This window comes from Schistocerca piceifrons, chromosome 3 (genome assembly GCF_021461385.2).
Source record: "Schistocerca piceifrons isolate TAMUIC-IGC-003096 chromosome 3, iqSchPice1.1, whole genome shotgun sequence".
In the NCBI taxonomy this organism is placed as follows: domain Eukaryota; kingdom Metazoa; phylum Arthropoda; class Insecta; order Orthoptera; family Acrididae; genus Schistocerca; species Schistocerca piceifrons.
Window position 1 is genome coordinate 637,807,422 of NC_060140.1, and position 144,179 is coordinate 637,951,600.

Here is a 144,179-nt window from a genome sequence, read left to right on the forward strand (position 1 = left end):
GATCATGTGATGTATCTGACCCCAGGAATGTGTCAATAAAGTTTCCCCTTCCTGGGACAATGAATTCACGGTGTTCTTATATCAATTTCCAGGAGTGTATTTCGTGGTTTTTGATGTTACGCTATTTAGTTTAGCTACAAGAAGCGTGTTTTCACTAATCCCTGTATCTATCATGATATGCCTATTTGCTCGGGATTATTTGTTGCAAAGAGGTCAATTTTTGCAACCACTTATACAATCGCAGGTTTCTGAGCTAACTGTTCGAAATACACTCCTGGAAATTGAAATAAGAACACCGTGAATTCATTGTCCCTGGGAAGTGGCGGTGCGGTCCCCTACGGCACTGCGTAGGATCCTACGGTCTTGGCGTGTATCCGTGTGTCGCTGCGGTCCGGTCCCAGGTCGACGGGCACGTGCACCTTCCGCCGACCACTGGCGACAACATCGATGTACTGTGAAGACCTCACGCCCCATGTGTTGAACAATTCGGCGGTACGTCCACCCGGCCTCCCGCATGCCCACTATACGCCCTCGCTCAAAGTCCGTCAACTGCACATACGGATCACGTCCACGCTGTCGCGGCATGCTACCTGTGTTAAAGACTGCGATGGAGCTCCGTATGCCACGGCAAACTGGCTGACACTGACGGCGGCGGTGCACAAATGCTGCGCAGCTAGCGCCATTCGACGGCCAACACCGCGGTTCCTGGTGTGTCCGCTGTGCCGTGCGTGTGATCATTGCTTGTACAGCCCTCTCGCAGTGTCCGGAGCAAGTATGATGGGTCTGACACACCGGTGTCAATGTGTTCTTTTTTCCATTTCCAGGAGTGTAGTTCATGTCTACAAATACAGGCAAGAGAGGGATGTAAAGCTGGAAAGTTTTGAAATGGTACTCTCGGTATAGTATTACAACAGAAATGTAAAAAGTGAATTCATTTGTGTGTCTTGAAATCTCATGGAAAGAGAAGTGGCAGAAAACTCCAAAGTAGGTTCATACACTGTCAGGTAAGCGGATCATGGGTTGAAGAAAAGTAAATAATTATTAGCAATAGCAAACAGTTTGATATCTGTTTGATTTTCATGTATGAGGAGTGATGGATGTTACTGATTAATTGTTTCACTTTATAGTTTAATCAGTCCACGTTAATTTATCATATATGAACCATCTACCATATGAGCTTTTGTTTCCAGTTTCCACTCACTCATATCCGCTACTGGGGATATTTCAGCTATTTTCTTTTCTTCTGATTTCTTCCTACACCCAATTTTCTTCTGACAATGTTAGTATCTTTCAAGCACTACTGAAGACCGGCACTTCTGTTTCACAGTGTTAGCTTTGCCATCTTGAGAATATGATGCCATAACATCTGTAGTTCAGTCTTGTTATTATCTACTAGCCGAGAAATTCGGCGTTGCCCTGGTATTTATTTATAAGTGTGGCTGACACTTCGTATGGGTCGAATTTATTTTTCACTTATAAAGTTTCTTTGTATACAGTAAAGTAGTATGATTGGGGAATGAATGAAGAGCTTGTTCGCGTCACTAAAATTGGAGAGAGCCACACAGAGTTCGCCATGCAAAATTAAACTGACACTAAAGTCCACGACTGCAAATGCAGCTTTTAGCATTATGCTTTCTTTGTGGTCATGGCATAACATAAACTCACTGAGAACTGTAGACGTTTAAGGTGAATTGGTAAACTGTTAGCAATATGCAAGAATTGGGGTATGCGCATATTCCTGTCAGAACTTCTGCTTCTATGATGGTACGTTCAAGAGAAGTTACTTTAAGACTCTGAGTGAAGGGTTCTTAGTAGCGAGATAATGCATGACACACTCGATCAGAGTTACGTCTTGCCTCGTATTCAGAAGGAGTTACAACCTGTTCTTCTGGAGCCACAGAAAGTCTCGCCTCACGATCTTTCCATAACAGATGGACAATCACGGAGTACCAGCTTTCTGGATATCGAACCCCAATGGCGGAATAAAACTGCATACAGCGAAAGATGCTTGTCAGAATTACAAAGCATGACTGCTGAATGAACTAGGCCGGAAACACCATGTAGGATATATTATAAGATTCTGTAGACACCACCAGCATAAAGCCAATGAAGTAAAACCAACTGTACTGCGAGCCTCCACGGGATGCTTACACCACATCGGGTTCTTAGAGATACGGCGGAGGTATGCATATTACACGGGTTTTTCAGTTACACTTCATTGTTTTTATGCAGCTGGTGTCTACCAGATATTATAATATTATGCTACGGAGTTTTATCCGGCCCGATTCATTCAGCAGTCATGCTTTTTGGTGTACTCAATTTTGTTATGACAACCCACCATTGCGATTGGAATTTTAATGTGTAAACTTCCCGAAAGCTGGGACTCCATAATTGTCCATCTACATTATGGAAAAATAACCATTATAAACCTGAAGATGCGTCTGTGCTGACGTGAAACCGGCAGTTGTAAATGAAGCACTTTCATACAGCTTTGAGGCTTTTGGCAACACACCATCATTCTTGACCATTTAAGGGTTACAATTTTTATGACAGTTTGAATGGTTATTGACTGTTGAGTGCTTTTATCATTATTTATAATCTCTCTGACCTGTGGTTGCCCCCTCAGAAAGTTATTTGCAACGTAGTGGAAGACGAGAAAGACTCTTCCTAGTGTAATGGGAACACCCTGAGAATGTGGCGGAATATACTACCACACACTCGCTACAAAAGAGTGGCAGTGAAACTAACTGATAAAAGTTAATTGCAGTACATGCATATGTAAGGAGGGCCATACGTGTGTGAAGCCTACTATGAGGTGCATTCAAGTTCTAAGGCCTCCGATTTTTTTTCTAATTAACTACTCACCAGAAATCGATGAAACTGACGTTACTTCTCGATGTAATCGCCCTGCAGACGTACACATTTTTCACAACGCTGACGCCATGATTCCACGGCAGCGGCGAAGGCTTCTTTAGGAGCCTGTTTTGACCACTGGAAAATCGCTGAGGCAATAGCAGCACGGCTGGTGAATGTGCGGCCACGGAGAGTGTCTTTCATTGTTGGAGAAAGCCAAAAGTCACTAGGAGCCAGGTCAGGTGAGTAGGGAGCATGAGGAATCACTTCAAAGTTGTTATCACGAAGAAACTGTTGCGTTATGTTAGCTCGATGTGTGGGCGCGTTGTCTTGGTGAAACAGCACACACGCAGCCCTTCCCGGACGTTTTTGTTGCAGTGCAGGAAGGAATTTGTCCTTCAAAACATTTTCATAGGATGCACCTTCCACCCATGGTCAAAGATTTAGAAACGAAAATTCGACGAAACAAGAAACCGTGCTTACGTAAGTAAATACACATGATAATAACATAAAAAAACATAAAAACTTTGCTTTCCACCTGCTCATTACAAGCTTAGATGCAGTATGACACTAAAATGAATTACTGTTTGTTTACGTTGTATTAGATTTGATGGAATATGTCTACTTAATAAGATTATTATTAAGTTTTTGCTTGGATTAGTAAGTCAGGATCACGACTATTAAAATTGCCAGATAAACACGACATATTTCATAATATGTACTGTGTAACTGCAGCTCTTCCTTTCTCAAACAGTTAAAAATTTACTAGTAGTACTATAATAGATACTACTAAATGGCTATGTCGACTCTTGGTCCATGGTTAATGATGCACGGTTCCAGTTGCATGGTGCCTATCTAAGTGCTTCCAGGAGCAATGAGACAATGAAATTCGCCACCTAACATCACTCTCTTCCCTGTGCAAATCGACTGTTGCATGTATTATCTCAGTGTCATGCTCGTATATACTTCTAAGATGATATTCCCTTATCTTGGAGCTCATAATAATTCTGAGTGACTCGAAATGCGGAACACTACAAACATTTCACATCTGTGTCATGTATTCACATAAAAAACCATCAGTGTAGACAATGGGATATGTGAAAGTAAGAACTCTTTGAGGAATGGTAATGTGAATCAAATACTGTAAAACTGTGTCTGTGTGTGGGTGTGTGTGAGGAGAGGAAAGGGATGCTCGAAATTATTGCAGGGGGCTGAAAGATCTTCTCGAACCAGCATTGCACGTCGGCCCCATTCGGAACGCTTCAAGTCGACTGTTTTCGACTGCGACCTCCCTCAACGATCGCTACTGGCCATTCTTCTTCTACTTATTGTTTTGTTCATCAACCTTAATTTACCTTCACATTCTTCGCTACAAACGAGAACCATACTTGAACGTGATTGGTTCTACAATGGACATTTACAATCTGTGTTGTTGACTGAAATTTATAAGATAGCAATTGATCTGTAGTGCGAGCCTATTAGTTGTCAGTGCTCAGCAACTAGCACCTAGTCATTTGGGCTTCTACTTTCTCTCCCCCTCTCCCTCCCCACCCCCCCCCCCCCCCACCCCCCCCGCCTCTAGCTGCTTGAAGTGCATGTTGGGGATAAATCTACTTCTTACGTCTGTTTACATTTGATAACTCCATGATTAAAACCTTAAAACATTGTTTCCTTTGCGTACGAGGGGGTTTTAATTTCTAGAATTATTCAAATTCATAATGTCGTCTGCAAAAAAGGAAAAAGAATTTCTGTCTGAAAGCTTTAGGCCCAAGTGCTTTAACGTGAAATTAAGAAGTTAGTAAGACACTTTATCGCTTACAAATCAACGTATTCCCCATACTGCGTATTCTAATGTATAATACAGGCGTTCATACTCTAGGTATTATAAGGCTTTGTGAAACAGAAACAGTACAATATTTTCAAATAATTGTACCATAAAAATCACATACAAAGTTTCAGATTAATAACTTTTATAGTTTTTGAGAAAATGGCACCTAAAGAGAAATAGATTTGTATATTCAATATTTATTAACTAATTATTTTTTATATTTTGAATTTCAAACTCGGGAACCAAAAAAATTTACACCAGTGTTTCTTTAGATATAGACCATGTATAGTAAAATATTCATTAAAATGCACTGAGATAATTAAGTGGTATAACGGTTTATGTTAGGAACTGCAAATGCAAGCTTTTGTATCCCACCCGGTTGCCTTAAGGGTACAGCGTCATTTTAAAGTGTAAAAAATGCTCTGTTTAATGCTGAGAGCTAATTTCTCGCATTTGACTTGTTAAAAACTGTAATGGAATATAAAAAGAACAATCCAGTGCACACATACCTAACGAAGGAAGGTAGTAGGTTTTACGTCCGGTCAACAGTTAAGCTCATTAGAAACGAAGTTTTTTTTATTGGAGTAGAAGGGAATGCCCGTAGTCATTTCATTGAATCGTCACAACATTTGTTTATAGTTGTAGAGAAACCATGGAAAGCCTAAATTTGACGGATGGCTGGGGGATTGGACCCAGGTCCCTCAAATGCGAGTCTTGCCCATTTGCCACTATATCAAGCTTGGTCTGTCACGTATTTGTGTAAGAGTGCGGACATTTTCTTTATCTTTCTTAAAACAGTCTCTAGTAGTACATCTAACTCTTAAGATTCCTTAAGATTTGGAGAGATTCCTTTGCACAAAGTGGTATTGGCCAGTCGTGTTAATTCACTTCAGAGCTATTATTATTAAAGTGGATTGCTAAGGAAGGTAGAGTTGTGTCTATTTTCAGTAAGAGAAAGGCATATAACACATGGTTACATTGGCATTGTCAGCTCCTCGTCATGGTAAGGAAATTTAAAAACTCACTTCTATTAAACTATGTTAGTTACGCTTTCTTGCTGAACGTGGACAGTTCACATATGCAGCTTTTTGTGTTTCATCCTATATACGAAACTATCAATGAATTCCTTTATAGAGAAAAAAAATCTTCATCACTTATTGCCACTATATGAACCTTGGTCGGTCACGCATTTGTGGAAGACTGTGGACATTTTCTTTGTCTTTCTTAAAACACTCTCTAGTAGTACATCTGCCTCTTAAGACATCAATAAACAATGACTGATGAGACCCAACGTAACGCTGATGTTACAGCCACTGATCAGTGGTACTTGAGAAGGCTTAACTACCACATTGAAGAGAAATATACAGCGAAATTACCGAAGAAATTGCGAAAAAAGCATTCTTGCACTGTTGAAGTCGATTAACTATGATTTAACAATACAAAAGGTTTTTTAAATTTTTATTTTATTTTTGCAACAGTATTCCATCTCGGTGCTTCTACAATAGTGTGCCAACTTATGTTCTGTTAAATATATAATCTGTCTTGTTGTGTTTACATCACGTTCAGGAATGTGATAGGTAGTGTGCGTACAATATTACTTGGCCTATAACTGTGCAGATGTCGCGGTAGGGCAATGAACAAGGGTAGAGGTGGGGCTCCTTGCCGACAGGATACCGCAGTAAGGGAGGTGCAGTACTACAGCAGTGTCCTTCAAGCAAAGCTTCAGTGCTACAATTAGCTAGTCTGCAAACGACCGTCTTAACCGGGTTATGCGAGTAATTCGAGCAGTCAAACGTTTATTATTTAAAACACAATGTGTTACAGGATTACACTGAAATTACAGCAGAAGAAGAGATTTATTCTCGACTGACCAGTAAACTTTTCTCTCTTTTTCTTCTTACATACTAAAATTATCTTCTTTTACATACTAAAATTATCTTCTTTTGCAAAAAGTATAGAGCGAGGCTTACACAATTTCACATGAGTAACAGGCAAACGCAGTTGCAGTTGCAACACATTCCGAAACACTCTATTATAAAAGAAAAAAATAGAGGACAATTCAGGTCAATAACATATGAAAAGCTCGTGCTGGGTATAAAAATTAACCTGTGGTTCCTAAATTTCTGTTATTAGAAACCGATACTAATACTTATTTTGCCAATTGTCGACAGGCCTTAAAATAATTACACTATTTCATTGGATAAATCTGTTGGTAATCATTTATCACAGTAGATAAAAAGTATTTGCTTGTTAACTATATGGCAAAATACTCTCCACTTTGCATGCTATTATTTTCTAAATGCTTATTTTGATATCTTAAACCATTCACGAGTTACGAAGAATGTTACGAATATTTCATTTAGCCTCTACCATTTGCACATGCGACCGAAAGTGTGTGCACTATATACTATCCATTTTCTCGAGATTGGAGATAGATATAGATCTCGTCTCATGATTAAGCAAAGATTCAATATGTATTGTACAAAGAAATGTATGACCAGCAAACGCAAAATCATAGCGATCTCTAGTTTTCAGTGCAAACCATTCGAATTTCACACAGTAACTTGCTTAAAATAAAAATATCACAACAATTACAACCATTAACGAAATGATAAGTAGTTCGCCATGCAGCTGACGAATGAGGATAAGAGATAAGGAGAATCAAATATTTTTAGCGAGTAGTTCCTTTAAAATCATTTGAAAAAGGTTGTAGTGTACCCACTGTGCATGCATCTCCATTCCCTCAGTGTAGTGGCAGCGAGGAGATAATGTTTCCTACACAACAGACGAAGCGAGCAGCTCAGTAGCGGACAGAAAACCGAGGTGGCCGCCCTTTCGAACACAGAGATGGACTCACCCAGCACTGAGAACGAGAAATCGTTTCTACGTGGGGCCATGTTGCATTGCGCGAGCTCTACAAGTTCCCTGTGGCGCATATTGTCATAAGATAAGGTAAAAATTGTAGCGAATGTGAGTCTTTGCTAGTGAGGGACCCATTGAGTTCATTTTTAGCAACATTTTCATTCGTTTTCTGATACAGATATTACAAGAGGTGTGGGCACTATACCATGAGAGAATCATGTGAGAACATGTTGCTCTGTTGCAGAAATCGGTGGTGGCTTAGGCTTCCAGCTCCAGTAACGACGACCTCGTCCAAATACTGCAGCATCCTTCAGGGTCTCCGGAAGCCTTTGCAGAGCTGATTCTGGCAAGAACGACACGGAAACAGCTGCCAGTACATTGAGTGCCGACAGGATGGCAAATGGCAGCCGTTCGTCTACAGATCCAGCCTGCAACAAATTAGTTACTACTGCTCATCTTGAATTTGTGATCGGCGGAACCAAAGCATTCTCATAGATTTGAGCCAAATTATCATCAATAAAATTTCAAAGTTCATTAAATGTAGTCAGCTATGGTAGGGAATGACGACAGTGAAAATTTGTGCCCCACCGGCAATCGAACCCGGATTTCCCGCTTTACATGAGGATCGCCTTAACCGCTTTGGCTAACCGTCCCCGACACACGGCCAGAGCCAAATTTTCAAATGTCGTCGTCCCTGAGTCACAGCCTGTACTCCTACACACATTATGTAATTCCCGTACAGGCTGGGACATTTTCATAGAAAATCGCTGCCTGGTGTCAGAGGATAAATACGATGTTGCAATGCCTGTATTGTTAAGAAGAACGATGCATGCATGTCCGAAGCAACAGACACTGCGGTGAGTACAGCCGTTATTATATGCATGAAATGTATTCGCAGATGCGAATACGAACAACCATAAGCTGTATAAGGGAATGCCGACAGTGAAAATTTATGCCGGACCGGGACTCGAAAAATGGATTTCCCGCTGTTCAAAGTTGACTTGCTCATATAGCTAAAAGAATACTATTTTATTATACTCTATAATTCTCGTCTATGTATGGGTAAAGCACAAGATTACTGCAACCTCTACAGACATAGGAGGTATTAGAATACGAGGAAATAAAGTAGGCGAAGAAAAGATTATTTATCTAGCACTTTTACAGTGAGTGTATTTCACTTGACTAACACGAAAAATTATACGAACATATGAAACGTGATGCTGCACAAGAATACTGTTGAATGGATGGATAGTTTGGACAGGTACTCAAGAGGTTCTGATTGTAACCGAGTAGAAAACAAGTTTAAGGCAGAATGAGATTTTCACTCTGCAGCGGAGTGAGTCGTGCTTCGGTAGCTCAGTTGGTAGAGCACTTGCCCGTGAAAGGCAAAGGTCCCGAGTTCGAGTCTCGGTCGGGCACACAGTTTTAATCTGCCAGGAAGTTTCAAGTTTAAGGCAAGTTGACTGGAAGACACATCCTAACGATCCAAGAAATAGTTATTGAGGTAGCAGAGGGAAGTGTGGAAAGGACGAAAGTAAAATTTGAAAAAGAGATCTATCCTTCATTACAGTAAGCAAATTAGAAATTGTATAGGTTGCTGCAGCTATGCAGAGATGAAGAGACTTGCACAGCTTGAAGATCTGCAGCAAACCAGTCTTCAGAGTGAAGAGCACAACGACAATAAACACAACAACGACAACACATTCCATTTAACTTAACGTGAACTGGCCGTCGGTTCGAAACCGGTAACGGCGCTATTTAAATAAATAAATAGCATTGTAAAAAGTGGTTGGTTGCTGTTATCTTCCATGTAAGAGTCAACCTATATTCCATATCTGCACTGCCTACCGACCCTTGCCATAAACTCTACATTTCCAGCCAAAATTATCTTCAAAAATGGAACATATATTTCGAGGCTGCCAAATCTGTGCAGTTGAATTCGAATGTTCCAAAAATTCGTACATTTTATCTTTCTGTTCCTCTCTACTAAAACAACTTATTGGATAGTTGCTTACCCTGATCAATGAAGAATTTTTTCTCTGCTCTCCAAAGTATTCACCTATTTTTTATATTCGTGCTGCAGACGACGTTAGTATCATTCGCCAGTTATCGTTTAACCCTTCGCGAAGTAATCAATAAAAAAGTGCTTATTCATCTCATAGCCTTTCCGGCATAGATTACGCCTTTATTTGTGAATAGTCACCTACATTCATCCCATTGATTTGATAGTTGTTCAGTCGCTGGCGTTATATGATTCATCAACGTCTCCTACAAGTTAAGAAACTGGTACACAAATAAATATGGAACCTTTCGAAAATAGTCCAAACATCACGATAAAATTCATTTCTGCATTTAACTGACTCTCACTCTCACTATTGCTCTGAAGAGCAACTAATTCCAAAGCATCGTCTTCTTAATTTTTGCAAATAATTCACTAACGGAGTTATTGAGACACTATTCAGTTTCGTCGAGTTTGGAGGAAGTATGGTAGAAATGAAAGTAGGTAAAACCTATTGTCATCTAGGAGACTGACTTGAACGCCACACTACTTTGCTATCCATATGAATACTAGATGCTGTAGGCCCTTGCCTTTCATCTGACATTTCCAGCTAGGAGCAGTGTTACGCGGACTCTGAAGTATGCAACAACTTGGCATGTTTTATACTAACAAATCATTACTAGAGGTGATACAGACAATGACTGATACATAAAATCCTTGGCTGTACCTCAGACTGAAAACTCCGAACCTTTGGATAAGTTGAAGTAACACCACATGATTGTCCTCGTCACGTACCCATCTTTATTTGATGCAGTCAAGAAGTCGTTGTCCTGGGGAGGCATCTTCCACATGAGTGTACTTTCCTATCTGTGATTTACACCTTAGAAATACAGGGTGATCAGAAACAGTCTGAAAAGCTTGTAAGGGTGCTGTCGAGAAATAATTTTCAAGTAAAACTATTCCATAAGTTGAGCCGTTTTCGAGTTAATTAACACTGAAGTTAGCCAATCTGGCTATTTCGCGTGCAAATTCAAGCACCCATCACATACAGTTCGTATCAGTTGTTCTCATAGTGTAGATGACAGTGCACGAGACTGCTCGCCCTTCGGTTCGGTTTCGATCGTCAGTTCTGTCCCGTATCCATTGTTCGTATCATCCTGTCGTTCGGTTTTATGAAACCTAACCAAGTACACGTTTGGCGACACCGTCTCTGTCGGACCATTTTTAATTTGCGCGCGCGACGGCCCGACTGGCTAACTTCAATACTATTAAGTCGGAAACTTAACACTATTTCTCAGCACAACATAACCTGCAATACACTTATTCCAGTCAAATGATATTCAAGAAGGCCGAATATCGGAATGTTTAGTAGTACTTTTATTGATAAGCTTTGTATACGTTTGCAAAGCTGCCAAATCCGAATTTTGTCTCAAGAAAACATCCATTCGGAAATGGGTCATAAATCCAAAAAACTTCGAAAAATGAAACTTTTATGGCTTCTCGCGTATAATTCTAAAACTTTACAATTTTCATCAAAGTTAATTGTTTATGAAAATAAAGAGGATAAAATTTGCCACAAAAAAGGTCGCAGTGATGTTTATCGTCAGACCATCCGAATGGCGTGTCACGCGTGCTGAAGTTAGTACGATTTCAAATCTGAGGAGATGGGCCTGACCTACCGCCCGCGCCCTTATCGCACTTTGTTGCACATCCATTGCCGAATTACATCCCCCACTAGAATCATGATGTTACTGGAGCCGTTCGTAGTTGCTACTTCGAGTGGCAGAGGAGTAATATATTCGTTAGATACCAGTTACGGGCCTCCTCCTGACAAGGGGCACGTTCTGGTCTCCGATGCCGGCAGTTCACCCTTGGATGTATGCTCAAAATGTATTTACGATCGGTAAATTCAGTTTATTTGTATAAAATAGTCGTACATAATGAGTTCGAGACATGTATTCTAGGTGACGGCGTACTGGATGATGGGAGAAAAGTATCTTAATTTGGACCCGAAGTGGTTTTGAAGAATATTCTCGAAACAAGTAAAAAGAGGACGGATAGGTTAGATCCCGTCTTGAAGGGCAAAACTGTGGTTAAGGTGAAAGTGTCCTAGAGTCCCCTTTCACTATCATTTTATTTGCTTTACAGTGCACTTTGCATCCTACAGAACAATTCGGGTGTCTTCGTTGCTAAACTTCGTGCCAGAGAAGACTGAGCTATGATTCAATCTAACCGTAGCCTATTTCTTTCTACGATTTGCAAGCATCGTATGGTTGTTATGTTGGTTCTTTTTAGACTTGCAAATGCGTCTATAACGCCATAAGTCTTCCATGTTTTAATATGTAACCCAACTAACGACTAGGATTCCATAATATGTTTATCTCTTGTTTTCCTAGTTTAAAGCTCTCTGGCATGCGTGAGTGAATGAATGTGGGTGTGTTTCATTTCGCTGTACGGTGGTTTAGTCTGCTGCAGGGAATCAGCTATAGTCTTACACAATGGCCAACCCTTGCAGTTTTCAGATAGGCAAAGATGTTTGTTCCCTTTGTGGGAAAGTTAACGGTGTTAGGTTGGTGGCGGAAGCCTCATCTCTGGGTTTTCCTGGCCATGGTGTTGTGTGGGAGAAGTTTTAGTGTGAGATGGACGGTCTGCTTCCAGGGCTCCGAGGGTCTACAGCCGAGGTCTCGCCAAAGAAGGGTGAGTCGATTTAACCGCGTGGCGCGTTGTCTCATAGCGAGAGGGTAGCTTTTAGTTTTCATCCTCGCGTTTCGTCATATAAAGATTGTTTTACTGGGTCGCAGCAAGGAATGCAAGGCTACTTCAGACTTTAAGTTTGATTCCTAATGCGGACTTTGGTCCATAAGAAGAACGTAGCACAAACGTGTTGCATATGTTGAAGCGATCTCACGTAGGAAGTGCGCCCTCGGTTCAGTGTGAACGTTTGTGTGGCTGCGACTGCGTGTGTATACACTCTAATGTTTACCGAATCTTGACAATGTTTGCCTCTTTGTGAATTTCTTTGTTTCATCACTATATGTCCGTTGGAAACCACCCACGTGGATTGATATTAGAGTTGTTGGCCCTCTGCCATTTCCCTTTGTCTATTCAAAAGTGTCCTCTATAAAATGTTAATTGCTCGCAGCTGCGTGGTTTAATGTTGCTAAAATTTGGGAACAGTATGTAGAAATTGTATTTCCGCGAAGTACGTGGCCACACGAGTTAACTGTGAGCCAAACTTTCCCGAGGCCCCCTGTCTCTGTCCTAGAGCTTACTTATTTCTCTGATTTTGGAATATTAAATATATCCTGTCCGGATTATTTAATTGTATTTGTGGTTTGTGGATTGTGGCTCTCGTTGCGGCGGTTTCGCCAAACCGAGATTCAACTTTAAATGCAACCGTGATATTGAGATTTACTCTTTTATTTAAGCATTTCTCAACACAGCGGAACAAACCTCCTAGCTTCGTTGCATGTTTCTGTTGGGGCCCTCCTTGCTGCTCTGTGAGCGAATGTGGGTCTGAATGCGAGTATTAAACCTTTCCCGCCCCCCTCTAATTATGACCGCGATTCTAAATTAAGAGATTCTGTTGTGAATTGTGTAGCGTTTCACAAGCAATCGTACGTAGTTACCAGGCAACAGCTTTTATAGAGATGTCTTATATCACTGTCTTAAAAAATAAATAAATTTGTTTCACGTGTTATCCAGTGTACCAATGTTACGTCTCCTTTAACTACGCCATCCACCTTTTAGTTTTCTTGTTAGTCCATCCATAGCGTTTCCATGCGCAAAGGTCCAATAATTAGTGTTCCCTTTTATTTAAAAAAATTCTTTAGAATATATCAAGTATTTTTGACACTCATATGTTTGTAAACACTTTATATCTACAAACCTTGCGGTGCATGTTAGAAGTATGTTCTGTGACAAATCTGAAGTACTCAGTGATACAAATTTACGTGTACAACGGTAGGAATGTGGTCGAAATGTATTCAGTGACAAATCTGAAACGCTCAATCATACAAGTTTATGTGTGCAATGATGGTAATGTGGCGAAAAATACGAACGTCCTCTGCTGGACGAAAGCTATGAAAACGAGTACTCCAAACCGACATTTCACGTGAGTCACATCCCAATGCAAATTTGTAACGCAACGATCTGTGTGAAATGCTTATAATTATGTATTATTTATATTTTAGGACAAGTAATCGGTAAAAAACGCGCTACATATTCTAATGAAAGCACGAAAGCCGTCTGGCGATGAATTGTAATGATTCAAAACCGGTAACGGTACCTTTTGAATAAAGGAACTTAAAATAAATTTATGGCTGGTTGCTGTCTCAACAACATCAACATTTGTCTTCAAATAACAGCCACGGTCTCCAAATTTTTCTTTTTACGCGGGGATTTCAGAAAAGTAAGTTAGACATGTCGTCCCACGCTGAGAACATAGTGCAGAGGACTGGCACATTGTCAGAAAAGAGTGTTGGTGTATGTTTTGTTTTACCTGCAGACAAAGTTCTTCCGCTGTACGGATAAATGGTGATTCACAGCGTGGGAGTGAAATGTGGGCAAGAAGTTTAAAATGCACGCAGATCTAACGTGAAATTATGGCGGTGTATAGACGAAATACAATTTCACTTCAAGGTGCGGTGAAATAGCACCAACAATTTGACCGGGACCATACAGATCATGCTGGACCATAGACGGAAACGTCCAATCCTTATCAGGCCCTTTATCGCTTTTTATAGTAAAGTTTTGTCTTAATTATGTAAATAGACAATGAAAATTTTGTGTTATAAGTCATATCTCATCGCTTATCGACTAGTTCTTCTTCATCTTCTTCTTAACCTGTGGCACCTTCACAGACATAATCTTTTCTGGTTCACAGACCTACGTTTTTCCGCAGCAGTCTTTTTATTTGTATCAGTACACGATGTAATATTTAGAAAGATGGTCCCTCGCCCTCCTACCGATTTCAGTGGAAGGCAGTTCGTAACTATCAGTGCCGCTGGGTGTCTGGGAAAAATACATTAACTTAGGGAAGTGACCAGGCGCTCGAAGAGGCTTCATTTCCCAAAAGGCATGTCCTTGGAGGCAATCACCAGCAGCAGCCAGCCAGGCAAAGACTTTTACAGCAGCACTCTTACGTCGATCCCTACTTTTCTTACCACTTTATATTTTCATTAATTCTAGTACTGAGATATAATCTGCATACTTGTGTCTAGTTGAGAGCCTTTCGTTAATAGTTGTGCCTAGGTTGCGAGTTATACTCCATATCCTATGTATCTTCCTGCTTACTGGTTAAATAATGCTTGGTACGTCCTACTGATCATGTCTGGGTATTTCTCTTGGTGGCTGGGCAATAGTTTTAATCTGGTTTTAGCACTAATATTATCTGCCATGTGCTGTCTTGTTGTTCTGCAAATCAAAGCCAGACGGTCTCTACACTATTCCCATGTGACAATCTATCTCTGCTGCATGGTGCCGATAAGAGTATACTGTCAACATCTGTCAGACTCCGACAATTGTATTCTGTGAAGTTTTTCTTTCGTCGGCACTGCTTCATTAACTGTTTTGTACCAGGTGGATCTTATGTCGGTTCCTAGTACTTAGTTGCGGACTTTTTCCACACTATATTCCAGTTCTTAGAGGGATACATTGCTTCCATACGGTTGACTTTTTCATTATCGTACATTTGGCGATGTAGTTGACTGGCAGTTCGATCTCGAGGTGTGTTTGCTTTCGCCCGGAGGTGGTTAATTTCCAGCAGACGTAGCCTGATGTGACTCGGTTGTGGTGTTTTTCCGCCAAATTTGTTATAATTGGCTTATATGTTTTTGTAGCTCCCTTCAACTCACTGCCCAGTCTTTGTGGCACTGCTGTACGTTTCTCCTTATCAAAGGTGCCCTATAGTTTGTTTGGACATATGTTAACCCACGTTTTTTGGTGGAAGGACTATAACATTTATGCCCACATTTAAGAATTCATCCTTCCATATATAACGGGCTAATGCAACTGTTATTGTCCTAGCTTTGCTTAACTGTCCGACGTATCATATTTTTGACAATATTTTCGTGTTGAGAAACTATACCATCAGTATCAAACTCCGTTCTCCTCCATTCTTGTGTTGTAGACAGCTTCTCGTCATGGCCAAAAGTTTCTTCCAGTAGCCCTCCATCGATTTTACAACGCAGTTACTAACCGTTATTCCTAGCAGTTTAATGTCCTCACATACTGTGAATGGAGTGTTTTCGTCTGGTTTGAATCCTCTCTCGATCGGTATCAGGCTGTTTTTCCCGAGATTTGGCTTAGAGCCAGATGCTTTTCCATACTTGTGTATACCTTTATGGACTTCCCTGAATATCCTGTTCCTATCGTGTGATGACAGCCAAGTCTGCTGGACATGGTGTATATTTTATTATGCTTCACTACATATTAAATCCTTGAAGTTTGTCATTCATCACTCTGACTAGTGGCTCAGTGGCAGTTGACATGGAGGAGTCCTGTCGAACAGACTCTCAGTAGGTATCTCAGGGCTAGTCGCATCCCTTAGCGATGATAGTCACACAGTACAGTCACATTAATATGACCACCGCCTATGTTCGACGTCTTCGTGCAGTAGCTTTCCGCCTTCATAGGTGAGTGGTCAGCGCCGCAGGATACTATGCAAGGGGCCCAGTTCGATTCAATTCCCTGCTGGGTCGGAGATTTTCCCCACTCGAGGACTGGGTGTATGTGTCCTCTTCATCATCATTTCACCCTCATCGACATGTAAAAAAAAACTTGCAGCTGGCGGCCGTTCTAACCGACGGGTGGCCCTAGCCACATAACATTGCATTTCAAGTTCCGGCAGCACTAGCAGTGGAGGTCACATTAAGAGTGTCGGGGAACATGGGTAACAGTGTTGTAGTCGTCGGAAAGAGGAAACGAAGCGACGTATCTGAAATCCAAAATGGCATGATCATTGGGTTTCGAGCCAAGGTTGGAAGCATTTCTGAAACGGTGAAGTTTGAAACAGTTTGCCTGCCGCAGTGGTTAAAGTATACTGTGCATGGCAAAATTGCTCTACCCGAAACTGACGCCGAGGCAACGCAGGCGCACAAAGGCCATAGACGGCAAGGGCAGACGACTGCTCCAGAGAAGTGAACGGGCGAATAGACATGCAGCTGTTGATCAACGAACGCCCAGATGAACCAGTACCTCCTCAATGACCGTCCAGTGAATATCGCTGCGTATGGGCCTCTGCAACAGGCGCCTGGTTTAAGCTCCCACGCTGACTGCAATTCTTCAGCGACAAAGACTGGAATATACACCGTAAAACCGCAACTGGATGTCCATTGGGTGTCTACAGGTGGCCTTTTCACGTGAATCACGTTTTATGTCCCATTGGACATACGGCCATTGCCATGCGCGTCGTGAAACGTCTGAAAGCAAATACCCTGCAACAATCCTCGGATGGGTCTATGCCGGAGGAAGGAGCGTTGTTGTCTGGAGAAAGTCTTCGTAGCGTACCGTTGGTGAACTCGTCATTCTGGAAGCCACAATGGATCAACACAAGTATGCTTCTGTCCTGGGGGACAATGTCCACCCCTACATGCATTTTGTTTTTCCTCTGTACGATGGCATCTACCAGATGGACAATACAACATCTCACACAGCTTGCAGTGTACGTGCGTAGTTCGAAAATCAAACACAAAACTAGTGCGAATGAGCGCTTTGTGAGTCTAAACATGAAATCTAAAGAGAATATCAAAGGAACAAACATATGTTTCTTCGCCGGGTAGCCCGGAAATTCAAATTCCGTCGTGAGCAGAAGGCTTTAAAGTCGCTAAATGTAAATAATAAATAGATATTAAAAATATGAACAAGTTTCTTAAATAGCAATTTGTGTCACCTGTAGACTGCTCATGTAAGGTATTATGATTTCCCACTATTTTACAGTAATCTCTAATTGCTGCACAGATCCACTTCCTTTCCTTTACCTTATACATGTACGCAGAATAGCGAGATACTCATCAATTCGCAACATAGGGTGGCAAGTTTCATGAATAAGCACATACTTTTCAGTGAGGACGTTGAATGCTAAAATATAAAAGACTACCGCAGCAAGAAACTGTCGAATTTATTGAACTTTTAGAATTCGTTCTCAAGTACAATTGTTTTAAGCTTAAAAATAAATTATATGTACAAAAAGACGGACTGGCTACGGGTTCCAGTACTCTACGAAACCTTAGCGAATTGTTTCACTAATCATCTTGACAAGAGAATTCTCAATAACCAGTAGCAGCCTGTGGATAATATATTATGCTGACAATACGCTGATTCTGGTTGACGGAATGGAGAAAGAAGTTACCGAAGTTCTAAGTAAATTTAATGGCTCACATGAAAAAAACTGAATCCACTGTAGAACTGAAGAAAGATGGTGAATAGTAATTTCTCGATCTGAATATTATGAGACAAGATGGTAGGTATGCCTGCAAAGTATTTAGAAAACCGACAACAACAGGTATATTGATACACAGTAAATCCTGTCATCCGAATAGCCAAAAACCTTTTCCCTTTCGCTAATGGATAGAGCTTTTAAAGTGCTGATGAATGAGCAAGAGAGAACGACTGCGGTAAACATCATAAAAGAGCTAGCCATAGCTAATGGTTACTATGAAAACAACTTGAATAAATCAATACTCAAGAAATTGCGGATGAATGTAAAGGAGAATGGCAATCGGAATGCTAAGAGAGTCACAATTCCATACTTAGGTAACCTTTCTCAGAATTTCAAATGTTTTAAAGTCAATGCCGCATTTAAGACCAACAATACTCTGCGATTTAAGTTACTAAATAATTTAAGACTTGAAATCGACAAACACAAGGTGATGTTAACTACAAAATTCAGCTTAACACCTGAAATGCGAGCTGCGTAGGTCAAAGTGGTAGTAGGTCCTTTAAGTTAGAATACAAGGAACGTAATGACGCAATTCCAAGAAGATAAAGCCATGGCCATCCCGTGTCATGAATTGATGAGGAGCTCACAATTTTGCATATACTAGATAACGGCATGAAGCTGGATCTGTTACAACAATTAGAGATTGCTATCCACAGAGCGCGAAAACACAATACGTTAAACGAACAGATTACAGATGACACAAATAACTTTTCCATAAACTCTTCACATCTTTTTTAATATCTGTTTATTATTGAGAGGCTTTACAGCTTTCTGTTCATGATAGGGTTTGAATTTCCGGACTACCCAGCATAGTTACACAACTATATTACACAGGTATTCTCTTTGGATTTCATGTTTACTTTTACGAATGCTCACTCGTGATAATTCCGTGTTTGTCAGCGGAATGTGACTTCAAGAAGGTATACGGGACACGTACGTATATAGCTGTTATTGTGACGCTGCCAGTACCAAGGACAACACCTGGAATTCCATTTTCATCTATCAGTTGACGATTATATGCAAGTGCTTCTTAAGAGGATACGACTGCAAAGGAGGTTGCCACGTTATTTTATTATTGTTTTTCTTCCTCTTTACGTTTTACATTGGTCACTTTTAGAAATTCTTGCACGACTATTTTGTGCTTGTGTTTAGGATGCTGTATTGTTCTCTATGCCACTAACGTACTGCGAAATTTGCTCTAAACTGTAGTACCGTTTCGTTTGTCTCAATTACCAAAGGTGTGTTTGGGTGAAACTGTAGCTATGAAAAATAGCCGAAAATTAGTAGATTTCCGGACAGGGTTATTCGATGAATTTATTAATCTATTTGTTCAATGAATAGAGTAATTCGTATCTTCGTATCCTTGTAATCGCCTTCTTGTATGTCGGGGAGAAATGTTAAGAGCGCTACTCACTATTCATTACACGATAATTGCTCTGCCATTCCTTTATTCCCTCAATCTGCGCGAAATTCCCCTGAACTGCGAATAACATGTTCAGTACATCAAATCTACCAAGCCATTTACTCTCACAAAGGTGACTCGCCAAGCACTACTTTCACGTCTTGCAAAAAGCATATTAACTGACTAGCGCTGTGAAAAATTGACACAATGCAGCATGATCTTCACTTGCCTGGCCGTCTGCCCTCAACCATACATGTATATTGCGAACGGCGAACGCTCTCATGTACCCATCTGCAGGCCACTTTAGTTTTTATAGGAATCCGTACATGTTTACTAAGCTTATGCTGCACCGTACCAACCACTAGCGTCCGTAAACGGACAAGATGGGTGGTGGAGGCGGGTTGTAACAAGGACCACTTTCCCCCTCATGACATCAGGGTACAGACCTTTTATTCATAACAATTTCCACAAATTTATATTAGCGGCTCAACTGAACTGAAGGATTAACACCGCTGAGCCTGACGGGAAATACTGTAACTTTAACAATCACTATAATTATACCTTGAGTTTACCTGTTTCTCACGCCGTTCACGGGAAATTATGGACATTCCTTTTTGTCGAAATGGTGTCCTCAGTCTTTTCTCTGTCACTCCCTCTTACAGCTCTTATCGAACTATACATTGCACGAAGGATCCACAAGAATAGTTTTCTGTAGACGAAGAAAATCCGAGATAACTCGCTGTCTTTATATTCAGTTTTACACGGCAGAGCTACTGCTGTGCACTATGAACTACGCAGTTGTTCATTAAACTTAAGGAGTAAATACATCATTTAGAATGAAAGATATTACCGTTTTCTGCATAGAATAAAGGGAAAAAGCTTGAAATTTTAAGGTCGGAAAGATGTCGTCTCCAGGAACTGCGACTTTCTCAAACTCCTTGGGGTGCAACACAGTCCCATATGCAGTCATAAGGCTACTGGTCAAGTTGACCTGGCTGCTTAATAACTGGACAAACTGGTGAGATGAAGACCGGTTTGGTTCAGTAATGGGCTGTCAAAAATCATTTTTACCGGCTAATTTGAGGGCACTTTTGGGAGATTTCCCACATTCATTCAGTCGAATGCTGACTCTGAGTTTCTCTTTTTTCAAGCAATTCAAAAGTGTAGCTCTGAAAACAAATCTCATTCAACTTTACTTATACCAGTCAACACGGAAAGTAGAAAGCTTGGAAGTAATACAATAAATCTATTAACGTGACCAGATGTAAAGTTTAGTAAATACACAATGTGTTACAGATGTCATCAAAGTTGAATAAGATTTTTCCAGCTTTTACGCCCTGTTTCTCCACGTCGTGAAACATTAAGGTTACACTTTTTGAGTATTATTTTTGTTAATATCAAACATGGTTTTCTCAACCGTTCTCTCTTTTTAATTCCAAATCTTTTTTTCGACTGGTGCGTAAGTTCGTAGCGTTTTCGTTTTCTTGTTGATATTCCGGTTGCTGTGGGGTAATTTACCGACCGTCATTTTTTATTTGCAGTTCACTATTGCTGCTTGAGATTATATATTATCATTTTGTCATTTGGAGATAGTGAGTGGAGCTATGGACGCTAGAAAACGGAATGCCAAGTGGAGAAATCGGAAATTTTCCGACATGTTCTATTGTTCGTGTTCAATAAAAGTGTGAAAGCAGCGGAGGCAGCCAGTAACATTTGCGCCATGTATGGGAATGGACAGCGTGCGGGAATAAAGCGGTTTTTTCGTTTTAAGGACTATCGTTTTGATGATGTTGCTGACTCCCAAGGTTCAGGACGACCTTCGGAGTTTGATAAAGATCGTTTAAACGCATTAATCCACCATGATCCATGTCAGTGTACTCGAGAACTGTCAGGTGTGATAAACAGTGATAATTCCACCATCGTACGACATTTGCTTGCATTGGGGAAGGTTCAAATAACAGTCTGTCTGTGGGTACCTCATGCTCTAAGTCAAAACCAAAAATAATAAAAAAAAAAAAAAGCTGGTGGCCATATGAGTATCTCTGCTTCCACGCCGTCAATTGGCTCCTGAACAACACCGACCATTTCTGTCCCTTACCGTTAATGGTGACAAGAAATGGTGTCTTTATGTTAACAGAAGGAAAAAAAAGGTGTGGCTGATACCAAACAAAGCAGTAACTCCCCGTACAAAGAGTTGAGAGCATCCACGAAAGATTATATAATGCGGCTGGTGGAAGAGCGACTGTGTGGTGTGCTACCAACTGCTTCCCCGAAGCTTAACCATCACTGCTGACATTTATCGTCAACAACTGAGACGTCTTTCCGACGCAGTCCAAGAACAACGACCAGGAAGACTGCTGAAGTGATGCTACTGCACGATAACGGCCGCCCACATTTTGTTAGACTGACAAAAAACACTATACAGGAGTTGGGATGGGAAGTCATTCCGTACCCACCTTATCCACCTGACCTAGCACCCTCAAATTTCCTCCTTTACCGCTCTCTATCGAACAATGTTCAATGAATTTCCTTTCCGAATGAAAATGCGCTACGAAGATAGCTTGACGAGTTTTTCGCCTCAAAACCACATGGTTTCTACATTCGCGGAATCGAAAAGTTATCCCAGCGTTGGCAGACTTTTGAAATTTTAAAGGAGAACATGTTTTTGATGACTGAAGTCTCTATTTTGCTTATCTGTTGTGTTTATTAAACTATGGGAAAAACACTGTGAACTGATGCACCAACCTAGTAATTTCAGTGTCAGCCTGGTATTATTGGAATGTAATAAATTGTTTGTGAATACTTTCTACTTCTGGATCATAATTCCTTGATTACCACCATGTATACAATTACATAACGATACAATTTCAGAACGTTGAATAAAAATAGTAGCATCCATATTAATATTAATAATATAAAAATCGCACACACTAATGAGATATGTGTACCGTTTTGGTATTCAGGTAATCTACCTTAAAATGCTAAGCAGACAATTATCATTCCACTGAGATATATCTTCCTTTGTATACCTCTTGCCAAAAATAATCTTCGCAACACGACACAACTGAATCAGCTGTATCAAAAATGGTAAATCTACTATTTTTCCCCACCCCATCCTTGCATAAATTTCTGTGGATGCCACGGTGCCAACGTTTGCGAGCGTCAGGATAACTTTGCATGTTTCAGCCGCAGCGCAAAAGTTGCACAGCTCATAACGTACCTTGAAGACTATGTACGGAAGGAGGGAGAGAAAGATGGCAGCGATCGACCATTCGAGGCTGGCAGTAATCTGCCGGAGGCACGTGGGGTGCACTTCCGCGCTCTGCAGGTGTGATAAGCCACCACTCGCAGTTGTGAAGAACTGCATCACAAAGGCCACCGCGGTCAGGGCGATGCCGGAGGTACCCGCTGAAACAGAAAAGCTCCTATGATACATCTTTCCTCTACTATAACGATAACAAAAGATAGTTGATTACTGTGAAGTATCGGAACGTCATACTCAGCAGCCTAAACAATCAACACTGAACAGAGATTTTAAATATTTCCTATACTCATCGCAAGAATGTTGTAACACACAGAATGAAAAGTTTATTATAGTAGGACTTTTATTTAATTGTTTATCATAGCCCACGTTCTTGATTAAAACAATAGACGGTTAGATACATGATTACAAGTGCATGAATGTACATCATAATCCACTTATTTTATTATCCTTCTCTGTATATCTCTTTTCTTTTCTTTTCTTTTCTTTTCTTTTTTGTCATGAGTCAAGCTTACATTACCTATAACACTGATGTACTTTTCCTCCATCTTATTCTTTTCTACTACTACCAGTCTAGTATTCAGATGCCTACCAATCACTTTCCTATAGTACCTCAGTCCACCTTCAGCTGGGTCCTCCATTGTTGTGACAGAAAGAGAGCCATAGACTTTCGTTACTTAAGTTATCTTGAGTAATTTATAGTTATCATTATACCTACCGCTATTACAACTGTTACAGCACGAACTACCATTTCTACAACAAACAATGTAACTATTTCCGTTACCAAAAAAAATTGGTAGTAAAACTACCACTAAAGACATTTTTATTAATTGTTTTTATTTATTCAAATAACTCTTTTAAAGCGTAGGATAAATCGACTTTGGTTTTGCTTCTTTGTGTTTAATTTTCGTTGCTCTCAGACTTCCTTCATCCTTCGAGGGGGTTGTTCCTTTTCTTCCTAGGTCTACTTACTTCTTTTTGCAGACCTCTTTCTTTCCTGGAATCCTTTCTTTTGTGTTACTTCTCTGAAAATTATCGTATTATCTATTATGTCCATTCTAACTCCTGTATTTTAATATCTTTGTCAATTTCGGTGAACCACGTAGATTTGGATTTGTAGCGGTTTCATAAGTTGAATATCTGCTTGGTTAGTCTGTTACTATCCATTGGGTATATGTGGCCTTAAAACTATAGTCTTCATTTCCTCGTTATGTCAGTTAGCTTTTACAATTTCAAATAGAGCTCTCTGCTTGATCTTAAATTGTATTCAACATTACTATTCTAGACTCCAGTATTTAGCTTAGAGGTCTTCATCATCATCATTTAAGACTGATTATGCCTTTCAGCTTTCAGTCTGGAACATAGTCCCCCTTAGAGTTCTTCTTTCAACTTTTTCTACTTTACAAGATCGCCAAATCTTCTTAGTTTAAGTGAGCTGTATGCACTGTTTCAGGCGTTACCACTGTTTGATAGTGTCTTGGTTTTGCGTTCTAGTACATGTTCTTTGTCATTCCATTTTAAACACCCTATTTTCTACGGCTAACTTTTCTTTTGTGTGTCTTGTGATCCACTCTCCTAGACATTTAAAACATTTTTCTTTGAAATGGGTTTGTTATGAATTTTAAGATCTGGAAGGGCTCCATTGATATTAGTCATGAAATGTAGTTTTCAAATGATATTTGTGGTCCTATTTTGTCTTCTTGTTTCCGTAACTCTGTGAGCTGTTCGTTGACACTACATAGTGACTCAGTAAATAATGCCATGTTGTCTGCAAAAGCTAGATAATCTAAGGTGATTTTCTTTGGGTTTCTTCCTAGATGAACACCCTTAGTATCGATGGATTTTTTCCATTTTATCACTAACTTCCCTAATGCGCATTTAAAAGTAGATGTCTTACTAATGATTTTATTTCAAAAGGTTTTGACAGTTCCGCCTTAAATTTTGCTGTTGATATTGTGTTTGTTAAAGCTCCTTTAACTCTTTCTGTTATTTTATTGTCGAATCCTAATTCTTTAAATGTTTATTAGTGCATTTCTACTAGTTAAATATATGCCTGTTTAAAATTTACAAAATCATCACGTACTTCAATTTTCTGAATTTCCTGATTTCTATTATGTTTTTTAGAGTTAACATTTGCTCTGCACAAGACCTTTTCTTTCTGAATCCTGCTTGATACTCTCCTGGTTGTGGGTCGAGCATTCCTTCAGTTCTCTTTAAAAGTGTCATGGAAAAGACCTTATACGTTACTGGTATTAGGGAAGTCCCTCTATAATTGTTAGGATCAGTTTTATTTCCCTTTTTTATATGGTTGATGTATTAATACCGATGTCCATTCTGATTGTAATTTGTTTGTTGTCCATATATCTTTAATTATTTCTGTTAGACACAGACTAATTTTGTCACTAGAGTGTTTCCACGATTCAGCAACTATATTAGCTTCTCCTGATGCTTTGTTATTTTAAGTAGTTTTATGATTTCTCTGACTTCCTGTATTGTTGTTGGCTTTCAATCTGGTTGTAGTTGAATTGTATTATTAAAATGAAATTCTTCTTGGTGGAGCGCAGTTGAACGCTCTTTGAAGTAATCTGCAAGTAGTCTGCAGTTCTCTGTGTTATTATACGCAGTCTTGGATTCATGAAGTGTAATCTTGGTGGTGTGTGCTTCCTTAAACTATTTTTAATGCTTTATAAAAGTTCCGTGTGTAGTTTTTCATAAAATGTGACGTTCGTTGAACTATTATGTGTTGTACTCTGATATTTTTGAGACATTTGTATGCATGTTTCCTTACTTCTATAAATTTTATCCTGTTCTTACAATTTTTATTTGCGTTCTGGATATTCTAAGCTCGTTGTATCTTTATAATTAACTCATCACAGTTACCATTCGACCAAGCAATTTTCCATTTCTTTTTAAACAGATATTTCCTTCTGTAGTCCCAATAAAGTCTTTTTGAACTTGTTCCCAACATCTAGGTAGTATTTTATCAGCTGCATTGTGTAATCATTTTCTCTAGCTAACCCCTGCATGTCAAACTTTCTGGGTTGTTATCGGTTCCTTTTTCAAATTATGGTATGGCCTTGAATTTAATGATAGGTACGTAGGTAGTGGCCTGAATTAACCGGCGCTCTTGGCAACTTTTATTTTGAGTATTTCAATTGCAGAACGTCCACTTACAGCAACGTGATCGAGTTTTTCTCACCAAAAAAATGGAATTGGTGATATCGCTGTGGTTTGTTTACTAGAAAGTTTTTTGAAGAATGTAGATTTCACTAGTATGTTCTGCTGCCTGCATAGGTTTAAGAGTCTTTCTCCGTTTGCGTTTGATCTTCTAGGTGCATAGAATTTTCTCTCTGCAGACGTTCTTTGACAATCTGTGCATTAATGTCTCCAAGTAGTAATACTGTGTTTTTGTATGGAATGTCATCTAGGGTGTTTGATACATTTTGCCGAAAAAATTCTGTTTGCTGTTACTGTGTTCTGTTTTACTCATTTGTTGGCGCTTGTGTATTTAAAATAATGTAAACTTTGTTTGATGATCTAAATGTTAGTCTTTCATTGAGTGATTTAAGTTGTGTTATTGAGTTTAAAATGTCTTTGTTTACAATGAATCCCGTTCCAAATAAGGGTATGTTTCTCATAATTCTTTTCCCTGGTTTTTCCTAAAGTATCTTGAATCCTTGTGAATCGAATGGGTGTTCATCTGTAAGTCTTGTTTCTTGCAATACTGTTATCATTATAATTTCCCGTTTAGAAAGTTTATTAAAGTTTTGAGTTTTTCTGTTTTCATGTGTGAATTTACATTAAAAGACACTGTGTAATTTATGTTTCTTTGTTTGATTTTGCGGGTTTGTTGTCTAAAGCAGATTTCAGAATGCTCTGAATCATTCTTTGCCCAATGTCGTAGGCCCCCGGAATGTGAACGCCTATATCTCGTTTCCTTGGAAACGGGAGACTGGGTGCTCCCTGGGGTAAAATCTCTTACAAATTGCATCTCCGTTGTTGACTGTTTGTTGAGTTAGGGAAACAAGTCCCCTAAAGATGCAACTCATGGTAGTTAACTCTGAGGAATATGTTTTCAACAGCACCTCTGATGAACAGACGCTGCCCACTTTGCCGTGTCTAGTTTCGTGGTTCGAAGATCCGTTCTTTCCGCCTTCACTACCATTGAAGTCTTCACTGTAACCATAGCACGGAGCTCTCAGAGGGTGCCACCACCCAGCCCAGGTACTTTTACGAGGCTGTTATTTCCTCTTATTTATTTATTTATTTATTTTCAGAAAATGCTAACACTAATGAAAATTATGTTACTAATACTAATACTGGTGCTAATACTAATATTTCGATATTTCTGGTATGATTACAAACGATCACAATTTCTCTTTATTGTAGTCTGAGACAGGCACGAATACACACATTCAATTTAGGACTATCGAAATGTATCTAGTTTTTCTCTACGTTGCATTCCAGATGGGCCAGCCAGTCGGGTCCAGCAATATTTTGCTCCCTCAAGATAGCTTAAAGACGGATCAGAGCCTATCACTTATATTTCACTGGTTACTCTCGGTCTTCTTGCGTACGTTTGTTACCAGCTCCCTTATAGTAGGACTGTGGTTATTGCTGCAGTTAGTAGCTGTCATCCTCATTGTCAGCGTCTTTAGTGGCTTCTGTGATATGAATGCGGAGTCTAAATTCTCACTTTTAAAATAATTTTAAAACGGTAAAAAATCACATTTGGAAGCAAGAGTATGAAAGCGGTAGATTACTTATAGAAATGAAGTCATTTGTCTCTGTATCACAGGTTGAGAATGTCCTCCCCCCGCCCCCCCCCCCCCCCGTACCTCATCTGCAGCCTGTGCCAATAATGAAAGGAAAATATAGTTAAGCTTGAATTTGTTATAGATATCCATATGATTAGAGACTCAGAACAAGAGGTTCTTTCTTGAAATGCAGTATTCGTTGCACAGTACCCTTATCCCATTCAGATTAAGTAAATTCCAACACCACTGTTGAGCAACTCACACGTAAATTTTCGTGATTTAAGGGTTCATTACTGCTGTTATGGGGCACCAGTTGATTTTTCTAGCCAACATTTGACGCTCAGCATTGCATTGTTTAGTGATATACCATTGTATCACGGATAACAGACATAGCATACTGTAGGATGTCTCACAGAAACAGGATTTATCTTACATTTGTGAACTGTTGTACTGGCTACCTTGCTACTCATGCACCATGTTACACACCGGGAGACATGTAGCAGAGCTCATAACCTGAGCATGCCTTCTGGAGGACAGAAGTCAACTCCCCGTTCGACCATCCTGATCAGGGTATTCCTTTGGTCCCTAAAAATCCTAAAATCACTTGAGTGAGGGCCGGAATGGTTCATTTGAAACTTGCACAGCAAGTACCCCTCCTAGTACTTCCTCAGTCAGAGGTTGTGCCCTAACTATATTTGACCCGGTCATCAATGGGAAACTAAACATGGAAGTTCCTTCCTTCGTTACGCTACAGTACTAAGAACACTGTCCTAAATGGTGAACGTACCGCTGCCGAAATAAGGAATAATTTTGAAAACTTCTTTATACCTGCTGTGAGTGTGTGGGTTTTATTTTGTCAAGTTGCGCAGTGGATTGATCCAACAAGTACCCTTTGGCTCCCGCAAGAAATAATTTCCACCTCACACTACTACAGAAGTCAGACAGACGCTCCTAATGTACCAACAAGAACTGCTTGAAAAACATTCAGCAGCAAGTATCTTCTGGAGTCGTCCGCTGTAAGGAAAAGACACAAAAATATTCTATATTCTTACGTAACTAGTGGATTACTTGGGTACTGGAGTATTGCTAGTTAGTGTAAGAAAAACATTAAACGAACGAAAAATATTATTTATTGCAAAAAAATTCTGAGAAATCAAGTGAAACTTTTTCTTATAAATTAATAAATTTCTGGGTTCTTTTCGGAACAGTGGATTGCCTCTTATGGATAGGAATGCTATTAATTTACAAAGTATGGAAGGGTGTTTTCTCCCTTTTCCTTAAGAATGTTATTTACTCAGCAGAATGGCTGAGAGCCGTACTTACACAACTTGAATAACTTTTCTAGGTACGGTCAAGGCTGTTGCATGAGAAAGCTAATAGAGTGTACTGTTGTGGAGGACAGATGGGGCTCGCACACACTGTAGCGCACAATACCTGGAGCTGCGACAACGGCTGCCTGCATTGCTCGCTGCTGACAAATAACACAACTGTCTCTTTCTATCTGGATTGACCTTCATCAATCAAACTCTTCCTATACTTGATTAAGTCAAGGACTCCTATCTGTCCCTAGGCTAACTATTGGCTTGGTACACTGGTCAGATAACCAGTCCACCGCGATGCCACTCAGTACTTGCTCGCAGGGGTTTAACTAGTGCTCTGTCCGTCTTCACACTGCACAATAAATGTGGCGGCCAACACAGTGAACAACGCTTAGTCATGAGCGACTCAATATAGAGTATCACTCCAATTCGCTAATGACAGAGGTGCTCTCCCAGTGAAGTACTGAGGAGAGACTTTGTTGCTCGCTCTTTGCATACAGGCACGAGCGCACTCGTTCTCATTACATGTTCCCGCTCCAAGAGCGACAACGGAACAGCCCCTTTTCTGGAAAAGTTGCAAGGGTATATCATTTGTGGTCTTCCCTCACTCCTCTGGCACTTTGCATCGGAAATATTCCGCCAATCAGCGTTGCTCTTTTGAACAGTAGAATGACGTTTCGTTTTAAGTCGACCAATGTGGAGATATGTAGCATCTTCGTTAGGCATATACTGTCCTCCTGTGAGAACTCCGTAACTGCACAGTCAGTCCGTCAAAAAATGCGTCTTCTGGGCGCTCCCACATAATGCAGCGGAATTTTCTTTTAAGTCGAACACGGGGGTCGTTATCCCTTCGCTCCGGCAAAAGCTGTCCTCTCTCTGGGGGGTCGTTCCTGCCAAAGCAGGCGTGCGCCAACAAACCCCTCTGAAGGGCCGGGCCTCCCAGTGGAACAAACATTCCTGTGGCCATCATGTTGTGTACGCCAGCCTCGATTTTTTCAAACTCAGTGCGCACTTGCGATTTACTTATTAGATTTGCATATCGCTTACATGAATTCATACAAAATTGACTCTACCTTATCGAGTTTGGGTTCGAATGGAGCATCTTGATGTGTATAATACGATTGTGAGGACGGAATATTAACAAATGAAGGTCAGGAGACCACGCCACCTTACACTGCGAAACACGCAGTCACAGAAAGAATAATAAAGATTAACGACCCAGAGACGACGAGTTCTGTCTACAAATTCGGAATATAAATGCATGGAGGACAGAACTGTCACTCCATTTTCGAAACATCCAGCCTGATATTCATCTAAAGTGGCAGTGAAATAAAGGGAAATCTAAGCCTTATTGTTCAGAATTCTCATCTACTCATGCGAGTACCAGGGTAAACGGCGCAGCTGTTACATAACCATTGGCGTTTTTCTGTAACATTACAGAGAGCTGCGACTTTGGGAGATGTGACGAATATGATATTAAATTCTAGCTATTGCATTTGTCTTACAACAAAAGAATAAACTCTTAGAAACAGTAGCACGATCCACCCCCTCTTACGTGTCACAAAAGCCCACAGTCCTATATCATTTGCCGGCCGAAGTGGCCGTGCGGTTCTAGGCGCTACAGTCTGGAACCGGGCGACCGCTACGGTCGCAGGTTTGAATCCTGCCTCTGGCATGGATGTGTATGATGTCCTTAGGTTAGTTAGGTTTAATTAGTTCTAAGTTCTAGGCGACTGATGACCTCAGAAGTTAAGTCGCATAGTGCTCAGAGCCATTTGAACCATCCTATATCATTTGTCCAGAAAGGACAGTCACTTTCACGCAGACTTATTTACAATCAAGTTCATAAAGGCCGAAATTCAGCTCATGAAAGATTGACCTGAGATTTATAAGCTGAGATTAGCTCGTTATATCTAATAAATTTGCTATCACCATTGAGTAATAAACATGGTGTATTTTTTCAACGGTTTTACTACTGATATACTGTGACTTCCTATCACGTAATATTATAGGATTTCAGTCGGTCTAATACGATACCAGGAATTATAAAGTTGATTAATAAGATGATCTTAGCCATTTCAACATAGTAGACTTTAGCCTCCAGGTTGTCTCATAAAAGACAGCACTCTTAGATTTCCTCTGACTTAAGGCCTCCAACTGAATATTCTAGAATCTCTGTGTCAAGATACTGTTTCAATGTCAATGCGTAATGCAAAGGGACATCATTCAGCTAAAGGATTTTAAGTATGTTGTATAAAGCCCACCTCAAAATGTCTGAATAGATGAAGGATGTACGATTGTGACAATGTGTGTTCACGTCATCCTTGTGCGAGCCCGAAACCTCATGGAATACCCACTATGTGGGAAACGTCAAGAATGACACATATCGAAATCTTGCATATTATGACGAACCAAGGCATGGCCGAAGAGTAACGCTTCCGAATTCTTGTGAAAACTCTGAAGTTTTTGAAGTAAACCAAACTTCACTAACATTCTACATATATGTTCTACATCTTTATCCTTTACATCTACACACTTGTTCCTCAACATAGCCACCCTGGCGAAGAATACATTCTTCCCAACGAGAGATATAATTTTTAACCGTCAGCGTAGGATGTTTCACTTTTTTGACGGAGATACGCCCTCACCTCTACTTGCACGCTTCATCACTATCAAAGTGAAGTCCTCGAATGTGTTTTTTAAGTTTTGGAAATAAGATGGGCCAAGTCAGGACTGTATAGAGGATGATCAATGACTTCGAACCCAAGGAGTCGGACTGGTGCTGCGCTTGTGCGTGGTCTGGCACTCTCATGTTGAAGGCGATGGTGCTCAGGGTGAGAACGAATTATTTCTGCTGTTATAAACTCGTTTACAGCACGCTGTTTCTCACGTATCGAAGTAGTTACGTTACACACCGCCAGATTACACAATAAAATCCGAGAAAAAATGTAGCTGATATATAACCATTAGCGCAACGCATTCTGAACGCGATCTCTGATAAACTCTGTTGTGTTGTGAAACATGCTATTTCTAGATTTCAACTTATGGCGGAAAACAGTGGACAGCATATTGAACATGTCTCATGACAGTTATAATGCGATTCCACAGTAGGTTTTATGAGGCTCTTGGCCTTAGTACCATTACAAACCAATGTCATTGTTGCATTTTATGCGGGTTTTGCCCTCAGGAAATTAAAACAGATTTCATTGTTGCACTGGGTGGTTGACAAGAATGTCACAAGCCAATGTATTCTCTCCTGACGTCAGCCGGCCTTAGCAACAGACACTGCATGTACTATCGAAAAATATGAATCTCATTTTATTAAAACAAAATCCAACTTATCAACAATTTTTCTGGTAACGCTCAGTGTACCACAATCTGCTACCATGGAGGTGGGAGTGGAATTCATCGCGCCATGAAAGTATTTATTCCAAAGAAACAGTACCGGGTGATTCGATAAGAAAGAACTGATTTCAATTGTTTGTTATAGATAGGAACACATTGCGCATGTCACTGGATAGAGGGAGTTTCAAAGTTCTGACACAGCTGCGTTGCGGTTTGTGCGCAGCAAAATTGCGACCACACCACAAGAGAGATCATTTTTGCGTTGAAATCTGCGAAAAAGTCAATCCATTGTTCAAGTAAAATGTGCATTCCGCTGGCGATTCAGCAAGAAGCCACATCTGCACAAGCAGATTTATGATTGGCATACAATATTCTTGGAAGTTGGTTGCACATGCAAGAGGAAGACATTAGTCGTCCACGCACGTCAGATAATAAAGTCGAGCGTATCCGAGATGAGTTCACAAGACGTGCAGTCCACGAACTTCATCTTCATCAAACAACAGCGTGGCGTGTCCTGAAACGACAACTGCATATGAAGCCTTATAAGTTGTAGTTACTGTAGCAATTACGTCCCGGCGACTGTAGCAGAGGATACGAATTCTATATTTTTGTTCTCCAGGATATAGCAGTGCGCTCTTTTTCCGAATGACTCATCTTTTCAGACAAATAGGCCACCATGATAAAAGAATTTTCAAACCATCCGTACCGTGTCACAACACAGCCGACAGACTATGTACAAAAACTGCCCTAGCAGTGATGATCAAAGCGACTCAACAACTGTAAACAGATGAAATAGCACGGACATTAGATCAGTAATATCGGTCCTACGTGATCTTTTTACTGTTGTTGAGCCGGCCTTTGTGCCGCTTTGATCTCCACTACAGGAGCAGGTTTTGTACATAGGCTATGGCCTGTGGTATCACACTTGCGATACGGATTATTTGGAAATGGACAGAAGTGTCTGAAACTAGTCAACATCAAAAAATAAGAAAAGATATTTTTCAGTCCAACATATGACAGGGCTACAAGTTATTTCAGTTGTGAAACGAGTTGCGGACCTATTTTTCATCTGCAACATGCTGCAAGATCGTAAAGAGGGACCTGTGTATTCGTATGTGGAAAGATATGGACTACCGTTTCGATGTTTCTCGAGAAACACATGGTGCTCATATTGATTGTATAACGTAGTGTCTGTAAGAACATAAAATTTTGAACCTACCTCTGTCCAGTGACACGCGCGATATGTTGTTTCTATCTTCCATAGTTTGTCTGTAATAAAAAAAAAATACTCAACTATCAGTTTAATAAGCCACGGCTGCAAAATACTAACAAGAATTCTTTACAGACGAATGGAAAAACTGGTACAAGCCGACCTCGAGGAAGATCAATTTGGATTCCGTAGAAATGTTGGAACACGTTAGTCAATACTGAACCTACGACTTATCTTAGAAAATAGATTAAGGAAAGGCAAACCTACGTTTCTAGCATTTGTAGACTTAGAGAAGGCTTTTGACAATGTTGACTGGAATACTTTCTTTCAGATTCTGAAGGTGGCAGGGGTAAAATACAGGGAGCCGAAGGCTATTTACAGTTTGTACAGAAACCAGATGGCAGTTATAAGAGTCGTGGGGCATGAAAGGGAAGCAGTGGTTGGGAAGGGAGTGAGACGGGGTTGCAGCCTATCAGCCTATCCCCGATGTTATTCAATCTGTATACTGAGCAAGCAGTAAAGGAAACAAAAGAAACATTCGGAGTAGGAATTAAAATCCATGGAGAAGTAATAAAAACTTTGAGGTTCAGCGATGACATTGTAATTCTGTCAGAGACAGCAAAGGACCTGGAAGAGCAGCTGAACGGAATGGACAGTGTCTTAAAAGGAGGGTATAAGATGAACATCAACAAAAGCAAAACGAGGATAATGGAATAATGTCGAATTAAATCGGGTGATGCTGCGGGAATTAGATTAGGAAATGACACGCTTAAAGTAGTAAATGAGCTTTTCTATTTGGGGAGAAAAATAACTGATGATGGTCGAAGTAGAGAGGATATAAAATGTAGACTGGTAACGGCAAGGAAAGCTTTTCTGAAGAAGAGAAATTTGTTAACATCGAATATAGATTTAAGTCTCAGGAAGTCGTTTCTGAAAGTATTTGTACGCAGTGTAGCCATGCATGGAAGTGAAACGTGGACAATAAATAGTTTAGACAAGAAGAGAATAGAAGCGTTCGAAATGTGTTGCTACAGAAGAATGCTGAAGATTAGGTGGGTGGATCACATAACTAATGAGGAGGTATTGAATAGAATTGGAGAGAAGAGAAATTTGTGGCACAACTTGACTAGAAGAAGGGATCGGTTGGTAGGGTATAATCTGAGACATCAAGGGATCACCAATTCAGTAATTGAGGACAGCGTGGAAGGTAAAAATCGTAGAGGAAGACCAAGAGATGAATACACTAAACAGATTCAGAAGTTTGTAGGTTGCAGTAGGTACTGGGAGATAAAGAGGCTTGCACAGGATAGGGTAGCATGGAGAGCTGCATCAAACCAGTCTCTGGAATGAAGACCACAACAATAACAACAAACAACTGAAATCTGTTTTTTCTGTTTGAATCACCACGTAGTCCTTTTTTAAAGCCTGTACAGAACCAAAAGAGGAAAAACTCCACAAGTTATTGCCGTAAGGCTCAACAAGAACTACACGGGTCAGATTGGCACTTAAATAATTTATAACAACTTGTGTTAGCTCACGCAAATGGCAATCGGCAACTGACCTCTCACGCCAAGACTGGATACATACCCTGCCTGGTAAACTTGACAGTTTCACCCAATAAACTAGCCTTAAGCCGTAATTATATTCATTCAAGGCAGTTTCATTAAACATAGACATGAATGATGGATACACAATAATAAAAATTTGAAAATAAAGAACTTCAGAGTGCATATAGAACATAAAAATACAAGAAATTTCAGACAAGAAATTTCAGACAAGAAATTTCAGACAAGAAATTTCAGACAAGAAATTTCAGACAAGAAATTTCAGATATCTCTATAATTACATGTAAAAAATCGACAATAAATAACGTTTAAGCCCACAATACAGACAACAGTGAATTCCAGGACGAAATAAGAGGGTTGTCCAGAAAGTAAGTTCCGATTGGTCGCGAAATGGAAACCACAGTGAAAACCAGAAACGTTTTATTTGCAACAGTTAGGTACACCTTGCACCTACTTCTCTACATAGTCGCCGCTCCAACTTCGAGTTTTGTCGTAGTGTTGTTTCAACTTTCCAATATCCTCGTCACAGAAAGCAGCTGCCTGTGCTTTCGGCCAGTTATCTGCACTGATCTGCAGCTCGTTGCCTGTGGAAAAATTTTGTCTACATAGCCAGCGGTTCTTGAGAGCAGAGATGAGACTCAGGGGAGCCAATTACGGGCCGTATTGTGGGTGATCTAACACTTCTCATCGGAAAAGCTGCAGGAGCATCTTCGTTGCCCCTGCAGTGTGCGGCCGAAAATTAGCATGAAGAAGGAACTGCTCGACAGTTATGTTATGTCGGCTGCATTACTCAGGCGAAGGCTCCAACCAGGCCCTCATACTTGGCGGGAGACGCTATTCTTACGCATCTTCACGTGCTCACTGTTCACTCAAAACTGAAAAAAGTGACGCGACACGAGGCATACGAGAGACACTGCCCAATACATCTGTGCAATGCTTTACCGGATTTTCCCAGTGGTTTCCATTTCGCGACCGATCGGAACTTACTTTCTGGACAACCCTCGTAATAACACATATTATAGGGCGGATTTATGTATGTCGTACTCAATGGCAGTGATTTGCAGCCTTGGAATTTATCATGGAAACACAGCCAGAGTTAGACCACACTGCCATGACACTGAAGATGCCAAATAAGCTTGCCAACTTAAATAAATTTAGTTTCAGTTCGTCTTACGCAAGCACTCCATTCACTAGCTGTGGAACATTGAACAGCCGAAAGCGAGTGTTTTGATAGTCTTGTATCAAAATTAATTGTCTTTGGTGATCCTATGGCGGTACAGAGGACTACATTCGAAGAGGTAATTCCTTAGGCGCAGCTGTTCTCGGTCTGACAGTAGTCAGAGACTTCGGACTACAGCATGTCTCTTCAAATGTAGAACACCGAGTGGCTCTCCCCCAATGGGTTAGTGTGAACATTATGGCGCAGCGCAGTGCCTTGGTGTGTGCCCGTCTACACTGGTGAGCTGTGGCATGAAGACTCACAGGCACTCGAGGAGTAACACACTGAGAGTGGACTCGCACTGGTAGCGCTCTAAAAGCAGGCTGCGCGCTCTATTGCGACGCAGTGGCATTCGTTGCTAGGTCACAAAAATACGGTAGAGGGAAGACTTCTATCGCGATGAACTGATATACGACACACAAGTGTTCAGCTCTCACCTTCGTCTTTAAAATGAGTGTGCTGTAGACCCTCGTGTCCAGACGACAAAAGCTGTATTCACAGAGTCCTCGCCTCGTATCGCACTTTGACTGGCCTGTTAAATCACCAATCGTAATCCTTCAGAAGATGCCCGCAAGTATAGGGAACAGCGGCTGTAACGTAGGAAACAACACTCCCGTAATCCTATAGCTCTACAGCAAGGCCGGCCAGGGCGTGCCAAAACTCACGCGGGGCAGGTGTGCAGGGCAAGACTCGCCCTCTGATGGCATTGCTCCTTCCTTCCCTGAAGTACTCGATACAGCACTACATTTCGTTTAGTATTGAGGTGTGGCATTTTTCTGGCAGCATAAGTCGTTTCAGTTCTGCAGAATCGATGTGTCTGCACTGTTTACCCTTCGCTATTTCTTCGTGGTCTCAAGGACATTCGAAGTTCCAGTCGCTGTTTGCACAAAAAGAGGCAGTCTAGCGATCTGGTAATCAAACTTCCTGGAGAGCTTCTGTAAAGTTTGGAAGGTAGGAGACGAGTTACAGGCAGAAGTAAAGCTGTGAGTACCGGGCGTGAGTCGTGCTTCGGTAACTCAGGTGGTAGAGCACTTGCCCGCGAAAGGCAAAGGTCCCGAGTTCGAGTCTCGGTCGGGCACACAGTTTTAATCTGCCAGGAAGTTTCATATCAGCGCACACTCCGCTGCAGAGTGAAAATCTCATTCTGGATCTGGTAATCCTTTAAAAATGAGAAAACAGAGCGATGATAATCCTTATCTTATGCAATCGTATAAGGGACGGGTATTGCAAAATTGCTATAAACGATATTACAGTAGCATGCGGAAAGAATTTAAAATTTACTTGGCAGTGAAAAAGCAAAAACTTACAACGATCGACAAACGGGATTCATTGTTCTGTACGTTAAGAAGAACTTTGGGTTAAATTTTCAGGTATGCAACACGTGAAGAAATTAGTGATATGAATAGTAAATTTTCTGAATTTGCACGCATTATTCCACTGCCAATTGCAGCAGCTCTCGAAGGAATTGAACGAAGAGTAGAGAGATTATACATATATATGGAAGGTACATTGGTTACGTCAAGAGGCATACCACGAGCGATTTTTCGATTTAAAACTTGCTACGGTTGAACTTACTGAGCTAAAAGGAATGCAGGAACAAAAATTAAAACGTGTGGAATGGATTGCAGATTTAACGTTTTAAATGGACTTGACTACACACTGCCCACAGTAAGACATTGCAAGGTGAGAAACAACTACTTTATGTTTTGATGGGAATGGATTTAAAAAGAAAATCGCGTTATAGAGAGGATAAATTCTTAGAAACACAGCCTAGTTCCATAAATTCACTGCCACTGGACAATTGCGAGGTTGTAGACTTGAAAGAATTACAAGGACAGTTTCCTAAATGTTTTGAGGCCACTGACAGTTTTACATCCTTTTTGAGTGGGTTATCGAGACCGTTTTCGTTTCAGCTGAAATCGCCCCTGTGCATGTGCAGATGTAACAGATTAACCCGTAATTCAGATTTAATGACAAATCCTTTTACGTTCAAACTGCCCAGGGCTTCTACATTGTATACCTCAAGCACATTTTCTGCATCTGTGTAATGACGATTCAAAAGTACATACAATATTTCGATTGACATACCTTTGTGAAAGACATTTTTTTCGAATATGAAACTAAATAAGTCACGCTTATGTGAAAGCCTGAGTGTGTAAATCTATGAAATTTTCTGAATCTGTCCATATGCCGACTCTCTGGGCCAGATAAAAACTATACTATGTCTTCAGTGTTCCAAAAATAATTATATAATACTGAAATTTTGTTTTGTTTATTTTCTGTGCTATTGAGGAATTTGAAATGCGTCACATTGGCTGTTTCCCCTTTTTGCCCTCGTTGCGTTCAGACAGCCTGGCGTGGAGGTAGGGGAAGTGTGCAGCGACGCTGAAAGCTGTGGCACTGTTTCAAGAGCTGAATTCTTGTCTAGTCCTGCTCTACGGTATCTAATCACCATGAGTGGATTCAGCTAGGTGTGGTATACCTGATGAAACTTGTACACCCTTTTCCCATCAAAATTGTGGCCTGTGTCAACGTTAGAGATATACTGGCATGACGTGTGACTGCAGAGAGGGGAGGGGGTGGGTGAATAGTTCTTTATTTTGTATTTTGTGCCAGTGATTATTATTCACGAATGGTAACAGCTAGCAGAGTCAGGGCCAGCACTTACTGGTCACCATCAGCACGAGAACAGCCCCTGCGACTGCGGCCAGCAGTGGACAGGCGGCAGCGGACCAGCGCCGGCCGAACCTGGAGGCGCAGTAGTGGACCGCGATGAAGGCCGGCAGCTGCGCCACACCCTGCACGGACACCGTCAGGAAAGGGTTGACGCTCAGCAAGCCCACGCTCAGCACTAGCGCCAGAGACGTCAGCAGGTACACCGCCCTGCTGACACCATACCATCGCTCCTAGAAGAGTGTAGGTCCAGGGGACATGGATGTTCGTGATGGTAAATGACATTCGTGTGGGAACGTACAAGGTTCCAAGAGTGGGAAAATCGTTACACATAACGATGAAAACGGAAATCCCGCAGAAATGTAGTTTGATTCTGCCATGTCATTTCGATGTCAGTGGAATACCACTTAAAGGGTAAGACGGATTTTCACTTATCGAGGGAGCTTACTATAATGATTGAGCTACAACAAGTTTTGACTGAGTAATGAGGAAAGCGGGCAGAGCTCACGGAACTACTTGGTATGGCGCAGACTTCAGGGACGCTCCAGCGCCTAAGATAGCGCATCTGGGTAAGCTGACTGGAAAGACAAGAGTAAATGAATCGTGTAGTAGCTTGATTTTTGGAAGTCTGCAGGCAGATGATTTAATTTTCTTGATGTGCTAGTTTTCAAGAAAGAGGATGGTAGCTTAGGTCACACTGTTTATCGAGAACTCACTCACATAGACCACTACCTACACTGGGATTCGAGCAACCACCCACAACTAATGCGAGCCATCTTGAAAACGTTGACGGATAGAGCAAGGAACATCTGCGAACCAGAGCTCCTTGACGCAGAATTAAAACACCTCACATGCTCCTTGAACACTGCTCAAGAATCGTTATTTGTCCGTTGAACTGAAACGAGCGTTATGACCACCACGCAGAAACCATAGTGATGCACAAGCGCGTATGAAATCGAAATCATTCATTAAGGGAGTTTCTGACGGCATAGAAAAAACCTTGAAAAAAAAAACAGAACATCGCAGTAATCTACAAACTCACTTGGAAGACATAAGATCACCTAAAACTGGTCAAGGATGTTCGACAACCGCTGGAAAAAGTAGGAGTTTATAAGATTCCGTGTAGTTGTGGGGAGGAGGTATAAATGGGGACTATAGAAAGAAAGGTTTAAAAATAAATAAAAGAGCATAAGGGCAATTGCAGAAAGTGGGAGACTATCAGATCAGCTGTTGCGGAACATACTTTGCTGTCAGGAGACAATAACCATCCATTTCGATAAAATTCAAGTACTGGCAGCCACAAGTGGATACCATAAAAGGTAATACAGGGTGGTGTAATAGTCCCCAGGAATTTCAATAGAAGGGAAGATGGCGAGAAATTGAATCACATCTTTATTTCTGTGCTGAATAAGATGTGTACCAGTCTTCCACCATGGGGTGATAGCAACAGCGGACGACGTCAGCCGACAACAGCCAATAGCCCTCTGGTGTTCAATGCATGTGACTTCACGCCACTGAAGTAAGCGTAAACGGAATTTTTCTGCAGGGAGAAGAGAGCCAAGGTATGAAACGGAGACTCAAAGAACCTACGATCCCCCTTGAAAATGTCCTCCGCAGACAGGGACGAAACGTTGGGTTTAAATGTGAAACCCATTCAACCACAGCATAATAGCCCGGAATATTTTATTAACTGTTACATTTCTGGCAGTGAAAGTTTCCATTTTACAGCGTGAATTCTTTTCAGGAGATCCTCTATACTCTTGACAGGCGTCTCCAGCACAAGACTTTTCACGTGACCCCACAAGAAGAAATGAAGCGGGGTGAGTTCAGGAGTACGTCCTGACCACGAAAGAGAACTTCCTCTGCGTATCCAGTGTACAGGGAATGTCTGGTACAGGTTTTCAGTAACTCTCAGTCCAAAGCGAGGTGTGTCTCCATTATGGTGGAACCACATCCACTGACAAATAACAAGTGAGAAATGTTCTGGGAACCTTAGTAATATGTCTCCGATAAACACTTTGTACACTGGTGCATTTAAATGGGTAGGAAGAAGAGACTACCCCAGTACATAGTTACTGACTACACCTGCCAAAACACTGACTTAAAAACTGTGTTGACGGTTCCTCACAGCTGTAGCATAATAGATAACCTGGTACATAATCATAGACTACGCCCACCCAAACTCTGACTTAAAATCTGTTCTGATGGCTCTTCACAACTGTAGCGTGGGGATTCTGATCATCCCAAACACGAATAGCACAAGTATTTAGCATTTCGTTTCAGGCTTCATCCGTACATACGCAGGAAAGTGAGGATCGTGTAAGGCGGTGCAAGTACCACTGGATTAACACGATACGAGGACTGAAGTCAGCAGGAGCCATATAATGCAGTTTCTGTGGATGGCAGTGGTGTACGTGCATTCCCCGTAATACTCGCCACACAATACCCTGCGAAACATTTATTTCACCCACAACGTGACGAATATTGATTGCAAGCGCCACATCCACTCGAGTAAGCACTGCATCTTCTGAGTCTGGAGTCCGTGTAGTTCGTCGTTCTCATCCGTCGTTGTACTGTGATCACAACAGCTGTGTTTCACTTAATCGTTGAAACAGTCATAGAAAAATGGCGTGAGCTGAATATCTCCTTTTGCGGATAAATGGTATTGTACAAAAGTTTCCCTTCTCTGCTGCTTTCATTTGTTTGCCCATTGATGAAAATAATGGCTGCAAGTTCCGTCACTGGGTGCAGCTACATTTGGTCAGGCTGATCTACGTAAACACAGGTTGCAGTCTACTACAGCACAGACATTGTACACAAGGACTGTTCTTGTCAGTATACAGTACATCATCTGCATTCGATTAGTTGAGTAACCATCCCAACATCTCTAAGTGCTCGTCGGGATAGTCTACTTTATAGCCTTAGTGATGACAGTACTGGTACACGTTTCATTGACAGATTATCAGAACGACTTTCACTTAAACTTCCGACTCGGTCGTTTCCGGACCAATTTACTTTTCCTGAAATTGATACATTTAGCCTTCTCCAATATCCCTGAAAGTTTGAAACATCATAACGTAGTCATCCTCTATTTGATCGAAGGATGGATCATAGGCGATTAACAGCTTTCATGGAGTGTATTGATCGAGGGATGGATCATAGGGGATTATCAGCATTCTAGGAGTAACCGAAACTACTGAAAAGACAAATCGACTAACCTATTGTGGGAAAAGTCAAAGAAGTAGTAGTTTCACTGAAGCAGGCAGTGTCGAGTGCGATATTGTCGATATTTGACTTATGGCAATGAGGCCATGATCCAAGGCATAATTTTCTGCCTAACGTTTCGTTTTCCACCGCTGGAGCCTTCGTCAGAATCTTTCACGGATCAGAAATCTATTGCAAACTCAGACAAGCTCAGCAAGCCAAACTGTTTATATATAACCACACAATGGTCAGTTCGTGATCTTAACAAACCACTGCCCGAGGACCATAAGAAAGGTAGGCCGTAGCACGTACGTCACAGCAAGGTAACATGCACTGTTTGCAGCAGGAAGTGAGTGTCCATTTGAGACTACTTTAATACTTCGTATCTGTACATTTAAATAAATTCAAGCTCCTGATAACATATGGCAGAGTTAAGGACTTTGCTGGTTGCCATTTCATTGACATATTGATTTCCCACATGATCCTGGACATATCAGAGCATTCGTGATGTATGTCGCAAAGCCGACTAGTGTGACGTCACTAGTTCGTTGCGAGGCCCGTATTACCCATGGGCCCCATCGCTGCCTAAGTTCGCGGAGTCGCCCCGAAGTATGCTATGGAGCGTGCCACGTGGAACAGTTGGCAATGTTAGTTTTATTTAGCACTAGGGCCCACAACTTGTCTGTCTTTAATCGTTCTTCTGTTCTGTTTAAATTGTTTGTGGTTTTAGATTTCTATCTAGTGATTACTATGCAAGGATGTGCAGAAATTTTCTATTGAAACTGTTTTTGTGTTTTGAATTTCTGTATTATTATTAATACGCCAGGATATACAAAGATGCCATTGAAGTTCAGAAGCACAAAAACAATTTCAACAGAAAAGAAGAAGGATTAGAACTGTACAGGTTGTGTGTCCCAGCACTGTATAAAACATATATAAAACAGCGCCAACTCTTCCACACTAAAAGCTCCATAGCATACGTTGCGGCAACTCGACGATTTTAGGCAGCAGTATGATGACTTCACGAAGCGAGCATTCAGTGGATACGTATGAACAAATTGCTGGGCTTGCTGAGCTTGCTTGAGTTCGTAACTCATTCCGACTCGTTAAACCCATTGAAAACGATAGTTCTGGCAGACATGCTGACGTTACGATCTGAAGATGAAGACATAGAGAAAGTGTTTGAGGATATTGAAAGGGTAATCCAGTACATGGAGGACTGGAATGCAGTTGTAAGGGAAGGAGTAGAGGATATGGTTACAGGAAACTATGGGCTTGGGACAAGAAATGAGAGACGAGAAAGACTAATTCTGTGTTCTAGCAATAGTGCACATCGAAAAATCCTGAAGAAGATCCCAGCAGATGGGTCGAAACGCCGATTATTTTAAATGGAAATAAATGCACCCTAGTAACCCAGAAGATTTTAATTATAAGACTAATTGAGTTCTATAATAAATTTCAGCTAGTAAAAGCGAATACTCTCTCTCTCTCAAGCAGAATCACAAGAGAAAGAGGTTTACTTGGAAAATTTTAGTTAGATTACATCATGAGCAGACAGAGGTTCCGCAATCAGATGCTGAATTCTAAGGCGTAAACAGGGGCACATATACACCCAGATTGCAATGCAGTAGTGATGAAGAGTAGGGTGAAGTTTAAGAAACTAGTCATACAGAATCAATATGCACAGAAGTGGAATACGGAAGTGGCTCCGAGCACTATGGGACTTAACTTCTGAGGTCATCAGTCCCCTAGAACTTAAAACTACTGAAACCTAACTAACCTAAGGACATCACACACATCCATGCCCGAGGCAGGATTCTAATCTGCGACCGCAGCGGTCGCGCGATTCCAGACTAGCCGGCAAGTGTGGCCGAGCGGTTCTAGGCACTTCAGTCTGGAACCGTGCGACCGCTACGGTCGCAGGTTCGAATCCTGCCTCGGGCAAGGATGTGTGTGATGTCCTTAGGTTAGTTAGGTTTCAGTAGTTCTAAGGTCTAGGGGACTAATGACCTCAGATGTTAAGTCCCATAGTGCTCAGAGCCATTTTAACCATTTTCGGTTCCAGACTGTAGCGCCTAGAACCGCTCGGCCGCCCCGGCCGGCGGAATACGGAAGTGCTTAGGGATGAAGAGATACGCTTCAAGTTAACTGAGGTCGTAGGTATTTCGATAATGAGTAGCTCAGTAACAGATAAGTTGAAGAGGAATGAACATCTCTGAAAAGAGAAATCGCAGATGACGGAAAGAAAAATACGGTACAAGGACGATAATTATATCGATACCGTGGATAGGAGGAGAAAAGCTTTAGTTAATCGATGAAAAAAGAAGTAAAAAAATGTTCATGAAAATTTGGGAATACAGAGACACGTATAACGTGGGAATGAAATAAATAAATTTGCAACGAAGCTAAGACAAAATGGCTACATGAGCAATGTGGAGAAATCGAAAAAAAAAGATTGTCGTTTTTTGACTCACAAATACAAAAATCGATTAACTCTTTGGTGAAATTAAAAGGAAGAGCGGTAGCATTACGAGCGCAATGGGAATTGCATTGTTAAACGCAGAGGAGAGAGCGGATAGGTGGAAAGGATATATTCATGACCTTTATTAGGGAAAAAGGTTTGTCTGACGTTATACAAGAAGAGACAGGAATCGATTTAGAAGAAATAGAGGATCCAGTATTGGAACCAAAATTTAAAAGAGCTTTGGGAGACGTAAGATCAAATAAGGCAGAGGGGAAAGATAAAATTCCATCAGAATTTCTAAAATCATTGGGGGAACTGGCAACAAAACGACTATTCACATTGGTGTGTAGAATGTATCAGTCTGGCGACATACCATCTGACTTTCGGTAAGGATCATCCACACTATTCCGAAGATTTCAGGAGCTGTTAAGTGCGAGAATTATCGCACAATCGGCTTAACGGCTCACCACCAAGTGGCTGACAAGAATAATGTACAGAAGAATGTAAAAGAAAATTGAGGATGTGTTAGATGACGATAGGTTTTACTTTAGGGAAGGTAAACGCGCCAGAGAGGTAATTCCGACATTGCGGTTGATAATGGAAGCAAGACTAAAGAAAAATCTAGACACGTTTATTGGACCTGTCGACCTAGAAAAAGGGTTCGACAATACAAGATGTTCGGAATTCTGAGAAAAATAGGGGTAAGCTATACGGAGAGACACTATGAACAAGAGCCAAGAGGGAATAATAACAGTGGACGGCCAAGAACGAAGTGCTCGGATTAAAAAGGGTGTAAGGTTTGTATTGATTCACTTATCCTGTTCAATCTGACATCAAAGAAGCAATGGCGGAAGTAAAAGAAAGGTTCAGGAGTGGAATTAAAATTAAAGGTGAAAGGATATGAGCGATACGATTCGCTGATGACGTTGCATGTTCTGTTGAATGGAATGAAAAGTCTAATGAGTACAGAATATGGAGTGGAAGTAACTCTAAAAAAGACAAAAGTAAAGAGAAATAGCAGAAATGAGAACAGCGAAAAACTTATCAGGACTGTTAGTCACGAAGTAGATGAAATTAAGAAGTTCTGCTATCTAGGCAGCAAAATAACCATTGACGGACGGAGCAAGGAGGACATCAAAAGCAGACTAGCGCTGTCAAAACGGGAATTACTGGGAAAACCGGAATAGAAGACAATCGAAGTATTTGAGATTTGGTGCTACAGACGAATGTTGAGGAGGTTCTGCTCAGAATCGGAGAGGAAAGGAATATGTGAAAAACTCTGACTAGGAGAAGGGACAGGATGATAGGACATCCGTTAAGACATCAGGGAATGACTTCCGTGGTACAGAGACTGGAATACATCTAGCAAATAATTGAGGACGTAGGTTGAAAGCGCTACTCTGAGATGAGGAGGTTGGCACAGGAGAGGAATTAGTGGTGGGCTGCATCAAATCAGTCAGAAGACTGATGACTTACGCCCGCATGTCAAATATCAGCAATACAGGAAATACCGGCAATGAAAGCCTGCACTGTATGAGCGTCGTGTGCAGTGAAGCAGGCAGTACTCTCCGCGGCTGCACACCGCTTGCAGCTGTTGCGAGCCCACTATTGGCTGCAGGCCCACTGCAATCTGCGCCGCTCGCGCCTGCCTCCGGTTAGGCGAAGACTAGTAGAGGTACAGTGTCCATGGTCACTGGGTGGAGAAAGAAAAGACACTGCAGCCAAGGCCCAGCCATATGTCGAACAGTTATGACTCCGTGTACGACTGCGGCAGTACGAACCACTCCAAGGCTGCTAGGCCTATCCCTCACGCTTGTTCATGGCAGACAACTGCAGGAGCTGCAACCAGCTCAGCAGCTGCGCCAAGCACAACTATGAAATCTCTGTAAAACCTGAATAACAAGTAAAGCTAAACATCACACGGACACACGGAATTGGTAACAAGTAATGAAGGAAGCCTACTGAAATTATAAGTACAAAAAAAGATTTAAACGACAGTGAGATAGATCTCTGATGCTATGTTTCAAATATTGTTTGAGATAATAAATCATCTACACTACTGGCCATTGAGGTTGCTACACCACGAAGATGACGTGCTACAGACGCGAAATTTAACCGGCAGGAAGAGGAGGCTGTGACAAACAAATGATTAGCTTTTCAGAGCATTCGCACAAGGCTGGCGCCGGTGGCGATACCTACAACGTGCTGAAATGAGGAAAGTTTCCAACCGATTTCTCATACACAAACAGCAGTTGACCGGCGTTGCCTGGTGAAACGTTGTTGTGATGCCTCGTGTAAGGAGGAGATATGCGTACCATTACGTTTCCGACCTTGATAAAGGTCGGATTGTAGCCTATCGCGATTGCGGTTTATCGTATAGCGACATTGCTGCTAGCGTTGATCGAGATCCAGTGACTGTTAGCAGAACATGGAATCGGTGGTTTCAGGTGGGTAATACGGAACGCCGTGCTGGATCCCAACGGCCTCGTATCACTGGCAGTCGAGATGACAGGCATCTTACCCGCATGGCTGTAACGGATCGTACAGCCACGTCTCGATCCCTGAGTCAACAGATGGGGACGTTTGCAAGACAACTACCATCTGCACGAACAGTTCGACGACGTTTGCAGCAGCATGGACTGTCAGCTCGGAGACCATGGCTGCGGTTACTCTTGACGCTGCATCACAGACAGGAGCGCCGGCGATAGTGTACTCAGCAACGAACCTGGGTGCACGAATGGCAAAACGTCATTTTTTCGGATGAATCCAGGTTCTGTTTACAGCATCAGGATGGTCGCATCCGTGTTTGGCGTCATCGCGGAGAACGCACATCGGAAGCGTGTATTCGTCATCGCTATACTGGCGTATCACCTGGCGTGGTAGTGTGGGTTGCCATTGGTTACACGTCTCGGTCACCTCTTGTTCGCATTGACCGCACTTTGAACAGTGGACGTTACTTTTCAGATATGTTACGACCCGTGGCTCTAACCTTCATTCGATCCCTGCGAAACCCTACATTTCAGCAGGATAATGCACTATCGGATGTTGCAGATCCTGTACGGGCCTTTCTGGATACAGAAAATGTTCGACTGCTGCCCTGGTCAGCACATTCTCCAGATCTCTCACCAATTGAAAACGTCTGGTAAATGGTGGCCGAGCAACTGGCTTGTCACAATACGCCAGTAACTACTCTTGGTGAACTGTGGTATCGTGTTGAATCTGCATGGGCAGCTGTACCTGTACACGCCATCCAAGCTCTGTTTGACTCAATGCCCAGGCGTATCAAGGCCGTTATTACGGCCAGAGGTGGTTGTTCTGGGTACTGATTTCTCAGGATCTATGCGCCCAAATTGCGTGAAAATATAATCAAATGCCCCCCATGAACCATGGACCTTGCCGTTGGTGGGGAGGCTTGCGTGCCTCAGCGATACAGATAGCCGTACCGTAGGTACAACCACAACGGAGGGGTATCTGTTGAGAGGCCAGACAAACATGTGGTTCCTGAAGAGGGGCAGCAGCCTTTTCAGTAGTTGCAAGGGCAACAGTCTGGATGATTGACTGATCTGGCCTTGTAACAATAACCAAAACGGCCTTGCTGTGCTGGTACTGCGAACGGCTGAAAGCAAGGGGAAACTACGGCCGTAATTTTTCCCGAGGGCATGCAGCTTTACTGCGTGATTAAATGATGATGGCGTCCTCTTGGGTAAAATATTCCGGAGGTAAAATAGTCCCCCATTCGGATCTCCGGGCGGGGACTACTCAAGAGGATGTCGTTATCAGGAGAAAGAAAACTGACGTTCTACGGATCGGAGCGTGGAATGTCAGATCCCTTAATCGGGCAGGTAGGTTAGAAAATTTGAAAAGGGAAATGGATAGGTTAAAGTTAGATATAGTGGGAATTAGTGAAGTTCGGTGGCAGGAGGAACAAGACTTCTGGTCAGGTGACTACAGGGTTATAAACACAAAATCAAATAGGGGTAATGCAGGAGTAGGTTTAATAATGAATAGGAAAATAGGAATGCGGGTAAGCTACTACAAACAGCATAGTGAACGCATTATTGTGGCCAAGATAGATACGAAGCCCACACCTACTACAGTAGTACAAGTTTATATGCCAACTAGCTCTGCAGATGACGAAGAAATTGAAGAAATGTATGATGAAATAAAAGAAATTATTCAGATAGTGAAGGGAGACGAAAATTTAATAGTCATGGGTGACTGGAATTCGAGGATAGGAAAAGGGAGAGAAGAAACGTAGTGGGTGAATATGGATTAGGGCTAAGAAATGAAAGAGAAAGCCGCCTGGTAGAGTTTTGCACAGAGCACAACTTAATCATAGCTAACACTTGGTTTAAGAATCATGATAGAAGGTTGTATACATGGAAGAACCCAGGAGGTACTAAAAGGTATCAGATAGATTATATAATAGTAAGACAGAGATTTAGGAACCAGGTTTTAAATTGTAAGACATTTCCAGGGGCAGATGTGGACTCTGATCACAATTTGTTGGTTATGACCTGTAGATTAAAACTGAAGAAACTGCAAAAAGGTGGAAATTTAAGGAGATGGGACCTGGATAAACTGAACGAACCAGAGGTTTTACAGAGTTTCAGGGAGAGCATCAGGGAACAATTGACAGGAATGGGGGAAAGAAATACAGTAGAAGAAGAATGGGTAGCTTTGAGGGATGAAGTAGTGAAGGCAGCAGAGGATCAAGTAGGTAAAAAGAAGAGGGCTAGTAGAAATCCTTGGGTAACAGAAGAAATATTGAATTTAATTGATGAAAGGAGAAAATATAAAAATGCAGTAAATGAAGCAGACAAAAAGGAATACAAACGTCTCAAAAATGAGATCGACAGGAAGTGCAAAATGGCTAAGCAGGGATGGCTCGAGGACAAATGTAAGGATGTAGAGGCTTATCTCACTAGGGGTAAGATAGATACTGCCTACAGGAAAATTGAAGACACCTTTGGAGAAAAGAGAACCACTTGCATGAACATCAAGAGCTCAGATGGAAACCCAGTTCTAAGCAAAGAAGGTAAAGCAGAAAGGTGGAAGGAGTATATAGAGGGTCTATACAAGGGCGATGTACTTGAGGACAATATTATGGAAATGGAAGAGGATGTAGAGGAAGATGAAATGGGAGATGCGATACTGCGTGAAGAGTTTGACAGAGCACTGAAAGACCTGAGTCGAAACAAGGCCCCCGGAGTAGACAACATTCCGTTGGATTTACTGACGGCCTTGGGAGAGCCAGTCCTGACAAAACTCTACCATCTGGTGAGCAAGATGTATGAAACAGGCGAAATACCCTCAGACTTCAAGAAGAATATAATAATTCCAATCCCAAAGAAAGCAGGTGTTGACAGATGTGAGAATTACCGAAAAATCGGTTTAATAAGCCACAGCTGCAAAAAACTAACACGAATTCTTTACAGACGAATGGAAAAACTAGTAGAAACCGACGTCGGGGAAGATCAGTTTGGATTCCGTAGAAATACTGGAACACATGAGGCAATACTGAGCTTACGACTTATCTTAGAAGAAAGATTAAGGAAAGGCAAACCTGTGTTTCTAGCATTTGTAGACCTAGAGGAAGCTTTTGACAATGTTGACTGGAATACTCTCTTTCAAATTCTAAAGGTGGCAGGGGTAAAATACAGGGAGCGAAAGGCTATTTACAATTTGTACAGAAACCAGATGGCAGTTATAAGAGTCGAGGGACATGAAAGGGAAGCAGTGGTTGGGAAGGGAGTAAGACAGGGTTGTAGCCTCTCCCCGATGTTATTCAATCTGTATATTGAGCAAGCAGTAAAGGAAACAAAAGATAAATTCGGAGTAGGTATTAAAATCCATGGCGAAGAAATAAAAACTTTGAGGTTCGCCGATGACATTGTAATTCTGTCGGAGACAGCAAAGGACTTGGAAGAGCAGTTGAACGGAATGGATGGTGTCTTGAAGGGAGGATATAAGATGAACATCAACAAAAGCAAAACGAGGATAATGGAATGTAGTCGAATTAAGTCGGGTGATGCTGAGGGAATTAGATTAGGAAATGAGACACTTAAATTAGTAAAGGAGTTTTGCTATTTGGGGAGCAAAATAACTGATGATGGTCGAAGTAGAGAGGATATAAAATGTAGACTGGCAATGGCAAGGAAAGCGTTTCTGAAGAAGAGAAATTTGTTAACTTCGAATATAGATTTAAGTGTCAGGAAGTCATTTCTGAGAGTATTTGTATGGAGTGTAGCTATGTATGGAAGTGAAACATGGACGGTAAATAGTTTAGACAAGAAGAGAATAGAAGCTTTCGAAATGTGGTGTTACAGAAGAATGCTGAAGATTAGATGGGTAGATCACATAACTAATGAGGAGGTACTGAATAGGACTGGGGAGAAGAGGAGTTTGTGGCACAACTTGACCAGAAGAAGGGATGGTTGGTAGGACATATTCTGAGGCATCAAGGGATCACCAATTTAGTATTGGAGGGCAGCGTGGAGGGTAAAAATCGTTGGGGGAGACCAAGAGATGAATACACTAAGCAGATTCAGAAGGATGTAGGTTGCAGTAGGTACTGGGAGATGAAGAAGCTTGCACATAATAGAGTAGCATGGAGAGCTGCATCAAACCAGTCTCAGGACTGAAGACCACCACAACAACATAATCAAATGGTTCAAATGGCTCTGAGCACTATGGGACTTAACATGTGAGGTCATCAGTCCCCTAGAACTTAGAACTAGTTAAACCTAACTAACCTAAGGACATCACACACATCCATGCCCGAGGCAGGATTCGAGCCTGCGACCGGACTGAAGCGTCTAGAATCGGTCTGCCACACCGGCCGGCGAAAATATAATCAGATGGCAGTTCTAGTATATTTGTCCAATGAATACCCGTTTATCATCTGCATTTCTTCTTGGTGTAGCAAATGTATTGGCCAGTAGTGTAGTAACCCTCTACTAGCTACCATTGAAACATTATCAGGTTTACATGCTATCCCATAAACACCTATCCGGACACCATTACAAGCAATCTTAGCAAATTAATAATATGAGCACACGTAGTTGGTAACTTCAGTAAATGTCTGCTCACCAAAAAGAGACTAGTTTTCTTCTTTTGTCAAAGTGTTACAATAAAGGAGGAGGAGGAGGAGGGAGGGGGAGGCGGCCCCCTAGACTTTAGGGTATGGAAAAAATATACTGCAGTCAGGTGTTTTTCTTTCAAGAAAATGATTTTCAGGCAGTATTAAGCAAGGTTTTGACAAGGTCAGAACTGGAACTATTTTTATTGCTACTTACAAGCCGTCATTCGTCTTCCAAAATATTAAAAATGTTACATGACCTCCAAGCCTAAGATCCCTTCCCTACAAACTATCGTGCGAGCGCCCTTGGTTACTCTGTATACAGTATTTATACATGTGTGTGCACTCTATATGTTGTAGTGTGGAAGTACGAAATAATGCAAGTGTGCTGATGGTGCACGCACACGTTATTTTAAGAATGCAGACTAGAACTACATTAAACATACATACTCTTTCGAAAGAAAATAAAAATGTGACAGTGAAAAGTAACATCTACAACGACACTCCAGGAGCCACGGTACAGCACGTGGCGGAGGGTACCCTCTACCACTACTAGTCATTCCCTTTCCTGTTTCTCTCGCAAATAGAGTGAGAAAAAAATGACTGTCTCTATGCGTCATATTGAGCCCTAATTTCTCGTATTTATCTTCGTGATCCTTATGCGCGATGTATGTTTTCGGCAGTGGAATCGTACGACGGTCAGCTTCAAATGCCGGTTCTCTAAATTTCCTCATTAGTGTTTCTCGAAGAGAACGTCACCTATCTGCCAGGGATTCCCATTTGATTTCCCGAAGGACCTTCGTAACACTTACATGTTGTTCGAACCTACCGGTAACAAATCCAGCAGCCCGCCTCTGAATTGTTTCGGTGTTTTACTTCAATCTGACCTGGTACGGATCCCCAACACTCGAGCACTACTCAAGAATAAGTCACACTAGCGTCCTATATGAGATCTCCTTTACAGGTAAGCCACTCTTTCCTAAAATTCTTCCAATAAACCGAAGTCCACAGTGAGGCGTAGCGCCGTATACCGATCCTGCCTTGGATGCGGTGAAGTGGGAGATGTGTCTCAGAGCTGGATAGTGACAGATGGTGATGTGAGACTGGACGCGCACGTCGTTTATGTATCAGCTGATAGAGGACAGTATTGGACAGGGGACTGTGGTTTAGTTTCGATTGTGCCCACTAGAGTGCACTAAAGTAATAAAATGTTTTTCATAAACTGTTCTAGTATTTTCATAAAGTGTTATTATGTCTTTTTGTGTAGTTAAAATGTTATAAATGTGTTTTAGCAGTATGAATGGTGCGTGAGTGCGGCTTGAGGTTAATATGAAGATAATTGCTTAACGAGTTATGTAGTGGGATATGGAGTGGGAACATTTCGAAGAAGTATGGATGTGGACAAAGGGGATTTTTGTACAATAGATTTGTAAAGTAAGTTTATGGTAAAGAGAAAGTTAATTCAGGTATAAATAACAATAGTAAATAACTTTATGCATAAACAAAACTTCAGCATATTAGGTACTTACGTCGGTAAAGAAGTGTAGTCGTTAGGTTTACTATTTTGCGATTGGTTATTGATGAAAAGCGCGGACTGACGCGGGAGAATGTTGTTTTGCTATTGGCTGTTGAGTAAATTGACCAATGGTAGAGCAGTATTCTTCGCGCGCCTTTCTCTCCTGGTAGAGAAGACTTAGAGTATCCTAGGGAAGAGGCGGAGCCTAGCCATAAAACATTTCGGACGCGGGTAGTAGTAGTTCCGATGGAAATGATAAGTTGCCGGACCTAGCAGTGTTTAACAGCAAAAGTGTGCTAAAGTGACGGCATAGTTATTCCGATGGGTGTGTAGAAATTTCGGAATTTTTATGTGAATTTTGTGACGAGAAAATATATAAATTCCGCGTGGCGTATTGAGCAGGTCGGTGGCTAAAAACTGTGACTGCATTAGGTACCGACAGACTTAATGTTTGGCGAGCATTCTCAACCAAAAACAATACGCATTTTTGTAGCTATTACGTTTTCGGGAAATGCAACACCATAAACTTGTTAACGTGAGTGAAAGAGATTGTGAATGACTGTGTTGAGACTAACACGGGCTTGGCAGTGATACTTGTTACCTAAGTTTCAGAATATATATATTAAGCACAAAATTTCCAACCTTACATTTCGTGTGAAAACTTCCCCCCGAAACATAGATTTTGTGACTTTAATTGCAGCCTGGTTCACGTCGAAGTACAGTAGGTTTCGCTCGGCTTCCCTACTGATGACATGCTGAGACAATGTTCACAGGTAGGTGCAGGTCCGTGGTAAAGGGACGGAAGGAACCGCGCCGCCGCAACCGTTCACCTTTCCTACCATGGTTCTCACACGCTGGTTCCATTTCATATCGTTTTCGAACGTTATGCACAGATATTAACAAATTGATTGTGTCAAGCAGGATACTAGTAATACTGTTTCTGACCAGCCTGCAATGGGGCACTGTGTCAAATGCCTTCCGGAAATTTGTCATGTGCGTATTGCCCTTCATCCATAGTTCGCAGCATACGAACTGTGAATTGGACAACCCGAGTTTCGCACGAGTGATGCTGAAGTATGGGCATCTCCGTCAGTAAGGTCTCCATTTTTGCCAAACATGTACTGCAGATTATTTATTATTTTGGGGAATATGGAACGATTTTCCCAATGAGATCGTCGAGATAATACATGCAAAAGTCTGTTTCTGCACCATCACAGAAGTTAGGAAATAATGCGTCAAGGATACAACCTGAATGCTGAGGCGCTCTCAAAAGAGTTATTGGGGAACTATTTTCAAACGAAAGCTGGTCATCGTACGTTTTGTAGCAGAAACTAAAACCAGACATCCATAACAATTGTAAGTCTGGGGGACGTGATAATGGTTCAGTTATGCCACACAGTAAATTTTCACAAGTCAATTCGCAACTCGAAGATATTGTAACACCATCAACTGAGATATGCAGACCTCCCTTAGAGAATGACAGCAGCGATTCTACAGTGGAGGCTGTGTCGACCATATGCAGCATTCCCACTATAAGGGTCGATGGGCTGTGACCCTTGCGAATGCTGGATAATGAACCGCTGTGGGTGCTGATGGACAGCTTTAGCGAATCATACGTTAATTAGCTTTGTTTATAATTGAATTGTTTTCAAAACGTTCCAGCCTACTGTTGGAGGATACATAGACAGATAGATATCCAGCGGTCACAGGCCCTGCAGACCACGTGCTGTTTCCACAAACTGCCTCCATTCCTTCCTGTATTGTGCACGGTTCCTCCAGGTGTCTTCCATTCCCAGGGCTGCTAGTTCCTTTGCCAAGTCGTCCATCCAGCGCTGCTTTGGTCGCCCAATGGGACGTTTGGTGTTTGGTTTCCTCGCTAGTGCCATCTTCGCCTGTCTTCCATCTGGCATACGGGCTACATGGCCCACCCATTGTATTCTATTGCTCTCTATCTTCTGTAGGATAGTTGGTTGTCGCATCAGAAGGCAGATTTCCTCGTTTTTCCTCCTCCTCCACTCTCCGTTATCTAAAACTGGTCCCCATATCTTCCTCATTACTCTTCTTTCAAATATTAATAGTTTTTCCCTTTGTCGCTTAGTCATGCTACATGTTTCTCAACCGTACATTACTGCTGGGCATATCACTGTGCTGTAGATTTTCATCTCAGTGTTCACTGAGATCGATTTAGAGCCAGGCGCCTGTCTGAGGGATTGCATGCATTTCGTTCCCACTGCTATTCTTTCCTTGATGTCCATTTTTATGTTGTTGTCCGTGGTAAACCAAGATCCCAAGTATTTGAACTGATCTACTCTATTGAACCTCTTGCCATCTATCTCAATAAATTTTACCTGCTCTTGTCTTCTTCCTAATTGCGTGAACTCTGTTTTGTCTCGATTCACTTTGAGTCCTACCTCCTGTTCCTAATTGTCCATTTTCTGGTACATTTCTTTCAACTCGTGATTTGATTCACTTAATGGTACTATGTCATCTGCATATGCGAGACAATTGAAGTTACCGTCCATCTCTACTCCAGCCCACTCCTGTTGCCTACACTCTTTTATTACTTTCTCTAAGATGACATTGAACAGAACACATGAGAGAGCATCCCCTTGTCTGAGGCCTGTCTCAATCTGGAATGTTTCTGATGGGGCTCCTCGGAAACTTTGGCCCTTCCATATAAGCTTGCACCATTCTCACTAGCTTCTCAGGGATTCTGAAGTCCCGCATTGCATTGTATAGGCTATTCCTGTGGATGCTGTCATATGCTCGTTGAAAATCGACGAACAGGCTGTAGATATCTTTATCATATACCAAATGATTTTCAAACAATTATCTTAGTGTGAAAATGTGATCTATTGTCGATCGGTTTGGTCGAAAGCCAGCTTGGTACTCCTGCATGTTGTTCTCTACGAATGGTTGCAGTTTACTGAGGATAAAGATGTACAGCACCTTATTACATTACATACTTTTACGCTACATTCAACAAGCTGATTCCTCTTTAGTTACCGCATTCCACTTTGCTTCCCTTCTTGTATATTGGACGTATTATAGCCAATTTCCATTCTTCTGGCAGTGTCTCCTTCCCCCATATCAACTGGATCAGTTTATATATCTGTAAGTGTAAGCTCTCACCTCCCTCCCTGATTAACTCTGATGTTATTCCGTCCTCCCCTGGCGCTTTGTTGTTTCTGAATCCTTTGATTGCGATTTTCACGTCTTCTTTACTAACTTCCCATTCTTCTTCATCTTTCCTTTTCTCCGTAGTGTTTGCAGGTAATATCCCATCTTGGTCTGGGTGATTCAACAGGATAGGACAAGCAATTTTGGTTACTAAAATTTTTATTTTGCATCAATATTCCTCAGAGGTGAGACAACAGTCCCTTCTTTGTGGTGAGCAGTTTCAGATTATGACATCCTTCTTTTTACCATGCCTACAAATGAGTTTGTAGTGTTCAAAATAGTTCAAATGGCTCTGAGCACTATGGGACTCAACTTCTGAGGTCATTAGTCCCATAGAACTTAGAACTAGTTAAACCTAAATAACCTAAGGACTGCACACACATCCATGCCCGAGGCAGGATTTGAACCTGCGACCGTAGCGGTCTCGCGGTTCCAGACTGCAGCGCCTAGAACCGCACGACCACTTCGTCCGGCTTTTTAAGTGTTAACAAAGGCAAAATTATAATGTACCTCCATCATTGTACATGCAAAGTAAACATTACTTAAAGCATTATAATTGATCTGAATTGAATTTGTCTTCTTTTGTTCTCTTACATACCTTAGGTGTAAGTGTAATCATACAGTTCACATCAAAGTACATGTGAGTTACTAAATGTGCATCATTCCTTCTCACCCATAAAAAATGACAAACCTTGTATGAGCATAAGTGTGAATTCGTTACACTCAAACGCAGCAAACTGAAGGGCTGCACTACCCTTAATAGTCTCATAAACTCCGTAGAGGTCACTAGCAGTGATATGCGACAATCTCACTCCAACTGAAACTTCACATGCACATTTAACCAGTGGTAACGAACGACACTTGACAGCACAACCTTCATTACAATTGTTACAATTAATTAAAATCATTTACCTGTATATTACGTAGACAGTTGTGATATTTCATGTTTTATCATAAAATTAAGACAGCGCCACAATATGAATTACCTGAAACTAAATACTAGTACTAATGCAGTTTAGGAAAATAATGATTTGAGTTGTCCGCTCTGTGGCAGCCACAAAGCTGGCTGTGGATGCAGCATGCAGAGTGGAGTGTGCTGACGCATACAGCTCAGCAGTATCTCGCGGTTTTCAACAGGGCAAACTCGACAAACTTGTAGGATGTTTCCGATTCAGCTTCTAGCAGCTTTGCGTGGGACAGAAATGGTGCAGAATTATGGCATGTCCTCTCCACCAGAGTAAAGCCATGGACGCCAGTGACCACTCAGAGATGCGAGTTAGGGCCAGCAGCAGCTAGTGCCCCTCACAAGTATAGCGACAGCTCGATGCCTCATCAAGCACCATCACTTCGGCCCCAGCGAGCCGGTGGTAGGAGACTGCAAGTCTTCGAGTCAGTGGTGTGAGATTGATCGCTCAAGCAGCTAAGTGCATCATACCAGGCTGGTTGTGGCTTCGAAGGTACTAGTCATCTGATGAATGGTAGTCAGTACATCACAGGTTCTACCTCAATGCCGGTTCACTGCAACTGGAAGACGGAGTAGCTCGGGAGCCCAAGTATTCATAGCTGTCTGTCGGAGACAATGACGTTATGTCTTTCTGAGCAAGACCAAATACGGCCTCATTTCTAGGTTTGTAAGCAGTCTTCACCGCACATTGCTGTCCCAACTGAGGCTTTCAGCTCTTTAGCTTGGTACTTTTCTGCAATATCAGAAAGCTGAAAGATGTTCATGTGCAAGGTATATGTTGTTACAGCACGTTGCAGTGCTGTCAGAATACCGTTACATTCTTTCCACAGGGATGCCATTTTCCTAGATTTGCGATTCTTACATCTCAGTCAAGTGATGTGTGGCAATGGTATCGGCTCTCCTGCCGGTTTGCCATTCCGCTTTCGATACTGTGCTCAAGCCTGCCTTGCCATGGATTGGAGCAGACTGGGGAAACTTTTAATAATTTTTTTATATTTTCCCAGTATATCCTCATGAAGACACTACAGATGTACCGACGAGCAGAACACCCATGCCAAGTTACACCCATGACAAGTTCGGCAAGAATGCAGCTAGTGGCTACAAAATGCCTCTACTTCTTCATGAAATAGTTTATAATTTTTCCCAACTGAGATTTTGTTAAAGCATTATCATCAGCATCGTCGTCGCCATAGTCGTCTCCCTCGCCTAAAGTTTCTTCTTTATCTCTGGAATCGTTCTCCCCTATATTGCTCCCTCCTCTTCATTTTTAACAATTTTGACTCTATTACTTCCAATTGATTACAAGTACCTTTTCATTTTGGGTTTTGTCTCAGTAATTTTATGTCCAAAGTTTTTGCTAAGCGGGTCCTTCGGAAAATAAAGTCCGATCAGTGGCGAAACGGAAACCACTTTGAAAATCAACAATGTTTTATTTTAACAATTACTACAACTTCCAGCTACTTCACTACGTAGTCGCCGCTCCGACTTAGACACTTGTCGTAGCGTTGTACGAGGTGCATTCAAGTTCTAAGGCCTCCGATTTTTTTTCTCCGGGCTGGAAAGAGATAGAAACATGCGCATTGATTTAAAATGAGGCCGCGATCATAGTCAATACGTCCCAGAGATGGCAACACCGTACGGCAGATGGAATTTTACCGCCAGTGGCGAGAATGAGAACTGTTTTAAATACTTAAAATGACGACGTTTTCCTTACTTGAACAGCGTGCAATCATTCGTTTTCTGAATTTGCGTGGTGTGAAACCAATTGAAATTCATCGACAGTTGAAGAAGACATGTGGTGATGGAGTTATGGATGTGTCGAAAGTGCGTTCGTGGGTGCGACAGTTTAATGAAGGCAGAACATCGTGTGACAACAAACCGAAACAACCTCGGGCTCGCGCAAGTCGGTCTGATGATATGGTCGAGAAAGTGGAGAGAATTGTTTTGGGGGATCGCCGAATGACTGTTGAACAGATCGCCTCCAGAGTTGGCATTTCTGTGGGTTCTGTGCACACAATCCTGCATGACAACCTGAAAATGCGAAAAGTGTCATCTAGGTGGGTGCCACGAATGCTGACGGACGACCACACGGCTGCCCGTGTGGCATGTTGCCAAGCAATGTTGACGCGCAACGACAGCATGAATGGGACTTTCTTTTCGTCGGTTGTGACAATGGATGAGACGTGGATGGCATTTTTCAATCCAGAAACAAAGCGCCAGTCAGCTCAATGGAAGCACACAGATTCACCGCCACCAAAAAAATTTCGGGTAACCGCCAGTGCTGAAAAAATGATGGTGTCCATCTTCTGGGACAGCGAGGGCGTAATCCTTACCCAATGCGTTTCAAAGGGCACTACGGTAACATGTGCATCCTACGAAAATGTTTTTAAGAACAAATTCCTTCCTGCACTGCAACAAAAACGTCCGGGAAGGGCTGCGCGTGTGCTGTTTCACCAAGACAACGCACCCGCACATCGAGCTAACGTTACGCAACAGTTTCTTCGTGATATACAACTTTGAAGTGATTCCTCATGCTCCCTACTCACCTGACCTGGCTCCTAGTGATTTTTGGCTTTTTCCAACAATGAAAGACACTCTCCGTGGCCGCACATTCACCAGCCGTGCTGCTATTGCCTCAGCGATTTTCCAGTGATCAAAACAGACTCCTAAAGAAGCCTTCGCCGCTGCCATGGAATCATTGCGTCAGCGTTGTGAAAAACGTGTAAGTCTGCAGGGCGATTACGTCGAGAAGTAACGTCAGTTTCATAGATTTCGGGTGAGTAGTTAATTAGAAAAAAAATCGGAGGCCTTAGAGCTTGAATGCACCTAGTACCAACTTTCCAATACCCTCGTCATAGAATACAGCCACCTGTGCCTTCCGCCTATTCTCTGGACTTGTCTGCAGCTCGTTGTCTATTCAAAATGTTGAATAGAGCCAGCGGTTCATGTGAGCAGAGATGAGACTCAGGGGAGCCAATGACGGGCTGTATTTTAAGTGATCAGAAATTTTCCATCGAAAACACTGCAGGAGGATCTTCATTGCCCCTGCAGAGTACAGCTGAGAACCGTCATGCAGAAGGAAACGCTTGACAGTTATGTTATTTGTGCCGCTTGACATCAGGCGAAACTCGCATGAGGCGCTCATACTTGGCGGAAGACACTACCTATTTAAAGATATTTACGTGTTTACTGTGCCCTCAGAACTAAAAAGAGCGACTTGACGCGATCGATGGGCATGCTAGACACACTGCCCAACGTATCTGTCTAAAGCTTCAACAGATTGTCACTCGATTTCCTTTTTACACCTAACTGGAGCTTACTTTCCGAAGAGCATTCGTGTAATTTACATATGTGCAAATCGTTTTAGTTTCTGAGAGGCTACCTATCTCTTTAAGAACATCTTGTTTCTCAAAACTAGACATGTTTGTCTTAATGGGATTTCCGCGATCGCTCATTAAATAAAAATATGGCATTTCAGTCTTTAGTCGCTATTTTTTATTTTCAGTGACCGGTTTCAGGCTAGCTGCCCATCTTCAGATCATATATTGCAGTTACAGAGTAACTTGTCAATACAGAACTATCGGTTCGCTGTCATAACTCATGACAGCGAACCGATAGTTCTGTTTGCACCATGCAACCAGAGCAGATGCTGCCTGCTTCAGGATTGAGGACGCTACCTGCTCTAGTGTAATTTTTTAAGTAAATAGTAATTATAGGGCACATAGCTGCGAATTTTTTCTGGCAGAGCAGCAGCAGTATTTGTATCTCGTTTAAAGAACACGTAGACATTCGCATACAAGGGAGGAGAAGAGCAGGACAGGAAGAACATGGAGGAATAAGGAGGAGGGGTGGAGAAGGAGGAGAAGGTGAAATTTTGGGGGTGACCTTGAGGGTGATCTTGAGTGGGTGAGAGAATTACTGGTCTACGAACTCTCGTGATAGTTATGACATGGACCAAAAACTATTCTTGATACACTACTAAACTTTCCTTTTTCTCTTATATTCTCTAACCTACTTGTCCGCTTAAGGAATCTAACATTCCGCACACAAAGAACATCAGATTTTCTTCCCTTATGACGACGTCATACAGAGTACTTCTCATCTAGAGATACAATTGAGAGGCTATTTTACCTCCAAAATACGTTGCCCGAGAGGATGACATCATTATGAATCGATACAGAAGAGCTGCATGCCATCGGTCTTCCCTTTCTTTCAAAAAAAGAAATGTTCAAATATGTGTGAAATCTTATGGGACTTAACTGTTAAGGTCATCAATCCCCAAGCTTACACACTACTTAACCTAAATTATCCTAAGGACAAACACACACACCCATGCCCGAGGGAGGACTCGAGCCTCCGCCGGGACCAGCCGCACAGTCCATGACTGCAGCGCCTAGACCGCTCGGCTAATCCCATGCGGCCTTGCTTTCAGACGTTTACAGAACAAACATAGTAATGGCATGTTGACTAATCTTATAAGACCCCCATCACTCAATTAAACATCATGGTGACCCTACATTATTGAAAAGGCAGCTGCCTTTCTTCAGGAATCATAGACTGTCCAGCCTTTCCAAAGACACCTCCCCATTTTGGTTGCAGCTACAGTATGGCCATTGTATCATTGAGGCCTGCAAACCATCCCATCTTGGAAAGGTCCGTGATTAATAGTGTGGAGTTGGGTAACTGGAGTATGATACCTAATAATTCGCTTTAACATCATTACTCTGTAATGAGCAATCTGAGAACAAGAGTTCCTTCTATAAATTACTCAAAAATTTTGCTTATCAAATTCCAACGTCGGCTTATGGAAATCCAGGGTATACTAGATTCTGTATCAATGCATACGATATGTATTCGACGAAAAGTGTGCACCATCAAAGATCGATGCCGAGAACACCAGCGACACATTCGTATAATATATCCTAACAAGTCGACAGTCACATAGTACTAATCGTCTGAGACTCATGCAACGGAATATGAATGCATCAGAATTTTACCACAAACTCTGAAACACTGGAACAGTGTCGTTAAAAAGACCGTCGAAATACTGACTAGGTACAATTTCACAAACCGGAACTGTGGCTGTAGTCTGTCCAAAGCTTGGGAAACAGCGTAGGGTCAAATTGTTCAGACGACACACACCGAACAAGAGCTGGCGACCAGAGCAGGTGAGTGTCTACGTTCACGATGCCCTAGCAGAGTGCCATGCTATGTGTCTCGGCCACCAGCGAGCTCCCTCGGGCGTGGAGAGGACGTAAGTCGACCGTATCCGCCAGGAGATCAGTTCGTCTGCGCACCTGACGATAGCTACGTGTCTGACTGCTGAAGTATTGCGCCCTTAGGCCACTATGGAACTGAAGGATCACAACTTCCAAAATTTTGTCAGCTTCACACTGTAAAGCACTGAGTTGCTGAAGTCTTTGACTTCGCTAGTTCAGAGCTATGATTGGCGACCCGGAGACGGATATCATTAAGTGTTAATAAAACTACGGCTGAAACAGTGGTTCCCACACGGCACTCTTCACAGGAGATATGAGATTGTATTCCTGCGGCAGACTGCCACCAGTAGCGCGTGAAGTCGGACAAGGGGGAAACACTTCACTTCCTTGAAAATGCAAACATTTTAAATCGTTCATTATAACGAGAAAAACTACAAAGATACACAAACGATGATATCCTATGGTGTTCAAGCAAACAACGTGCCTTAAAATCACATATAGTGATGAAACAAGAATGAATGGCACTGTCAGCATATCGACCAAACCCTTCCATACTGATACTCCATTTGTTCATGCCTGTGAAATGTGTTGATTGTATTGTCATCCTTGTCGATGTTACTTTAAGTATTTTCAGCACAGAATTGATTCCTTCCTACAGATGAACAACAGTGTGAATATATGGCGGCTGTTGGGTAAGTATAACGATACTGGTACTTTTCCGAGATGGCAACGCAGCATCCCATGAAGACGTGCATGTACAGCTTATCTCAGCCTTTAATACACTACTGGCCATTAAAATTGCTACACCACGAAGATGACGTGCTACAGACGCGACAGGAAGATGACGCTGTGATATGCAAATGATTTTCAGAGCATTTACACGAGGTTGGCGCCGGTGGCGACACCTACAACGTGCTCACATGAAGAAAGTTTCCAACAGTTTTCTCATACACAAACAGCAGTTGACCGGCGTTGCCTGGTGAAACGTTGCTGTGATGCCTAGTGTAAGTAGGAGAAATGCGTACCATCACGTTTCCGACTTTGATGAAGGACGGATTGTAGCCTATCGCGATTGCGGTTTATCGTGTCGCGACATTGCTGCTCGCGTCGGTCGAGATCCAATGACTCTTAGCATAACATGGAATCGGTGAGTTCAGGAGAGTAATACGGAACGCCGTGCTGGATCCCAACGGCCTCGTATCACTAGGAGTCGAGATGACAGGAATCTTATCCGCATGGCTGTAACGGATCGTGCAGCCACGTCTCGATCCCTGAGTCAACAGATGGCGACATTTGCAAGACAACAACCATATGCACGAACAGTTCGACGACGTTTTCAGCAGCATGGACTATCAGCTCGGAGACCATGGCTGCGGTTACGCTTAACGCTGCATCACAGACAGGGGCGCCTGCGATGGTGTACTCAACGACGAACCTGGGTGCACGAATGGCAAAACGTCATTTTTTCGGATGAATCCAGGTTCTGTTCACAGCATCATGATGGTCGCATCCGTGTTCGGCGACATCGCGGTGAACGCACATTGGAAGCGTGTATTCGTCGTCTCCATACTGCGTATCACCCGGCGTGATGGTATGGGTTGCCATTGGTTAGACGTCTCGGTCACCTCTTGTTCGCATTGACGGCACTTTGAGCAGTGGACGTTATATTTCAGATGTGTTACGATCCGTGGCTCTACCATTCATGCGATCCCTGCGAAACCCTACATTTCAACAGGATAATGCACGACTGCGTGTTGCAGGTCCTGTACGAGCCTTTCTGGATACAGAAAATGTTCGACTGCTGCCCTGGCCAGCACATTCTCCAGATCTCTCACCAACTGAAAACGTCTGGTCAATGGTGGCCGAGCAACTGGCTCGTCACAGTACGCCAGTGACTACTCTTGATGATCTGTGGTATCGTGTTGAAGCTGCATGGACAGCTGTACCTGTACACGCCATCCAAGCTCTGTTTGAATCAATGCCCAGGTGTATCAAGGGCGTTATTACGGCCAGAGGTGGTTGTTTTGGGTACTGATTTCTCAGTATCTATGCACCAAATTGCGTGAAAATGTAATCACATGTCAGTTCTAGTATAATATATCTGCCCAATGAATACCCGTTTATCATCTGCATTTCTTCTTGGGGTAGCAATTTTAATGGCCAGTAGTGTATTTGAGGGGGGAATCCAGTCACTGACATCGGGGACGTGGGGCACCATTCTGAACCATACACAAAGTTGACTGTAGAGTAATGACTACTGAACGATTGGTGACAAGGCGGATTCAGGACAACATTGTCTTAAGAAGTTTCGGTAAAGGTCCTCCCAGAAGGACTACATCATGAGCAGATCGTGGAATTTTGATGATGGGTCAGAGAAATTCATGGGCGCCAATAGCTGATTAAGGGCAGAGAGTAAAGGCGTAGTGTCGCTTAGATCCGTGTGCAATACACGAGGGCTGTTATTGATATACGATCAGTCGCTAAATGCAAACCACATTGATAATCCGATGAAGCTTTGCACTGTGCTACCCAGTGTCTGCTGAGAGTTCTCGCCTGAATTCATGCTTTCCACATAAAGTAACTGTCATACATTTCCCTCTTCGTGACAATTTTCGACCGCACACTATAGGAGCAATGGGGCCGCTCCCACTGCGGTTTAGTTGGGAAGTGTTCGATCACCCATTATGCAGTCCGTACTTGGCTCCTCCTGAGTCATCTCTATTTACATGAACCGCTGGTTATGAAGACAACATTTTTGAACAAACAGTGAGCTGTAGATCATGGTAGAGAATTGGCAGAAATCACAAAGGGCTGCCTTTTATGAGGAAGGTTTTGGATAGTTGATAAACGCTATGACAGATGTCACAGTCGGAGCACTGAGAAAAAGTACACTATGTGATCAAAAGTATCCGGACACCTGGCGGAAAATGACTTAAAAGTTCGTGGCGGCCTCCATCGGTAATGCTGGAATTCAATATGGTGTGGGCCCACCCATAGCCTTGATGACAGCTCCCACTCTCGCAGGCATACGTTCGACCAGCTGCTGGAAGATTTCTTGAGGAATGGCAGCCCATTCTTCACGGAGAGCTGCCTGTCACGAAGTCGACGTTCCAAAACATCCCAAAGGTGTTCTATAGGATTCCGGTCAGGACTCTGTGCAGGCCAGTCCATTACAGGGATGTTATTGTCGTGTACGCACTCCGCCATAGGCCGTGCGTTATGAACAGGTGCCCGATCGTGTTGAAAGTTGCAGTCACCGTCCCCGTATTGTTCTTCAACAGTGAGAAGCAAGAGATTACCTGCTGTCCTGTGCTATGATAGTGCCACGCAAAACAACAAGGGGTGCAAGTCCCCTCGATGAGAAACACGGCCACACCATAACACCACCCTCTCCGAATTTTACTGATGGCACTACACACGCTGGAGATGACGTTCACAGGGCGTTCGCCATACCCACAGCCTGCCATCGGATCGCCACTTGTGTACCATGATTCATCACTCCACCCAAAGTTTTTCCTCTGTTTAATCGTCAAATGTTTACGCTCCTTACACCAAGCGAGGCGTCGTTTGGCATTTACCTGCGTGATGTGTGGCTTATGGACAGCCGCTCGACCATGAAATCCGAGTTTTCTTACCTCTTGCCTAACTGTCATAGTACTTGCAGTGGACCCTGATGCAGTTTGGAGTTCTTGTATGAAGGTCTGAAAAGATGTCTGCCTATAACATATTACGACCCTCTTCAAATGTCGGCGGTCTCTGTCAGTCAACAGACTAGTTCAGCCTGGACGCTTTTGTGCTACCAGTGTCCCATCACGTTTCCAATTCACTATCACATCGGAAACAGTGGACCTAGGGATGTTTAGAAGTATGGAAATCTCGCGTACAGACGTATGACACAAGTGACACCCAATCACCTGACCACGTTCGAAGTTGGTGAGTTCCGCGGAGCGCCCCATTCTGCTCTCTCACGATGTCAAATGACTGCTGAAGTCGCTGATATGGAGTACCTGGAAGTAGGTGGCAGCACAATATACCTAATATGAAAAACGTACGTTTTTGGGGCTGTTCGGATACTTTTGATCACATAGTGTATTTGGAAGCTGTAACTAACTGCTGCCGATAAAACATTCTTTAATGTCATCGTGGTTTCCATTTCGAAGCCAATTGGACATAAATACTAGTAGCTCTCATGTTACCAGAGGCTGCGTTGAAGTCTCGAGTTACCATGCTTTGTTTACTACAGTACTGTAACACAGACAATGGCCAGAATCATCTGGAACAGTGAGTGATATTCAGAGTCTCACTTCTATTTGTGGTCGTCAGATCGACTCCATAGTGTCGCTATGCGACGTTGCGGGAAGTCACAAGAATTAGCGAGTCTCGAGAGCCATAACTCTGGAACTGGAAAGGTGGTGTGAAGGGTCTACTGAAGATGAAACAATACTATTTGCGAACTGTCGAAGGGATGTTGAATGCTTGCGAGTATGTTGTTATAATGGTAAACATCGTTGCCATAAAAAAATGGTTCAAATGGCTCTGAGCACTATGCGACTTAACTTCTGAGGTCATCAGTCGCCTGTCCGGCCCCGGTAGCTGAGTGGTCAGCGTGACGGAATGTCAATTCTCAGGTCCCGGGTTCGATTCCCGGCTGGGTCGGAGATTTTCTCCGCCTAGGGACTGGGTATTGTGTTGTCCTACTCATCATCATTTCATCCCCATCGACGCGCAGGTCGCCGAAGTGGTGTCAAATCGAAAGACCTGCACCAGGCGAACGGTCTACCCGACGGGGGGCCTTAGCCACACATTTCATTTCATCAGTCGCCTATAACTTAGAACTAATTAAACCTAACTAACCTATGGACATCACACACATCCATTCCCGAGGCAGGATTCGAACCTGCGACCGTAGCGATCGCTCGGCTCCAGACTGTAGCGCCTAGAACCGCACGGCCACTCCGGCCGGCCGTTGCCATACCTGTCATGGCAAGGGCGTGAAATGGCAAATCCAATCAGGATAACACAAATCTTATACTGTAGTTCACACCACCGAAGTCTTGAAAGTCGTTCACCTATCCCGGCCAGTCGACTGATTCGTCAGTCATAGAACACGTCAGGGATGCCAAAGGGTGTGAGGGGGTTATACTTTTTTACCAGAATGCTAGCAGCAGTCTTTAAGAACTGACATAGCATGTGTTTCAGGGACGGCAATAAATTTTTCAAGGTATCATTCAGAGGCCGTTTGCTTCCATATATAAGAATGTTATTCTGAGATTAATGAAATTTTACTATTTTAATAAAGCTTACGTGATGAACCATTCCACAAAGTTTTATGAATACACACTATCTGATCAAAAGTATCCGACCCATATAGGGGACATTAATAACAGTTCGCAGCTCGTGGTCGTGCGGTAGCGTTCTCGCTTCCCGCGCTCGGGTTCCCGGGTTCGATTCCCGGCGGGGTCAGGGATTTTCTCTGCCTCGTGAGGGATGGGTGTTCTGTGATGTCCGTAGGTTGGTTAGGTTTAAGTAGTTCTAAGTTCTAGGGGACTGCTGACCATAGATATTAAGTCCCTTAGTGCTCAGAGCCATTTGAACCATTTTTGACATTAATAAGAGTTGCGTCCACCTTTCGCCTTTATGACAGTTTGAACGCTGCTGGAGACACTTTCACTGACGTGTCTGACTGGCAATCCATTCTTCCTCAAGAGCTGAAACCAAAGAAGGTGGTGATGTTGAACGCTGTGGTCTGGATTGAAGTCGACGTTCTAACTCATCACATAGGTGTTCCACTTGGTTCAGGTCGGGACTAGGGGCATCCCAGTCAATTTCATGAATGTTATTGACCATTGCCTCAGAAATACTGGTTTATGAGAGGTTCCATTGTCATGCGGACTCAATTAAGAATCGTCTTAGAAAACTGCTGTTCTAGTGTACGCATTATACAATGCTGTAAAATGTGATTATATCCTTTCGCAATAAGCGTTTCTTAAGCCGACATGGGCGATCACACTCTAACCACGAAAAAGACCTCTTTCTAAGCTTTCTGTTGGCAGTACACATGATGACAGCTAACGTCCTCCAGCCATTCGCCAAAGTCAAGGGCATCGGTTTGCGACACAGTACAGAGTGGTTCATCACACCAAATCACTCATTTGTAGCCCCCTCTAGACATCGTCCTTTTCATCTCCTCAAAATATGGTTAGCATTGAGGATAGAGATGTGCGGGTTAAGAGGAGCTCCTCAACATTTATACCCCATTCTTTTAATTTCCTGTGCCCGCATCTCGTGGTCGTGCGGTAGCGTTCTCGCTTCCCACACCAGGGTTCCCGGGTTCGATTCCCGGCGGTCTCAGGGATTTTCTCTGCCTCGTGATGGCTGGGTGTTGTGTGATGTCCTGAGGTTAGTTAAGTTTAAGTAGTTTTAAGTTCTAGGGGACTGATGACCATAGATGTTAAGTCCCATAGTGCTCAGAGCCATTTGAACCATTTTTTTTAATTTCCTGCCACTGTTCTTGCTGTACTGTTGATAGCATTCTGGAAGTCAGAAGTGATTCCTTCCTTTGATTTCATGCTAACTTTTATAATCACCCTTTGCAAATTTTGACGGTCCCTGTCCGACAGTACTTGAAGTCTGCCTTGTCTTAGGTTTAGGTGTGCTTTTTCCTTAGCGTTTCCGCTTGACAGTCACATCACCAACAGTATAACGGCTGAAATTTCCCTTATGGATTTGTTACTCAGGTAACATCGAATGACTAGTCGGCGTTTGAGGTCACCACTATCTCCTGGTGGACTCGTTCTGCTGTTACTGATCTCTACTAAGAGCCCAATACTGCTCACCTCCTTTTATGCCGGCGTGTCCTCCCCTCGTGACATCTGGTGGTCATTTCCGCATTCCATAGGGATATTTTTGATCAGATGGTATAGATGGTGCTTCATGGTGTAAGACTTCCTACTATCCGGCAGTGTATAATACTACATTACGTAAATATGGAGAAGACAGGTTTGTCCTAACGATCTCTCTGAGTACTAGTGAAGACACAACACACACGAGGACACCTCTTCCGCACCTGGCAATAATGAGCACCACTGTGTTTCGGAGAAGGTTCCAGCTGGAGAAGATGCTGAGGAAGCCCTTCCGGTCCCGTTTGCTCTTCGCCACGGCATGGAGCACCCGTGAGGTGAACGGGGCGACCGCGGAGCCGTTGGTGGCGGCGATGCGCCGCAGCACGGCCAGCGCCTCCTGCTCGCGGCCCCTGCAGGCCAACCAGCGAGGGGACTCGGGGAACCACCTGCAGGCAGCGGCAGGGGCCGCGCGTCGCTCCACTCAGGCAGGGGTAGTACACAAATCTGTGCAACTTAAGACAAACTAGCATTTCGGTAGTTGAGGAGAACATGTAGTTGTCAAAAATGTTTGATCCGGCAAATCAAAATTACGACCAGAGTAAATATTCATAAAATCTTATATACTGTACTATAACGTTAAAATTTGTTTGTGTGTGTGCGTGTGTGTGTGTTTACTCCTTAACGCTAAAACTGCTAGATTGATTTGGATGAAATCTGGAACAGAGCTAGCTTATACCCTGAATTAACATATAGGCTACCTTACATATTCCTACATATCAAAGGGGTAGAGGTGAAAAGCAGCTGTAACCCATCATGTGCAAATACCCTTACTTTATTCATCCAGTATTCAAGAATGAGAACACTTAGTGACTGGCAACAAACTTTATAAATTATATTAAATCTTTACAAAACTTTTGCCCGCTTACAACCTACACTAATAATAAAAAGTTTTCCGCTTACTCCATTTTCGCTGTACATGCATTAACCCCGGATGAAACATGACGTTTTATTACTTCTTTACTACTAACTGTATTCGTGACACATTTTGCAGACGGTATTTGCATGTACCACTGAATATACTCCAAAATATTAGCATTGTATGACCCATAATTCAGGAGGTACAACGTCGTAAAAAGTGAGATATGTGAAATACTGCCACATCAAGAATGACGTTTAAATTAATTACTTACTTCCCACAAAATATATTCGCAACACATTTCGCAGACAATGTCCACACACATCGTTAAATGTGACTACGAAAATATATCATTGTGCGACACATAGTTCAGAAGACATTGTGACAAATACTGAAAAACTGCCGCACCATGCATTACGTTCTCATTTCTTACTTTTTTACTACTAACTCTATTCACAACACATACTGCAGACAGTAGCCACATATACACTGTAGGCACCTGCAACATAATATCATTGTAGGATGATATTGATATCATAAATATTAAAACAAAACTGCAGGACATAATTTGCTAGAGATACAGGTGAAATGTGTGTACATATACGCGAGAAATACTTTGGATACATGTCAAATACATTTGACAGGTGTGTACGGGGACAAAATCGCGGGTAAAGACTACATGCTACGCTCATGGTACAATTTCAGCAAAAGAACTATCAGCGTCCTATTGCTGTGGGGGTGATAACGTGGGGAGAGAAGGGGGAGGAGGAGATCGGCAGACACAGAGAGGGATAAGAACACAGACTGTGGATATGAGCAGAGAGATGGGGGGAGGAGAAGATGTACACAAACGAGGAGGAGGAGGAGGAGGAAATAGGCAGGGAAACGGAGGGGAAGGAGAAAATGGGCAAACAGAGGGGAAGAAATGGACAGGGAGAGGAGGAGACAGGCAGAGAAAGAGAGGAGGAGATAGAGACAGGAGAGGAGAAGATGAAAAGCGAGAGGGAGAGGAGGAGACGGGCAGCGAGAGGGAGAGGACAGAAGGTTCAAAAATGGTTCAAATGGCTCTGAGCACTATGGGACATAACATCTGTGGAGAACGTAGAACTACTTAAACCTAACTAACATAAGGACATCACACACGTCCATGCCCGAGGCAGGATTCGACCCTGCGACCGTAGCAGTCACGCGGTTCCGGGCTGAGCGCCTAGAAACGCTCGGCCACCGCGGCCGGCGGAGAGAAGGTGGAGGAGGATATCGACAGAGAGAGCGAGAAGGAGGAGATCGACAGAGAATGTGAGGAAGGAGGAGATGGAGAGAGAGGAAGGGAAAGATGGGATGGATAGAGGGAGTGTGAAGAGGAGACGGGCAGAGAGAGGGGGAGGAGGAGACCGACAGAGAGAGGGAGACTGAGAAAATCAGCAGTTTGGGGGTGGGGGGCAGGGGAGGGAAAAGAGGAGCTGGGTTAATAGAAAACTGCAATAGATGGATAGCCACGAATTTTTTTTTATAAACAGTCTGTCATTTACAAGCCTCTTCACCTCTACATAACTACTGCAAACCAGATTCATTTGAAACTGATTACTGTATTCAGTCTTTGGTCTCCTTCCACATATTTTACCCGGCATGTTTCCCCATCTTTACAGGAATGCCGATTTCTTGATGCCTAGTATATGTTTATCAATCAAACCCTTTCCTTAATCAAGTTGTGCCCTTAATTTCTATTTCCCCATTTCGGTTTGGTACCTCCTCATTAATTATTCGACCTACTCATTTAATCTTTAGCGTTTTCCTGTAGGGACACATTTCAGAAAACTTTGTTCTCATCTTGTCAGAACTGTGTATCATCCGTGTTATACTTCCACACACTTCAGACCAGTTCCTTCAGAAAAAACTACTGCTAATTTGCATTTTGTATCCTCTCTACTTCAACCATCGTCAGTTATTTTGTTGCCCAACTAGTGAACCTCATTTACTTCTCTTTGTGCCTCCATTCCTAATCCAATGGCCTCAGCATCGTCTCACTTAATTCTGCAAGTAATCCTTTTGAATAAACATCCGCAACTGTATATCTTATCAAATATGGAGACTACCTACTTTGGTTTTAACAGTCTGATTTCTCCAATATCGCTACCAGTTTCCGACTAACAGATGCCCATCATCAGGTGTAACGTTACTGAAAACAAGCAAGAGATAATGCTAAGGAATTTTTTCTTCACATTTGCTTGTAAGCATAACGCAGTGGATACTAATAAGAAATACCTTAGAATTCTATGTGCAGTCGGGCTAGTTGTAGTCAAAACCATCAGCAACATCACAGGACATTGGCAATTGGGGACAGAAGAAAGGAAACAGAACTTATGTAGATGGAGAGGCATAACTGTGTGTATTGTGTGTTAAAGCAGGGACCTAGAAACGATGGAGAGGCTTTGTTCCGCCGTAACCCTCAGTGGTTCACAAGCCCACAAAGGGCCACAGCAGTCCTCCCACCCCACCGCCGGCCCACACCAAACCCAGGGCTATTGTGCGGTCGGCCTCCAATGGACATTCCCCCTCCCCCCACCCCCACCCCCCACCCAGAAGAGTGTCACACCAGACGGGTGTAATCCCAAATGTATGCGTGGTAGAGTAATTATGATGTACACGTATGTGGAGACAGTGTTTGCACATCAATTGCCGACATAGTGGAACTGAGGCAGAATAAGGGGAACCAGCCCGCATTAGCCGAGGTAGAAGGAAAACCGCCTTAAAAAACCATCCACAGGCTGGCTGGCACGCCGGACCTCGACACTAATCCGCCGAGTGGGCGAGAGGCGTAATACAGAACAACAGGTGAAAAATTATGTCTCGTGTTGCGTCCCCGAATGCCACGGGACTGGACAGGGCAGAGGTGACCGCCACAAGCAAGAGCATGGCACGGAGTGGCTCACCAGGGAAGCAAGAGTACATAGATAAGCTACTACACAGGTGGGGCAATGCTTCAGCCATCTGTTGGGACGACTAGGAACTGTCGCGAAACCAACTAGCCAGAGCGTTGGGTCATGTGTGTAAGTGAGCTTTGTCATCTAACTGAGTAATTTTTCTTTCCTTGAAACACTGTCCAGCCTCATCTTTTCTCCTTTCTGGCTTCGGATAGTTATTTTATTATGTCTGGTAGCAGTGTTGCTGTTTCACAACTAAATGTTTATTCACAAAATTACATATTCTTAATACTTAATATTTTTATGATTAACGTTGAGTTTTTATTTACAGACGTGATAAAGTCGTTTTCTTACCCTCCCCAGGCCCCCTCCCCCTTCTCCTCTCCGCTCCTTCCCTCAGAGCGGATTTTCCTCCTTTCGCCCCCTGAATCCCTGCACCCCCTCATCTATTGTGTCCCTCCCACGTCCTATCTTCCTCAACCCTCTTCTTCGACGAGCCCCCACCCGTCTTCCCCCCTCTCCACCCCTCCTTCCCGCCCTTTCTTCTTCCCTTCTCCCTCATCTCCATGCCCCTGGCAGATCCAGTGTTTGCTCATCATCATCAGTGTGCTACGTCAGGTTGTGTTTGGTGCTGTTCTCCTGTGCATCCAGAGCTGTGATTTTAATTGTATGCTGGACTTGGACATAGTGTTACAGTTGGTGATCGTTATGTGCTACATCGTCTATCACTACTTTTATGCTCCAGCCATACTTCGCATTGTGATCTTTTAATTGTCCCAATGTAAGGTTTTTTGTGTACAATACTTTTTTAAGGTTTTTATCTCCATTTTACAGTCGCCCCCTTTTTGTCTGTTATCTCCAATTATGTTCCCCCTATTTCTATATTTCTGTTCGCCATATTTTCTCCTTTGTAATTTTAAATTTCTAGTATTGTATAATTAATGTCTTTCGGCTGAAGCGTAACGCATATGCTGCTGCCAGCCCGCCCCAGATGGGGCTTTGAAATACAACAAAGGAAAAAAAAATTGTTTTCTTACTATAATGTATTTCATTTAATCCACTAGTCTACGAGGTAGTTGAGCAAATGTAGCAGTACGAAGAATGCTGACAACTTGTAAAGGGCAGGATAGATTCATAAGCCAGAGCCTTTCATCAGTGCCATAAATACCCCTCGCCGACCGCGGTGGTCTCGCGGTTCTAGGCGCTCAGTCCGGAGACGCGCGACTGCTACGATCGCAGGTTCGAATCCTGCCTCTGGCATGGATGTGTGTGTTGTCCTTAGGTTAATTAGGTTTAAGTAGTTCTAAGTTCTAGGGGACTGATGACCACAGATGTTAAGTCCCACAGTGCTCAGAGCCATAAGTACCCCTCCTCACTAGGTCAGAGCGAGTCGATCACTAGGATCAGTCGCGTTCATATCGTTTGCACTGCAGTCTCTGATTAGTGTAACTATATTGAGTGTGAGACTGTTCCAGTACCGATCAAACTCCTGCCAACATACGAGATGACCACCGATCTGTAGCCACAGATGACAGAAACCAGCCTACAGTACTAGCCACCACTACCAGATAGTCTGGGGGCATACCAACCTCATTCCAGCATAGGTCAGACAGCCTGCCAAATTGACGGGCCGTGATCAGCATTCAGCACGACCTCAAGGCAGAGACAAGCTGTCCATCTGCTAGGACAAAACGGGCAGCGACCAGAGAAGGAAAGAATACTCGCAGAACGGCAGTGAGGTACAACACACACGCACCATGGTCACCGCCCCTCCGAGCAGAGCTTCCGACGAGGCGCGCCTTCAACCATAAGCTACCAGCACTGCAGAAAATACAGCGACTAGACGTATTCAGAGAAACAAATGAAGTTAAAAACCATTCAACAGCCAAGATCGCATAAAATATTTTTGTTTTTATTTTAGACAACCGGTTTCAACATACAATGCTATCATCTCCAGATCTTAAAATCTTTTGCTGTGAAACGTACATTTTACGCTGACCTCGCGCACGAGATGTCAAGTGCGTGAGGTCAATGTAAAACGAACATGTCTTACAACAAAAGAATTTAACACCTGAAGATGACAGCATAGTCTGTTGAAACCCGTTGTCTTAAATAAAAACATTATTTTATGCGATCTTGGCTCTTGAATGGTTTTTAACCATTAAACAGATAGCCCTTCAGTTCTCGCCAAATGAGAAAATTCAAATAAATTAATTAATATCTATACCCGTTTTATAGTGTCTGCTCATGCCACACAGGATCTTTGGTCTTAACCCTTTAAACAATAGATATTTACTGCCAAGGACGGGGTGACCCCTACAGAGTTGAGATTGTATCATCTCTAAAAATATTATGGATGAATTAAAAAACAAAGAAAGGTTTTGAAAGTCTCTTCGGGTTTGCTGCCAAATCCTAAAATTAGCTCGACTGAATATTTCGGCGACCAACTGTTCGCCATCTTCAGGTGAACGCTCCTTCTTCCGATGAGTCCCGCTGAGAAATGAGAAGCAGCGTTCTCCTGAAGATGGCGAAGAGTTCGATCACCGGAATATTGGACTGAGTTGATTTTAGAACCTGACACCAAACCCGAGGAGACTTTCGAGACTTATTACGCGGGGAAATCCTACGAAGTCACAAAGAAAGGTTGTGTTTACTATATTTATTAGTTTCTACCAAATTACTGTATGAATTAAAAGCTGTATATAATGTAATTATTTTAGGTTAAATGGATCGCCAAATGTATACAGTGAAGCGCCAAAGAAACTGGTACAGGCATGCATGTTCAAATACAGACATATGTAAACAGGCACGATACGGCGCTGCTGTCAGCAACGCCTATATAAACAAGTGTCTGTCTCAGTTGTTAGATCGGTTATTAATGCTACAGTGTTAGGTTATGAATATTTAAGTGAGTTTAAACGTGGTGTTACAGTCGGTGCACGAGCAATGGGACATCGCATCCCCGAGATAGCGATGAAGTGGGGATTTTAGATGTACGACCGTTTCACGATTGTACCGTGAATATCAGGAATCCGGTAAAACATCAAATCTCCGACATCGCTGTGGCCGAAAAAAGACGCTGCAAGAATGGGACCAACGACAACTGAAGAGAATCGTTCAGCGTGACAGAAGTGCAACCCTTCTTCAAATTGCTGCAGATTTCAATCCTGGGCCATCAACAAGCGTCAGCGTAGGAACCATTCAACGAAACATCATCGAGATGGGCTTTCGGAGACGAAGGCCCACTCTTGTATCCTTGATAACTGCACAACACAACGCTTTACGCCTCGCCATGTCCCGTCGACACTGACAATGGACTGTTGATGAACGGAAACATGTTGCCTGGTCGGACGAGTCTCGTTTCAAATTCTATCGAGTGGATGGATGTGTACGGTTATGAAGACAGTCTCATGAACCCATGAACCCTGCATGTCCAAAAATGGTTCAAATGGCTCTAAGCACTATGGCACTTAACATCTGAGGTCATAAGTCCCCTAGACTTAGAACTACTTAAACCTAACTACCCTAAGGACATCACACGCATCCATGCCCGATTCAGGATTCGAACCTGCGACCATATCAGCCGCGTGGTTCCTGGCTGAAGTGCCTAGAACCGCTCTGCCACAGCGGCCGGTCCCTGCACGTAAGCAGGGGACTGTTCAAGCTGATGGAGGCTCAGTAACAGTGTGGGGCGTGTGTAGTTCGAGTGATATGGGACCCCTGATACGACTAGCAACGACTTTGACAGGTTGCACGTACGTAAACATCCTGTATGATCCCCTGCATCCATTCATGTCCATAGTGCATTCCGACGGACTTGGGCAATTCCAACAAGACAGTGTGACACCCCACACGTCCATAATTGCTACAGAGTGGCTCCAGGATAACTCTTCTGAGTTTAAACACTTCCACTCGCCACAAAATTCCCCAGTCAGACAGCAGTAGCCGACCGAGACAGACGCAGCAACAGAGAAGTAACCGCTTTTGTGCCATCTACGAGTTCCTAACCAGGAGCGAATTTTATTATATCATCTGTGTGCATTAATAGTTCCGTTTCTGTAATTTCTGCGTGTAAATTTAATATCTAATAGCCACAGTTGTCGCGTTTTCGTTTGCGTCGGAAAGTAAACCGACTTTGTGACATATTACAAGTTCCTAATCAGGGGTAAATTATTTAGTTTCACGTGGGTGCTTCGGTAGTTAGGTTTTTGAATATCTGATTATTACTAGACATAGTTCGTGCGTTTTCGTCAGGGTCTACAGTAGAATTGCGCAGCACGTGCCGATAGTCCGTTTATCTGCGTAGTTTAGTTTTCCACTGTCTTTAGTATGGACAGGGACTGCGATTGTTGTGTGCGGATGCGAGCTGAGTTGGTGACACTTCGCTCTCAGATTCAGGCTGTTACACACCTTGAGGCTGTAGTGGATGGGCACCACTGTTGGGGGCCGGCCGTGGGGCTCCAGCGGACGTAAAGCACGTCCGAGTCTTCCGAACGGTCCTCACCGGTGGCCAACCCAGTTACTGCTCGCACTGAGGCTGACCCCTCACCTCTGATCGAATGGGAGGCCGCCCCGGGGCGAAGTAGGCGGCGAAAGACTTCCCAGGCGGCCGCACGTAAGGCCTCCCCGGTTTGTCCGACAAACAGGTTCCAGGTGCTGTCTGTGGCTGACACTGTGGCTGAGTCAGATGCTATCGCCTGTCCTGTTTCAGATGAAACCACTCAGCCTGCAAGATCCGGGATAGCAGGGGCTGTGTGGCGTGGACTGGGCGGTTTTTTAGGTTAGAGGGTCTCGGGAAAACACAAAATCAAATGGCTCTGAGCACTATGGGACTTAACAGCTGTGGTCATCAGTCCCCTAGAACTTAGAATTACTTATACCTAACTAACCTAAGGACATCACACACATCCATGCCAGAGGCAATATTCGAACCTGCGATCGTAGCAGTCGCACGGTTCCGGACTGCGCGCCTAGAACCGCGAGACCACCACGGCCGGCAGGAAAATACAAGAAGGGCTTCAGTCACAAAACAGGAAGAGTGTAGATACGGGAACCACTGGACTAACAGTTGTAAATTGTCGTAGCTGAGTTGGGAAAGTATCAGAGCTCCAAGCGCTAATAGAAAGCACTGATGCTCAAATCGTTATAGGCACTGGCTAAAGCCGGATATAAGCTCAGCCGAAATTTTTGCGAAGAACCTAACGGTGTTCCGAAAGGATAGGCTAAACATGGTTGGCGGTGGCGTGTTTGTTTGTGTCAGAAGTAGTTTAACTTGTCGTGAAATTGAAATAGATACTCGTACTTCCTGTGAGATAGTATGGGCAGAGGTCATTGTTGGCAACCAGAATAAAATAATAATTGGATCTTTTTACCGACCTTCCAATTCAGACGACACAGTTGGTGAAAGGTTCAAAGAAAACTTGAGTTTGCGATCTGAAGTTTTCCCGGCGTATTTCCAGTTTGAACAGTTCTCGGGTATCCGACCGTGTAGCGTCGAAATTTCTCCATAATATTTCGGCAGATGTACACATTGCCATCTTCAGGTGGTTCCTGACGAATGCTGTGCTGTTCCTCTCGGCGCCTTATATATACTAGCTGTTACCCCCTCTACCGTTCCTCTCCTGGTGTCTTCGGTGCGGCTGGCGCGGCGGCTACTAGAGGTTGTGGGGGAGGCGGCGCCTGGGTCTGAACTGGGGTCTGCAGTCTCCCTGCTGCCGCCGTCGGGGGCGGTCCTCGATCTCTGGGACCGCATCTTTCTCTCCAGGCTGAGTGCAAGGTTCCAAGCCTGACTAAGTTGAAGGCCGCTGTCTCTATTAATTAGATCGTCCTGTAGTCGGATTTCAATGGCCTCCTTAGTAGCGCAGTTCCAGAAATATGAGGACTGACAGAGTATTTTTGTTTTTTCATAGTCTATAGTATGGCCAGTGTTTACACAATGGTCAGCCACGGCACAGCATTCGTCAGGAACCACCTGAAGATGGCAGCGTGTACGTCTGCCAAAATATTGTGGAGAAATTACGACGCTACCCGATCGGATACCCTAGAACTGTTCAAACACTTGAGTTTGATTCCAAACACGTACTCGACTCATACGATAATAGTTGGTGGTGACTTTAATTTACCCTCGATATGATGGCGAAAATACATGTTTAATTCTTGACGTACGCATAAAACGTCAACCGAAATTGTGCCAAACGCATTATTTCGAGCAGTTAGTTCATGAGCCCACACGGATAGTAAACGGTTGCGAGAACACCCTTGACCACTTAGCAACAAATAATTCTGAGTTAATAACCAGCATTAAACCGACTCAGGGATTAGTGAACACGGGGTTGTCGTAGCGAGATTGAATACTGTAATCCCCAAATCCTCGAAAAATAAGCGAAAAATATACCTATTCAAAAAAGCAGATAAAAATTCACTTGACGCCTTCCTGAGAGACAATCTCCGCTCATTCCAAACTAATAATATAAGTGTAGACCAGATGTGCCTTAAATTCAAAGAAACAGTATCGACAGCAATTGAGAGATTTATACCAAATAAATTAACGAACGATGGAGCTGATCCTCCTTCATACACAAAACGGGTTAGAACACTGTTGCAGAAACAACGAAACAAACATACCAAATTTAAACAGACGCAAAATCCTCAAGATTGGCGATCTTTTACAGACGGCCTAAATTTAGCCGAACTTGAATGCGAGATGCCTATAACAGTTTCCACAACGAAACTTTGTCTCGAAACCTGGCAGAAAATCCAAAGAGATTCTGGTCGCATGTGAAGTACATTAGAGGCAATAAACAATCAATGCCTTCTCTGCGCGACAGCAATGGAGATACTATCGAAGACAGTGCTGCCAAAGCAGAGTTACTAAACAAAGGCTTCCGAAATGCCTTCAAAAACGAAGGCGAAGTAAATATTCCAGAATTCGAATCGAGAACAGCTGCAAACATGAGTAACGTAGAAGTGGTGGTGGTTGTTGGGATGTTTAAGGGGGACTAAACAGCGAAGGTCATCAGTCCCCCAGTAACGTAGAAGTAAATATTCTCAGAGTAGTGAAGCAACTTAAATCACTTTATAAAAGCAAGTCTTCTGGACCAGACTGTATACCAATTAGGTTCCTTTCGGAGTTTTCTGACGCATTAACAATCATATACAACCGTTCGCTCGACGAAAGATCCGTACCCAAAGACTGGAAAGTTGCACAGGTCACACCAATATTCAAGAAAGGTAGGAGGAGTAATTCACTAAATTACAGGCCCATGTCGTTAACGTCGATATGCAGCAGGATTTTAGAACATATATTGCGTTCTAACATAATGAATTATCTCGAAGGAAACGGTCTGTTGACACACAGTCAACATGGGTTTAGAAAACATCGTTCTTGTGAAACACAAGTAGCTCTTTATTCACATGAAGTGCTGAGTGCTATTGACAAGGGACTTCAGATCGATTCCGTATTTCGGGATTTCGGGAAGCCTTTTGACACTGTACCACACAAGCGGCTCGTAGTGAAATTGCATGCTTATGGAATATCGTCTCAGTTATGTTACTGGATTTGTGACTTCCTGTCTGAGAGTTCACAGTTCGTAGTAATTGACGGAAGGCCATCAAGTAAAGCAGTAGTGGTTTCTGGCGTTCCCCAAGGTAGTGTTATAGGCCCTTTGCTGTTCTTTATCTATATAAACGATATGGGAGACAGTCTGAGCAGCCGTCTTCGGTTGTTTGCAGATGACGCTGTCGTTTATCGACTAATTAAGTCATCAGAAGATCAAAACAAACTGCAAAACGATTTAGAAGAAATATCGGAATGGTGCGAAAAGTGGCAGTTGACCCTAAGTAACGAAAAGTTTGAGGTCATCCACATGAGTGCTAAAAGGAACTCGTTAAACTTCGGTTACACGATAAATCAGTCTAATCTAAAAGCCGTAAATTCAACTAAATACCTAGGTATTACAATTATGAACAACTGAAACTGGAAGGAACACATAGAAAATGTTGTGGGGAAGGCTAACCAGAGATTGCGTTTTATTGGCAGGACAGTTAGAAAATGTAACAGACCTACTAAGGAGACTGCTTACACTACGCTTGTCCCTCGTTTTTTAGAATACTGCTGCGCGGTGTGGGATACCTACCAGATAGGACTGACGGAGTACATCGAAAAAGTTCAAAGAAAGGCAGCACGTTTTGTATTATCGCGAAATATGGGAGAGAGTGTCACAGAAATGATACAGGATTTGAGGTGGAAATCATTAAAAGAAAGGCGTTTTTCGTTGCGACGGAATCTTCTCACGAAATTCCAATCACCAACTGTCTCCTCCGAATGCGAAAATATTTTGTTGACACCGACCTACATAAGAAGGAACGATCACCACGATAAAATAAGGGAAATCAGAGCTCGTACGGAAAGATATAGATGTTCGTTCTTTCCGCGCACTATAGGAGATTTGAATAATAGAGAACTTTGAATGTAGTTCGATGAACCCCCTGACAGTCACTTAAACGTGATTTGCAGAGTATCCATGTGGATGTAGATGTAGATTACTGGGCATATCTGGAATGCCTTGCAACGTGCTGTTCGAAAATGATCTCCACCGCCTCGTTCTCTTACCGATTTTTAGACATCCCTGAAGGATTCATGGTGTCAGTTCCCTCTAGCGCTACTTCAGACATTAGTCGAGTCCATGCCATGTCGTGTTGCGGCACTTCTGCGGGCTCGCATGGACTCTGAACGATGTTAGGCAGTTGAACCAGTTTCAAAAAATGTTCGAATGTGTGTTAAATCTTATAGGACTTAACCGCTAAATTCATCAGTCCCTAAACTTACACACTACTTAACCTAAATTATCCTAAGGACAAACACACACACACCCACGCCCGAGGGAGGACTCGAACCGCCGCCGGGACCAGCCGCACAGTCCATGACTGCAGCGCCTTCGACCGCTCGGCTAATCCCGCGCTGAACCAGTTTCTTTGACTCTTTGATGTAATTAAGAAATATCTTTAACTACTTTATTCTCACTTACCATTCCACGACTAGCTTTGAAGCATGGGATGTTTTAGGAAAATTAATCCAATTTTGCAAAGACACCATCTTCCACGTGAATGTATACAGAAACTTAGTGGGCATACGCAGAATAGCTAATAGTTTACCTTCGCTCTAATTGTCCGCTGCCAGATAATGTGGTTGTGGTAGGCGCCCCTGATAAAGCTTTCTTGTTCCCTCGCTCGCTTGTTAACAGCACGCATGTACTGACTCCAGACATGCTCGCAAAAATACACAGGTTTCACTGTCGTATGTGTGTTTATTGTGCTTCCATTGGATGAACATTGAGTACATGTGTAAGGCAAATAAAAACATTGATCTTCAACGTAGTTTTAAAAAGTTTCCCAGTGTCGTTTTGCAACCACGTAAAAGATAAACACTTTTAAATTACAAGGGTTCTTTGGCGATAATTACTTTCTAATCAAATGTACAAGTTAAAATCCTTCTCACATTTCTATCTACGTTTATGTAAAGATACAGTCTTGTAAAACCCGTCAATCTCTTTGAAACAACCCGTACTATGACGATATCATCAACGTCGCTTAGCACTGGGTACAGAAATATGTCAATTATGAAGAACTGCTCGAACATCGTATCCCATTCTTTTCATCTCCGTACATACAGTTGTTGTACAATATGGACTGCTGGTAGCACTTTGGAACTCACGAGTGATTCTTTCCTCTGATTTCATTCGATTTTGTACAACCACACACCGCAGTGCTCTATGGTCCATGTCCGACAGTACGTGAGGGCTACCTTGTCTTTGTTTAGCTGTGGTAGTTTCGTCACGCTTCCACCACACAGTCACATCAGTAACAGCAGACTGTGGCAGTTCCAGAAGGGTTAAAATATCCCTGATGGATTTATAACTCGGATGACATCCTGCGACTAACTCACCTTCCAACAAGCCACTGAGCCCCCCCCCCCCCCCCCCCTGTTACCAACCCGCTCTGTTGCTACTACTCCTCTACTGGCAACACAATAGTCCCCGACTCCTCTTACTTTGGCGTATCAGCCTCTCGTCACATGTAGCGGCCATTTTCCCATTTACATAGTGGTATCTGAATACTTTCGACCAGATAGTGTATCACTATCGTGGTTTGGAAGCGTTCTTCATGGTGACTGTCTTGAATCCCAGACATAGTAAGATCACACTGATCAAATTATGCGCTTGATATACTCTTTGATCATACATTACCCTCCAGAGCAGATTGAAGTGGACGAACATGACTAACGTATGGACTAACTGCACCTCTGAAAAGTTTCGCATGTGGTTGAAGTACCTTATCGCTCTAACTCTGTGCACACGCACGATTTTCCTATGATTGAATTATCTAAGTCCCTCAAGATGAAAATGCGACAAAATTGGTTCTGCGAAGTCAGTCGGGATTTTTGTGTGAAACGAACATCTCTCAATTCACTCGTTTGCAACCGAAGTGTTTCTGAATCCACTAACGTGTGGGTCTGTTCTATTCTAGTATGAGTCCAAGACACATTTTCCAAATTTTCGGACCTCTGGGCGAACAGACCAACTGCTCTGAACCTTCCATACATTTCAGGACACTGTAACTCGTGAGGGACTTATAAACCGTACAGACAAGTGAAATCGCAGAATTAGTGTATCACGTCGAAGCAGTTGTCAGTCCTGCTGTGTAGCACTTAGTGTTCGTTGGCCTTGTACTAGCTTACATCGAATTTTCGCTGCCATCCAAGTGGTATCTTTGCAGTTGAATATCGTAAATCTCCTCTACAATGTGCTCATTACGGATGTACAGACGCGAGTCATACGTTGTGTTTTAACACACTAATGTTAAATATCTTAGAATAATGCACATTTCTAAAAGGACGCCTTTACCAAACACACAGTGCAATTCTCGTTTGTTCAGAAAACTTGGCGGCCATGCACTGATGCTTCGTCTGTCTGCCTTCGTCTTTTACCAAGTACTCTTAACTCGTTTACACTTCCGCAGTTATCAGAGCCACCGACGCGCGCCTCTTGGCAGCGTCGGCGTTCCTTGAGACACAAAACAGGTAGTCATCAGCAGCAAGTAGGTTGATATGTGTTCTTGCGTCAATCAGTTTGTCAAGCGCTAATCGCTAAGGTTCAGCTTCCAGAAATGAGAAGAGCATCTGTTTGTATCGTACTACTGCTAATTTACTTTGAAAATTCATGAACTGCTGTTTGCGAAGGAAATGTTGAGAAAATACTACATTTGTAATTAAGAGTAGTAGTCACCAAACGTTTTTCTACAAATGTGTTGCTTAAATGTCTTCTTTACACTACAATACGGTGAAGAGGTCCTACTTACATATAGGTGAACTCATAAAATATATGCAACTGTTGTGTCACTATCGACAAGGAGAACAATTTCATGTCAGCATTATTCATTGCTTTACTGTTATCGCCCACACGGGACATCCCGCCTCTAACTCACAGTGCGACTCACCTCCAAAAGAGAAACATTGGTAGACAGCATAGTCCCGGAAAAAGAAGGAAATAGATCCAGCTGCGGAAAACCCAGGCAAGTAGACCACTGATAATCATAGACACGCCGGTGCTAATGCATGCCATGGCACAGATGGTCGTACGGTGCTTGACGTCCGTGAGTTCCAGGCCTGTAACATAACAAACACGTTAACCCAACGTTAACAAGGTGTTTGATCAAGAATATAAATTTAAGGCACCCCAAATCTGTTATATGGTAACCCCATTCATTTGCTTTTAATAGAAGTGATGTTGGCGGTGGTAGTAGTAGTGGTAGAATTAGTTAAAAAAATGGTTCAGATGTCTCTAGGCACTATGGGACTGAACATCTGAAGTCATCAGTCCACTAGACTCAGAACGACTTAAACCCTTAAACCTAACTAACCTAAGGACATCACACACATCCATGCCCGAGGCAGGATTCGAATCTGCGACCGTAGCAGCAGCGCAGTTCCGGACTGAAGCGCCTAGAATGGCTCGGCCACACTGGCCGGCAGCATTAGTAGTAATAACTGTTACTATTGTTACAAGCATGGATTGTTAGGATAGCAACCACCATTTTAGTCTGCCACACAACTGACTATAGCCGGCCGAAGTGGCCGTGCGGTTAAAGGCGCTGCAGTCTGGAACCGCAAGACCGCTACGGTCGCAGGTTCGAATCCTGCCTCGGGCATGGATGTTTGTGATATCCTTAGATTAGTTAGGTTTAACTAGTTCTAAGTTCTAGGGGACTAATGACCTCAGCAGTTGAGTCCCATAGTGCTCAGAGCCATTTGAACAACTGACTATAGTACTAAGTAACTTTCCTTGGGGAAACGTCCACTCAGTCTCTTGTGGACAACGGATGTCTAACACGTAGGAGAACTAGACTCCCTTTTGTTGAAAGTCCCCTTTAATCAAAAGGAGAGAAATGTGCTGTTATCCTTTAAGTAAATTAATGTAATTTAGGGCGGACGTGTGATATCTGCATCTGATCACAGCGCCCTTACTTCGTATTCTTTTGTTAAGTCTTCAAGCCGAAAGTCTGTCACTCAACTAACAATTAATATTTCTTATAAAAACTAATTCGGCAAGCGACCTTGTGACGTGTGGCCGACAGTACCTTGTACGAGTTGTAGTCAGACCTCTCTTCTGTATCTCTTCTCAACAGTGTTCCTTAAAAAGAATATCGTCTTCACTCCAGGGATTCCTATTTCAATTCCCAAAACATATCCGTAATACTTGCATGTTGATCGAACCTACCAGTAGCAAATCTAGCCCACAACCTCTGAATTGCTTCGATTACGTCCTTCAACAGTCCTCGAACAGTACTGAGGAATGGGTCGTACTAGTGCACTATAACTCTGTCTCCTATACAGAAGATCTATACTTCCAAAAATTCTTCCAATGGACCGAAGTCGACCGTTCGCCTTCCCTACTACAGTCCTTATATGCTCGTTCCACTTCATACCGATTTCCGATGTTACTCCCAGATATTTAATCGATTGTGTCAAGCACCACATTGCTAATACTGTATTCGAACATTACGAGACTTCTTGTCTTCTAAACTCTATTAACTTTTTCTATATTTAGAAGTAGCTACCATTCACCATCCCACCTAGATATTTTGTATAAGTCTCCTTGTATCCTCCTACAGTCGCTCAACGATGACACCACGCCGTACACCACAGCATCATCAGCAAACAGCCACAGATTGCTTCTTACCTTTGTATGTAAATCCTTGTAATAGATGGCAACAAGGTTTTCGTCTATTCAGTATGAAATGAAAATTCAAATACCTGCAGCCCTCTCTTTTCCATATTAATAACTTACGCGTAAACAAATTAAATGCAAAATAGACGACTGCAGGTATTTTAATTTTGATTTCACCTTGCTGCTTGCCCTGTCTGTCAGACCATTTATGTATGTGGACTGTAACAGCGGCCCTATCACATCGCCTGGGTTACTCCTGATGAACTCTCGCCGTCGACGACAACGTAATGGGTTCTATCACTTAAGAAATATTCGAGCCATTCACATATCTGCTAACCTGCTCTGTATGTTCGAACCTACGTTAAAAGTCGGCAATGCGGCACCGTGTCAATTGCTCTTCGGAAATCTAGGAACACGGAGACTACCTGTTGACCTTTATCCATAGTCGGCAGAATATCATTTAAGAAAATGACAAGTTGAGTTTCGCACGAGCTACGCTTCCTAAATCCGTGCTGATTTGTGGACAATAGCTTTCTTGTCTCAAGGAAATTTATTATATTTAAACTGAGGAAATGTTCAAGGATTCTGGTCTGTGTTTCTAAGTACGTCTTTTTACTCTTTTTACGTACAGGAATCACCTGCATTGTTCTCCAGTCACTTGGGGGCTTTGCTCAGGTCGTCAGAAGCGCGATAGATGCAGCCTACGTAAGGGGAGCATCCATGGTTTAGGGGTAGCGTCTTCCATTAGTAATTAAAACCATACCACCGGTTAAATTTTGGGTAAAAAGCATCAGCAGCATTGGCTGAAGACTTCCGGCATCGGAAGTTATCTCTCATTCAGTCACCGGCCTTGCCAAAGAGGGTGGAGGAGAGGATAGAGGTTCCCATCGTTGGGGTGGGAAACTGCCTCAAAGTGCAGAAGAATCGGCAATGATCAATGGCATGGGAATTCAGAAGGGAATGGAAACCAATGTATCAGACACATAACGTTTATTCACAGGGCATGTGGCCTGTAATTCAAAAGTGTCATGATGACGTCTCCTTTGGCTGAGAAGTCTCAGAAGTGGGAAAGAAAACCATCGATACACGTAAAAGTAACTGCGAAGAAACCATGGGTAACAGAATAGATACTTTAGTTGATCTATGAAAAAAGGAAATACAAAAATGTTCAAGGAAATTGCGGAATACAGAAAAAGAAGCCACTTAGGAATGGTATCAAAAGGAAATATAGGGAAGCTAAGGTGAGATGGCTGCATGCAAAATGTGAAGAATTCGAAAACGAAATGATTGAAGGACTGACTCAACATATAGGATACTCAGAACGACCTTCGCTGAAACTAATAGCAAGTGTGATAACAATAATAGTGCAATGGGGATACCACTGTTAACTGCAGAGCGGATAGGTGGAAAGAATACATTGAAGGCCTCTATAAGGGGGCGGACTTGCCTGATGACACGAGAGAGAATAAACAGGAGACGAAAGAGAACAGACCGGGGATCCAGAAATTGAATCAGAAACTGAAAGAGCTCTGAAAGATTTAAAATCTAATGAAGTAGAAGGGATAGATAACATTCCATCAGAATTTCTGAAATCATTGGGGGAAGTGACAACAACACGACTAATCACGTTGGTGTGTACGATGTTTGAGTCCGACGATATATCATCTGACTTTCGGAAAAAAATATTATCCACACAATTCCGAAAATTGCAAGAGACTAAAAGTGTGAGAATTATCTCACAATCAGCTCAACAGCTCATACATCCAAGTTACTGACAACAATTACGTACACAAGAGTGGGAGAGAGAACTGAGGATGTGTTAGTTGATGATTTGTTTGGCTTTGGGAAAGGTAAAGACGCCTGAGACGCAATTTCGACGTCGTTATTGATAATGGAAGCAAGACTAAAAAAAAATAAAGACACTTACATACGAATTTTAAACCTGCAAAAAACGTTCGACAAGGTAAAGCAGTGCACGATGTTCAAAATTCTGAGAAAAATAGGGGTAAGCTATAGGGTAACAGATCGAAAAGGGTGTAAGTCAGGGATGTAGTCCTTCACGCTTACTGTTGAATCCGTACATAGAAGAAGCAATGGCTGAAACAAAAGAAAAGTTCAAGAGTGGAATTAAAATTCAATGTGAAGGCGTGTCAGTGATAGGATTCGCTGATGACACCGCTACCCTCAGCGAAGTGAAGGAGAATTACAGAATCTGGAGGAATTGAATGAACAGTCTAATAAGTACAAAATATGGATTGAGAATTTCAGAATCTGAGGGAATGGAACAAACACAATGAGTACAAAATATGGATGAGGAGTAAATCGAAGAAGGAAGAAAGTAATGAGAAGCAGAAATAAGAATAGCGAGAAACTTCAAATCAGAATTGGTGATCACGAAATACATGTAGTTAAGAAATTTTGCTTCCTAGGTAGCAAAAATCCCATGACGGTTGGAGAAAGGAGAACATAAAAAGCAGACAACCACTGACAAAATGGGAATTCTGTCTTAGAGAAGTCTACTACACTACTGGCCATTAAAATTGCTACACCACGAAGATGGCGTGCTACAGACGCGAAATTTAACCGGCAGGAAGAGGAGGCTGTGACAAACAAATGATCAGCTTTTCAGAGCATTCACACGAGGTTGGCGCCGGTGGAGATACCTAAAACGTGCTGACATGAGGAAAGTTTCCAACCAATTTCTCATACATAAACAGCAGTCGACCGACGTTGCCTGGTGAAATGTTGTTGTGATGCCTCGTGTATGGAGGAGAAATCCGTACCATCACGTTTCCGACTCTGACAAAGGACATTGCTGCTCGTGTTGGTCGAGATCCAATGACTGTTAGCAGAATATTTAATCTATGGGTTCAGGAGGGTAATACAGAACGCCGTGCTGGATCCCAACGGCCTCGTATCACTAGCAGTCGAGATGACAGGCATCTTATCCGCATGGCTGTAACGGATCGTGCAGCCACGTTTCGATCCCGGAGTCAACAGATGGGGACGTTAACAAGACAACAACCAACTTTACGAACAGTTCGACGACTTGTGCAGCAGCATGGACTATCAGCTTGGAGACCATGGCTGCGGTTACCTTTAACGCCGCGTCACAGACAGGAGCGCCTGCGATGGTGTACTCAACGACGAACCTGGGTGCACGAATGGCAAAACGCCATTTTTTCGGATGAATCCAGGTTCTGTTTACAGTATCATGATGGTCGCATCTGTGTTTGGCGACATCGTGTTGAACGCACATTGGAAGCTTGTATTCGTCATCGCCATATTGGCTTATCACCCGGAGTGATGGTATGGGGTGCCACTGGTTACACGTCTCGGTCACCTCTTGTTCGCATTGACGGCACTTTGAACAGTGGATCTTACATTTCAGATGTGTTACGACCCGAGGCTCTACCCATCATTCAATCCCTGCGAAACCCTACATTTTAACAGGATAATGCACGACCGCATGTTGCACGTCCTGTACGGGCCTTTCTGGATACAGAAAATGTTCGACTGCTGCCCTGGCCTGCACATTCTGTAGATCTCTCACCAATTGAAAACCTCTTGTCAATGGTGGCCGAGCAACTGGCTCCTCACAATACGCCAGTCACTACTCTTGATGAACTGTGGTATCGTGTTGAAGCTGCATTAGCAGCTGTACCTGTACACGCCATCCAAGCTCTGTTTGACTCAATGCCCAGGCGTATCAAGGCCGTTATTACGGCCAGACGTGGTTGTTCTGGGTACTGATTTCTCAGGATCTATGCACCAAATTGCGTGAAAATGTAATCACATGTCAGTTCTAGTGTAATATATTTGTCCAATGAATACCAGTTTATCATCTGCATTTCTTCTTGGTGTAGAAATTTTACTGGCCAGTAGATTAGTTTCAAACATAGACCTCAATTTGAGGAAGAAATTTCTGAGAAAGTGCGTTTGGAGCACAGCGTTGTATGGTTGTAAACACGAACTGTGGGGAAAACAGAGAAGAAAATACTTGAATCCATTTAGATGTGGTGCTACAGAAAAAAATTTTGAAAATTAGGTGGACTGATAAAGTAAGGACTGAGGAAGTTCTCCACAGAATCGGTGAGAAAGGGAATATATGGAATACACTGACAAGAACAAGGGACATAATGGTAGGACAAAGGTTAAGACATCAGGGAATAACTTCCGTGGTACTAGAGAGAGCTGTAGAGGGTAAAAATTGTAGAGGAATACAGAGATTGGAGTACATTCATCAAATAACTCAGGACGTAGGTTGCAAGTGCTACTCCAAGATGAAGAGGTTGGCACAGGAGAGGAATTCGTGGCTAAAAAATTTTAAAAAAATAAGGCGCCCAATAGAGCAGAGTACTCTTTGTAAAACCAAACTGGGATTCCATCGGGACCGGAGACATATATGTATTCAACTCTTTGAGTCTCTTTTATAAGCCAGGGAGAAAGGCGAAATTTGAAATTTCAGTTTTCGTTTTTCTGTCTTCTACTGCCACACCAGAAGGCCCAACGGGTGACTAGATAGAAGCCTTCGATCTACTTAGCGATTTTACACAGGACCAGAAATTTCTCTGGTTATCGGCAAGATGTTTTGTTAAGGTATGATGATGACAGTTCTATGCTTCGCTCATCGAGCTTTTTATAGACGCACGAATCTCCAAAAACTTTCGTGTGTCGTCGTTTGCACGTTCTCTTTTGATCCAACAGTGCAACAATCTTTGCTTCCTAAGTATTTTACTAATTTCGTTATTAAACCACGGTCGTTTCTTTCCGTCCTTAATTCACTTATTCGGCATGTACTTCTCTGAAGAGCGATTAACAATCTATTTAAACTTTGCCTATAATTCCTCTACGTCCGTCACATTGAAACTAAATGACGTCCATTCATTGTCTAGGCGGGATGCTAACAACTGCTTATCCTCTCATTCTAGCAAAAATACTCCCGTAGTCGTCTTGATTGACTTATTACCTTTAGTAGCAATCGTCAGTATGATGACATAATGGTCACTAATCGCTATCTGTATACTGACACCGCCGATAAGTTCAAATCGGTTTCTAGCTAGAAGGCCTAAAATAATTCCATTGAGTGTGAGTCTTCAATCTTTCCAAGATATTTATCGGAAAATATGTTAAAGTGTACTTCATAAGACTGCCTATCCCGTAACCCCTGCAAAGAATTCGTAAACGACCCAGTCTGTAATCGGTAAAGTCACCTCCAACTGATATTTTGTGATCTGGGTATTTCCGCGCTACATAGCGTAGAATTTCTTTGTATGGGTCTAAAACTTTCACAAAAATGTCCAACAATTAGCTCGATATTACCTATACCTATTATTCCCGTCCAGTCGCACTAACGTTCTTCAATAGAGATAATATTTTTGTCGAATACAGTGAACATTCTTCCTCGTTTGGCGTCTGAATGTATGATCCTGTTTTTCTTTAAGAGCTTTCGTTACATCTTCAATCAAAATTTTTAGACCATTTCTTTTACGATAACTATGTGTATTGGCTGACAGTAGTTTTCCAACGACTGTGTACCTATTGTAAACGTGAACGTAGGTTACTCCATGAATGTTGAATTGGATTGGGCACATGTATGGAATGTGGCTGATAATGAATTTTGAAGAGAAAGAGCCCTATAATTCAAAGTCATCATCCCGAGATCGCTGGCGAGACTCAAATTCAATCACATCATTGACTCATTTTATTAATCGCAAAGGCAAATTTGAAGTGTTACATATTCTACAGGAATTTGCATGCTGCGGACGAGCCTCAGGCATGTTGAACACTGTTTCACACGCCCACGACACATATGCTAACATGCAGTGTGTCAAGTTACATGAACAACTTATGTTATGATGCCTGTCACTTATGAAGCTTAAATGCCCATTGTCTTCATTTTTCCATTCCAATGTGAAATAGTTGTTCTTTGGAAGTCAAACAATGGATGTTGTTATATAAGTTAACATACCAACCATTCTTTTATGAAAAATTTTAAAGAAAATTTTCCAGTGGCAACTTACCAGCAATTAAACTACCATAACATATTAAAAAAGTTCTGACTCAGATGGTGAATTCCACAAGATCCATAAAATGTGGTGCATGTAGTAAGAAACTGCCAAACTTGGTGTGTAGAAAATAGGTTAGGCCACTGATTTAAAGAGGTCAGATTATGATGGCCAAGAGGCAAGAAGCAATTGCGGAAGGAAAGATGACACTCGCTGTATCATTTATATCCATCAAAATTGATGAGTGAAGGTGCAACGATTAGGGATGACAAATTGTGGGATTTATTAGACACACAGGTGTCTATGATCTGTCTACTATGTAAACAGATCAGACAACAAACTGCACCAAAAGTAAGTCCAGAGTATGGTGCTGGGAAAGGCACAAGTGTTCTGGAGCACAGTTCACCCGTTCCTGCCGTGTATTTACTTACGTTGGTATAATGACATCTGTAGATATCGTGAGGAAATAGGATAGTAGTACCTTGAGACAAAGGAAACTATATGCTCGATTATATGTGACTATGTTATGTCACTATTTGGTCCCACACTGCACACTGCAGAGACCCTCCGACCATAAATTAGTCTCTGTTTAGCCGGCCGCGGTGGCCGAGCGCTTCTAGGCTCTTCAGTCGGGAACCGTGCGACTGGTACGGTTCGAATCCTGCCTCGGGCATGGATGTGTGTGATGTCCTTAGGTTAGTTAGGTTTAAGTAGTTCTAAGTTCTAGGGGACTGATGACCTCAGCAGTTAAGTCCCATAGTGTTCAGAGCCATTTTTAGTCTCTGTTTACACCCTCTGCTGACGAATAAGCAGATTCTGTGGAGCACCGTACAATGGATTAGAAACTGTATATAATATAATAACAGGCAACATACTAACAGATAATTCATCAGACCAGCCTGTGCTTTGAGTAAGCCGTCCATGGGCACTAGACACCAAGAGTAACAATGCAGATAGTACATCTCATCATGCTGGGAAAAGGCGGAATATGTTTAACAACCAGCATTTCGAAGCATTTTTGGAAAGACCTGGGAAAACGCTTTGGGGAACAGAACCGTGGAAAGTAAGGCTTCTTCAAACTACTCTGAACACTACAGATATCATTTGAAAGTGGATCGTGGACCAGAGGAGATAGGACACCTTTTAGGATTTGGAATTCCATTGAACTCAGGCACTGTCAGACAAAAATGTTTAATATAATGTAAGTGTCGCAACGACTGGGTAACATAAATAATTTAGAAGTAAGAGAGAGATGGACAGCTGTGCTACATTGACTATAAACAGAGAGAGAAACACACAGCTTTTAGCGTCAAGTGTTATGGGGCATGGTACTGGTGTCAGGGAAATAGAGGATCTTCCTTAAAAACATCTTTCCACTGGTTCAGCCAATAAAAATATGAGACGGATGAAAAACGCTGAGACGGGAGTCCTTTTAGGTAGCAGACGGTGCAAGAACACTTCTCCGCCATCCTGTTTCTCCAGCAGGCGCTCTGCAGCCAGGAGCCGTGGTGCGACTGCCCCTTTGGCCGCGCAACTGGGCAGCTAGGCGCCTCTCTGAGCAGACATGATGAGATGGGCCTTAGAACTTTTTCCTGTTGATTTCAACGTAGCCGTAGATGCCAATTGTTGGTACAAAACGAGTGACTGATTTTGCATCCACTTTAGCCTCCATCTGCAGATTAACTTGGTGAAATCTATCGGTGACAGTCAGACGAACCGTGTTTATTGGAATCAGACCTGAGAGTCCTTGACTAGGTTTACCAAGGTATTAATTTAAGGTTGGCAATGTTTGTCAGATCATTTATCATGCACTGTAATGTAATAAACAGAGTTAATTGTGATACTTATTTAATTTCGTAGATAATGAATTCCTTGCTCATTATTTTGGAGGGCAACAGTTTGAATATGTAAAATCAAAAGGGGCACTTTACATATACCTAGTTAATATCCTAGCAGTGTGCGCTTAACCTTAGGAAGATAGTGTGTTTTGTGGTTTTTATGTCGATACTCTGTATTGCAGTTACTTTGTCCCTTCAACAGCAGTGTATGTTGTCTGCATTTGTTCCTTAATTTCCACTACTCTCATGTTTGTTATGCAATTACGTGAGAGAGTTCCATTTGTTCACGGTATCATTAAAATTTAACCAGGCTTTTCTCTTGTTATTACACAAACCACTTCACTGGGTGTCAATCTTCAGTTCCTTAAGAGAACTTGTGATCCTTGACATCAAAACATTATCAGTGAGATAATTTAATTTTTTGTGAACTGTTAATGAATACCCTTTAGCAGTCACTATTGAGGAACACTATCACTGATGTCCCCGGACAGTAGCTGAGTTAGTTAGTATTCATCTGCAGCTGGGAATTGCCCTGACTGCTGCAAGAGGTACCCAAGTACTATCTTGTTCCTTGGGTACCGTCCTTTCTCAAAAATAAAAGTCTCAGCAGTACTCGTAAACTCCATTGTTAATGGTTTGTCAATGAGGTTTAGGTGCCATGTGCAGGATGGCGGCAAAACGCCTCGCTGGGAGTGACTAGTAGCGGTGAGGAATCAAAGAGCAGGTAGCACGTGATTTACTGAGTAGGTAATTTCCTGGAATACTTGGCGCTAATTTCACGGATTTCTCTTTAAGCTTAAATTTCGCTGGGTGCTGTTTTCATTTATCTATTGACGACAACCAACACATGGTACCATTATTCAGCACTAAGGCTGAGGCTACCCTCCAACTAATGAAACTGGTTGACACAGAATGCTGCAAGGAATGCATTACTTGTTTTGGGTGGCAGGTGCAGATGAGATGGGGTTACAATATGCTATGGCGATACTCACTGAGGTGGTCAGATGTGGTCGACCAAAACTTTGACATCGACTATGCCTACCCTCATGTTCCCGTGCAGTCCAACACTGGTCCACTAGCACAACGGCTTGCCCGACAAATCTGGATCATACGTGATTCAAACAACTGGCCAATTGGAGATCTGAAATGAGGCCCCTTTCAAACTTTGTCATTTGCTGATATCGGTTTCTTACGTGAGTACACTGCATCACCATGTCCTTCATAGTGATCACTCACCATCTGACACTGTTCAAACTGGTAACAGCACTAAACACAAATAACACTAATGCACTCTTTTGGCCATTCTACTTTCACAGGGAATTGCAATTCTGATCATTCATACCATCTGATGGTGTGTTCGTGTACGAAGTTCCATTGACTGGAGGCTTCACTTTTCTTATTATACATGACATACATCTTGCTTCATTGGTTCACGGGCGTTGCGTCGGATAATGTTGTGGAAGCTGTAAAACATTTCAACGCGACAGCTGCTCGCTATCTTCAGATGCTTACTGATGTGTTGCTGCAATATCTCGTCAATATATACGCTGACTCGCTAGAAAAGCCCAGGCGCCAAAGGGTCGGGCTATAACGTCATCGTAGACGAATCGCAGAGCACGTTATAGCCCGACACGTTGGCGACAGCGCTTTTCTAGCGAGTCAGCCTATATATTGGCAAGCCATTGCAGCAACAGGTCATTAAGCACCTGAAGTTGACGATCAGCTGTATCGTTGAAATATTGTGCAGCTTCCACAACATTATCCGTCGCGACGCACGTGAACCAATGAAGCAAGATGTATGTCATGTATAATAATAATGACTGATGCTTGTGACTCCATGTGGTCCCGTCGCCTTCCTGGTGAACTGCTGTGCTGTCAGTGAAAATGCTACGAAAATAACAGCTATCTGCACCAAGTAACAGGGCACCTGTCATACCAATAAATCAGCTCTCGGCGACTGAAACTCGCTGTAGGAGAAATCCCCTTGCCTATATAGTTCATTACCGCTGCGCTTGAATGTTTAAATGGTAGTGGGTCTGCAATGCAAAGTGAGAACAATGTATTAACATACAGTTTTGAACTTAAATGTTTGTGAAATTTTTGCTGTATATCATTAGTGTTAATACCCTTATGCAAAGACGATCCGTTTTTGGTTATACTGAAATGTGTAGTTGAACAGACCGTTTCCCAAATGGCTTAATTATAAGGAGCTGTTGTAGACATTAACTACAGGGAGAAGACACACAGCACATGTCTGTCAAGATATCGACATCATTGTTTGAACTATACAAATACAAGACACACTACACGCATTTATTTTTGTTTGGCACACTTTGTCCTACAAATAAATTAAATGTAGCTTAAACTGCCCGATTCTGCCCAAATTTTTCGGGTTGGTTCCCATTGTTGTAAGGCAAATGTCACAACGGAAATTTTCGACCAAAACGTTCAAATATTTCTTTCATTTCACTCTCAGCCCACTGGGATTTGGTACACCACTCGCAGCTTGCTGGTGGAGTGAAGAAAAGAAATAACTATACGAATTAAGATATAAAAATATTTAAAATTTGTCACGTACAGTTCACCTTCTATGTTGGCAACTTCACATATCTGCCTTTTTATATGGATGTTTTTTAAACCTTGAAAATAGTGGAACCGAGTATTGGACCTTGGGATTTACTGATATCCTGGACTTTTACGATAGCAAGCTGTTTTCTACAAAAACCTACTTAAATTCTCAGATAGATGGAAGACAACTCACTGACAAAGGTAAGTGACGGTAATGCACCAGGTAGATGCTTTTCTACAGCTACATCTATACTCCACAAGTCACCTTACTCCGTATGCTGGAGGGTACTTCAGGTATCATTATAAATGCCACATCCTGCTCCTCCCGTCTCCTTTACCCGTTCCATTCGCGAACGGTACGTGAGAATAACGATTGTTATCAAAACCTCCAAATCAGCTCTAATTTCTCCAACTTTCTTGTCGTCGTCATATTACGTCGCATAATTTTGTACTGCTGCTACGATAAATGCATCTATAAAAATATGTTTTACTTGCACAGTTATGAAATTCAAAGGTCATTGAAAAGCAGGTAGTTTAAATAATATTTTTGTATCTTCGTGCAGCTTCTAAAATATGTTGTACTTGAACAGTTACAAAAGTCACAGGTCACTGAAAATAGTGTATTTTAAATAATATTGAGGTATCTTCATAAAATTTATAAACATTTTGTACTCAGAATTTACTGGTCAAGAGTAGGAATGTATAAATGATACAAAGCGTTCTGTAGGGTACCTACATCCTGCGAGCGTTTCTTAACTACGTCACTGAGAAGTCTATTCGAATTTTTTTTCTAATTGATGCTCAACAAAATTGCTTTGTGGATTTCGAGAAGCTACTGTAATTCCCTGCTAATTTTATTCAAATGTGGACGAGTACACAGTGGTTCCATTCATGGGACTGCAGTAAAAGAGACAATGAAGAGGCGGAAATTCTGGAGCATTCCCAAGTAGCTTGGAGACTACGTTGTTGGAGATCAGCGCTCCTGTTGCGTCAGCCGATGCAGCCGTTGTACAAGCAGTATAACGCGCTGTTCTCCTAAGGTAGTGGGTTGTAGTACATTCGGGCCGTCAATATGTGGGTTCTAAAACAACAGTCCCATGGTGAAAATTATTGCATATGGCTTCACTGACCACCAGAATATTTCACATGCTGCATGATCCTTGAGATGTTGTCAATGTCCATCGGCATCTGCGGTCAGCATGCACGTTTCGTTCCTCTTCTTCGCCATCCTTTTAGGTACGCAGTATGACGAATTTATCGTAATATAGTCCATTAGCAGGCATCTCCAACGTAACTTGGCCATTTTCTAACGTACAGTACCTTCTCAGGAATCCTAAATTGCTTGCCTGTTACCGTCTAAAATCACAGTCTTTTCTTACTGTTGATGTTGCTTAGTAACAGCCTATTCTCATCCACACTTTGCAAAAGCTCGTATTCCCTTCTTTCTCTTTGCAGTTCACATATTCTATCTTCCTCCATAATCTTCTTGGGAGATTCTAAACATTTCTCCCCTGGTCTACGTAGTGTTCATCTCTTAGCTCGCGTTACAGTCACACGGAATACTAGATAGTTTTTAGCTAATTGCTCAGGATCAGCGAGAGACTTCATCTTTTCTCAAAAAAGTTATCCTATTTACTACCAATCTTATTTTCACTGCTATTCCCCAACCCGTACCAATTTTTACTACGCATACCAAAAGTCAAAACTTTCGATTTTAGGCAATAACCATGTGTTTTCCATGAATCATTGATTCCATAGTAATCACCATTTCCTTGGTTTGCCAATCATTTATCTTTATGCTGTTTGCAATTTCTTCAGTTACTTCAAACTGCTACTGATGTCTTCCCATATACAGCCAATTATGACAAAGCGTATGCATCTAGTTGTTCTTCCAACTACAGTTATTCTGCCTTCTCTCTGAAGACATTTCCTCTCTAGGACTCCCAGGTCAATATCGAGCAAAATCATTGATCTTTGTCCCACGTTCATATCGACTTTTATGCCAAACGTTATTTATTCCCGCTTCATAGTAATATTTGAACTGTTTAAGCTTTATTATAGGCAGCTATAAAATATCATTGATAAAGTTAGTGTACTAATCATTGAAGCTGTTGAACATTTTGCGCTGGAAAACTCACCGACGGACAGAGCTGACTCGAACATTGGCCCAGCTGCTGAGGTAGCCAAAGACTCCGCCAGGGTGAAGAGTACAAGCACAGACGGGGACACGGTCAGTGTGACTCTGCTGGCGAAGTGGAATGCCAGGCACAGGAACTGCTGCGGTCGTCTGCCAAGCCTGGGAACGTGACACAAGCATGCAGGAACACTTCCTTTAAGGACGCCGCACCCGATCCCTGTCACCAAACACCGAAGAAGAAACACATAAATTCTTTAAAAAAAAATTGCAGTGAGTACTTGGTGCAGTTGACGTAAGATACAAAGTCGCTAATGAGCTTCTTTTTCTGTTGATCCAAGTAATATCACGTGGAATATCAGATGAACGGATTGAAAAGATGTTATAAGATGTGCATAAATAAAAGTAAATTGAGGGATATGGAGTGTAGACAGTTAAATCAAGCGATGCTGAAGGAATTAAATTTGGAAGTGAGGGTTTAAGGGTGGCAAATGAGTCTAAAAGCATCTGTTTGATATTGGATAGCAAAATAGCAGACAGTAGACAAAGCGGAGAGGATATAAAGTACAGGCTGGTAATAGGAATATGAGCGTTTCTGGAGTAAAGACTTCTGTGGAAAGGAAACGTAGATCAGAAATAATGTAGGCAAGTAGAGAAGAGAAGCTTTTGAAACGTGATGTTAACGAATAAAGTTGAAGTTCAATAGCATATATCGGCTAGGCATTGAACAGTTACTGACTGCAATCAGGACAATTTACGGCAAAACGTAACTGAAAGAACTGATCGATAGACAGGACACATCCGGTGGTAACAAGGTATCGTCAGTATGATAATGGAGGAAAATGTGAAGTGTAAAATGTGTAAAGGCTTGTCTACAGTCACCAGGTTCAGGTGATTGTCGGTTGCAATAGCTACACAGAGATAACGAAGCTTGCGCAAGATAGACCAATGTGGAGAGCTGCATCAAACAAAACTAAAGCCCGCACCAACAAACACGTATAAAACTGCCCTTGTGTGCTTGTATACTTATAAGCTGTATTCAGGATCATTAATCACTTACGTTCCTTCTCAGAATAATCTGTTAAATGGAAAAGCTAATGATCATTCTTCTAGTCAAAGAGGCATAACTATAGGATTTTTCCTTTTGTAATTCGATTTATTTCGACATGCCTGATAAATCCCTGCAGCTTTCTCTATCTATTACCAACATCTTCAATGATACATAAGAATGTTACAGTCAACACCCATGAAACTTTATTTTGCATTTTGCAAATCTACACTGCTTTTTATTCCAGTGCCTGTCACAGAAACCTTGGCACATGTAGCGCTATACTGTTAGTTGTTCACGAAAGATGGTTTCATTCACTTCTGTCCTAGCCTCTTCTTTCTGTTACTCTTCATTTTGTCCTTTACTTTACCCATGACTGCACGCATAACGTTCATAAATAAGAGCAGTGGTTCACGCTGTAGAACGTGCACGAAATAACTCAGCCCGTACCTGCACAGAGTGTGCGGGACGGGACAGGAAAATGGGAGTGGCAGCTAGAACTATCACACAAACGTGTCTTTCGCATTATTTGTGAGCTGCAGCTAGCGAATCTACAAAACGATCGTGTTACCGGGTTGTGTCAATGCGACCAGTAATTCGACTCCAGTCGACGTTCTATGTCGATAGCTTCTTGCTAGAGAAAACCAAAAAACGATGTAAGGGATCAATCAATGTTAACCGAGATGGGCTTTGCACTACCAGAAGGAAATCTCATAAAATAAAAACGGTATAAATGTGTGTCACAGTGGACAACGTCGCTTACTACGATAGTAAGTAAAATAAAGAGAACGTTATACCCCATCTTCCTTCCTCCTAAGAATAATAAAGAACAAGTGTCACATGGAAATTATGTCTTAGTACCCTAATAACTTTTTCGGAAATTTTATCCAAAAATGAGATGTGGGAAGCACTTGTAACAATGCTTTGATCATTTTCTTGTTCCTTAGTCCTGCATTGTTATCCATGTGAAAATGAGCGAAAATTTTTTGGGAGTCGAGTGCCTGAATCGGGACTTTGTTAACAGCTAGGTATTCAGCCAGTGGGATGTTTAAAGCCGCCTAGAGATCACATCCAGGTTTGTCTGCACACCGACCCTCTCCGTTAGTCAGTCGGACGTAGTTTTTTCTTCAGTTTTTTGGCTTTCGGGACGTTTCCATTCAGCCATCTCAGTAGTGAAATGTCAATTATGACGAAATGAACGTAAAGACAGCACTTCACCCAGTGCCCAAGCGGAGCAAAATCTCCGACCTGGCGTAGAATCGAATCCGGACCACTTTACTTTGCGATCCACCACACTGAACGCGCAGATACCGAGGCGGATACGCTGGGTGTATTGGATCTGGGGATTGCTCATCTCTCCGTCTCGCGAGTGGAGCTTTGACGCGCACAACTATCAGGCTAGGTAACTGTGCTTTGTTCTCTTAATGACTCGATTACCTAGTGATTTCTGCAGACTCACAAGCAGAGTTTTAATGTGATCTTTCTTTCCTTGTCTGCCTCTTCCAACAAAAAGTTGATGGCACTGCACACAATCTCACCTTCCTGATTATGAAGAATACGCCCTCCAAACCCTGTGCGACAAGACCGAAATCTCATGCCAGGTATCGTAGTAAGGAAACGTTCGCAGTGTGTAGGTCGGCAGGACACAAACAGCTGAGATGGCCACCCTCCTCTTTGGGAAAGTGGGATGGGATCGTTCGGCACTCACCACGACAATTATCTTTTGCTTCAGTGCCCTAATATGCTTCGTGATCTCTATCCATTCTTGGCGCATATTTAAAATAGTTATCTCTCAACTGTTTCGAGCAAACAGTGTGACTGACGGCAAGATATGTACACTTGTTGTGAAGAGAATTTTCAGTCAGGAAGAAATATTCTGCTAAGGGAAAATAATAGCCTACTCCAATAGTAGTACTTCTAGATACTGTATAGATATTTTCAAAGGTTTTTTGTTTGTTTGTTTGTTGTTTCTCCAATGATACACGAGCTGTAACTGGGAAGTAAACTACTCACAATCAGAGGCAGTTTTCTGTCAGCCGTCGCCCGCTGTTAAGCTCCATACACTGCCTCAGAAACTACCCTAGAGAATTTTAACTGTTGTACTGTTTATACGAACTGTGCCACCTTTATCCACCGATCAGTAGTTAGAACCACCAGCCAGCAAGCACAGTGAACTATCAGGAAACTGTTCCATGGAAGCATCCCTACCATAAGCATGTATTAAAAGTCAGTGTTGGAGAGACCTTCAATTGCTCTGCACGGGTTTGGCAGGTTTTCAGACAACTTCCATGAAACTCATAGTGCCTGCGCTTGAGTAACCGATGAGATTACTCTTATCCGATTTGATGTTTTGCCTCAAGAGCCACTATACCGAACACTTATGCAGTCACTGAGTAGCTGTTGGCCTCATACGACGATAGGCCGATGCGTGGCCGTACAACGGCCAGAGGTCTGCTCTGGGGCTTAGTCGAAGTCTGGAAGGGCTACTAGTCGCTCCAGAAAAGTGAGTTGACAGATATGAAATGGCTGCCCTAGTTTCTTAAACTTTCAGATCACCTTAATTTTAGGGAAGGTGCCAAACTTATAGCACTAGAAAAGACCTTTACAAAACATAAAATGAATGATATTCCAACACATTTTAAAACGAAATGTGAAAGAAAATGTACATAGTAGTTGCAAAATTATCTAAACTGAAGCACCAAAGAAAGTGGTACAGGTATGCTATTCAAATACGAAGATATGTAAACAGGCAGAATACGGCGCTGTGGTCGGCAACGCCTATATAAGATAACAAGAGTCTGGCGCAGTTGTTAGATCGGTTACTGCTGCTACGATGGTAGGTTATCAAGATTTAAGTGAGTTTGAACGTGGTGTTATAATCCGTGCACGAGCGTTGGCACACAGCATCTCCGAGGTAGCGATGAAGTGGTCATTTTCCCGTACGACCATTTCACAAGTGTACCGTGAATATCAGGAATCCGGTAAAACATCAGATCTCCGACATCGCTACGGCCGGGAAAAGACCCTGCAAGAACGGGACCAACGACGACTGAAGAGAATCGTTCAACGTGACAGAAGTGCAACCCTTCTTCAAATTGCTGTTGATTTAGATGCTGGGCCATCAACAAGTGTCAACGTGCGAACCAGCCTACGAAACATCATCGAGATGGGCTTTCGGAGCCGACGGCCCACCCGTGTACCCTTGATGACGTCACGACACAAAGCTTCGCGCCTTGCCTGGTCCTGTCAATACCGACATTGGACTGTTGATAAATGGAAACATGTTTCCTGATCGGACGAGTCTCGCTCCAAATTGTATCGAGCGGATGGACATGTACGGGTATGGAGACAACCTCATGAATCCATGGACCCTGCATATCAGCAGAGGACTGTTCAAGCTGGTGGAGGTTCTGTAATGGTGTGGGGCATGTGCAGTTGGAGTGATATGCGACCCCTGATATGTATAGATACAACTCTGACAGGTGAGACGTACGTAAGCATCGTGTCAAATCAACTGCGTCCATTCATGCCCATTGTGCATTCCAACGGACTTGGGCAATTCAAAAGGGCAATGCTACAACCCAGACGTCCAGAATTGCTACAGAGTATCTCCAGGAACACTCTTCCGCTGGCCAACAAACTCATTATTGAGCATATCTAGGACGCCTTGCAACGTGCTATTCAGAAACGATCTCCACCCGCTCGTATTCTTACGGATTAATGGAGAGCCCTGCACGATTCATGGTGTCAGTTCCTTTCAGAACTACTTCAGACATTAGTCGAGTCCATGCCACGTCGTGCTGCTACACTTCTGCGTGCTCGTGGGCCCCTACATGATATTAGGCAGATGTGCCAGTTTCTTTGGCTCTTTAGTGTTCGTTACTTACATATTATAGAACGGATAGTACACAGTGATAAGTAAATCAAATAATAATGTTTATTGAGGGGAAGTAGAAATTTTTTACGGCACTGAATAATAAGGGGTAGAAATTAGAAGAAAAATTCATTAAAACTCACTCACATTTCGTCAGGGAAATTGGAGTCATGTTAGAGGTAGAGGCGGAGGCAGGAACCGAGCTATTATGTCGCAAGTGGGTCAACTTGACGACACTGTGTGCTACGTAAGGAATAAGCATTCAGCAGGAAAGAGGACGGAAAACCGAAGGAAGCGAGAGAAGCATATTCGTTGGTTACTAAGACATGTTGCAGGAACCTACATCTGTTTCAGAAGAGTACCTAGCAAGGGACCGACTCAGCACTAAAAGCGTGTTAACTGAACGCAGCAGAATAAGGTGGATACATTCGGTCATTACGTGCCAAACTTTGCGTCGTAGGATCACGCTGGCTCCCTTCAAATACTCCAGTTCTCAAGCTCTGGTTATGAGCTGATCATCGGAATCGATGGCATTCACAATAATAGCACTCGATTCCGTGATTACAATACTGTCGTGAATCTATGTCCTAGACGATCCAGCACAGTCTATGACAGCCTTCGAACTAGCCGAAAGTGTACTCAAGGTGACGGCCTTCACAGTATGAACTTCATGCTGCTCGCCACCTACCATCAACTGATGGAGAAACTGAGACAATACAACATCGGAGAGTGCTACCAATACTGGACTTCAACGCAAAAGCCAGCAACAGGGCCTCTTGGGTGTCCACGTTCCTGTTGAACACTCAGGCGCCTTCAGTTGCTCAAACCTATGGGGTCGGGAGGATATCAACCGATCGCACGACTCCCGACATCAGGTACATCGCGGATGGGTCATCAAGCGTCAAGATTTACAACGCATTACTGTTTTGTGCAACTGTATTATAAAATGCAAATTAATACACTGTGTTTATGAAATTTTAACACTCAGAACGAAATGTTCAAATCTATTACTTACTGTGGGGATTCTGGGGTGGTGGAACTGAGATAAATAATAAAAGTGGGATGAATATGACTTGCGTGGAAACCCATAAGTATCTCCCCTTTCGTAATTGGGAAGGTAGGTGTCACACCAAGTTCATTCACCGAAGAGGGAACTGCAAAATTGCCTTTTCGGTCTCATAGGATCAGCATGTACGTTTGTTCAGATCGTACAGAATGAGGGTATCTCTGGAATGAGTTTTCTATTTTGGCTCATGGAGGGCATGTCGCGACAGTGTTGATGCGTAAGTATGGGGTCAGTGTGTATAAGGGGTCTCCGTGCATGGACGAGTGTGTACTCGGCCACACACAGCATGGAGTGACGACTGTCTTGTTCTTGTCCGCATGGCACAATCGTATCTTATAGATTCGTCAAAAGTGCTTCTGACGCAGATTCACTGAAGTGCACGTCGATCTGTTTATGATTTGATGTCGATTTGATGTTGCCCATTGTAGGCTGGGCAGGTAGATGTTACACATACCTTACTTTCTGAGCCAAAATGGAAAACTCATTCCAAAGAGACCCTCATTCTGTACAGTCTGAGCAAACTTACATGCTGATCCTCTGAGACCGAAAAGGCATTTTTGCAGTTCTCTCTTCAGTGAATGAAGCTGGCGTGACACCTGTTTTCCCAATTACGAAAGGGGACAAGTGCTAGAAGAACTCACGCTCTGCGGGTTCCTCGTGGTGCAGTGGCATGGTACAAGTCTTTCTATTGGACATTGGACGCCACTTCGGCATTATCCCTGTTATCCAACCGGGGAAAGGGGACCTACACATTAATGTGGAATCCGAACCAAGTGTTTTTCCAGGAGACTTCAACATCAGTGAGAGGTGAAGGCTAGGTTAAAACGAGGATTGAGAAATCCACGCTCTGACTGATATTGGATCCCTCGGCTATCAGTTTCCAGGCACGCACTTTACTGCTAGGTCCCTCACAGGTCTCAGCATTCATTTGTTGAATACAGGCTTGGCGAACCAGGGTTTCCGCGAGCTGGTGACAGGTGAGCAACGCCAGTTCTCTGTCACCATAACCTCTGGGCATGCTTCAACGACCACCATGCGACGCGGTTGTGGAATGTTATGTGTCAGTGGGGTGGGGTCGAGAGGAAGGTACCAACTTCTCCAAAAATAACCTCAAGCCTATGGTGTGCTACGTGCTGATGGGATGCATGAATGTTGAGGCAGAACAGTCGTAAGCGAGTGATCCCTGGGGAGCCTGCCACACCTCAATTGTTCAAGAGTTACCCAGGCAAGTGGGGTTCTGTCTGGGTGGACATCCATTCCCTAGCTGCTTGTGGTACGACCATGGAGCCTCTTAATTCTTCAAAAACTGCTCCCAGTGGATCTAGTGGGCCACTGGTGAGCACTATTACCTATCCCAACAAGAGAAGCCGTGAGGGTACCTCTCCTGAGCATACTCCTCAGAAATGTGTAGTTTTAATGACAAGACACAGATGTGTCAAAATGTTTTTGTGATAGTTAAAAGAATCGAGGGCACCTTTACTACGGTGTCCCCATCCTACGTCCAGAAGGGTTTATATGGTATTATGAGTGGTCTGAAAACAATAAAAAGGCTTCGTAATGGTACATTGTTGATTGAAACAGCCACTTCAGGGCAAGTACACAGACTTCTGAAAGCAACTGCATTGGGTGAATACCTTGTTGCTGTTGAAAGGCATGACACCTTAAATTCCAGCCACGCAGAGGTTACATGTCAAACCCTGATGAATGAGGACGTCAGTGTCGTACAAGGGGAATGGGCAGACGAACATGTTATGGAAATTCAAAATGTGAAGAAGAGTGTCGATGGTCAGCTTGAAACATCACCTACATTCATTCCAACTTTCAGTATGTAAGACCTACCCGGCCACATTAAGCCAGCTTTGTTACACTTACCAGTTCGCCCTTTTCTTGCAAATCCCATGCAGTGTTTCAAGTGTCGAAGATTTGGCCACGTTACCGTTGTGTATGATGGTCGTGCTAGTTGTAGGAACTGTGGTCAAGCAGCTCATGAACCAGGTGTGGAATGTTCATCCCCATCAGTGTGTGTTAATTGCTGCCGGCCGGAGTAGCCGAGCGATTAAAGGCGCTACAGTCTGGAACTGCACGACCGCTACGGTCGCAGGTTCGAATCCTGCCTCGGGCATGGATGTGTGTGATGTCCTTAGGTTAGTTAGGTTTAAGTACGAGTTCTAAGTTCTGGGGGACTTATGACCACAGCAGTTGAGTCCCATAGTGCTCAGAGCCATTTGAACCATTTTTGTTAATTGCTCTAACTCACATCCAGTATGGAGTACAGAGTGCCCCACCTATAGGGGCGAAAACAAAATTCAAGAACTTAAAGTTACATGTCGCGTGTCATATGGAGAAGCAAAGAGGCTGTTTAAATTCATGCAGCCCCATCATTCGCTACCTCATTTGCGCCGACCGTGAAACAGCCCATAGTTAATGTCAGTGTTACGACACAAACGGAAGTGGTAACTGCCGCTACCGACATGTGCTCCTGTTGCTGCACATGCCAACAGCCAGGCTCTAATAACATTGCGCTTGCCAGAGACTCAGTTACAGAAAGTTCTCAGACTGACAATGTGGGGCCATTGTCACCAACAGCAACTGTCCCACCGCCACCGACATGTGCATTCGTTCAAGGACCTTACCGTGTTTGAGCCCAACAAGGGAAAGCCACCACAAGGACCAAGTCGAAGCTCAGTGGAATAGTACCTAAAGCACCGGCAGTGAAACGGTTGCTGCTGTTGCTATTGACGATTTGGAAATGGATGTGGCTTCAATAGGCGACCCATCTAGTCCTACTAGTCCACCACCAACCACCTCGCGTTCGCCGCCATGGTGCAAAAAGAAAGGGAAGAGAAACATTCACAATAGACAATGGACGTCCTACAGTGGAATTTAAATGGCTTCAGAGTTCGCGTGGATGAACTAAGGTTCGTCACTCAGACCAGACCAGTATCTGTGCGTCCTCAGAAAACACGTTTCAATGATTCTGATACGCTACCTTTGTGTTTATGGGCTATCGTCTATATTGAAAAGATGACCTTGTAACGCCGGAAATACATATCCTCCTATTTCCTTTATACTATAATTTTTTTTCCTTATTTTGTTGCCTGAAAATATGACGTTTATGTGTCTTTGTATATTGTAATTGTTTTACTGTTTGTATATATATGCATTTATGTCGATGTATAATTGGTTTGCTTTGTAAATATTATTTGTATTTTTACGCTGGGTCTGGCCTGGGGAAACTATGGTATCGAACGATTACATCGATAGGTCGTGTGGAGAACCAAAGTGTTTAGGAACTCTGGGAGTGTTAACTCTGCCGCACGGAGCGCGGGCAGAGAGGGAGTCTGGCTGGAGGAGGGCAGTGGAGCAGGTGTGTTGTGTGACGCTCCCGCGAGTTGCCGCGCTTTCGGGGTTTGGCAGCATGTAATTGCGCTCGACTTGATATGTTAGTTTCTGACATGGTGTCGCGGACGGGAAGCGTTAACTGGCACACATCAAGAGCCCGTTTCGGCTGGAGACCGTGGCGAGAAGAAGGCGAGCCAACATCCAGCTTCTGCAACAGCGACGACCGACAATGAGTGACTGTCGCCACGTCCTCGATCGACGACTTCAAACCTTCAATCAGCCAACAAGGAAGACTGGTAGCACGTAAAGTTTTAGAACTGTATGGCAGACCTCAGCTTTTCAAACTGTTAAATTTTTCTCATTAAATTACAGCAACGTAGCATGAACCTTTGTTGCTCATTGTCCCAATTGCATTCCCAAGCAGGGTCCCTTCCTTTTCCGGAATGAATCCGGGTGTCGTTGAAATTCAAACGCCAGCATTAAAGTAATATCATTCGATTTCACTGCTTTAATTTCAAAGTTCAGTTAAGGTATTCATAGCTGGCTACAATATTTAGATTACACAAGCACAAATTAAGAGTGCGAGTTTTGTTACCGTATTTTGGCTTACCTGTGACTGCAGCTCAGCTTGGTACGTACTAAATTTCTACTATTGTTAACTGTTCAGAATCATTTAATTCAAGTTCAAAGTTAAATCTCTTATTTCTAAATTGCGTAGATTCAAGTAGCTTTTGAAATGATTGTTGAGGCGGCCCAAGACTAACCGTATGTTACTTTATTTCGATGTGCTTCAGAAACGAAGCTCACTATTAATTTCAGTCACTAAATTAACTTTCAGTTTTCCGGTTTTATTAATTCTTTTGCTAAATTAAGTCAGAGTGTAGCGAAATATATTACTTCTGACAAACTTTCAGTTTTCACACTATCCGTGTCAACCTTCAGTTGCCACGCTTCTACTGCTAATTATATGTGTAATAATCTTTCTTTTTCAGTTACTATAGTAATTGTCCATAGGACTGGCGACAGTAATTTCCCCCAAACCTCAAATATCTAATTACCGCTAGTTAACTGTTAACGTAACAGCCGCACATTTACTTTCTTTATTAACTTTACCACTTTTCAAAATTAATTTCCACCAGTTTCATTTGCATTTTTCCTTTCATTTAGATGTAACCCTTTCCTCCCTCTTTACCGACAGATTAACTTCGGTGACGATTGCTTTTCCCAAATTTCCAATAGGTACACGCGGTTTAATTTTTCACTGTCATTAAGGTCGATAAGTGAGGGGGAGGTTACAACCTTCATAGCGACAGAGCTGAGGGAGGAGTGGCAGATACGTCCATGACACACTACGCTCTTCCCCTGTAACCACACTACAGGCAGTTGCTGTCACTGTGCATTTGGGTCTGTTCAGGTAACCTTCCGTTCCCTCTACCTTCCACCACAACAAGGGATGGCGATGCACTTTCCGCCACTGTTTGTGCTGCTAGGATATTTTAATCCCCATAATACCTGCCCAAGCGACGAGTGGTTGAAAGCATGTTACGATCTGATACCACGTGTCTCCGGAATACCGGCTCCATGACACATTTTTGCATAGCAGCACGGACATTCTCTCGCAGACTCTGTCAAATGGGAGGTGGCAGACGACCTCCACTCCAGGGACCACTTTCCTATTACTGGCTATCTTTTACAACTAATGGATCCTGAGGGAAAACCATCCAAGTTGTTGCTATCAAAGGCGAACTGGACGCTTTATAGCCAACAGGATGTGCTTGTGCACGGAGACAAAGTCCACGACTAGGTGAGTCACATTACCGCTCTGCCACTGATGCATCTATACCTAAAGCACCTGGCCGCCACAGGAGGCAACATGTTACCTGGAGGAACGATCAGTTTCGTTGCACTATACGGGACAGGCGGACAGCGCTGCGTAGGTCCACGCATCGTCCAACAGGAGAGAACCTTCGAGTATTTCGTTAGCGACAGCAAAAGCCACGTACAGTGAATGACAGCAAAAGCAATCATGAAATGAGTTTCTGAAGTCTATTAATCGGTCAACTTCCGCCACTGCAGTATGGGAATCCGTAAGGAAGATATCTGGGAAAAAGGACATCATGTCCATTAGCTGTCGTTAAGGACACTAGAGTCCTGAAAGTAACGATCGCTGATATCGCTAACACCATGGCGCGGTACTTCTACGATGCAACATCGCCCATGAGTTCCAGGTATCCAGACCTACCGTGGAGTTCGCGAGAAGACACGTCTTGCTTTCGTCTTCAAAAATGACGAGGCCTGTAACCTGCCGTTCTCAATGTGGGATTGAACACAGTATTAGCTGCAGCTCACGAGACCGCTCCTGGGTCAGACTTTACACATTATGGTATGCTCCTGCACAATGATTCTAAACAAATCTCACTTGCTCTCTCTGTTAAGGTATGGAGAGAAGCGTAAAGTCCCTTGGAGGAACTCCATAATGATCCCCATTCTTAAAAGAGGGAAGGACCAGGCTGCTATCGGAGTGTCGCTCTTGACAGCTGTGTAGGAAAGAGCGGATGGTCAACTCCCGCCTAGTCTGAACTCTGGAATGTTGAAACCACCTGAGACCTATCCAGTGTGGATTTAGAAGACATCGTTCCATTCTTGATAAGCGGATGGTCAACTCCCGCCTAGTCTGAACTCTGGAATGTTGAAACCACCTGAGACCTTTCCAGTGTGGATTTAGAAGACATCGTTCCATTCTTGATAACCTCATCCTACTGGAGGCGGCTATACAGGTGGCATTCCTACGGAAACAACATTTACTATGCATCTTTTTTAACACTGAAAAGGCATTCGACATTATGCGAAGATACGATATACTTTTCCAACTACAGAGTGAAGCTTTCGTGACCTCCTCCACATTTTCCTGCTGTCCTTTCTTGCTGAACGTTATTTTCAATACAGAGTAAGGAATGCTCTTTCCGATAGATTTCCTCGATTTCATGGTGTCGCACAGAGGAGCGTTTTCATGGTTTAAATGGCTCTGAGCACTATGGGACTTAACATCTGAGGTCATCAGTCCCCTAGAACTTAGAACTACTTAAACCTAACTAACCTAAGGACATCACACACATCCGTGCCCGAGGCAGGATTCGAACCTGCGACCATAGCGGTCGCGAGGTTAAAGACTGAAGCGCCTAGAACCGCTCGACCACACCGGCTGGTGAGAGAGTTTTAAGCGTGGCTTTTTTTGTTGTTGGTTTTTTGCAGTTTTCGACCAATGGCATATCCTCCGTAGTGAGGAGTCCTGTGCAGCGCTCGTTGTTTGTGGATGATTTTTCTGTTTTCTGTTCCACTTCTAGGCTCGTGCCTTCCTCTCGTCGGTTACAGTTGACACAGCGACTGGAGGAATGGTGTGCTGGGACAGGTTTTAATTTTACCCCAGAGAAAACATATTTATTGATTTTAATAGTGATCGTTCTCTTTTTACACCTCCGAAACTAAGACTGTGGCATACAGTTTTACATTTTAAGGAGACTGTGCGCTTTTTAGGTCTCTTATTTGATAGCAAACTTACTTGGCTGCCAGATCTCAAGGAGCTCAAAACAAGAGCCATCAAAGCGCTGGATATCATGAAGTGCTTGAACGGGAAGAACTGAGGCGCAGATAGATCGTGCTTCCTGCAATCTGTAAGAGTTTCGTGCGATAACGTCTTGATTATGGTTGTACGATCTATGACTCGGCACGATGTATATATTTAAAGATGTTGGACTCCGTACACCACGAGGGCATCAGATTGCCGACAGGAGCCTATAGGTCGAGCCCTATACCGAGCTTGTGTGCAGAGGCATGGATGCCGCCATTAGCTGCTCGGCGGCGGTTCCTGGTGGCTAAAACAGGCACTCTAGCTCCGGTCGTTTCCGACTTCGCTGGCTTTCCCAGTGGCTATTAATATCTGCGAATCCTTAGAATTACTCTATCGCACACAGCCGTTTGGTATACAGGCAAAGCAGCTTTATTGGTTCTCCGCCGAACATACACAGAGAGTGTTGGTGCAAAACTCCGCCCTGGTTGTTATTGAAACCTAGAATAATTTTAGATTTGACAGAGTGCAACAAATTGTCTACTCCAGATTACGTTTTTAAGAATGAATTTTTTGCCCTTGTAAATGAGTGCCAGGGTTCTTCCGTGGTATACAAAAATGGGTCCAAAGAGGGGATCCTGTCGGTTGTTCTATCATCTTTCCTGCCTCTGTCTTTAGGTTCCGTCTGCCTAGTGCGTTTACTATCTTTGACGCCAAATTCTATGTGATTTTTAAATCTATAGATCAGATGAAACGTGAACTTTTATCCAAATTACTCGTATGCTCTGACCCGCTTAGTGTGCTGCAGACAATCCAGTCTATGTACCCAGCGGATATAACTGTCCAGAAGATCCATTACGCCACCCTGCACTGGCACAGATAAAGGAAGGACATCTCATTCTGCTGGATTCCAGGACACGTGGATATCCGTGGGAATGAGTTGGCCGATACTACGACTAAGGAGGCATGTACCCTTCCCAAACTGATTCTGCGAGCTGCACTGTCATTGCTGCGAAGGTCTCTCATGCGTCTTTGGGGGAAGATTGGCTGGGCGTGACAGAAAATAAGTTGCGATAAAGATTGTGAGGCCTTGGCGCGACTCCTTCCAGCCAGTTAGAATTGATGAACTCTGTTCAACTCGACTTCAAATAGGAAAGAACCCTCTGGACCGTGGCTGCCTTCTCAGTCGTGAAGAACCGCTTATTTGTGAAGCGTGTGGTGTGCTTAATACGGTTCGCCACATTTTAACCGACTGTATTTTATATAATAACGAGTGGGTTCAAGCAGACCAACTCTCCATTTTAGGTGATAATGAGGTGAATGTGGCACGTGTTTTACGATTTTGTGTTTTGTCTTCCCTTCTACCTAAGCCCTTAGGTCGAAGCTTTTGGCATATTAGAAAGAGACTGGATCACCCAGTTACTATTTTTATGATCGGCCAATCTCTTTTTTTGGACTTGCCTCTTAGTGGCTGTGCAGATCAGATATCATTGTTTGTTGTGGTGTATCTTGACTCATTGCTCCATTGTACCTTTCGGAGGAGTCGTGTGTGTTCATGTGAAAAAGAGTGGCCTTACTTTGTATTTTAGGCTATCCTCAATTTGTGTGCTTTAGCCCCATTCACCTCATACAGTCAGCGTACGGGCGCTGATGACCGCGATATTGAGCGCCCTCCAGGTGCAGCAACAACAAAAACAACAACTTTACCGCTAGAACACCAAATCCGACCTACTCAAAAACAGTTAATCTATGGATTTAGGTGAGTGAGTTTTCGGATATTATACTGTGTGAAATATATGACATATCTTGATGGTATTGACTTAGAAGTATAAATTATTTACGCCGCCACCAAATGACCGTAGACCACAGTATTTGACATAGATTTCAAGATGATACTTCAAAAGGGATCATTACAGACAGTTTTATCATTGGATTGCATTGATTGTAAGCTTAAAATAATGTTTTTCACCGCTAAGGGACTGTAGGCCTCAGTTGCTGCGTTTTAACGCTGAAAGAGTATTCCAGATTTATAATCTTCTGGGAAAAGTTTATGATGCCAAGAATTTTTCAGCCACCCCACAGCTGATCTACAATGTGGATGAAACGCGGTTGCAACTTACTCTTAATGCGCGGGAGAGAATTTTGGCTTTCAGGGGTTCAAAGCTTGGTCAGGTTTCAACACACGGGAACGGGGGTAAACTATGACAGTGCTGGCTTTTTACAGTGCTCCCCCCCGCCCCCCCCCCCCCCAATAATGATACTATACCAGGGGCAGAAACAGAAATACATTTTGGGTGATATGTTGCCATCAGGTTCCATATTTGCAATGACACCCAAGGTATATATGACTGTCGATTCATTTCGCAGATCGATTGAAAATTTTAACCGCCGTTGACTGCCAGGAAGAGTAATATTCATTATGGACTGACATAAAATCCGTCTTGACGAGGCAGTGCTGAATTTAGCCAAAGGATTCGACATTGAAATTCTCCTTCTGCCCGCTCACTGCCCTCACGAGCTGCAACATCTCGATAAGAGTTTGAAACTCTGGTCGCCCTGTGTTGAAGGTTTCTTTTTTCAATATTTACGGTGGCTTGATTGAAGACGGCAGTCCCCAGCATCGTTATTTCAAGTTTTAAGGCAACCGAGATTCATCTTTTTAATCCAGGAGTCATATCAGAGGTACCGTTTGTTCCAATCATTGTCAACTGTCTCAGATAACGCAGTTCCTTTCGAACAGAACTGTGCAAGCACACCTCAAATGACCTTGAGAGCGACGACATGATCCTATACCTCCCAGGTAATATGGCTTTCCTAAACTCCATAAAGATAGTATCTCAAACCAACCTGTGGTGCTTCATCCTCAGCACCAGTTTACTAGTTACACAGTGAAGTATATGACCTGATCAAGAACAAAACCAATTGCAAACCAAGTCATAGTGTCCATCATTCAGTTGATTTGGTGAACAAGTTAAAGGACATGCAAATCCCCCATAGTCCCAAGCTGTTTTATTTTGATGTTAGCAACTTATTCACTTATATACCTGTCTTACAGACTTACTACACAAATCAGGAGTTAACCCAGTTGTCACAGACGACATAAGGTTAGCAGTAGAAATTTGTCTAACACAAAAATCTTTTCGTTTCAATGACAGGATACACAAACAGCTGGATAGTCCAGCTATGGAATCATCCCTCAGTCCATCACATACTGAAATCTTCATGAACAATTACCATCCATACAGAGTAGGTCAGTCTGGCAGGCTAATATGTACACTCTTGAAGGACACAACAGAAATTGGAAACTTAGAAAGGAGCCTCTACTTTTGCAGATCACCTGCTTAAAGAAGGCCATAGTTACAAGGCGAAACATGAAGTACCACATCACACCTGTAAAGGAAGGAAGATGAACTATCTCGGAATAATGGAAATTAATAAACACATATCCATCAACTCAAGCTTAGTACTGAGTGACCAGACACAGTTCCTTTACTCGCCACTTTTTCATGGAGATACTACTCATAATCCCATACAGGCCATATTGCAAATTACTCCTCTTACATTTCCCATTTCCTTTGTTTTAGTTACTATAATTTCTCTCGTTGTGCCTTATCCCCTTGTAATTTAGGACCTATTAAAGACAAGATTATTCTGTTTAGCCGCGTCCTTGGGATATGACACCAAAATTTACTGTCCATTTACCTTCTTCTATGGGCAACTGTTGTAATGTGTCTGTAGTTCATTAGTTAATGCATCACATATTTTACCTTACTTAAATAATGTTACATCACATTTATACTGAAACAATACCTCTTGTTTTATTCCTAATTCTAACACTAACATTTTTCATTTCTGCAAATGTTGTACTCTGTATATGCACTACTTTAAAATGTTTGATCCAACAAAATTCCCTGCATCACGTACTTATGTTTGTAGCTGATGATGGGGTAGCAGCTGAAAACTGTTTCGTATAGCAAATAGTAAATACTGTAGAATATTGATCCAGTGTTGTGTGTGTTTTATTCATAATGTGTAAAATATTCTACCAAGAACCGATGGAGCGGTCAGTCAATGCATTCACAATGTTTCTTGTCATGACATGATGTCAACTCTTAAAAAGCAGAAGAAAAGTAAATGAACTGGAAGAAGTCATCTGTGGTTCTGGTCACTGGGAAATTCTTCTCTTCCAACGAAGAAAGAAATATTTCTGTGATCAACGCGGGTAGCCATACGAATAAAAAACCGGATACCCCGGAACCTGTTCAAAGAAAAAGGAGACATAGAAAAGAACAAAAAGTCGCAATGCAGTGGAGTAACACTCAACCTTCAGAAACGCACACATGACAAATCTTGTAGATGCAACGACTGTGGAAGGAACTACTACAATCTAAAAGCCATTAACATGGAGTGGTACCCATGTCTAAGTGGGAGGGTTTGTGTAAGTTCCCTCCATTTTGGGAAATTCCACCCGTTTGCTACTTTGTACTACAAAAAATTCCAATCATTTAATACATCAATTTCAATAGCTAACGTAATTTTTGTATCGTACGTGAGAAGTACACCCATGGCATTTTAAAATATTTCATTGATTTCTCACGTAAGAAAATATATTAAATTACTGTTTAGTAAATTGGTGGCGAACATCCCTCCCTGTATCCTATGAAAAAATTGAGTCAGGTACCAGCAAAGAGTTCAATGAATATTGTGTAGAACAGGTGTTTGAATGCTGTGTCACTAGAGTAAATCAGGAAACACCAAAATTAGTAGTAGAGACAGTTCACAGCACACAATCATGATTACGTTGATTTTCGTAAAGCAGGTACATACAGTTTTAGTAATGTTATACAAGCTGAAATAGTCAATAATTGCTTTTGGAGACTTTAATGTTCGTTTCTTGTCACGTTGCATGGATCGAGGTTATTTAAATTGTTGTTGTCCAGCTTTATATTATTCTCCATAGAGAAATTCCCTATGAGGATTGAAGTTCTTAGTGCAACAGCCCTTGACAGTTTGTTTTTGACATAATTAGTTTCAGCGATTTATATTTTGATGTGATAATTGTTATTACGACCACTGTATGAGGAGAGCAGATAGAAACTATTGGAAGCATGTTAGGAAGTGATTCATATGGCAATTAGGGTCAACGGAAATTTTAATTTTATCCCTAATATCTTCCTACAAAACAATGATTCTCAAATTCTCGTTAAAGAAACAAGGATAAAATTTACCATAAGAAAAGAACAAGAAACAGCATCTTAGATTCATGTGGCAGCCAGGGTATGTGGAAAATTAACTCTCTCATAAATATAATCTACAACACACTCAGTTCTAGTTTTCCTAAAAAGAAACAGGGATAAAATTTATCAGGTGTGAAGAACAAGAAATACGATCTTACGCTAGGAAGAAGGAAACCTATCAAATCAGAGGGCAAGTTGTGATTAAGAGGCTCTGGCTCTGAGCACTATAGGACTTAACATCTATGGTCATCAGTCCCCTAGAACTTAGAACTACTTAAACCTAACTAACCTAAGGACATCACACAACACCCAGTCATCACGAGGCAGAGAAAATCCCTGACCCCGCCGGGAATCGAACCCCGGAACCCGGGCGCGGGAAGTGAGAACGCTACCGCACGACCACGAGCTGCGGACTGTGATTAAGAGCCAAAATCGATTACCATTAATAATAAAAAATTCTCTAGGTTGATTGTAAAACAGGAAAACACAAGAACTTTACTTACGACATAAATTCAGCAAGAATAAAAAGTTTAAAACATTACTAAACAGTACATAAACAAAAATAACATTGGGAATGGACTGGAGTCCTTAGAAAAAATTTGTGGCAGGAATGATGACACTGATAACATTAGCCACATAATTAGATGATTACTTCCTCAAACTGACAGTAAGCACTTCACCCACTAATACGAGGGCGTGAGGAAAATAAATGTCTCGTAATTTCTTATGTGAAAACTTTTAAAGCTTTTTTTTAAACGAAACGTAACGTTATTAACATTCCACGACTTTATTCTTCATGCCCACATATTTATTTCTCAACATAGTCACCCTCGCGAAGAACACATTTTTCCCAAAGAGAGATCAGTTTGTTGATACCATCACAGCACAGTGTTTGACTTTGATGACAGAGCCACAACCTCACTTCTGCTGGCATCACTATATCAATATCAAAGTGAAGCCCTTTTTTGGTTCAATATGGTTCAAATGGCTCTGAGCACTATTGGACTTAACTTCTGAGGTCATCAGTCCCCTAGAACTTACAATTACTTAAACCTAACTAACCTAAGGACATCACACACGACCATGCCCCAGTCAGGCTTCGAACCTGCGATCGTAGCGTTCGCGTGGTTCCAGGCTGTAGTGCCTAGAACCGCTCGGCCACCACGGCCGGCCCTTTTCTTTTTTTGGAAACAAATGAAATTGGCACGGAGCCAAGCCGGGACTATATGGAGGACGATGAACGACAGTGAATCCGTGGTGTCGTAGTCGATGTCGGACCGCTCTTGGATGATCTGGCATTGTCATGCTGAAGGAAAGGGTGCTTCATGTGTAGACCAAGTGTTCGAATTCTTGTTTTCAGTCTTCTGAGGATCTGTCACGCACCGACATTGTTACTTTACACGTCGCCATGTTACACAGAGCCCTCTAGTGGCAGAGGGTTGAAAATTGCTTCAGCAAAGTTGGATGTCGACCGAGTAAAATGTGTGTCATGTAATACTTAAAGCGAAATTGAGAACAAAATAACTTTCCAGCATGTCCTCGTAAATAAATGGATAGAGATAGAGTATACTTTCTTCAGCCGACGTTGAGTGCACCAACAGCGGTAATTGGTTAAAAAATACAACATCACCTGTTCACTAACAAATAGAAAAGAAAGAGATCGATCATATTGTTTGTAAATGAAACCATTCAGGCACTTGCATTAAGTTATTTAGTAAACCACGGAAACCTGAATATGGATGGCCAGATCATTATTTGAACTTCCGTCCTCCCGCTTACAGTTCCAGTGCATTTCCGTTGCGCAACCTTACTCATTGCAAGTAAAAAGAAGTAATTCTCTCTGCTGTGATAGTATTTATGGCAGAGTATTGAAATCTTGCACTGAACTGATAGCACTACGCTTGCATTAAGTTAGTAATCAGTCAATAAGTAAGAGCATATTTCCTGCCAGATGGTCTGTAGCAACATTTATCTATAAAACTTCAGGCAAGCGAAACATCTATAACATCGCCTAGAACTTAGAACTAATTAAACCTAACTAACCTAGGGACATCACACACATCCATGCCCGAGGCAGGATTCGAACCCGCGACCGTAGCGGTCGCTCGGCTCCAGACTGTAGCGCCTAGAACCGCACGGCCACTCCAGCCGGCCGAGAAAATGTCTCACGGCAGAATACTGACTTATTTTTCTGAACAAAAGTTGCTGACTGCCTTTCAAATTCGCTTTGATAAAAGATTCTTGAAAAAGTAAGCCAAAGAAGTTCTGTCAGATCTGATGGGGGTACGTATAGGGCGCTCAATATCGAGATTATCAGCGCCCGTAATTTGATAGGAGACGGATGTGGCTCTGTTTTGTGAAAAGCTTGCAACAGATGGGGAAATATAAAATGTAATCAGTAGTGACAACGAGACACTATCTGAATGTCAGTCTCACTCATTTCGTCACAGAACACCAAAATACGTATACCTCAAGGCAGTTTGTGATTAAACTACACAGACTATAACAACACAACATCTAACATAGTGTAACGTGGAACTGTGACTGGTTGAGCAATTCGAAAATAGAAGATGATACAACCACGCTGGAACACACTAAAGTCTTGTACGTAAGATACAGATGAGAAGACCATACGTGACACAACGTCTAGAACACTGACCAAATTCGATTCATTGTTTCCCAAAATAGAGGGCAGGTGAGCTGGTAAGTAGGTTTCAGCACTCATAGTTTGGTATAAACCACATTCTGTCAAAAAGTGGAGCGCAGATACCAGTACACGAAAATTCTGCTTACTGGCGGATGCTCCAGAGGCACGTTTGGAGTGTAGTTTGTCGGTAAGCTCGTGAACGAGCGATTGAGTCCCCACTGCGCTTACACAGTTACGACACGAGATGCTTCTACAGGCTGTTTCACAAAATTGTACCGCTCCTTCTTTAGGGCGCCGTTAAAATCTATGGAGAGGCAGTGAGTAGCTGTGTCCAGTTAACCGTTAATTCTTGTCTACAGTATATGCCTTAACATCATACGCAATACAGACGATGATTGTCTATTGCCTCCTTCTGAAACACAGTATTATAGAGTAAATTAAATTAACGTACTAATGGAAGACATAAATCAGGATTAATATATCCATTATAGTTACACTCTAAGACAAAAAAAAACGCTGCGTCACGAAGGAATTATCCGAATGGGACGTAAATTGGTAGATGTGACATACATATACAGGCAAACAAGACAGACAGTTGACTATAATTTCAGAAAAAAAGCATAATTATTCAAGAGGACAACCTTCACAAAATAAGCAAGTCAGTAAAGCATTGTTGCACCTCTGGCACTTATGCTAGCATTTACCCGTCTTGGCATTGAGAGAGTTGTTGGCTATAAAGCTATAGCTGGCTATAAAGATATAGCTCACCGAAAATAAAAACTGAACTGATCCATTCCGATAATCAAAATTTCATGAACAGAAGCGACATTAATCACTACATACTGCACTATTTTGATGGATGAGAAATGGGCAACAGTTCTCATTGTTCCTGCAGTGCAGTTTCAGAAAAAGGTGGCTTCCTCCATGAAGTGCACTGCCTGCTCATGAGTCTGCAGATGCACTATAATTCCCCTCGCTTCACTGGCCAGATGGCAGACCACCAAGGCCTTGTCGTTGGTTTCACCAGTTGCAGCTTGTTGTTCCAGCAGTATATTTATGAGGTTTCTAGAGCAAAGAGCACATTTTTAAAAGAATTTCTAGTAGAAAAGAAGATTTTAGTTTTGTCGTTTCCTCCATTTAAAAGTTTACATAGATTCAAATAACTTATCTGAGGTTTTGTTTATCTATACCTTGATCGAAATTTTCATTTATTTAGAAAATAAAAATATAATAAATTTTTTTCTTCATACAAAAGCTCTCCAAGACCATGTGTATCTATATCCACAAACCAAATTTTCATTTATTTAAAAAATAAAAACCTACTCTCCCACCTCATCTATCTACTGTATATCATCGATTGAAATTTTAATTGAAAAACGCAAAATACATTTCAATCACAATCTTTCAAATTTTTAAAAAACTTAAATTTTTCTATGTAAATAAAAGCAAAACATAATGAACTGCAAAGCTGAGATATTCCAAAACTTAGAAAATTATTGAAAAGAAAAACGTGTATTTAGTTGAAGTCGATTGGAAAAACACTGTTGAAATATTAATAATAACGATAAGGATTTAAATAAAAAAATTTTAAAGGAACTTCATGAAATATGAAAACACAAAATTTAAAGTATTATTCTTAAATCAATAAACAACAGTTAACAGATCTTATCAACAATCTGAGTAAAATATTAGTAATCATTATAATGGATTGAATAAAAAATCTTTAAAAGAACTTCATCAAATATATTAAACAAAAATTTTAAAAATAGTTTAAATTTAGTAAACACCAATTAATCGATCTTATGAATACATCTGATGGTAATATTAATATTACTGATAATGAAAATTATTTTCTAAATTTTCTAGTAGGTAAATATCAAGAAATTAAACAAAGAACAATCAGAAAAATTTTCCTGGTTTAAAGTTTCTGGATGATGACGATTTTTATAATCACCTACAAGCAACTTAATAGAAAAGCTTATGCTTTTATATCACGAATAATTTATGAAATTAATAATAACAATAATATTGTGAACAACAGGAATTTTTTAATCAAATGAAAGAAGAAGTAATCATTAAATTTAAGAATATATTAATACAAAGAAGAGCGATTAAAGCTAATATGGAATTTTATTGTAATTTTGAAACACATGATCTAAGAAAAGAATTTAAAACAAATATGAAGTTTTGTTAAGAATAATTAATAATAAGATGACTATCAAAAAACAACAAATGAACTATAAACTGAAATGGAAGACATGGAAGGTATAAAATCTAGTTCAAGTTTATTTTATGTAAATAGTTAACAATTAAGTATTAATAGATACAATCCAACATCACATTCTTCTTATACCGATTTTCCAAAAAAACCTAAACATAAAAAAGCTGTAACTAGTGTAAAAAACATGGATCAGTTATTTAATAAAATCAGGTTTGTATACAGCAAATGACCATACAGAAAGAGTTAATATTATAAAATTATTGGGTTAGAATTAGATGAAAATTTTGAAAAAGAAAAATTGAGATTTCCTATGCAGTTGACACACATCCTAAAATTTGGATAATAAGTCAAATATTTCTATTAATGTTTACACTTATGATCAAAAATTTATTTTACATCCTCCATACCATATTGTTATAAACATAATTTCATTTTATATTCTGTTAATGGGAAGAAAATAAATCTCTTTATTCCTGGCTATAAGATTTATCTACATTAATTAAATTACAAACAACTAAACACAAATTTTAAAAATTCAAAAACTTATTTTGTTTATGAAAATAATTTTGTAAAGGAGGAAAAAAGTAAGAGATCATTTTCAAATAACAAGAAAATATCGTGGAGCTGAACATGTACAATTTAATCTTGATTATCAAGATTGTAATTTTAATTAAGTTTATATTAAAAATTTAACAAATTAGGATTTTCAATTTTTTATCATTGAATTAGCAGTAGCTAATCAAGATAATAATGCTGTTATAAATAAGGAACAAAAATATATTCCCTTCAATATAAAGGCTGAAGTTGGATTAACTTTATGATCGGAAACATTTAAGGTTAGAGACTCTAGTATTGATAAATTCCCATCTAATCTTACTAAAGGTGAATATAGAGGAACAACAAAATATTTTGAAAGCGGGCAATTAGATTTAATGCTTGAACAAGGAGATTATTCTTATGAATATATAAATTGTGAAGAAGAATCAGAAGAAACAGAGTTACCTAAAAAGAAAATTTTTTTCTAGGCTTAATAAATCAGACAAGTTAGTGTAGAAAAAATTTAGTATTAAAATTTAGCTGAATACACAAAATTCTATCTGATGTTTTAATACATGCTAATATTTTTGAAAATTTTAGAAGATCTGGTATTAAACCTTTAAACTCAATCACTCTTGTTATTTTACAGCACCTGATTCATCTTGTTATTCTGTGTAAAAAATGACTTAAATTCGATTAGATTAATTAAATGGTTATCATATTTCTTTATTTCTTGAAATAGGAATTCAACTTGGAATTCCTCAAATTATTGAAAGATACAGTAAATCTAATAATTCATATAGGAAACATATTGAGTCACAAAATAAATAAAAATCACTTTGATATTTAGATGCAAATAATTTATATGGTTGAGAAATGTCTCATTTTTAACCATTTAGAGATTTGAGTTGGTTAAATACAAAATTACTTAATTCAAAAAAAATACTTAAAATACCAGTCAATAATAAATATGGTTATATTTTAGAAAATGATTTAGAATATTAATAATATTAATAATTTAAACAAATATTCACCATTAGCATCCCAAAATTGGAAATAAATTGTTAACAATATCAAATAATAAAAGACAATATGTTTTACTTAAGGAAATGATGTTGTTATTGCGGTGTTCAGTCCTGAGACTGGTTTGATGCAGCTCTCCATGCTACTGTATCCTGTGCAAGCTTCTTCATCTCCCAGTACTTACTGTTACCTAAATCCTGAATCTGCTTAGTGTATTCTTCTCTTGGTCTTCCTCTACGATTTTTACCCTCCACGCTGCCCTCTAACGCTAAATTTGTGATCCCTTGATGACTCAGAACATGTCCTACCAACAGGTCCATTTTTCTTCTCAAGTTGTGCCACAACCTCCACTTCTCCCCAATTCTATTCAATACCTCGTCATTAGTTATGTGATCTACCCATCTATTCTTCAGCATTCTTCTGTAGCACCACATTTCGAAAGCTTCTATACTCTTACTGTCCAAACTATTTATTGTCCATGTTTCACTTCCATACATGGCCACACTCCATACAAATACTTTCAGAAACGACTTCTTGACACTTAAACCTATACTCGATGTTAAAAAATTCCTCTTTTTCAGAAACGCTTTGCTTGCCATTGCCAGTCTACATTTTATATCCTCTCTACTTCGAGAATCATCAGCAATTTTGTTGCCCAAATAGCAAACTCCTTTACTACTTTAAGTGTCTCATTTCCTAATCTAATTCCTCAGCATCACCCAACTTAATTCGACTATATTCCATTATCTTCGTTTTGCTTTTGTTGATGTTCATCTTATATGCTCCTTTCAAGACACTGTCCATTCCATTCAACTGCTATTCTAAGTCCTTTGCTGTCTCTGACAGAATTACAATGTCATCAGCGAACCTCAAAGTTTTTATTTCTTCACCATGGATTTTAAAACCTACTCCGAATTTTTCTTTTGTTTCATTTACTGCTTCCTCAATATACAGATTGAATTACATCAGGGAGATGCGACAAGCATCCCCCCCCCCCCCCCTAGGTCAGCTGCTGCTAGTTTTTCCATTCATCTGTAACAAATTTGTGTTAATATTTTGTAGCTGTGACTTATTAAACTGATAGTTCAGTAATTTTCACAATTGTTAACACCTGCTTTCTTTGCAATTGGAATTATTATATTCTTCATGAGGTCTGAGGGTATTTCGCCTGTCTCATACATCTTGCTCACCAGATGGTAGAGTTTTGTCAGGACTGGCTCTCCCAAGGCCATCAGTAGTTCTAATGGATTGTTGTCTACTCCCGAGCCATGTTTCGACTAAGGTCTTTCAGTGCTCCGTCAAACTCCTCATGTAGTATCGTATGTCCTATTTCATCTTCATCTACATCCTCTTCCATTTCCATAATATTCTCCTCAAATACATCGCCATTGTATAGACCCTCTATATACTCCTTCCACCTTTCTGCTTTCCCTTCTTTACTTAGAACTGGGTTTCCATTTGAGCTCTTGATATTCACACAAGTGTCTCGCTTTTCTCCAAAGATCTCTTTAATTTTGCTGTAGGCAGTATCTATCTTACCCCTAGTGACATAAGCCTCTACATCCTTTCATTTGGCCTCTAGCCATCCCTGCTTAGCTATTTTGTACTTCATGTTTATCTCTATTTTGAGACGTTTGTATTCCTTTAGCCTGCTTTATTTACTGCATTTTCATATTTTCTCCTTTTATCAATTAAATTCAATATTTCTTCTGTTACCCAAGGATTTCTACTGGCCCTCGTCTTTTTACCTACTTGATCCTCTGCAGCCGTCACTACTTCATCCCTCAAAGCTACCCATTCTTCTTCTAATGTATTTCTTTCCCCCATTCCTATCAATTGTTCTCTAATGCTCTCCCTGAAGCTGTTTACAGCCTTTGTTTCTTTCAGTTTATCCAGGTCCCATCTCCTTAAATTCCGACCTTTTTGCAGTTTCTTCAGTTTTAATCTAGAGTTCATAACCAATAGATTGTGGTCAGAGTCCACATCTTCCCCTGGAAATGTCTTACAATTTAAAACCTGGTTCCTAAACCTCTGTCTTACCATTATATAATCTATCTCAAACCTGCAGTATCTCTAGACTTCTTCCATGTATACAACCTTCTTTTATGGTTCTTGAACCAAGTATTAGTTATGATTAAGTTATGCAAAATGATAACAATGATTAAAACTTTCATTAAAACAAATAAAAATTCATGGAATGTTTTCATTTGAACAGTGAAATTCCTTGAAAAGAACATTGTGTTTAATACAAAAAAGAAAAAAATTTTGTTTATCGAATTTGTGACAAGTTTCTATAAGATAATGAATAGTTATAATTTGGGATCGATGGAAACTATCGAAATAAACATGATAGAAAAAATAACATACACAGAAAAATATCCAAAATATGTTTGAAAATTAAATTATGAACATACTACAGCATTTTTAGAAAATCTAGTTGCAATTTACATGAAAAATAGTAGTAAAATTCAATAAACAAATTTGTAGTGCAATGAATTTGTTTGATATTTCTAAAATAAAAATGCATAGTTTTCATTATTATTTAATGAAATGGAAATGTAGTGGAAATGTTGGTTTATGTTGTACAGATATAGATTCATTAATTGATGATATAAGAATTGAAGTGTTTTATAAAGAGACGAATTAATTAATTTAACACAAGTGATTATTCGAGAGAAAATCTTTGTGGAATTCCAAAATAAACAAGAATGTTTTAGGGAAAAATAAGATGAAAATTGTGGCAAATTTATATTAGAGCTATTTAGTTATCTAATCGTAAATGTATGCTTATAAATTTGATGATAAAATTACAGAAAAGTTAAAGTTGGAAAAAATCTGTTATAAAATGTGAAATGAGTTTTGATTAATATAAAAATTGGTAGGTAACAAAATAAAACAATATTGAAAAATTAAATTAATTGGGTCTTTTAAATGTTAAATGTAAACAATTCAATGAAATATGTGTTTTAATACAATACAGGCTTACTACATTTATGGTCATTATAAATTAAACTTGAAAAAATAAGAAATGAAAACAATTACTCCATACATCAATTAAATAGTTGATCATAAGATTACTGCAAAGCCAATTAACTAAATACAAATAATTAAACAAAACTTAATCGGTTTTGCATATTCTACATGATATACTTTTTATGTACTTTTAGACATATTTTATAAACAAATTGTTCACAGAAAATAACTATTTGGTTATACCTATCCCTATGTTTTTGCTAATTGAAATTATGAATGTATTTAGAGGAATTTTTAATTTCTCTTTCACAGTTTCCACAATTAATTCTTTATTATTGTACATATTTATTTTCCCAATATTATTTTTGTCTCTTATATATACACCCAATGCAACCAATTTTTCAAGGTATATTATTAATTGTAATTATATTATGTTATTAATTCTTTTTCATGTTTGCACAATTTAAAAAAATCAATTTATTCTCAATTTCTGTTTATAAAGAAATAATTTTATTACAGATTTACAAATAATTTTATTACAGGTTTGCAGTATTTAATAAATATTACTTTCATATAAATGGTTTCATTTTTAGATCTAAAAAGTAACAAACATACACCACAATAGAAAAGTGTTAATCATTGTTAATTAAAATAATGATGTTTAGTTTAAATTGAAAGGTATAACAGAAATTTTAGAATATAGAGACACAAAACAAGCAACTAGAAAAATGTTGAAAAGCTTATTCTGTTGTAGTAGAAAATTTTTAATGGTGTTTTGGAGATGCACTTAAAAAAAGTATTAACAACATTTATTAACGAGTGATACTCATTATAATTAAAATTCAAAATTGAAGATGCAAAACGATTTTAAAAATGTGTTATTCTTTATGTATTACCAGCAATAAGAAAATAAGTGAATTAGAAAGTAGTGATTAATGTAAAACAACTCTATGAAGCTCAAATAAGCACATAACACAGCTAAGGATTGTTACATTAAAAAATCAGGTGAAAACTGTGATAGTTTAATACCACATGTTGTTCCTCAAACTATTTAATCCATTCGATTCAACAGACTTTCAAACTTCCATCAACAAATTCAGGACAAATATCGTTTAAATTTGTATCATCTTGTCTCAAACTTTTAAAACATTTACACTAATTCCATCTAAATGTCTTGGTATTTTTAATAAATTTCAGATAAGTAAAAACGATTTATTTATTTATGTCTTCCTCTAGTAAATATGTCTTGATTTTCAAACCAAAATCATCAACAACTACAACTTAATTATTTTTACATTCAACTAATTTTCATCCTTATTTTCAAAAAAGTAGAGCATTTTCTGTTTTGGCCTCCAATTTTCTCATGTGTTTTTACAAGTTCTTAACACTTTGGTTAACCCAACCTATTAAATAAACATACAAATGATTAATTTTTTCCAATTTAACCATCCTTGAGCTACAATATAATCATCAATCATTAATGTCGGTTTTCCACAGCCACTTGGACTTATTAGTGAGAATTGAATAGACATGGGAGAAATTAACCATTTTTCTCTTTTAATTCTTTCAGGAATTCTTATTTTTAGTTTACAATCTGCACATAATTTTTATTAATATAAATGATTAAAGTTTTTAAAGTCACTGTAATTAATTTATTCTTAAAAAAGATAAACTGTTCCAATAGAAGAAACTTATAATGGTTCAGTATTTGGTTTTTATAGGACTTTCTTTACTATAATTATTACACAAGAAATAATAAATGATAGAAATTCCTCTAGGGTAACATTGTATGAAAAATTCGAAATATTTATTTAATCGAGAAATTATAAAATACACATAAAAGAAGATAAAATTTTCAATGGAGTTGAAATTGGAGGAGATATTAAATGCTTTATGGATGAAAAAGATCGTATTGGACCAATTTTCTCATTTAATAATCAATTATTGAAGGTAATGAGTACAACATCTAATAATGTTCCTAAATTTATTCCATTTAAATTAATGTATATAAATTTTTACCTAGCTGATATAATGTTCATTATATATAACGATTATTTTTGTAGAGAAATTTCTATTTCTTCATTTAAACAAAACGCAAATTTGGAGCACCAGTAATTTATGAACAAAATTATCCTATAAGTATTAAGAATTTTATACTACACATAATTTAATAATTAGTATCACTGATGAAAGTGATAATGTGCTTGATTTTAATGGTCTTTGTGTAACTGTAATTTTAAAATGAATTAATAAATTTTCTTCTTACAAAATCGTGAACAAAGAGGAGAGTTATAAATTTTACTCATTTCTTTTTAATGACAAAACAAAAATAATCTAATTCTTCCTAATAAAGACACAGAAACTGACATGAACAATGGCAATGAATGGATTCATCCAAACCCCACAAATTTTATGTGATTTTTGTATTGCTGGAATTGATGGAAGAGATTATCCAACTTAAGAAGGAATAACCAATGAAGAAATTATTTGGCAAAATTGTTCGAAGTTATTACAATTAGAGAGGAAACAGTCTTTGTGTAGGGTACTACATCGATTGAGTTGTTCATGTGTTCTTATACGATTATCTTCATCTCTTCAAAATGAATTATCTATAGAAGTTTATGTTCCTAATAATGGAAATATTGAAAACAAGCAAAATGAAGTACTTTAAAATTATTTGGTGGATTTTTCAGATTTTAAAGAAATAATTTTTGAAAGAGATTTAACAGTAATTTCCACTTTGAGTTCAAGTTCTAACGATTTAGTTCTCAGATGGTGTGATAAAAATGATTCTGGAAATAAAATGAAAGATACACTTCAAAAAGAAAGAAAAATTGTTGTAGAATCAATTGAAATTCGCATTTCAGTTGAACCAGAATATTCGCTTGCACCAGCACAAGAAAGATGAAAAAAATTCAATAATTCCAATACCTTCTTTTAATTACAAACAATTGACAATAACTGGATTAAATGAAAAACGAATATTTAAACTAGATATAACTATACATTATAAATGTGCTGAATTTGATATACCCTACTTTATCTTTGGTGTTTTCCAAATTAATAGAAAAAATAATCTGTTAAATGTTAGTTGTTTGTTAGATCGTGTCAAACTGCTAAATATCTGTGTAAAAAATGGAAGAAATGAAGTTTTTCCTCAATAATTATGGAATCTTATTCCACCAAATAAGTTTTAAAATACTTATGATGTTTTAGAGATCTTAAAAGAATAACGCAATTAAATAACGATGTAAATGTAAATACTTTCAATTTTTTTCTAAATTATCCTATCTACATAATAAATATGTTTATAAGAATGAATGTTTGAAGTACTCAAATAACAACAATATATTATGTACATTTTTAATGAAGACATACATAATGATAAAATTTCTTATATAATTAAGTATGGTAAAATGAACTTAGCTTATGATTCACAACATAGCATGTAAACTGAAAATTTTTAATTACATAAATAAATAAAAAATTAAGAAATGTTATGGAAGTGTTAAGTTCATATTTTCCTTTACATCTGAAATATTTTCAGAAAGACAGAGGAAACAAAGCTGAAAAAATTTAATGTTTCAAAAATGAAGACAATTATCAGAAATTTTAAATTTTTAAAACCAAATTTTATAAATTATTTTTAATTTTCAATTTTTCAAAATCGAATTTTTTCTCTATAAATGAAATTAAAACGAAATATATATGAATGACTTCATTAAAAATCTAGAATGTAACTTAACAGCTATAGTAGTGGGTATGTAGATGTTTTCACTAAATTATCAGGCTAAAATTAGTAAATCTTACTGTATTACAAAACCTTAAATTTTAATAACTGAATATTGGCAAAAAGTTTTAGTACTTTCAGATGATAAATATAAAATTTCTCTTCCAGATCGCTATACTAAAGTCTTTTCAGAAGAGTATTTTAAGTTAAAAAAATTGTTGCATTAAATTTCCTTGATGGAGGTAAAAAACAAAACAAAACTCATTCATTTCATGTTATATAATTTGCATAAATTTTACAATTTTTGTTTTCTTAATTTAGTTTTTGGAATATTAAATATTTTGTAATGAATAAATTTATTTTTTTAAATGAAATGAAAATTTTACTGGGAACAGAATATGCATCGAGAGTAAACCGGAGAAAGACAGAAGTAATGAGAAGTATCAGAATTGAGAATAGCGAGAAAGTTAATATCAACATTGGTGATCTCAAAGTTGACGAAGTTAAGGAATCCTGCTAAATTGGTAGCAAATTAACCCATAACAGACGAATCAAGGAGGACATAGAAAGCGGATTATCACTAACAAAGTGGGTATTCCTGGCCATGAGAAATCTACTTGTATCAAACACAGACTTTCATTTCAGGGAGGAATTTATGAGAATGTACATTTGGAGCACATCATTGCATGGCAGTGAGTCGTGGACAGTGGGTAAAGCGGAACAGAGGAATATCAAAGGGTTACAGATATGGTGCTACAGGAGACTGCTGAAAATCAGTTTGACAGACAAGGACTGAAGAGATTCTCAGCAATATCGGCAAAGAAAGGAACAAAGTACAGGAAAAACTGACAAGAGGATAGGATAGGATGATAGGAAGTGTGCTTCGCCATCGAGGTTAACCGCCACGGTTTTATATGGGTACTGTGGAGGGTAGTAACCACAGTGGAAGAGAGAAATTGGAGTACATGCAACAAATAACTGAGTGCTACTCTGAAATGAAGAGGTTGCCGCAGGGAGGAGTTGGTGGCGGGCAGCATCAAACCAGTCAGAAGACTGAAGGCTGGATAGAGAAAAAATTGAAAGATTCCTGAAGTGTTCTTAGGGAGTCGGTGGAGATGAGGAATTTGGCAGCAAGAAGACGCCACATCTGTCACAGTGACCTCAAGATCACGTTTTATTTTGCTTCATACACTGTGAATCTACCAGGTGAGCCAATCTTGAGAACAACTTCTGGAAACAACATTGTGCAGGTGATGTAATTACCCTGGTTACATCCATCAGTACAAAAGACCACACATTCACCATACTCGGATTAAATTTTGTAAGACATCAGTTTAAAAACATAGCGTGGGATAAAATTATTATTGTGCCCTGAGTTCTGGTAGAGGAAAACTTACCTGTTAAAACTACTTCTCGAACTAAATCATTAATGGCATCTCTGTTGAAATAATGGAGCCTTTCCTTCATAAGATAAAGAAATCGTATTTGGAGACTTCGCCACAGAAATTACATTTACCTTACGGCATAACATGTGGAGCCTCAAGAAGATTGGGTCTGGATCTATTCTTGTTCTTCACCTACATAAATTACATTAAAATAACTTAAAAAGACCGTTAAGAAGGTAAACTTTTGATCATGACACAAGTGCACTAACCAAGCATTAAAATGCGGCCTTATTAGATTCATTTCAGATAACATTGAGCAGGGTAACAGCTGTTTCACAGCAAGCAGTTAAAGTCATAATATTACAAAGATGTCCTTGAAATCAGAAACGAGAAAAATGACCAGCTACCACTAACGTAGACATTAATGATCACACGTTAACTGACAATGTTTGTAAAAACTCTTGTGATCCCAGTGCATAAAAGTTAAATAAGGAGTAAAAATCAAGAAGCTCAGTCAGCATGTTTTGCTCTTATGCATATCTGTCGTTGTGTTAAATTAAGAATTTAAAATAGGCTAATTTTGTATATTTTCAATCACCATGGTTTTACAGAAGTGTCATATTGGGCTGTGATCTGAAGGAATTCAGCGGAATGGAGCAGTAAGAGTATTGTCTAATCCAGATAACCATACATTTTGCCGAGAGCTATGCAATTATGTTGAAAATTTTTAACTCACTTCCAAGTATATGCTTCAAATTTTGTTTACTGAACTGTAATGTGTACAGCTACACATACAGCATAAAGAGTGAAGTTTATAATCCCTACCAATTCAGCGGAACATTAAAAAACACCTATTAGCCTTTCCTTCTACGGATTATCTAATTATTAGCATTAAGTAATTGAAAGTTTTTGTTCGATACAGAGGAAGTAAAATGCCAATGCAAATGTAATCAAGTGAATATTAAACTACAAATAGACTATCAATACCAGTTATTTGGCGGAAATTAGGAAGCAGAAGCTTTTTATCAAACACTAGCTTCCTTTTGATTTACTTGATTACATTAACTGATGTCATTACAAACAATGTTCAATAGTATTGTTATTAGATTAGTGTATACACTAAGTCCTCATGTTTTTGTTGATGCATAAATTTACTCGTGCCACGTTCTGGAAGTTTCTCCTTCTTGATACGCTCTATGGAAGATCATGGATCAACAAATGAAATGAATTAATTGATTCATTGTGACAGGATCCTGACTCAGTTTATCAGAAGGACAAATAGAAAAGTACCAAAAATATGGTAAAAAGGAAAAAGGATCATCATGGTCCACATTTCAGCCACATGTGTGTTTCTGTGGAGTGTGTGTATAGCAAGCATGTATTCAGTGACCAGTGATGACATATGGATGGATAGCATATTTTTGGTGTTATCAACACAGAACAGTAGATAGTTTGAGTGATGATTTTACCATCATCTAAGAAGGAACGGGCTTCTACCAATATTATTATGGGGCCGCGCGAAGTGGCCATGCGGTTAGAGGCGCCATGTCATAGGTTGCACGGCCCCACCTGCCAATGGTTCGAGTCCTCCCTCGCGCATGGGTGTGTGTGTTGTTCTTAGCATAAGTTAGTTTCAGTAGTGTAAAAGTCTAGGGACCGATGACCTCAGCAGTTTGGTCCCTCAGGAAGTCACAGACATTTGAACAATTTCTCTATTATGGATACAGACTGTAAATATGTATGGATGCAAGCTGAGTAGATGGCCCTTCGCTCACAGCTCCAGCCAGTGCCACCTCTGGTCACAAACATTAAGGCTGTTGCCAATGGGCATCACTCTGAGAATTGGGCGAGGGGATCGACGGTATGTCTAGTACGTCCTACATGTCAGTCCACTACTATGGTATGGGCCTACCATTACTGCCCACATTAAGGTTGACATCTCAACTGTGATCGAGTGGAAGATCGTTTCAAGGTGTGACAGACAGCGAAAGCCTTGGGGCACTGATCGAAAGGCTTCTCCCGTTTGTCTGACCAAGAGGTTCCAGGCACAATGTGTTGCTGATACAGTTCCTGAACCAGCTGCAGTCTTTTGTCCCTTTTTGGCAGAAGCCTCTCAGCCCACAAGATCAGGTATTCACAGTGGGTGGACTTGTTGTTACTTGGGAGCACCAATGATAGAAGCGTGCTGGAACCCTTTAGGGATTTGGCTGCCAATAAGGAGAGGAAGTCCAACATACACATGGGAAGAAAATCATCGCGTATGTGGAAAGAATTCTTCTGGAAGTCATGAAGAGCACAGAGTGCATTCAGCTGCAGGTATTAGCCCTTGTAGGTGCTAATGTCAGGTGTAAGTTTGATTTGGAACAGATTATCTCCGGTTTCTGGCGGTTATGTGAAGTAGTAAAGACAGCCAGTCTTAGTTACGAGATAAAGGCAGAATTTACAGTCAATAGCATCGTCGACATAACCCATTGCGGACATTGGTACAGAGCAGAGTGTAGGGTCTGAATCAGTGGTTCAGACGCTTCTGAAAGCGTGTAGGCTGCGATCAGTATCCACTTAATGCTTGTTAGTCCAGGGGTTCATTATAGGCAGCTAGATGGGTGACGAGGACTGTATGGAGTGGAATGGTTGGTTTCTGTTTAAGAAAGTGTCGGGAGCGTACTGCAAGGACTTCACTAAAAGGGTGCAGGTCAAACACAGGAAGAGGGTAGACCTGACAACCATCGCTGTTATATTTGTAAATTGTCGTAGCTGTGTTGGGAGATGACCAGAGATCCAAACACTAACAAAAAGCACTGAAGTGGAAATCGTCAAAGGGACTGAAAGCTGACTAAAGCCAAAGGTAAGTTCTATGGCAATTTTTACTAAGATCCTGACGGTTTTCAGGAAGGACAGATTAAATTCAGTTGGTAGGGGTGTGTTTATTGCTGTTGGAATTAGAGTTTCTTGTACTGCAAGTGAAGTTGATAACGTCTGTGAGTTAGTATGGGTAAAGGCTGTACTTTGCAACCAGAATAAATTAATAACTATTTAGTTCTTCGGATCACTCAACTTAGATGGTATAGTTAGTGAAAGATAACTTGAATCTCCTTTCGAAAAGTTACCCTACTCATACAATTATTGGTGGTGAATTCAATCTGCCCTCCATATGTTGGTGAAAACACATGTTTAAACTTGGTGATCGCTATAAAACATCGTCCGATATTGTATAAATGCATTCACCGAAAATAATTTTGAACTTTCAGTTCGCGGCAAATAATCCTGAGCAAGTTGGCAGCTTCATGACGGATATCGGGATTAGTGACTCCAACGTCTTTGTATCGATACTGAAAACTGTAACATCAGATTCACCAAAAACAAACGCGAAACATTTCTGTTTAAGACAGCATATAAAAATTCGCTTGTGGGCTCCCTGAGAGACTGTCTTTATTCTATCCATTTACATTTACATGATTACCCTGCAATTCACAATTAAGTGTATGGCAGAGGGTTCATCGAGCCACCTTCAAGCTATTTCTCTACGGTTCCACTCTAACAGCGTACGGGAAAAGCGAGCACTTAAATCTTTCTGTGCGAGCTCTGATTTCTCTTATTTCATTATGATGATCATTTCCTGCTATGTAGGTGGAAGCCAAAAGAATATTTTCGCATTCGGAGGAGAAAGTGGGTGATGAAGTGTCACGAGAAGATTCCGCAGCAAAGAAAAACACCTTTGTTTTAACGACTGCCACCGTAATTCACGCATCATGGTCGTTGCACTCTCTCCCCTATTTCGTGATAATACAAAACGAAATGCCCTTCTTAGAACTTCTTTGATGCCCTCCGTCAGTACCATCTGATGCTGATCCAACACCGCACAGCAATACTCCAGAAGATAGCGGGCAAGCGTGGCGCACGCAGTCTCATTAGTCGATCTGTTGCATTTCCTAAGTGTTCTGCAAATAAATCGCAGTCTTTCGTTTGCTTTTCCCACAATATTGTCTACGTAATCGTTCCAATTGAAGTTATTCGTTATTGTAATCCGTAAGTGTTTAGTTGAATTTACGGCCTTTAGATTTGATATTTATTGTGTAACCGAAAGTTTGTGGATTTCTTTTAGTAGTCGCGTCTATAACCTCACACTTCTCACAGTCAACTGCCACTTTTTCCACCATAGAGAGATATTTTGTCTAAATCATTTTCTAGTTTATTTGGATCATCTGATGACTTTAAAAGATGGTAAATGACAGCATAATCTGCAAACAATCTAAGAGGGCTGTTCAGAATTTCTCCTAAGTCGTTAATGTAGATCAGGTACAGCAGAGAGTCTATAACACTTCCTTGGGAAACGTCAGATATTACTTCTGCTTTACACGATTACTTCCCCGTCAACTACGAACCGTGATCTAGCCGACAGGAACCCACGAATTCAGTCGCACGACTGAGACAATACTCGATAGGCACGCAACTTGAGTAGAAGACACTTGGGAGAAACGGTGTCGAAAGCCATCTGCAAATCTAAAAATACGGAATCAGTTTGACAACAGTCCAAATTGTCGATGTAAGCATAAACAGGATGTGGCATACATTCATAGAAATAGTATTGAGCCAATTTAGAAATTTATACTTAAGCCATTAATAAGTCCGGGAACAGGTTCGAAATGGTACACAAAGTAGATCGGGATACTGTTGCAGAAGCAATGAAAGAAGCGTGTCAGATTTAAAAGAATGTAAAACCTGCAAGATTGGCGATGTTTTACAGAAGTAGCCAACTGCAGGTTACATTGATATTTTTACACACAGTACTAGTTTTGAAGTAACTTTGAATAGTACACTGTTACTTGTTATGTATCCAACAAGAATTTTCACTTCTTTAATTCAGAAATTTAGGGCGGACTTCAGTGCGAGGAGTGCTTAATGAGTTACAAAACGAAACTGTCTCCTAATCTGGCAGAAAACCCAAAGAGATTCTGCTCGTATGTAAAGCACACTAGCTGAAAGACACGATCAGTACACTGACTGTAGGATAACGATGGTAGTGTTATCGATGACATGCCACTAAAGTATGGTTACTAAACATGATTTTTCAAAATTCTACTCCAAAGGAGGCGAAGTAAGTTTTATAGATTTCTACTGCCAACATGAGTAACTTAGAAGTAGATGCCCGCGTTGTAGTGAAACAACTTAAATCGCTTAGTAAATGGAAGTGTTGCAGTTTTAACTGTATATAAATTACGTCCCTTTGGGAGTATGTTTCTGTAAGTAAGTCGAAAAAAAGAATCCATTCCTAAAGATTGAAACGTTACACATGTCACACCAGTATATAAGAAAGGAAACAAGAGTTATACGCTGAACTACAGATCCATGTCATAGGCGTTGATTTTCAGTAGGTTTTTGGAACATATGCTCTGCTCGAACATTATAAATTATCTCGAAGAGAACAACCTATTGACACTTACCCAGCACGTACTCAAAACACGAAGGAATGAGTACTGTCACCAGGGGATGTCAAAGTGATTCCATATTTCCAGATATTCAGAAGGCTTTTGAAACCGTTCCTCACAAGTAGCTCCTAATCAGATGCTGTGCTTGTAGATTATCGTCACAGTAGTGTGTCTGGATTTGTGATTTCCTGTTAGCAAGGTCGCAGTTCGTAGCAACTGACGGGAAGTCAGCTGACGTTCCTTAAGTTACAACGCCCGCTCCACTCACCACCACCTACCATCATGGTATGAGTGTCTGAATATGGTAAAAAACTGACTGAATCCAGTTACCACCAAAATAAATGTTTTTTCGGTCGAAACTGTCTGTGTCCATTTTTAAAGTATTTTTAGCCAGAACCCTGTTCTCGACGGTAAATGTTCTGAAAATTACTGAAGGGAAGTCATCGAGTAAGACATAAATGACATCTGGCGTTCCCCAAGGAAGTGTTATCCCCCCCTCTGCTGTTAGTTCTCGATATCATTGGTTTAGAAGACAATTTTGGCATCTCTCTCACATTGCTTGCAGATGATTTCTGTCGATTACCGTCCAGTAAAGTCATAAAGCTAAAACCAATTGATAAAAGACTTTTACACGATATATATGTGGAGTGAAAAATGGTAACAAACTCTAAACAACACGAAGTGTGTGATCGTCCACATGAGTACTAAAAGAAATCAGTTAAATTTTGGTTGCTGATTCATCACACGTATTTAAAGGTTAAATTCAAATAAATGGTTAGGATTAGAACTACTAACAAAAATTGGAACGAAGTCATAGAAAATGTCTTGGGGAGCGTGAACCAAACGCTGCGTTTTATTGAGAGAAACCTTAGATGATGCAACTGATCTACTAAAGAGCTTATATTACGTCTGTCTACTTCTGCAGTGTTACTGCATGCTATCGGATTCTTACCAGAGAAGACAGACAGCGAATACGGGGAGAGAGTGTTACGGATATGAAACGCAAGTTTAGGTGGAAATCATTAAAGCAAACAAATGCGGCGAGATCTCTTCGTAAAATATCAATCACGAACTTTCTCCTCCAAATGTGAAAGTATTTTGTAGATTCCCATCTACGTAGGGAGAAATGACAATCACAGTAAAATAAGGGTAATCAGATCCTGCTAGCCACTTAAATGTGATTTGCAGAGAGGTGGTTAATTATTCCGGCTAGCCACACCTCGTACATGTGTGAGATGATGGGTCGAATTAGCATGTTAATGACTATTACATTCGATAATCGCACTTAGAATTCAAATGATAAATATGTCCGTGATTTTGATGGCACTACTAACTCTCTGTGATATTTTTATATTCTGATTTGATTTCCTACGTGCTGTAGTGACTGTGTACTGAGACAGAGAAGAGACCATTCGTGGTGAGTGGGTCCTCGACGGAGGATGACAACTGCACCGCGGGGTGGCCCCAGGTGGCGCAGGAGGCGGCTTCGTTCTAAACTGGACAGAGCGCTCGGCGCCAGATAGTGACCTAAAGCGGAAGGATAGTGCGGCGAGCTGGAGGAGCGGCACGGCAGACAACGGACCCTACATAGCCACGGGACGATATCCTGAGACTCCACTGCTGCATTAAAATGCAGCGCCCCCCCCCCCTCCCCCCACTGCCCCCCTCCCCCCATTCCTGACCATAGAGCGTGACGTGACAAATCTTGAAACCTTCCTGGTGGGGTGAGGGACTTTATAGAAACACCGTCGGCGTCTCTAAATTTGCGCAAGCAGAGCCTTCGACCGCTGATAATATCATTAGAAAATGTACCAAAATACCATCAACCTTAATTATTGTCATCTGACTGGAGGCCCGCAAAGCCAACAACAACAGAACTTGGATGATGATTTTCCTTTCGCTTTTCCACGTGAAAGACAGAGAAAGTTATGTTGAAGAAAGAAACAAAGCCAAACAGATAATTGCAGCATCCAAGAAGAAATCTTAGGAAGACTTTGGAAACAGGTTGGAGACATTGGGTCAAGCTGCTGGAAAACCATTCTGGAGTGTAATTAGCAGTCTTCGAAAGGGAGGTAAGAAGGAAATGACAAGTATTTTGGACAGGTCAGGAAAACTGCTGGTGAATCCTGTGGATGCCTTGGGCAGATGGAGGGAATATTTTGAAGAGTTGCTCAATGTAGGTGAAAATACGATCAGTAATGTTTCAGATTTCGAGGTAGAATGGGATAGGAATGATGATGGAAATAGGATCACGTTCGAGGAAGTGGAGAAAATGGTCAATAGATTGCAGTGCAATAAAGCAGCTGGGGTGGATGAAATTAAGTCGGAACTCATCAAGTACAGTGGAATGTCATGTCTTAAATGGCTACACAGGATAATTGAAATGTCCTGGGAGTCGGGACAGGTTCCATCAGACTGGACAAAAGCAGTAATCACACCAATCTTTAAACATGGAAACAGAAAAGATTGTAACAACTCAGAGGTATCTCTTTAATCAGCGTTGTGGGTAAAATCTTCTCAGGTATTGTTGAAAGGAAAGTGCGAGTATTAGTTGAGGAGCAATTGGATCAAAATCAGTGTGGGTTTAGGCCTCTTAGAGGTTGTCAGTACCAGATCTTTAGCTTACGACAAATAATGGAGAAGTGTTATGAGTGGAACAGGGAATTGTATCTATGCTTTATAGATCTAGAAAAGGCATATGACCGGGTTCCTAGGAGGAAGTTATTGTCTGTTCTACGAGATTATGGAATAGGAGGCAAACTTTTGCAAGCAATTAAAGGTCTTTACATGGATAGTCAGGCAGCAGTTAGAGTTGACGGTAAACTGAGTTCATGGTTCAGAGTAGTTTCAGGGGTAAGACAAGGCTGCAACATGTCTCCACTGTTGTTCATATTATTTATGGATCATATGTTGAAAACAATAGACTGGCTGGGTGAGATTAAGATATGTGAACACAAAATAAGCAGTCTTGCATATGCGGACGACTTAGTTGTGATGGCAGATTCGATTGAAAGTTTGCAAAGTAATATTTCAGAGCTAGATCAGAAATGTAAGGACTATGGTATGAAGATTAGCATCTCCAAAATGAATGTAATGTCAGTGGGAAAGAAATATAAACGGATTGAGTGCCAAATAGGAGGAACAAAGTTAGAACAGGTGGACGGTTTCAAGTACTTAGAATGCATATTCTCACAGGATGGCAACATAGTGAAAGAACTGGAAGCGAGGTGTAGCAAGGCTAATGCAGTGAGCGCTCAGCTACGATCTACTCTCTTCTGCAAGAAGGAAGTCAGTACCATGACTAAGTTATCTGTGCACCGTTCAATCTTTCGACCAACTTTGTTGTATGGGAGCGAAAGCTGGGTGGATTCAGGTTACCTTATCAATAAGGTTGAGGTTACGGATATGAAAGTAGCTAGGATGATTGCAGGTACTAGTAGATGGGAACAATGGCAGGAGGCGGTCCACAATGAGGAAATCAAAGAAAAACTGGGAATGAACTCTATAGATGTAGCAGTCAGGGCGAACAGGCTTAGATGGTGGGGTCATGTTACACGCATGGGAGAAGCAAGGTTACCCAAGAGACTCATGGGTTCAACAGTAGAGGGTAGGAGGAGTCGGGGCAGACCAAGGAGAAGGTACCTGGATTCGGTTAAGAATGATTTTGAAGTAATAGGTTTAACATCAGAAGAGGCACCAATGTTAGCACTGAATAGGGGATCATGGAGGAATTTTATAAGGGGGCCTATGCTCCAGACTGAACGCTGAAAGGCATAATCAGTCTTAAATGATGATGATGATGATGATTTTCCACGTGGGAGAGAAGGCACCATCGCAAAAAGAAACATAGCGTTCACTGGCGGATGTCCTGTCTTGGATCTTCTGAGTCGCGCTTGCTAACTGAGAGGAGGGGGGCTATAAGTGAATGGATGGAATAATTAGCCGCAGAATGGAGGATTGCAGTCATTACAAAATATACCACAGACCAGTAAATATAACGACTGATCGAAACACTTTAGAGGTGTGGAAAACAGCTGCAAAAGTGAGTCAGGTTGTGTTTCTGGACCCTTTGCTTAGGACAACGTAGATTTCAGAGTACTTCAACTTGGGACGCAGAAAGACAGAGGAGCTTTTGGCGGCGGACTCTTAGAGGGAGAGGAACACTTACACTGCTAGCCGAAGAATTGGGCTGCATACTTTGGAGAGGCCACTCCACCTGGGACAATAGGTTCTGGGATGCCTTCTGACTATGATAACAATGTGACGCAGCAGCACCATACCAGAGCATTATGAGCGTTAATGCAGTGAATTTCTGAACTTAGGGGAACCCTCGACTGATAGCGTTGCACTAGTGTTATGCTTGACTTCACTGGTTGTCATTCTTTCGTCTTGCAGTCACTGCATAATCTGTGCTTAACTCCGCTATTGAATACCTGAGATCTATAACTGGCGTGATAAGCTTGCTGTTCTCATCCCCCTCAGAAGCTTGCATCCATTAGTTCTCATAATCAATTTCGATTACCCACGCACTTCTTGTTTTCAGTGAACCGTTGGAAACAATGCCGTATTCCTATCATGTACCGTTTTTGAAATATATAATGAAAATATTGTAAACGTTGATTTTCCTTTCATATTGAATGCTTCTCTCCCCTCTCTTATGCAGACTTAATGGAACGTTAATTGAGACCCGTCCAGGATACAGTGTTTAGGACCACAATAGCATATCGCACTGTTTGGACTCCATTGTGAAATTTTATTACTCAACACCGGTTCCTGATGAGCGATCTGTTACTGCGCAGCAGCGAACAGGTTATTTACAAAATACAAGTTTGCAGTTCCTCACCGATTTAAGCGTTCATGTTTCCCGTATGGTATTCGAGATTGGGACATTAGAGCAATACAAAATTGTTGAGGCTTTCGTCGCCATTTATTGACAAACTATCTGTTCGGTTCTGTCCCGAGTTCGTTGCCCGACTTTCGTCTGATGATTTTTCTGACGTTTCATCAGCACGAGTGGCTGGTATTGTAAAAGTATCACCCTCCATTGCTGATGGTGGACTGGAGCCGAGCTCGCGGCCGTAGACTGTATCTACTTGGCCCAACAACATCCAAGGGCTTCTCCACGGTCATTTCCGGTGCGGTTCTCGTGCTACCTGCGACGGTCATTCGCTGCAGCACAGGAAGCCAGTTCTTCTCTACAGCCATATCTTACGTATAGTCGAATTTTACTACGTGGTCGGTCTCACACAGCGCGTGCTATGCCACGTCCGATTTCATCACCTGCCCCAACTTGCAATGTCGCTTATGTTCTGTGATCCTCGTATTGATTCATCGTCCAGTCATTTCAACATAAACTTTTCCGCATGTGCGTGGTATGCGGTGTATTCCCGACACTGCAAGTGGATCCCTAAATCTTTGCCGATCTGGGACACTCTTTGATCTTCTTTGTCGGTTTGTAAATAATCTTTACGCCATGTTTGCACAATATACGGCCGATTCTGTCGGTCACTCTGGAAATATATGGCAGAAAGGCCGTACCCGACATTTCTTTCTCTGATTTGTCACTTCGCCGGCTGTTTGGCCTGTTATATTTTTAATATAACTTGTGGAATATCCATTGCTTCTCAGAACACTTTCCAAGTGTTGTATTCCGCGTCTGAGGAGCTGCTGTTGACATATTCGTTTTGCCCGCTTTACGATGCCTCTTTTTTTTTTTTGCTCGGGTGGTCATTTGATAGTCTGTGCAGGTATCGATCTGTGTGTGTTGGTTTTCGATACACGCTGTTTCGCAAATTTTCACCACCCCTTGTGACCAGCACGTCTAGAAATGGTAGTTTTTTGTCCTGTTCTACTTCCATGGTAAATTTTATGTTGCCATGGAGGCTGTTCGAGTGTCTTAGGAAGTCACCGAGCGGTTCATCACCAAGGCTCGATACCACGAAAGTATCATCGGTGTATCTGTACCACATCTTAAGTTTACAAGGTGCGAAGCCCAGTTCCTGTGCTTCGAAATGTTCCATAAAGAAGTTGGTCACCTGTGGACTAAGAGGCTGCCCAAGGCGTCGCCTTCCAGTTGTTCGTAGAAGTTGCCATTCCACGTGAAATAGCTCTTGGTGAGACATGGATGAAAAGCTTTGTGATGTCTTGCGAGAAAATGAAGCCGATGTGCTCCAGAGAGTGACTGAGTGGAACTTTCGTAAACAGCGAAACAACATCAAAGCAGATCAGGATGTCGTATGGTGCAAGTTTTAGTTTCTTCATCTTCTCAATGAACGGCCCTGAGTTCTTTATGGATGTGTCAGTCTGCCCCACGTGCGGCTGGAGCAGAGAGGCCAAGTGTTTTGCCAGTTTATACGTCCGTGAGCCGGGAGCGTTAACAGTCGGTCTTAGTGGAATATTATTCTTGTGGATCTTAGGTAATCCATCAATACCAAGATCACAGGACGTAAGTGACACTGAAGATTCAGCAAGGTGGAGGAATCGGGAGTCGCAGAGCATGCACTGTCTGAGATCGACCATGAAGTAAAATTCGACGGCACGTAAGTTCTGGCTGTAGAGAAGAACTATCATACCCACTTGATCAGAGAAGCTGTAAAATATGCAAACACGAGAATATCCTCAACAAGAAAGAATAAAGCGTCAAGGCAAACGGATCACGGCTTCCCGTGCTGCAGCGAACGACCGTTGCAGGTAACAAGAGAATCACACCGGAAATGAGCGCGGAGAAGCTCTTGGACGTTGGTGCGCCAAGTACATACAGTCTGCTGCCGCGAGGTTGGCTCCAGTCCACCATCAGTAATGGAGGGTGGAAACTTTCACGGTGCCAGCCACTCGTGCTAGCGAAACGTCGGCAAAAGAACCCTACACAGAAGCCAACAGACAGTTTGTCAGTAGGGCAGTAGTCTTAAAGCCCTTCGATGAATCTTCTGGCCAGCACTTATGTGTGGATTGCCGATTAGTCATGTCGATGTAGGTGCAGATCAGCTAATTTGTTTCAATATTTTAGGTCTCTGACATGATCTGAATACTTCGTTTTAAATTTTCTTCGTGACTGTCCAATATAAATGAATCCAAAAGACACACATTAGTTGATAAATGTCTGATTTGTTGAATTTATCAATTTGACGCAGAGGGGTGGGGGGTGAGGGATATGTTCTGCATTCTGTCGAGTTGTCTGTTCCACATCTTATCTGACGAGATCCCTGACTACTCTGCATGCATTTGTTTACATTTTGCGTTGTAGACAAATGAGGGAACATCTCTCTACACTTCGTAGGTGAAATGCTTTACTGC

At 41.5% G+C, this 144,179-nt stretch overlaps 1 protein-coding gene and 1 non-coding gene across 2 annotated transcripts; one reads left to right on the top strand and one right to left on the bottom strand.

The window, feature by feature from the left end:
• Positions 1–7,758: 7,758 nt before the first annotated feature.
• On the bottom strand, positions 7,759–84,506 carry LOC124788912 (solute carrier family 22 member 3-like). Its single transcript, XM_047256194.1, has 5 exons — positions 84,397–84,506; positions 69,429–69,650; positions 38,730–38,944; positions 22,605–22,792; positions 7,759–7,971 (listed from the first exon to the last, which is right to left on the bottom strand). Exons 1-5 carry the CDS (start codon positions 84,504–84,506, stop codon positions 7,759–7,761), a joined length of 948 nt encoding a protein of 315 aa, XP_047112150.1.
• Positions 8,888–8,962, top strand: Trnas-uga. Its single transcript has one exon. It is a non-coding gene; the product is annotated as a tRNA-Ser (tRNA).
• Positions 84,507–144,179: the final 59,673 nt, after the last annotated feature.

Coding starts and splice junctions, on each gene's coding strand:
- LOC124788912 (XM_047256194.1), bottom strand. CDS start 84,506: ATGTCCCGTGTGGGCGATAACAGTAAAGCAATGAATAATGCTGACATG. Junction 69,651..84,396: donor TTTTATGAGTTCACCTATAT/GTAAGTAGGACC, acceptor CGCTGCCTGCAG/GTGGTTCCCCGAGTCCCCTC. Junction 7,972..22,604: donor TTCCGTACATAGTCTTCAAG/GTACGTTATGAG, acceptor AATTTGTTGCAG/GCTGGATCTGTAGACGAACG.